This window comes from Odocoileus virginianus, chromosome 15, assembly GCF_023699985.2.
Source record: "Odocoileus virginianus isolate 20LAN1187 ecotype Illinois chromosome 15, Ovbor_1.2, whole genome shotgun sequence".
NCBI lineage: Eukaryota > Metazoa > Chordata > Mammalia > Artiodactyla > Cervidae > Odocoileus > Odocoileus virginianus.
Window position 1 is genome coordinate 1,036,256 of NC_069688.1, and position 101,022 is coordinate 1,137,277.

Consider the following 101,022-nt stretch of genomic DNA (forward strand, 5'->3'; position numbering starts at 1 on the left):
CTCAGTTAATTTTCCCAGCAGCTCTGCAATCCCAGTGATACAGACTGGGACTCAGCGTGAGGCACAGAGAGGTTAAGTGACTTAGCTAAAGTTGCGCAGCAAGTGAGGGAGGAACTGGTCTGGAGACAAGGCTCGCACAGCACACACCTGGCCTTCATCTTGCCTGTCGCCACACTACTCTCCTCTGTCTTGTCTCAGTCCTGGTGACAGTCTTGCAAGGCTTTTCACCTCCTGCGACAGTGAGGAGCAGGTTCAGAGCATTAGCACGCAGCTAAAGCTCCATGCTGGCAAGTGCCAGGGCCGGGCCAGGCAGAGGTATGACGGTGGAAATGTCAGGGTGCTGGGTGGGCATCCGAGCCAGGTGGGGTCCAGCCTCCGGGCAGGGCTCCAATAACCCCAGGGTAACCCGTTCTGCTTCCTTCCAGGCCAGGGGAGCGCTGGCCACTGTCATGGCCTCCATGTCTCCCCCGGGCCCCTCAGCCGGGGCAGCCCCCAATGCCACGGCGGCAGCGGCGGCGGCATGGACCAACGTCAGCCTGCCGGAGATGCCCCTGTTCCACCGGTTTGCCCAGCTGGACGAGCAGCTGCACGCCACCTTCCCGGGCCTGTGGCTGGCGCTGATGGCGGTGCATGGCATCATCTTCCTGGCAGGGCTGGTGCTCAACGGGCTGGCACTCTATGTCTTCGGCTGCCGCACACGGGCCAAGACGCCGTCAGTTGTCTACACCATCAACCTGGTGGTGACCGACCTGCTGGTGGGCCTGTCCCTGCCCACACGCTTCGCCGTCTTCTACGGCGCCCGCGGCTGCCTGCGCTGCGCCCTGCCCCACGTCTTCGGCTACTTCCTCAACATGCACTGCTCCATACTCTTCCTCACCTGCATCTGTGTGGACCGCTACCTGGCCATCGTGCGGCCCGAAGGCTCCCGCCGCTGGCGCCAGCCGGCCTGCGCCAGGGCCGTGTGCGCCTTCGTGTGGCTGGCCGCTGGCGCCGTGACCCTGTCTGTGCTGGGCGTGACGACCGCCGGCGGCCCCTGCTGCCGCATCTTCGCGCTGACCGTCCTGGAGTTCCTGCTGCCGCTGCTGGTCATCAGCGTGTTCACGGGCCGCATCGTGTGCGCGCTGTCGCGGCCTGGCCTGCTGCGCCAGGGCCGCCAGCGCCGCGTGCGGGCCATGCAGCTGCTGCTCACCGTGTTGGTCATCTTCCTTGTCTGCTTCACACCCTTCCACGCCCGCCAGGTGGCCGTGGCTCTGTGGCCCGACATGCCGCGCCGCGCCAGCCTCGTGGTCTACCACGTGGCCGTGACCCTCAGCAGCCTCAACAGCTGCATGGACCCCATCGTCTACTGCTTCGTCACCAGCAGCTTCCAGGCCACCGTCCGCGGCCTCTTTGGCCGGCGCGGAGCAGAGTGCGAGCCCGACGGCTGCGACGTGGTCAGCATACACAAGAGCTCCAAGGGCTCAGCCCGCCGTCACATCCTCGGGGCCAGACCTCGAGCCGTCACGCAGGCCTTGGCTAACGGGCCTGAGGCTTAGTCGGCAGGACTCTAAGGCGGCCAAAGGTCGGGGCCGGGCTGGGCAGGCCAGGCCGGGGACAGCGCAGATATCCACTCTACTCGAGTGGCAGGCTGGGTTCCCCTTGGTCCGTGATGGCTGCCCAGTGCCCTGCCTGGAGATGAAGTCAAAGGCCACTGTGCTGTGATTGACTGACAGTGTCTGCCAGGGGCTCTAGACAGGATGTGGTGGACTGAATGCTGGTTATTTGCCACCCCTGGGGTATATTGTGTCCACTGAAGACCCAGAGGGGTAGCCAGGAGCTACTTCCCACTTGGATCATTCTACCCCCAGAAAGGGTTCCTGTGAAACAGGGACAGAGACTTTTAAGGTACTAGGAATTTCAAAGAGGGTTTAAAAAGTGACCTGAAGAGGTCCCCTCCCCACCCCTCCCCTCTCATCTCCCTGCCCCCCAGAGACAGAAGAGCTAGAACAGAAGGGAAGAGGCCATAAGTGTTGCGTGAGCAGACGAGAGGGGTTCACACCTGCAGGGCCCACATTTGAGGCACCCGTGAGTCACCCAGAAAGACAGGCTGACCCCGTGGGGTGCTCCGCTGTGAGCACTGTGCTCTCAGGGCTGACACTTGCACCCCACAAAGGAGACGCTGTTTTCTACCCCCTCCGGGCAAGGAGCTGAGTGGCACACGCAGGCACCCTGGCTGGGCAACAGGCAAGTCAGAATCATAACCCAGCCCCACCTCCTCCAACGCCCCCATGCCTGCCCCATGGACACAGCTCACATCTTCCCAAAGCGCCCCCAACTCCCGGAACTGTCTCGAAAGACCCTGCCTGCTGACCCAGGAGGGCAGCAGACTCCTGGCCCCATCCTGTGGATGCAAAAGCAAGGGCAAAGACAGACTTGAACCCAGGCCTGCTGGCCTAAGGCCACGTCTGGCCACGCACAGAGCCCTTGTTCTCCCTCTCGCCTGGCTCACCGTGCCTCCCTGCCTCTCCTGCATGCATGCGTGCTAAGTCGCCTCAGTCATGTCCAACTGTTTGCAACTCCATGGACTGTAGCCCACCAGGCACTTCTGTCCAAGGGATTCTCCAGGCAAGAATATTGGCGTGGCCATGCCCTCCTCCAGAGGATCTTCCTGACCCTGGGATCAAACCAGCATCTCTTAAGGCTCCTGCATTGCCAGGAGGGTTCTTTGCCACTAATGCCACCTGGGAAGCCCCTACCTTTCCTAAGAAGGGAGCATTTCTCTGACTTGGTCCACTGGCCGCCTCCTCTGAGCTGGACTCCAGGATCGCCTCCATGTGCCTTCTGTTGAATGTTCAAGCTCCCATGAGCCATTTCTAGACAGCTGTTTCAGGGGAGGATGACTGTTTTGAGAGAGGAGCTCTGGGCTTCCCAGGCACCTCTAGCCACCAGGCTCCACCCTCACACATGGCCACTACTGAAACAGGTGAGATGGAATTTGGCCTCAGATTTGCCCCCTTGTCTGCAAAATCCCATGGGATAGGTGGCTCCAGGCAGAGTCCCTCATCCCCCAAGATCAGGGCCCTGGTGTGAGGCCTGGATGGGAGGCAGGAGGACCACTTATATCCCCATATATCAGATGGGAAAACTGAGGCTCGTGGAGGGAAAGGACCTTTCCAAGGTTACAGAGTGAGTACTCAGGCCAGACTGTGCAGCCAGTACGATCAGCTGGAGTCTGGCGGGGTCAGCGCCTGTGGCCCCAAGACCTTGTGGGAAGGCCAGGGTGGGAGTGCTGGAGTCTGGGGGAGTCCAGGGCTTGCTCAGTGCGGTGGTAGGGGTGCTGGGCACAGGTGCTCGAGAAGCAAAGGGGCATGGTTGTCAGCATTAGCACCAACATCCTTGGTCCTTCCTGGGTGCCAGGCACAGTGTGGAGCCTCCCCCCACCTCCCAGCTCAGAGCAGGCCCATGACTCCCCAGGGACCCAGAGCTGCACGGGGCACAGGAGGGGCCTGGCTCTTGGGAAAGGAGGACACAAGAGTGGGCTGTTTGTTCCACGAAGCCCGTGGTGACAGCGATGCTGACCCTGGGGAGTGGCACTAATGGTGGGCTTGAACAGGGAGGCCCCGACAGCTTTGTCTCTCCCAGGCCTGCAAGCCTGCGTCTGGGCAGTCACACAGCAGAGGAGGGAAGGTCAGTGCCCGGTGTTTGCCGCAGCCCAGCAGCACCTGTGGCCTTTCGTCCAGGGTCAGCAACCCTGATTCGATGCCAGGTTCTCACTTTAATTCATACTAGAGAGTGAATGGCTGACACTAGCTGACTTGTGCTTGGGGGTGGAGGAGTTTCAATTCCTCTGGGACACTCCCCACCTCTAGGAGGAGGAGGGCTCTCGGCAAACACTGATTGGGCACCTGCTGGGTCCCAGATCTGCCCCGCCCCGCTTCACACCCACTGTCTCGCTAATCCCCACCACGCATGGAGGTGAGAGTCCAGGGCAGAACTAGGATCCAGATTGGGGGTGGCTAAATCCCCTCCCCTTGTCCCACATGTGAAATCCCACCGTCCAGCCTGGGCTCCTCGGGGACTGGAAGACCATGGGGACACAGGAGGCCAGGGCCCCGGGTGAGCCTTCCACCGCCCTGAGAGTAGTCTGATGGCCTCATGCAGAACCCTGGCTCACTGGGCCTCAGTTTCCCCCACTCTCCACTTCTCCCCCTCCCCTCCTTAGCCTTGCAGCTGGCGGGCAGGGGGCTGGAGGTGAGAGGTTCACTGCACATGACTTTGTCTGAGCCCCCACTTCCTCAGACAGTTGCTCCCTCCTCCTGATGGCCGGCTCCCTCCCGCTCCAGCGTCCTCCACAGGGACACAGCCCCAGGCACCTCCAGAGGCCAGACTTGTTCCCACGGGGGCCAGGGTGTGAAGCCTCTGCACCGTCCTCTACATGGCCTCCCTTCCCAGATTTCTGAGAAGTCCAAGTGACGTGAGGTGGCCTGTGTATTTATATCTGATGTAAACAGTCTCCTCCACGAGGCTTCCTCATCCTGAATTAAAACTGTTTATTCAAATCCATGCCCTTGACTCAGCGCTCTGGCTGGCAGGCAGGGGTCGCCGAGAGGCACTGAGGCAGATGGGGGCCCCCGCGGCCCCCCAGCATTGCTCACTATCCTGTGGCTGGGGTGGGGGGGCGGCTCATGGCTTTGCCATCACTGCTGGGGGCAGGTGCCAGGGCCTCTCTGAAGGGTGGGTGCCGGGGGGGATACAGGTGGCACGGTGTGGGCAGTCTGTGGGGCAGTAGCTGTGTGCCACCCTGGCACACACAGACCAGCAGGGTGAGTGTCCTTACTCTACCTCGGTCCCCGCTCTGCCTGCCCAGGGAGAGAGCACGGACCCGGCCAGACTGTCCACAGCATCCGACCAGATCCCTGAAGGTGAAGGGAGGGCGCGGGAGGGGAGGGGTTGGCGGGTCGACAACGAAGGAGGGACTATGATGCCGCTCCCAGAGTGGATTTACAAAGCAAGCGCCTCCAAACCTCCCCCAAAGCCTGAGTGTTCATCCCCATCTCCCAGAGAGGGAAACTGAGGCTCCGGGTATCCAGGAGAGGGCTCGAACATGAGCTCCAGGCCCCTAGTCCCTGCCTCACGCGCAGCCAGGAAGCAAGGGTGAGGAGGGCACTGCCTGGGTGGGGGTCATCACTCTCGCTGTCTGGCACCCTCGGAGGCCGGAGGCGTCTAGAGGTAAATATTAGGGCCTGTTTAGATTAAGCTCCATTAATAGCAGGAAATGTCCCTGGGCGCCCTCCCCGGCTTCCTGGAGGCCTCTGATGCTTGAGCAGAGGCAGGGGCCTGCAGAAATGGGTGTCCCACCGATGTCCTGGCTTACACCCTGTCCTCGCCGCCCCCGCCCCCACACCCCTCAGTCCCTCAGGAGGCTCAGTGTCCACCCAGCCCTGCTGCCCTCCTCTCCTCAAGCCCCAGGCAGGGGAGCACAGACGGCCATGGGTGTGAGGCGGACCCCTGAATGAGCCGAAGACACCCATGGGGCTGGTCACCCCCCAACATCCTCCCACCCACTGGGGTAGGCGGCGTGCCCAGGGGTCTGCGTTCCCAGTTCTCAGAGGAGAAAGCTGGGGCTGGATGATGGAGTGGGGGCAATGCACAGCTCCCCAGTGCCACCTTAAAAACGGAGCTAGAACTCCCCACCCGGACCTGCATGACCCCAGGGCCAGACCCGCCCCCCACCTCCTGAACCCCTGAGAGGAGCCAGGAAAGCTGTGGGCCAGGGAGGTGGGCCCAGTCAGTGGAATGTCAGCAAACAGGAGGCTGCCCCCAGTGCTGGGGGGAGGGGGCTCCCTGTGCTCAGGGGCGGGGCAAGTCTGAGGAAATGCACCCCCTTCCCCGCCACCAGCCCCCGGCCCTGCTGTCTCCCTGGCTTGCCCATCACCCCCGCCCCCGCCGACTCCACTCGCAGGAGGACACAGGGCTTGCCCACAACCTCCCTGGGGCACCTGTTCTCTCCCGGGTCTCAGTCTCCGCAGGCCCATTCCCTGCCGGTCTGCCCAGGACCAACCCCACCTGTCCTCCTTGTGGGTTCCTCCCCAGGCCCCCAGGGCCAGCACCCACCCCGCTTCAGGACAGACTACAGGGCCCAGCTGTGCCCTCCAGAGTGGTCGCCTGCCCACCGGCACCCTTAGCCCCTTGCTGAGCCCTCAGGAACTGAACTCCGCCACCCCCGTTTCATCCTGGTTTCCCAGATGATGCAAACGCTCTGCCCTTCACAGGCCCAAGTGAGCCTGCAGGGGGCACAGCTGGGTGGTGGGAGCTCAGAGCACCCTACCACACCACATGGGACCAGCCAAGTAGATGCAGCCCGGAGGGCTTCATGGAGGAGGAGATGCTCAAGGCGCTTTCCTCCTGGTCCTCACCTGGCTGGCCCGGCTTCCAGCTCTCCGAGGTGGGCCTCTGCTGAGGTTGGGGTGTTGGGAAAGTTCTCAAGCATCAAGTGCCTGACAGGTTGGCAGGGCCAGGGCCTTTCAGCCCCATGCCACAGATGAAGAAACTGAGGCTCAGTGGGTGTGTGGACAGAAGCCCATGCACCGGAACTTCACACGCTCATCCCAGCCCAGCTCACCCGCGGGTCTCTGGGACTCCTCCAAGCCTCGGCTCTGCCCCCTGTAATAGAAGCCTGCTCCCCAGACCACAGGTGCCCCATGAACTGGGATCGGAGACAGCTCTCACAGGGCTTGAGACAAAGCCTAGGAGTCCCTCCAGATCCCCTTGCTCCCCCTGGGCCCCAGTTTCCTCGTCTGTCATCCGGAGCTCAGAGCCAACGGCGCCCGGGGTGTTAGACCCTCAGCTCCCAGGTCAGCGAGGACTGAAGTGGGAGATACTCCGTGTCTCTGAACCAGCCTGAGGCTCTGCTCCCCCCGCCCTGCAGCCCCTCAGCTTCTCGGGACCCAGTCTTGGGCAGAGAGGTGACCACAAGGCCTGGGATCCCCAGTCATTCCCCAGGGGCACCCCATGGCAGAGTGGGGGCTCCTGATGGGGGTCCAGATGGAAGTAGGGGTGAGGCGTGACCGCAGTGCACTGAACCTTCACATCCAGCGGCCATGGGGGTGAAAGGCACCCATGTACCCCAGGGCCGGAGGACCAGTGGCCTGGGGACCCACTTTGTGGAGGAGTTCTGGGGCCTGCGAGGGTCTTCCTGTCCCAGCCACCCCCATGGGCACCGCTCCCAGTTGCCTGCCAGGGATTGAGGGTCAGGCTCTAGTGCACGGGGTGAGGTCCAGGGCTCTGAACCCTACTCCACCCTTTCTCTCCAGAGCAAAGCTGTGGCAGCTTCTGGGACCTTAAGGCTGGAGGCTGATGAAGTGGGTGCCACAGCCCAGCCCTGGGGCAGGGGTAACATGGTGTCCCACCTGCATCAGGCCCCTTGGCCACACCAGCTTCTCCAGCCATGGGCAAGACAACAGTATCCACGAGCCTCAGTTTCCTTCCCTCTGTCAAAGGGTGTGTGCATGTATGTGTACTATGTATGTGTGCATTATCGTGTGCCTATGTGTGTCTGTATGTGTGTATCTGTGTGAATGCACGTTGTGTCCATCTGTTTTGTCTATGTGTACTTATGTATGTGTGTGCTGTTGGGTGTCTGTGTGTACCTGTGTAAATGTATATGTGTGTTATGTCCATATGTTTTGTCTATGTATACATGTGTACTTGTGTATGTGTGTGCATTGTTGTGTCTATGTGTATACATCTGTGTGTGTCCATTGTTGTGTGTCTGTGTGAATATGTACACGTGTGTGCCTTGTTGTGTGTGTGCATGTATATGTGTGTCTGTGTGAATGCATACATGTGTTGTGTCCATATTTTTGTCTTTATATTCATATGTATGTGTGAATGTGCATTGTGTGTATGTAATACGTGTGTTTGTCTTCCCACAGTACCCAACAGTCAATAATTAGTGATTAAACTGAGCTAAGGTCTTCCCTTCTGGCTCAGCTGGTAAAGAATCCGCCTGCAAAGCAGGAGACCTGGGTTCGATTCCTGGGTTGGGAAGATCCCCTGGAAAAGGGAAAGGCTACCCACTCCAGTATTCTGGCCTCAAGAATTCCATGGACAGTACAGTGCGTGGGGTTGCAGAGAGTCAGACCTATGACTGAGCGACTCTCACTTTTATGGGAAAAGAAATAATGAAGACGTTTCTGGGCTTCCCTGGTGACTCAGGCAGTAAAGAATCTGCCTGCAATGCGGAAGACCTGGGTTCGATCCCTGGGTTGGGAAGGTCCCCTGGAGGAGGGCATGGCAACCCACTCCAATTTTCTTGCCTGGAGAATCCCCCTGGACAGAGGAGGCTGGCGGGCTACAGTCTGTGGGGTCGCAAAGAGTCGGACATGGCTGAGTGACTAAGCGCAGCCCAAGCCGAGCCAATGAAGGACGTGGGGCTTCCCTGAGGAAGACCCCAGCACAGCCATTCACTTCCCTGCATTTCTTCACAGCGCCCCCTACCTTCCTGTGCCAGGACTGACCTGAGGGCCTGCCTCCCCACAGGACCCCTGCCCTCCCTTTCCACGCGTGTGTGTGCGCTCACACACGCACATGCACACCCTTGGCACGGGGGTGGGACTCCTCCGTCCTCTCTCATCCCTCTGGGTTAAGCCCTGTCTTTGACATTCTGGCCTCAGGCAGGCAGGACGCCTGGGTTCTCGGAGCTGCCAATGATCTCGGCCGAGTGCCTCCCAGGCTGGCAGATTCCCTCTGGGAGGCCGGCTCGCTGGAGGCGTCTGGGGGCTGAGGCCACCAGGTGGCGCTGCTGGCCCAGGAGAGGCACCCAAGGTGTCTGCTGCCTGCTGGGACCCAGGCTGGCTGGGACCTCCCCGTCATCTCCGCCATCTGATCCTTGGAGGGCAACCCTGGAAGGCTGCCTGGAGGAGCTGCAGCTCCCTTATCCTCCGGCGAGAAGGGTGGCACTGCCTCAAGAAGCCCCTGACGCCTTCAAGGCAGCCCCTCTTTCCAGCCAGAGGGGAGGCTGGGTGGGGCAGTCATGGACACGGAGGAGCAGACAGTGAGCCAGCCCCTTGGCGGGCTTGGAACGAGGCCGAGACTCCATGACACACGGGGAACACTGGCATCTGTGGGCAGCTAGGGCTCCCCTGAGACCCTGCCTCCTCCTCCAGCGTGCGATTCAGGGAAGCTGAGAGCCCCCCAAGGCCATACGCAGTCCCCAGGTTAAGAACCTCATTCACTGTCTCGTGAGCCCAGAGAGGGTCAGACAGCTGCCCCGAGTCACACAGCCTGGCAGCTGAGCAGGGGACCGAGGGCTGGGCTGTCCAGACAAGCGGCACTGGGCGTGTCTAATCACAGTGCTGCCACCAGCCCCAAAGCCAGGCAGGGAGGAAGCAGGAATGGATAGACAGGTGGACGCCAGGGAGCGTGCCCTAGGTATGAGTCTCTGTCTGCTCAGGCAGAGGGGACAGGCCCTGTACTGGACGCAGAGGGCAGTGACCCTAGGCCCTGGCCCAACAGCCGGGTTGTGCCACTGCCCGTGCCCCCACCTGCCCACGGCCCGTCCACGCTGTGGCCCCTTGAGGCAGGCAGCCGCCCCCTCCTAGGCTCCCTGAGGAGGTCAACCCGACCTCCAGGGGTGGCTCAGGGCCTGGGTTCCTGAAGACAGACGTCAGGTGGACTAGCCTTTCCTGACATGTCCCATCAGGCACCGGAGGAAGCTAGAGTCAGGGTCCCCGGGGCCGAGACCCTTGGCGAGCTTTGCGGAACAAGGGCCAGCCTGTCCCTTCCTCGTATTCCCTTTTATTCTCCTGCCTGTCCCATTCTGGGACCTGTCACCCATTCCCAGAGCCCCTCAGGTTTCCCCGAATACCAGGCCTTTGCTGGGCTGGGGAGATGGAGACGACCCTGGAACCCTGAACCCTAACTCTTTATCCCAGAACCCCCACGTCTTCCCTGCATCCCTCCTTCACTGCCATGGCTCCAGAACCTTCGTCCGCTCCCTCCTCCATGCTTGTGGCCTCTGCCCACCCCATCCCCTCACGGGAGTAGCCTCAGGCCTCGGTGCTTGCCAAGGACCCCTCAGAGGGGATGAGAAGTGAGGGGCCAGGCGAGGGAGGCGAGAGAGGGAAGTTTGTGGGCCTGAAAGCGGGCTTCTGGCTGGAGTACCAAGCCCTGGGCCTCCCGGGAAAATCCCGCTTGCCTGGTGCCCCTGGTGGCTGCAGGCGACACAAGCAGGATCCCTGCGGTGCTCTTAGGACGGCAAGTCCCCCACGCCTGGGAGGGGCCCCCCGGAGATAAGCTAGACCCCGCAGAAGGGATGCTGGGCGTGAGGAAGGGCATTCAGAGGCCCCGAGTGAGAGCCAGCCCACAGGATGCAAGGAGAGAAGGGAGTGGACAGGTGGGGCGGTCAGAGGCCCTCTCAGCCCTGAGCCAGACACACAGTGAGCTCTCCAGAAAGATCCGTGCTTGGGGGGCCAGGATCAAATCCCAGATCCAGCCCTCGGTTGCTGCGTGACCTTCGGGCAGGTGAGCTAGCCTCTCTGAGCCTCACCAGTCATACTCACTTGAACTTCTCAGGTTGTTGGGATGAAAATTCAGGGAAGAGGCGAGGGGTTCCACCGATCTCCACTTGCAGGCTGATGGGGACAGTCCACCAATGAGCCACCCAGCGGGCACTCACCGAGCACGCACTGTGCTGCCTGGCACGGGGCAGACGAAGCCACAGTTCAGGGAGCCCACCGCCTGCTCCAGGGCGGCGAGGTCCTGGCAGAGACCACAGCTGCCCTCCAGGGAGCTGGGGAGGCTCCGCAGAGAAAAGCACGTTTCCCTGGGTTCTGAGGGACGCGTAGGCATTTGGCCCTCAGAGAAGCAGGTGAGGTCAGCAGAGGCTCAGAGGGGTCGGGCAGCCACGCCGTCGTGGGAAACACGGGGTCAGAGGCCGGCGGCCTGGCGGGAGCCCTCAGGCAGGTCACCCTCCTCCCCAGCCTCAATTCCCGCGTCTGTAAAATGGGGGAGGAGTGCTGCCTTGAGATAATGGCCATGGAAAGGGGCAGGCAAGTGCTGGTGTTCCCTATTTAATTTTCCATGTTCTTTTTTGAGGCCAGGGTTATTTCTGTGCACACTTGGCTATTTCCAGGCCAGAGCTCGCCCTTTCCCACAAATGATCCCTGTTTCCCAGGCTGCGGTAGGAGGGCTTCCAGGCAGGAGGACAACGAGGGAGCCACAAGGGGCAGAAACGGAATCCACCTTTCAACAGATGCCCCGATGGGCAGGAGCCCAGGGTGCCCAGAACCCAGTCTGAGAGCCCCGGGCACTCAGTTCCAGATCCAAGCCCACGCTTTCCAGCTGCAGGGGGTCCGAGGCCCACAGGATGTCGGGGGAGGGGATGAGAGGAGTGACCAGCACCACCGGTCATCACCACCAACTCCACCCTCCCAGAAACCAGCCCACCATTGGCCGTCCCCCACCCAGAGGACAGGCCCGGGGCACTGCCACCTGGAGGGCAGGGGGGCAAGGAGCGAGTGTGGGGGCCCTCCCTGCCCTCCTGCCAGGCTCTCTGCCTGTGACCAAGGCGCCCAGGCACCCTGGGCAGCCTCCCCCAGCCTCTGCAAAGCCCCCATCCTCACCGCTTCTCCCCACCTCAGGAACCTGAGGGACCCTCCTGGGGCATCCACCACAGCAGTCCACAGGCCCTGCTTACACGTGGTGTGGCATAGGAGGGGGAGCAGGAAAGACCAGGGCCCCAAGGGAAGGAGGAGGCCGGGAAGGACCTGTGGGCATGAGAAGAGGGTGAGAGGCCAGGGAGGAGACAAAGGTCAGCTGGAGATGGACAGTCTGCTGGAAGCAGGGACCAAGAGCCCTCATGCCAACTGGGGCGGGGGGGGGGTCACCGCCCCAGGCCCTTGCAGGGACCCCAAGGCCCAGCCGGCTCGATTAGTGATGTCTGTCGTGGGGCCGGGGGTGGGGACAGGTGTCTGCTCAGAACACTCTGGCTCCTGGACCCTCAGAAGCTTAGTGTTTGAGAGTCTTCAGGTCCAAGAGCTCTGAGTCTGTGGAACTGCAGGATTTGCCAATTTCGGAACCTCAGGCAGGAAGGTTATCTGCAGGTCTCTCCTGTGCTCAAAAAGCCTTCCTGCCAACCCCACCCTGGGGATTGGGCAGGCCTGGGGCAGTGAGCGCTGCAGGACAGAGGAGCTCAATCCCCAGCCTCAGCCCAAATGTCCATCAACAGGTGAGCAGTTAAACAGCTACTTGGTGGAATATTATTCAACCATGAAAAGGAATGAGGCTCTGACACACACCAGTGCACAGATGAACCCGGAAAACATGCTACGTGAAAGCCGCCAGATGCACACAGCAATCACACTGTGCGATTCCATTTATAGGAAATGTCCAGAACAGGCAAATCCACAGAGACAGAAAGAAGATTAGCGGTTGCCAGGGCCTGGGGGCTGGGAACAGGGAGGGACTGCTTAATGGATCCAGGGCTTCCTTGTGGGGTGATGGGGCATTCTGGACCCAGAGGGAGGGGGTGGTTGCTCAACATTGTGAATGTACCAGACACCACTGAATTGTACACTTCAACATGGTGATTTTATGTTGTGTGAATTTCACTTCAATTAAAAAAAAAAACACTATTAAAAACTCCTTATCTGAGAAGCAGGGAGAGCAACACCCTGTAAGACCGTTGACAGGATTAACCTAAAGTACCATCTGTACCTTGTGTGACCCGCCCAGCACTGCCTGCAGCCAAGCCCGGTGCTCAGAACAGGCAGCTGGGGTGAGTCAGCACAGGGAAGTGTAACCTCCCTGCTGGCTCCAGAGTCTCCAGGGAGACCCCAAGGGACCCCAGAGAGTGGCCAGGGTCCTCACCTGCTTGTGTATCACCCACCATCCCTGCCATTCCTATTGGGACCCCAACACCACACAGGAAGGGGGCTGGGTCCCCCCAGAAGAGTCTGCACGTGACCTGGGGGCCACCCAGGCCCAGCTGTCTCCACGGGCCTGCAGGCGAGGGCCAGCTAAGTGCTCCAAGTGCAGGTCCCAGGATTGGCCGACCACCCCAGCCAGACGAAGGCAGCTGGGTGGGCCCCGGGCCTCGGCCAGCCTCTGGCCCTAGAAAAGCCAGTCTGTCTCCTAGAGCTGCCGCACCAAATGATGACACATTCAGTGACTTAAAACAACTCCATCTATTCTCTCCGGGTTCTGGAAGCCAGGAGTCCCGAAATCAGCAGGCTGGTTGCCTCTGGAGGCCCAAGGGGGCAATCCCTTGGCCTTCCAGGCCCTCCTGTCCCTTCTAGCCAGCAGAGCTCCCAGGCCCATGCAGCCTCTCCCACAACCCTGTCCTTGCCCCCAGCCCCGGGGCCTATTGTTTCCAGGCACACGTCTCCTGTTGCTCCCCCAGCAGACTGGTGCTCCCTGAGGGCGGGTCCACAGGGAAGTGCTCCATCATCCCAGTGATGGTTTAGGGTGCTCCCACCCCGTGTCTTCAGCCCAGCCTTGGCAAAGCCTTTCTGTCTTCCCAGGCCTCGGCCGTGCCAGCCACTCAAGTAAATTAATGTTCCCATCAACGCTGACTCACAGATGAGAACACAGAAGACCCTGCCAATGGCTGCCCACCCCCGGCCCGCCCCAGAGCAGCCCTTCCCCTGGTGGGGACAGTGCCATGAGCCCAAGGAGCAGCCAGCCGCCCACACTGAGGCTGCCTTGGTTTCCTTCCTAATAGAGTTTGGGGGCTTGGCGATCCTGCTCCAGCTCTTCGAGGAGGGCAGGGACCCCCACCTCATCTCACAAAAGAGGAAACCCAGGCTGGCACCCACCCTAGGGAGGGAAGCTTCAGCTGACTCCAGGCCTGGGAGGGCCTGGAGGACTTGCCATGGCTCCTCATATTAGAACAGCCCAGGGGAACTCAGGGACCCCATGTTCCAGGAGCCTGTCCCCCGAGCCAAGGGGACCTCGGAAACCCTGTGGGCCAGGAGCCAGACCACACAGAGAACTCAGGAGAGCAGCAGACAGAGAGTCCTCAGCCCTGGACGGCCCCTGGGTGCCTTGGCCCCTGGGCGGGCCTGGGTCTGCAGCCCTTCTTGAGCTAGGCGTGCGTGAGCCAGCCGAGGCGGAGAGCAGACTGCTGAACAGTCTTCCCTGTTCAGCAGCAGGGAAGGCGGGACACGGAAAGCAGAGGGCAGGGAGGTGTGGTCGAGGTCAGACATCACTGACAAATAGAGCAGTGGATAAACCGGGAGAGGAGCGGCCTGAAGACAGGAGCGATGCTATCGGGGTTGCTGAAATGTTAATTACAGACCTCACCACCCCTCCCAGATCAGAGGGTGCCCTTTATCTGCCAGTCGTCTCATCTCTGCTCTTCCCAGGCAAGCCTTGCCAGGAGAGGGTACAGGGTGGAGACCGCTTCCTAGTTCACAGAGAGCAAACAGGCATACATGTGGGCTCTCCCCGTAGCTTAGATGGTCAGGAATCCGCCTGCAATGCACGAGACCTAGTCGATCCCTGGGTTGTGAAGATCTCCAGGATGGCACCCCACTCCAGTATTCTTGCCTGGAGAATCCTCCTGGACAGAGGAGCCTGGCGGGCTACAGTCCATGGGGTCACAAAGAGTCAGACAGGACTGAGTGACTAACACTTTCTTTGTTCCTCCTGTTTGATAGAGGAAAACTCTGATAGAGAGATTCTGACAGGTGAAGTAACTTGTCTGGGGCACACAGCTCTTTCGTTGCAGTTTGAATCCAGGACTGTGGGGACCCCCCCCTCCCCCCCCCGCCAAGAGCAGACTCCCATCCCCTCCATCCCTGCTGCCTGGTTAATCAGCTCCATCAGCCTGGTCTCAGGGGTCTGCTGCTCCCACCAGGGTTAGGGCGGAGCTTCTAGAGGAAGATCAGAGTGCTCCCTGCTCCATCAGCACAGAGGCAGGGTCCCATCCTGCATCTGCCTCCCCAGCAGGATGACCTTGGGCATGCTGCCTAACCTCTCTGAGCTGTTTCCTAGTCTGTAAATGGGCTGTTAAGAGGATTTATTTCCTGAATAAATAAGAGATAATACAAAACAAAAAAAGGAACAAAGCCTGCCTCACAGGACACCCTTAATAAGTGTCAGCTGCTGGCAGCGTCTCATGAGTGTTTGTTTAAGGCTGGAAAATCCAGGAACATTACAGGATCAGATGTGACCCCAGTGGGGGGTGTTTCAGGGCTGTGACAGCAGTCGAGGGAAGGGAAAGCTTGCAAAGGCCTGAAGTCCACGTCAAGGCCCCTCACCGGCTGCTCGGTCACCAGAGTGCTGGCTGAGGGGATTATGGGGCCCTCGGGATGGATCTTATCGGATCAAGTGCTGCCCTCCACTCAACGGAATTTAGAATGAGTTCTCATTTCTGCTCGGCCCAGCCTGTCTCCCAGGACAGCGTGACACCCTGCCATTCCCCCAGAACCTTGGCTCTGAGCACCGCCACAGCCCAACGGCCCCCTCTTCCATCCAGCCCTGATGCTGTGAACAGAAATAGGGGCCAACTCACAGCCTCCACTTGCCACTCATCCTGAACCAGTCCCCTGGCTTCCCCTTCAGGCGCAGCATGCCTACCCAGGTCCTTGGCCACAGGGACCCAGTGAAGCTCAGCAGGACCCTCTGGGGCCCTGCATGGGCTTCCCCGGTGGCTCAGACAGTAAAGAATCTGCCTGCATTGTAGGAGACCCGGGTTCCATCCCTGGGTCGGGAAGATCCCCTGGAGCCCACTCCAGTATCCTTGCCTGAAGAATTCAGGCAAGAGGACAGAGGAGCCTGGCGGGCTACAGTCCACGGAGTCACAGAGAGTCAAACACGACTGAGTGACTAACACACAGTCAGGCCCTGCAGGACACAAAAGCCTTTCTGTGTCCCCCCATTTCTTGTTTGTTGGAATTAGGCTTCATTCAGCCTCCTAGGAACCTTCCCTGAGTTCCAAGGAACAGATTCAAAGTTGTCGATCAGGAAAGGGAGAGAGTCCCTTGGACTGCAAGATCAAACCAGTCCATCCTAAAGGAAATCAGTCCTGAATATTCACTGGAAGGACTGATGCTGAAGCTGAAACGCCAATACTTTGGCCACCTGATGCAAAGAGCTGACTCATTGGAAAAGACCCTGATGCTGGGAAAGATTGAAGGCGGGAGAAAAGGGGAGAACAGAGATGGCATCACCGACTCAATGGACATGAGTTTGAGCAAGCTCTGAGAGTTGGTGATGGTCAGGGAAGCCTGGCCCAACTCTCACATCTGTACACGACTACTGGAAAAACCATAGCTTTGACTATACAGACCTTGTTGGAAAATTGATGCCTCTGCTTTTTATTACGCTGTTTAGGTTTATCATAACTTATCTTCCAAGGAGCAAGTGTCTTGTAATTTCATGGCTACCATTCAGTGATTTTGTAGTCCAACAAAACAAAGTCTGTCATTGCTTCCACTTTTTCTCCTTCTATTTGCCATGAACTGATGTCCATCCTAAAGGAAATCAGTCCTGAATATTCATTGGAAGGACTGATGCTAAAGCTGAAACTTCAATACTTTGGCCACCTGATTCGAAAAACTGACTCACTGGAAAAGACCCTGATGCTGTGAAAGATTGAAGGCGGAAGGAGAAGGGGACAACAGAGGATGAGGCGGTTGGATGACATCATCAACTCAAGGGACACGAGTCTGAGTAAGCTCTGGGAATTGGTGATGGACAGGGAAGCCTGGCATGCTGCAGTCCATGGAGTTGCAAAGAGTCGGACACACCTGAGTGACTGAACTGAACTGAACTGATGGGACTGGATGCCATGATCTGCTTTTTCACTCTCCACTTTCAATCTCCATGAAGAGGCTACTGAGTTCCTCTTCACTTTCTGCCATTAGAGGGCTTGCATATCCGAGGTTGTTGATATTTCTCCCAGCAATCTTGATCTCCTTGCTTAGCCCTGCAATAAACCTTTCTCTGCTGTAAACTCCAGTGTCTGGGTCTGTTAATGAGGCTAAATACGGTGCCCAGCTTCACAGGCACAGGACAAGCCTGTGGGGCCCTCTCCCCTCCCCTAAACTTCTAGCTCTCCTACCCACACCCACAGCCCAGCTGCAGCTAAGCCCCATCCCAGGTCAAACGTTGTTCTCCACTGAATGGTGAATCCATTCTCCTCCACTATCTTTTCCCAAAGGATCAGCCTGGCAAGACATCTCAAGATAGGGGAATGGAAGTGGAACAGCCTGAGACACTTAAAACTGGAAGCAAAAATCCCAGGGGGAGGGCGGGGTGGGGGGAGGGTAAGCAGGCAGGGTCGGGACCCACCAGGATGCAGCTTCGAGTCCCCGACGTGAAGCATCAGCTCTAGAACTTTAGGGGAAGACGAAGTCCTGGAGAGTAACCCCATCTCCCCCTCCAGCTCACCTGCCGCCCAAGTCCAGACCTAGATTTCGGCTCCTCCCCACCCCCCCACCCCCGCCACCGACGCGCCCCAACTAATTATCAGTGAGCAGATAAAAGAGAAAGGCATTAGGAAAGGCCAACGCCACCTTTATTTCTGAGTCCGCGCATACTGGAGAGGGTCCTCGGGCGTAAGGCCACAGTGGGCTCCCTCTCGATCCTCCCCAAGACGCGACAAAAACGCCTAACCCCCGAGGGTCCACTGACCTCGGCGGCCTCGAGAACAGTTCAGAAACCGCGCCGCCTGCGGGCAAGGGTCGCTGGGCTGGGCATGCGCAGAGGGCGCGCCGCCCGTATTAGTGGGGCGGGGGTCCCGGGCTGGGCATGCGCAGAGGGCGCGCCACCTGCGGGCCCGGCTCAGGGGCTGGGCATGCGCAGAGGGCGCGCCGCCTGCGGGAGGGGCTCCTGGACTGAGCTTGCGCACAAGAATCAGTCTGGGGGCGGCAAAGAGAGACGAGAGGTGCTGGCGGCCAGGAGCAGCATCCGGGAGAGCGCCCTCTACGTGCAAGAACTTCCCGAATGGAGGAGACGCACCCTCGGCCCCCCACCACCAGCCTCCTGGCCATCCTGGCAGAGGGTCTTGCCTCCTGTGGGCCACAGCTGCCCACGTCTCCCCCTTTCTGCTCCTGCCTTCCTGTCCAAGCTCGGCCCCACACTTGCCCCTTCCGAGGACTCTCGCAGAAGCCAGGCTGATCTTTTCGATCAGATCACACCCACCCGGCTCAGTCCTTTCAAGACCGACATCCCCAGTGGGCTCCAGGGGGCTTGCCTGCTCGACCCTGCCCTGGTCTCCAGCTCCTCTCCATGCTCAGTTGTGGAGCTTTGGCCACAGGACCTTTGCACTGGCTGCTCTGCCCCCCCAACCCTCCCTCCCACCCCGCATCCCACCTGCTTCTCCATGCTTCTTTCAGTTATCAATGATCCATCCCTCTGCTGTTTCCTTCCTACTGTCAGCCAAGTATCTCTCCAAAGCACTGAGTTACTGACTCAGTCATGTCTGATTCTTTGTGACCCCATGCACTGTAGCCCGGCAGGCTCCTCTGTCCATGGGATTTCCCAGGAAACAAAATCCTGGAGTGGGTTTCCATTTCCTTCTCCAGGGGATCTTCCCGACCCAGGGATCAAACCCAGGTTCCCACATTGCAGGCGGGTTCTTTACCTCCTGAGCCACAGGAGAAGCCCAGAGGGCTGAAGACAGTCACAATTTTGCATTTACTCTCTGTAAGTCACTAGTGTCTGCCCCCTGACTGTCACCTTCCGGAATGCAGGGCTTTCTTTCATTCCCAGGTCAATACCCAGTGCCCATCATAGCACCTGGCACCCAGTAGGTGCTCAATAAATATCCGGGGGTGAGGAGGAAGGGGAGAGGAAGGGGGGGGGGAATCCCGAGGGTGGGCATTGTGGGGTCCTCCAAGGAGTGCTTCTTCTGAAGGAGAATGAACAACCAAGCGTGAGGGAGTGAACTGGCAGAGCAGGGTGGGGCTTCCACGCTGGGAGCAGAGTTCAGCTCAGGTGAGCGGAGGACTCAGGGCAGAAATGAGGAGCGGCCCGAAACTTCCATCATGTGGTCACAGGTAGCTCTCACACGTGAGCTCGCTGAATTCTCACCCTGGCCCACAAGAGAGGTGTCCCCATGCCCCCAATTCACAGAGGAGCAAGTGGAGGCCAGGGAGGTGAAGGGCCTCATTCGGGCCCCACGTGAGGAGGTCCTGCTGACCCCATCTCTGCTGCCGCACGTCCTGGGGCAGGGGCCTGGGCTGATGGGCAGCTGGCCTCCTGGACTGCTTGCATGTTCCCTGAGAGCCCCAGCCGTCTTGTCGGGGTTAACCCTGACGCACCCCCAGACCCGGGTGCCGTGGGCGCTCCTCAGGAGCCCCGGGAGGGAGCTGGTGCTGGCCCTCCCTGCCTCTGAGGTTCTCGCCTCTTAACAGCTGCTGGGGGCTGCCCTGGCCCAGCGCCCACCAGCGTGTGAAGTGCTTCCCGAGGGAGTCCTCAGGGAAGCCCCCGCCAGCCGCCCGCCTCAGAGTGCATCAAGAAAGAGGCCTTCCTTCCGGGCTCATCCGCCAGGGCCACCAGGGTCAGGCCTCGGGTCACCCTCCAGCCGCGACAGGAAGCCTCCCATTAGTCTGGAGTGGGGGTAGCCAGGGGCCAGCAGACTGACCCGGCCAGCTGGGGACACCAGCTGTCTGGGCTGAAACCAGCTTGTACTGCTCTGTGACCTGCCTGCTGGACACGCGACAGGGCCCAAACCTGGTGCCATCTGGGACTGGTCATTACAAGTCCGTCCTTGCGTGCCCCACCTGGGCTGGCGACGGAGGGGGCAGTCCAGAGCCGGCCGCGAGGGAGGCCTCCGTTGGCCTCCCTGCCTTCACTCCAGCCCCTCCAGCCCCTCCTCCACACCTGTGCTGTCCAGAGCCGCGGCCACCAGCCTCAGGTGACCAGTGAGTTCTGTGGCTCAGATGGTAAAGAGTCTGCCTGCAACGCAGGAGACCCAGGTTCAATCCCTGTATCAGGAAGATCCCCTAGAGAAGGAAATGGTTACCCACTCCAATATTCTTGCCTGGAGAATCCCGTGGACAGAGGCACCTTGTGGGCTACAGTCCATGGGGTCGCAAAGAGTCAGACATGACTGAGCGACTAACACTTCAGTCTGACATGAGATGTGCTGTAAGTATGAGAAAAATAATGTAAAGTATCTCAATGATTTTTATATTAGGTTAACTAAAATATATTACTTAAATAAATTGCATGATTACCTTTTCCTTTTTATAGCATGACTGTTAGAAAATTTAAAGTTGCTTATGTGTCTTATGCGATTCCTATTGGAGACCAATGTCCACACCACCAACAGAGGGAACTTTCCGAATCTAAATCAGTCTCTGACTGAAAAGGACTCAGAGAAAGTCCTTCATGCTCAGTGCGGACTTTTCCTGTGACTCAGTGTTGTTTCTGACTGCTAACCCCACTTTCCATCTGCCCCAACTGTGCCACAGCCGCACCCACCTCCGGGCCCAGCACGAGCCGTTCCCCTCTGGGTAATGCCCTTCTTGGATCTCTGCTCCCCTTTGTATGAGTGTCGCCCCATCCTTGACACTTCCCTGACCAGCTCTCGTGTCCAGTCCACTCCAGCAGCCCCTGCCACAACCCCTGGACTGGGCTCAAAGAGGTGGGTACCCGGTGCCAAGGTCAGGATGGATAACTCACCTCTGAGCCTCGGTTTGCTCATCTGTAAAATGGGAGCAAAGGAATGTGTTCCCCCCCACCCCCACCCCCCTTCACAAGGCCAAGGCACAGCTCAGAGAGAGTGTGCTCGGACACTCGCTTGGGGCCAGCTGGCACACAGTAGGTGCTTGGGGACCTTTGGTCAGGGGTGTTAAAGTCAAGAAACCAATGAGGCAGTGGATAAGTAACATGAGCTCAGTCGTGTCTGACTCTTTGCGACTCCACGGATTGTAATCCACCAGCCTCCTCTGTCCATGGTATTCTCCAAGCATGAATACTGGAGTGGGTTGCCATTTCCTCCTCCAAGGGATCTTCCTGACCCAGGGATCGACCCTGCGTCTCCTGCATTGCAGGTGGGTTCTTTACAATGGAGCCACCTGGGAAGCCCACAGTGAGGCAGCCACCCTCCCAGATGGAGCCAGGGATTTTCTCAAACTTCCCAAGTCCTGTACTGGGTGCCCCGGGCGGTGGAGCTGATCCCAGGGTGCCTCCCAGCTGCCCTTCCACCTGCCCTTCCAGCCAGGATCTCAAAGGTAAACCCGGAACCCTGCCTTACTCCAGTGGCTGAATACAGGTCTTAAGTTGTTTTTAGTTTTGTCGAGAGTGATGGGCTTTTTAACGTTAATGCAGTCGCCCACACTTATTGGAAGCGCGCATCTGCCAGATGTTAACATAGATGATCTTAACTACCTCCCTGAGTTGGTTTGCTGGGCTGCCTAACCCACACCACAGGGCCCCAGGAGGGGCAGCTGAAAGGGCAACTTTTATTGTCTCAAGGCTCTGAAGGCGGAAGTCTGAGATCAAGGCAGGCTCCTCCTGATGCCTGAGGGAAGTTCAGTTCCAGGTCCCCCTCCTCGGCTTGTAGACAGTGCATAAAGTGAAGTTGCTCAGTCATGTCCTACTCTGCGACTCCATGGACTGTAGCCTACCAGGCTCCTCTGTCCATGGGTTTTCCAGGCAAGAATACTGGAGTGGGTTGCCATTTCCTTCTCCAGAGACGGTGCATAGCTGTGGGTGAATTTCCCCTGCTTAGAAGGATGCTGATCAGGTTGGATTAGGATTGCCCTACCTGATTTTAACGTGACAGCCTCTGTAAAGGCCCTATCCCCAAACTAGTTCCCACTCTGAGGTCCTAGGGATTAGGATTTGGACATATTAATTTGGGGGCACATTTCAACCCATAATATCCCTGAAAGGGAAGACCCCTACCCCACAATCCAGAGGAGGTGGTTAGGAAGGGGGCCGGACCCCTCGCGGGGGACAGCAGTGTCACTTGCAGGAAGGAAGGCCCGGGAGAAGGTGGCTCCCAGCCTGTGGGTGAATCGAGTTCACCAGGGCAGTTGTCACAGTCAAATTTCAAAACCCAGGCCCTTGCAACAGCCTCCTCCCTGGGGCGGGTATCGATGCTTCTCCTCCAGGTCCAGGGCGGTCGTTCCCACAGACTGCGCGGGTCCCACCCTGCCCAGGGAGCAGTCTGGGCCGCCCGACCTCAGAGGGCTGGGGCGCTGCTCTCCTGCCCTCCATGTGCCTGTCTGTAGAATGGGCTGTGATGGGGGTTGAGGAACAGGAAAGACCGCACTGAGGGCCCCAAGGAGCTTTGGGGGAGCAGGCGGCTGGAAACCCCACTGTGGACTGTGGTCTCAACTCTGGTGAGCTCAGACGGTCTATCTAATACTCAGAGAAACTTGGTGGGCCGCCAGACCAGCTCATTAGTGGTGATCAGGCTCAGAGAGGAGCAGGCCTGGACCCTGGGCCTGGATGAGCCCAACCTGAGGGTCCTCACCCCTGTCCCTCTTTGTCCGTCCCTTGCCCTGAGTCCCAACTGTGGAGTCACACCCCCAGGAAAGCCTCTTCAGGAGACCCCTCGCTGTGTGTCCTGAGCTGGCCCAAGCCTGGTATTGCTCCTGCTAGTGCACTTTGGTGGTGGAGAGGAAAGCCTTGGTGAGCCAGGTGGACGGAGTGGAGGGTGTGGGCAGCGCCGGGCATCACGGCAGAAGGAACGGCATGTGTGATTGGGAGTGTGGCTGACCACTGACCACCGTTCAGGGCAGCTTCCTGGTGCAGGGCAGCCCCCGCACCCCATCCCACCCCCCAACAGACCCCCGCCCCTGGCTCCAGGCCTCCCAGGGCCTTGTCTGGTCTTGAGCAGACCTCCAGGCCTGAATCCCTTTGTACATGCTGTTCCTTCTGTTGGAACGCTTTTCCCTGTCTTGTCTGTTAATAGAGACCAGCCCCTCCTCACCACGTGGCTCAGCAGCGGTCTCACGGGGAGGTCTCCCTGAGCCCTGGTCATAGTTTCACGAGCCGCAGCAAGCTCTGGCCGTGCCCTTGCCCACCCTACAACCCTGCCTCATTGCACAGGTGAGGAAACCGAGGCACAGAGAGCCCAGTCAGGCACAGGCGGTAGCCAAGAGCTCCCGTGAACTCAGCCAGGGGCCCATCACCTTCCTCTGTGAGTCTCACCCCCCACCGGTTCTTCATTCACAATGAGTTAATCCTGCCTGGCCAGCAGCCCCCCACTCCCAGGAGGGTTGTCGGGCCAGGGGGCCCCGTGGGGGTGGGATCAGGCAGCAGAAGAGGGGAGACAGACGCCGCGGGCGAGAGGGGAGGGGACGGGTCTGCGAGCAGGTGTGCAGAGGGAGGGGGGCGGGCACTCCCTGCGGGTGTGGCCTCCAGGCAGGCTCGTGCACGTGGAGGTACATGTGCCCACGTTTGGAGTGTGCACGTGTGTGTGAGCATGTTCACCATGGGGTCTGCGTGGATCCCCGTCAGGTGCCAGGGGTCCCCCCACCCCCACCCCTGAGTGGTGTCAGAGAACCGAAGGCTCCCTTATACCTGCACTAGTGCCCCATGTCATCACCCCCAGGCACCCCGAGGCATGGGGCGGGACACCCGCTGTCTGGCTTCAGGCGGGCGGAGGAGGCTGGGTCACTGGGACGTCTGCATCTGAGAGCAGCCTGCGCCCTTTGACTCCAACCCCGGAACTGGGGCACCGAGCCTCTCGGGGGCCAGGCCCTGGGCCTGCACTCAGAGCCGCCAACCTCTCCCCAGGCTTCTGTGAGACGGTTCACGGCCTCAAGTGGCAGATACGGAAACCGAGGCCCCGGCCGACAAGGTGACCTGTCTGGGTCCAGACGGGGCTGTCTGCGTCCTGGGCAGGGCTCTGATGACATGGCCACCTCCAGGTCGGTGCGGGCCCTGGGCCGCCCCCGGGCTCACCTGGACTCACCCACCAGGCTGGCGGACTTGAGGCTTTACCTGGCTCCTCAAACTTCACTCATCCCCTCTGGAGGCTAAGGAGGGCATCCCAAGGACCCGCGCCCCTCGTGGGCACAGCTGGCTCTAAAAGTCACCGCTCTTAGAGGAAGCCAGTGGGGAGGGTGGCACTGGAGGGCTCCCCAGGCGTGGGGCTCTGGCAGGGCCAAACCAACCCAGCAGGTTGGGCAGGAACTGGGTGGGCCTGGTCCCGTCCCCGTACCCCACCCATGCAGGATGAGTGTGACCTTATTCCTGGCCTGGAGGACAGGCCTGGGGCCGTGGACAGAGGGTCAAGCGCTCTGCCGTCACCTGCCATGGGGCCAGGCCACCATGCTGCTCTCAAACTCTCTTCCGCGTCCTTCGGTGGAGCTCAGGACGTGGCCCCCAAGCTGTGGGGTGATGCTCACCCCAGCAGGCAATGAACGGGCTTAGCACGGAGGAAATGGTCAGCAAAGGCCGGCTGTGCTTACTTCAGGCTCACTGATGCTACGTCCTTGAGAGCGACAGGCCCGCAATCGTGAGGTGCCTGGTGGGTGCTGGGCAGGACCCGCCAGCCCCCCTTGCCCAGTCACCTCTGAATTCAGACCCGCCCCTGGCCCTCTGACAGCCTGGCCGTCACCCCCAGAGCCTTGCTTGTGCCAGCGGTGGCTCTTGGGTAGGGTGGGGATGCACAAGCTGTGGGAAGGGGCCAGAGAAGCTGGTGGCCTGGAACAGGGGTGGGGGCAGGGTGACTGGGAGGGGGTACGCAGGGCAGGACCTGGCCCTGCTGTGCTCAGGAAAGCTCTGTGATGGTGGGGATGAAGCGGGCCAGACTAGAGTTCAGAGCCATGGTCTGGGCAGGCCGCAGGCTGGGCCAGCGTCCCCTCCCAGTCCTGCACACTCTCACGCAGATGATACTAAAGAGGGGGGAAGTCCCCAGGCCTGGGTCTGCACACTCGGGGCAGGTGTGAGGGAGGCCTCAAGGCTGCAAGGACCCGGCCAGTGGACCGAGCACCCAGAGACGATGCCCAGTCCCACAGGCATCCCAGGCCTCCGCTAGGTGTCCCTTGCTGACGGTGGCCCTCCCAGGGTCGTGTCCAGCCCTGGCCACTCTGACGCCCTGGCCTCCACCTACCCGCCCTCCCTCGCCCTTCTGCCCCTCCCCGCCCCTTCCCACCAGCCCTCCTGGTCGGCCTCACACGCCTTCATTCTTTCCCATTGTCTGCTGCCTCTGTCCCACCCATTGTGGGAGAACTTCGGGGCGGGGAGGGCCCCCCAGAGCAACGACTCTGTCGCCTGGCGGGACCCGGCCGGGGCCACCTCTGAGCAGGCGAGGCTGTCCGTCCCATCAGGGCTTTCTGAACCTCGGCCTCTGAGCCCCGGGCCCTCTTCATCCACAGCTGGGCCCCCGGCTCTGACACCGGCCAAGCGCTCTCCTCGGCAACCAGATCCCTTTGCTCTGAGCCGAGCAGCCCCCAAGCCTTTGCTCAAGCGGTGGCCTCTGCCTGGAATGCCCTCCTGCCCATGCGCTTGAAAGAACCAGCCTTCAGAGCTTTCTCCAGGAAGCTCAGAGTCCTGAGAGAAACACATCACTGGTCCTCTCTGTGCCCTGGAGTACCTGGTTCGATGGAGAGCTGGCTAAGCCACCAGGGGCTGGACCAGGGCGGGGACTGCAGCAAGTGACCCTGGAGTTGGAAGCAGTAGAGCCGTGCCTGGCGCAGAGCAGAGGCGTCTTCCTCTCTTTTATAATGGTCATGTCCTTTTTTTTTTTAATTGGAGTATAGTTGATTTACTACGAATGTTGTGTTAGTTTCGAGTGTTCAGTGAACCAGTTTAACATATACAGATATCCATTCTTTTTTAGATTTGAATAAAGGCCTCTTGGGCTTCCCTTATAGCTCAGTTGGGAAAGAATCTGCCTGCAATGCAGGAGACCCGGGTTCGATTCCTGGGTTGGGAAGATCCCCTGGAGAATGAAATGGCAACCCACTCCAGTATTCTCGCCTGGAGAATACTGGACAAAGGAGCCTGGTGGGCCACAGTCCAGGGGGTCGGACACGATAAATGAAAGACAGAAGAAGCTGAATGGAGCTGAACTGTGCAGAGAAGACCCGGCAACCCTGAGTCCACCCCGGAGTTGCAGCAGCCGCGTCAGCCTCAAGGCACCAGCCCCACGCTGAGCCCCACGTTGAGCCCCATGCTGAGCCCCACAGTGGTCGCTGATCCCGCTCTGAGATTCATCCTGAAGCTAGTACCTGACTGAGCCCTGATCCACACTGAACTCTGATCTTCATGACACTCGAAGCCTTGATCCCACTCACAGGCTGAACGCTGACCTTGCCGGTGGACTGAGTCCTGACCCTGCTCACTCGCTGAGCCCTAATCCTTGTTCCCACTCTGAGAACTTTGGTCAGACATCGGATCCTAAGCCTGCTTATACATCCAGTCCTGATCTCTTACCCTGTCTCTGGTTTTACCCACTGAACCCTGCCGTGTTTACCCCTGGCCGCTCCTGTCCCTGTTTCCTGAGTCAGATCCCCTGTGCTTCTGCCCTGTCCCCTCCTGGAGAAAGGGGTCTCTGCTCGGTTCCATCCCAGCCCCCAGCTCTGAGCCCAGATCACAGGGGGCCTGGGGTGGTCGCCAGATCTGCAGATCCAGGAAGCGCCAAAGAGCCCCTGACCCCGACCCCACCAGGTCAGGTGGCGTGACTCAGCCACCCCCTCTGCTCCCTGCCCCCCAGCAGGCTGCTGGGGGTGGGGGTGACCCCAGGACCTCGGCCCTGACACTCGGAGCTCCTTGGAGCTGCGCGAGCTAAGGAGACGCCATGGAGAATGGGCCCCCTGGCACGGCCGCCCGGGCAAGTGGGCTCAGCGCTCTCAGCAGCCTGTGAGCTTGGGTCTGGACCCCAGACTTCCCCGGCAACTTCCCTCAGGCCCTCTGACCACATGGTCAGACAATACCACCCTGCCAGGAGCAGCCACCAAACCAGTCTACCGCCCTTGTCCCCCAAATTCCTGCCTCCACCCCACACTCAGCGACCCAGTCCCATTTCCAGGCCCTCATCGCCGTTGCCCTCTACCATCTCCTTTAAAGAAGTAAGAAGCCAGGGAGTTCCCTGGTGGTCTGGGGGTTAGCATTCTGGGCCAGGGGCCCGGGTTCAATCAGGGAGCTGACCTGGGTTCAGATCAGGGAACTGAGACCTTGCAGGCGCACAGCACAGTCAAAAATAAGATAAACGATAAGGAACAATCATTTGCAAAGCACCATGGTGGCAGGCTACAGTCCATGGGGTCGCAAGAGTCGGATACAACTCAGCCACTAAACTAGCACACCAGCACCTGCTCCACGCGCTGTGCCCCCGGGCCAGAGCAGGGCTCAGCGCTGAGCAGACGTCAGGAGGGCTCCCTGGCTGCTCCGCACCAGAGCCTGGACAGAGAGAGAGGTCCGAGCGCCCCGCCGACCAGGAGAGAAAACTGAGGCTGGAGGAGGCTCACTGACAGACTCTCACCGCGGGCAGCGACTTCACTCTGCATCTCCTGGCCGGGCCACCAGTCAGTCCTGTGGCTCTGCAGTGCGTCCAGGCACTGCTCGCCTCACTGCCATGGGCAGCTCTCCCCTGCACGCAGTCAGGAGCCCCCTCTAGTCCCCTTGCCCTGCCTCTGACCTTTTAAACTGTTAAGTCTGTGTGCCCCCCTGCCCTGCTCAGACCTTCCTGACTCCCACACCCACTCTGGGGGCCTTCACGATCACCCAAACAGACAGCAGCGCCCCCTCCCTGGCCACCTTCCTCAGCTTTCTTTTTCTCCATAGAATTTATAACCATGGGCAGTCTCCCCACCAGAATATAAGTCCCCTGAGAGTGAGGACTTAGTCTGTTTGCATCACACGGGCTCAGTGAGACCCCAGGATTGCGTGGACAATCTGTTCTGTTTGCTGAATGAGTGACCTGGTTCAAACGTGAGGATGTGTGAATGGACTCAGGAGCCTTAGAACCGGGAAGGGGCCCCACTTAGCAAGTTTCTAGAGGGTGTACTGGTTTCACCTGCCCTGGGAGGGGATGAGCTCCTCTGTGGCCCCGGCCTCCACTGCCCGGACGCCGGGCCCCTGTGAGCAGGGCCAGGACCTGCCCAGTGCCCACATGCTCTCTCATCGGCCGTGCTGTCGTGAAGTGGCCACGTGTGCGTTCGTGCCAGCCCAAGGCAGGGAGCCAGGGAGGAGCGAACCAGAACCTGATCCCACAGAGCTGAGGGTCCCAGGACCAGTGGCCGGGGCAAGGGGGAGGGCCAGGTAGGCCGGCCAGGCAGAACCACGGTGAGGGGCGGAGAGAGACGCCCCTGCACTTAGCAGGGGAGGAGGGGTTGCCCAGCCCCCAGTGTGAGACCAGGCTGCTTTCAGGATGGACAGCCTCAGGGCCGTCCCCTCCCCAGCTTCAGGCCCTTTGCAAGGGGTCTCACGTGACCTCTCCCGGCCCGGCACTGCCTCCCTCCGGCTTCCACAGCTCCTTACTGTGTGTTGCCTATTCACTGCTCGTCTCCTGATTGGGGTGCAGATCCCAGGAGGAAGGCTTCGTGTTGGCCTGTATTTCTCGTCTCTGCTTCCACAGCCTCTACAGCAGCGTCTGGCCCAGACCAAGTGCGAGTCCACATTTATTGCATGAATGAATGACAGTCACGTGGGCCGGCCCTTGGCACCCAGGGAGGTCGCGTAGAGCCAGTCATTGGTGCAACTACACCCCCATGTGAACTCAGGCCCTTCCCTTGCCTCTTAGGTCTCCATTTGGCAAATGGGGACAAAAAATCTGAACCCATAGGATTTCTGTGAGCTCCAGATGAGACCGTGGACAGGCAAAGTGCCTTATAAGAGGACACAGTCACAGCCCAGCTTTTTTTTCCTTTTTCTTTTGGCCTCACAGCTTGTGGGGTCTTAGCTCCCCGACCAGGGACTGAACCCGGGCTTTCGGCAGTGAAAGCACCAGATCTTAACCACTGGACCACCAAGAATTTCCCAGCCCAGCTTTGTTTTTGCTGCCTGCTGAGGGAGGTAAGCATGACTCTGCACTGGGGTGGTCTTAGAGGGCTTCCTGGAGGAGGCAAGCATGGAAAAGCAGACCCAAGGAGAAAGGCAGGCACTGCTGATAGAAGGAACAAAGGCAGGAGACAAGAGCAGACCCAGAGGACAGAGGGGGCTGCTGACCGTGCAGCAGCGGGGGTGGGAGTTCCACCTGAGGACCGTGACCTGGCTGAAGCACCTCAGAGGTCCGCCCCGCCCTTGTTGACATCAGCAGGTGCAGCCCGCGCCAGAGGCCCTGGGTGGGGGCGGTCCCACACATCACCTGCCTTCACCCTTCACTCCGGCAAGTCCTGCCAAACACCCCACCCTCCACCTGCCGTGGGCGGCTGGTTCCCATCTCCTCTCCAGGTGACCTGGTCATCTGGTTCATAGCTGAGCTGAAGGGACTCTGTCTGTCCCTCACCGTCCTGACTAGTGGACTCGAGATGCTGAGCAGGGCTGCAGCCCCTTCCTACCCTGGCAGCCTGGGTGCTCTCTGCTCCATGACCTTGGGGAAAGAACACAAGGACTCAGAGCCAGGCAGTGGGAGTTCAAATCCCAGTCCGGCCACTTGCCCCCTGGTGACAGCAGGCCTGCCACCTTACCTCTCTGTGCCTCTGTTCCCTCTCTTTCAGAAGGGAACTCTAACATCGAGCACAGCCTGCTGTGGGTGTGAGGCGACCCTGACCAGGCTGAGCCCCAGCTGGTGTTCAGTCCAGCATGGTCACCACCGCTCATCACCTCTGGGCTCTAAGCATTAGCACTGAACCCGTGGACCCAATTTACAGATGGAGAAGCAGAGACTGGTTCATAGCTAGCACTGACTGACTACACAATTTTGGGGCCCCTGGGTAAAATGAAAAATAAAATCCCTTTGTTCACAAGTGGCGGCAGAGTGTTAAACTAAGGGCAGGGCCCTTCTGAGCGTAGGGCTCAGGTGAAGCTGACAAGGAAGGGGTAAAGTTGGGACTGGAACCCAGATGGTCTGGCACCCACCTGTCCCCATGTGAGGACTCCTGGGTCCCTGTCCACCAGGGTGCAGGCTGCCTTATACCTGGGGCTCCGGTGGAGACTACAGGCCCCCCAGGGAATCTGACAGGAGGGATCCCTTAATAAGGGCACGGGTCATTCCCTAGGCCCCAGTTGGGAAGGGATTGAGAGCCTGGCATTCCAGCCATGGTGTGTGTGTGTCTGTGTGCGCTCACCCAGGACACAGAGGCAAGAGAATGGCCTGGAAGGAGCCTAAACTTCCAATGAGATGTACCTGGGACGCTGGGTGTCCATATGACCTGGGTAGCTCTATGACTGAGTGGACACATGACCACGGGTCACCCGCTGACCAGATAACATGTACTCCTGGCAATGGTCTGACCAGGTGATCATATGACTCCAGGTAGCCATGTGACCCCAAGAAGCTACATGATCCCAGATGGCCATAGGAACCCCAAGCAGCCTTACGGCCATGGGAGGCTGCATGATGCTGGGTGGTCTTTGATTTCATGTAGCTATATGACTTCAGGTAGTCACATGACCCCGAGAAGCCCTGTGACCTCAAGAAGTTATATGACCTTGGAGAGCTATATGACCCACTTGGCTGGGAAGCTGGATGACTTCGAGAGGCTGTGTGACCCTGGGTGTCTGTAGGACCTCGGTGGCTGTATGACCCTGGGCAGCCATACGGCCCTCAGTGGCCATGTGACCCTAGGAAGCCTATGACTCTGGGCAGCCTTGTGATCCCACGCACCTCTATGACCTCAGGGAGCCTGCTGCTCTCTAGTCAACTCCAGCACCTGGAAGTCCCACATGGATTCATCCCCCTTGGAACTGGGCTAGGCACTGTCTTCTCAGGTCCTGGGATCCGTCATGGGCATTCGGGAGGCTCTGCCCCTCTGAAGATCTGGTACCTATCGGGCATGGGCCCCCTGACTCGCATCCCTGTAAGTCCGCACCCCACCCTGGGGCTCCCAGCCCCTGCGTTTCACCTCTGGGCTCACAGAGATGGGGTTTCTCCCAGGGTCATGCAGGGAGGTGGCAGAGGGGGGACACCTGCCCCTGTGCGCCCTGCTCTGGAGGCGGGGCGGCTGTCGGGTGGACAGCTGCAAGCCAGCACCCCGAGAACCCAGCCTGGCTCAGAGCAGGTGCTCAGAAATACGTGGTGATAAATGAGCACGCTAATTGAGATCCTGGGACTCTGTAAACGAGTTTGTTTTTAAAACTGTTTGTTGCTTAAAAAAACAAAGGCGAGAGGAGGCATCCAGTAAGTATGTCCAGCTGGCGCTCGTTTGTCTCAGGAGAGAGCTCCTCGCCTCCTTCCCTAAAGAGAGCTGGTGAGGCAGGCAAGGGCCCGGGCACACAGTAGGCCCTCAATTAATGAGCAGCCTCATTGTCTCAATCACAGTGAAATCTGAGCCATGCCAGGCCACGCAGTTCCGTGCACACCAGCTCCCTTCCTGGCCCAGCCCCTGGAAAGTGTTTCTCAGGCGGAGACGCTGCTCACTTGCACTAATGGACACTGGCTCATTCATTTCTCATAGCAGCCCCGGGAGGCAGGAACTGCCACTTTTACCTCCTGGTAGCTAAGGATACCCAGGTCCGGGGGGCTGAGGTGACCTGCCTGAGGTCAGATAGTTGTCAGCAACATGACCAGGGTTTCAGCTCAGGCTGACTGGCTGAATCCCAGGTGTGCTCCTGACTGTCACCTTCTCCAGGTAAGGTATGAAAGTGTTTCTGTTCATTTGGGTCCAACTCTTTGCGATCCCATGGACTGTAGCCGCCAGGCTCCTCTGTCCATGGGATTTCCCAGGCAAGAATACTGCAGTGGGTTGCTGTTTCCTTCTTCAGGGGATCTTCCTGACCCAGGGATCAAACTCTCATCTCTTGTGTCTCCTGCATTGGCAGATGGATTCTTCACCATTAACACCACCTGGGAAGTCCCTCTCTCGGTAAGGTCCCCTCCATTTCACACACTCAGGCTCATTTACAATGAGGTCAAAATTCAGTCCCAGGTCCTGCGACCCTCTGAGCCTGTCTCCCTATCACCCCTCCACTTCCCAAACCCTGACCTGCCCCCAAACCTTGCCCTGCCCTCTACCTCTCCCAGGCCTGCATTCCCCTCCTAGCACCAGGATCAGGGATGCTAAACATCACAGAGGGGAATTCCCTGGCTGTCCAAAGGTTAGAACTCCACGCTTCCACTGGCAAGAGTGCAGGTTCAATCCCTGGTTGGGAAACTAAGATCTTGCAAGTTTCATGGCATGGCTAAAGAAAAGGGGTCACATGGGCCCCATGCCCTCTGCTGCGGGTGCCTGGAACCAAGTGGGGTCCCAAGATCAAGAGGAACACTCCTGCCCCGTAAAGGCCTGTGACTGTGGGAAACATAGAGTGGTGGGTCCAATCTTCAGCAGTGCCCTGTCAAGGTTGGCTCATGTTGTTTCAGGGGTCTGTGGACACCCCCTCCCCAGAGTCTCGGCATGGGCCCTAATTTAAAAATTCCTTTTCTCTGTCTTCTCTGTCACCCTCTCCATTCAAACATGTGTGCAGCCCTACTGTGTGCAGGCTCTGGGATGAATCAGTGAACCTTGCCTGGTACCCATCCCTTGGCCAGGGCTCACAGACAACCAGAGAGGCAGACAATGCCCAGTTACAGTTGAGAATGATTGGTGAAGGGGCAGAGTGCCTCAGAGCTCATGGGAAGGAGGCACTCACTCCTCCAAGGCAGGACATCTCGGAAGGCTTCCCGGAGGAGGTGGTTCCGAGCAAACCTCCAGAATGGTCAAGGTTAAAGTTTTCCAGTTCTTAGGCCCTGGGGTTCCATGGATGAGGGGGGCATAGCCCTGTTCCAATGGTCGCTGGGTGAGCAGGGGAGAAGGCAAGGTTGCACAGGCAGCACTGGAGACGCTGTCGGGCCCTGGGCTCCCCGCAGGTGTCCTTGCAGGTCAACGTGCTTACAAAGGAGGACACAGGGCTGGCTCCATCACTTGTGTAAGAACACACGGAGTGGCAGCCGAGCAGGTGAGCAGGCCTGGGGCTCTTCTGAGCACAGGGCCTTTGCCACCCTCCAGTGGCACACCTGCAATAAGTAGGTGCCCACGCACACCCTGATCTAGGACCAGGCCAGCGGAGGCCAGGCCAGGAGGGCTGCCCACGTGTCCTGCTCTGTCCTCGCAGGGCTGAGGGCCACTGATTCAAGAGGTGGGCAGAAACCGGGTGGGTGGGATCCCCGTCGGCCCCGTCCCCAGGTCACCCTGGGGAGCTGGATGCTGTGGCCACGGCTATAGACACACCTCCCAGCCCGTCCTGGGCAGCGTGGGCTGCTACTGCAAGACAACACACTGGCTGACTGGCTTCTGCAGCGGACACCTGTCTCCCCCAGGTCTGGATGCTGGGGTCTGAGACAGGGGCCAGCGTGGTGGCTTCTGGGGACCCTCCCCCTGGCTGTGCCCTCACACCGCCTTCCCTGCTGCACGCATGCGGTGAGGGCAGGGGCCAGCTCTCCCGTGTCTTCTCACAAGGGCACTAGTCCCACGAGGAGGGCTCTACCCCGTGACCTTACGAGTTCTTTTCAATATCTATTTATCTGGGGGCTTCCCTCATGGCTCAGTAGTAAGGAATCCACCTGCCAATGCAGGAGACACGGGTTCAATTCCCGATTCGGGAAGATTCCATGTGCCACAGAGCAGCTACGCCCGTGCGCCACAACTATTGAAACTGCCATCTAGAGCCCGGGGAGCCACAATTCCTGAGTCCACACGCTGCAGCCACTGAAGCTCATGTGTCCTAGAGCCTGCGCTCTGCAACAAGAGAAGCCCCTGCAATGAGAAGCCCGAGAACTGCAACTAGAGGGTAGCCCCGCTCGCCACAACTGGAGGAAAGCACTCACAGCAACAAAGACCCAACACAGCCAAGAATAAAATACTTATTTCTAAGAAAATTTATTTGGCTGCGCTGGGGCTTCGTTGCAGAGTACGGGATCTTTAGTTGCAGCATGTGGGCTCTAGTTCTCTGCCCAGGGGTGGAACCCCCTGCCCTGGAGTGGGGAGTCCTAGCCCCTGGACCACCAAGGAAGTCTCACTCCCTGTGACCCATCTTCAAATATCATCCCGCTGCGGGTAGGGCTTCAAGATGAATTTTGAAGGGACACAAACACGCAGTCCACAACGCCTTACTTGGTGGTGGCTCCCAGATGAGGCCTGGCTGGTTAGGCTAGAACGGACTGCTGGCAGAGTGGCCCTGCCCCTGGCCCTCACGCACATGTGTGCACAGGTACACATGTACGCAGGCATAGTCGCACACACAGAGCGTTGGGCCTGTGCACACTGGGGGGCGTGCTTTTCCTTAACTTTGCTCTCTGCCTAATCTCTCGGTGGAGTTCCGAGTTGCAGAGGCGAGTGCGTTTATTTACTCTTGTGGAGACAGTCACGGAGAGCCCACTCTAGGTCAGGGCCCATGCTGCGCTCCGCGGCTGCAGCGGTGGTAAGGTGCTATCATCGCTATCAGTCCATCGCGGGCCGTGCTTAGGGGCTCGGTCACGTCCGACTCTGTGTGGCCCTAAGGACCATAGCCCGTCAGGCTCCTCTGTCCATGGGGTTTCAGAGGCAAGAATACTGGAGTGGCTTGCCATGCCCTCCTCCAGGGGATCTTCCTGGCCCAGGGATCGAACCTGTGTCTCTTAGGTCTCCTGCATTGGCAGGTGGGTTCTTTACCACTAGCGCCACCTGGGACTATCTCACAAATTTTGTTCCCATCCTGTGGTGGATGGTCATCTGCGTTTCCCATTCCATCATGGGATCCTTTAGGATAGAGAGTACATCTTGCTGCCAGCTCTGGTCCTAGCACCTAGCATGGTACATGGCACATGGCGGGCACTCAGTAATTACTTGCTGAATGAATGAAAATAAAGAAGATTCAGTAAATACCAGCATTTAGGGAATACTTAAACAAACTTATTAAATCCTTAGGCTGTTCTTCTTACTGTATCGAGTTTCTGTTTTTTTGGCCATGGCACACGGCATGTGGGATCTTAGTTCCCTGACTGGCAAGCATAACTATGCCCCTTGCAGTGGAATTGTGGAGTCTTAACCACAGGATCTCCAGGGAAGTTCAAGTCTTTTTAAAGAAGCATTATTTGGAATTCCCTGGTGGTCCGGTGGTTAAGAATTCTTTTGTCAATGCAAGAGACAGGGGTTTGATCGCTGGTCTGGAAAGATCCCACATGCCGTGGGGCGACTAAGCCCATGCTCCCCGACTACTGGGGCTGAGCTTGGGAGCCCATGTTCCGCAGCAAGAGAAACCACCACAATGAGAAGCCCTTGAAAGGTAACTGGAAATTATCCCCTACTCATCACAGCTTGAGAAAAGCCTGCACAGTGATGATGACCTACTCTGTGTTAATTGCTCAGTTGTGCCCGACTCTTCGCAACCCCATGGACTGTAGCCCACCAGGATCCTTGGTCCATAGAATTCTCCAGGCAGGAAAACTGGAGTGGGTTGCCATTTCCTTCTCAAAGACCTACTGTAGCCAAAATTAAATAAATAGCATTATTGAATCCTCAAGATGACTTGTGAGTTGGGTATTGTCAGAAGTCTCATTTACAGATGAGGAATCTGACAGGTGAAATAAGGTGCCCGTGCAGCTGGCACACAGGACATGCAGCTGGAGTTGCTTCTGCCTCCATCTTCTGACCATAGGAGCCAAAACCCAACAGGGAAGGACAGATAGACAGTGATGAGCACCCTCAATGTGTCAGGGGCAACTTTGGGTTCTTACTACAAACATGCCAGATATTCTTATAGACTCTTCATTGAAGCATCACATGCACACTGAAGAGTTCACACATGATGAATGCACAGCTGGAGAAAATTCCATAAACTGAATACATCCATGTAACCAGCACCCAGATCAGGAAACAGAACCTCATCAGCTCCCCAGATAGTCCCTCTGTGTCCCAGCTCTGGCACTGCCCCCTCCAAAATTAACCACTATCCTGACTTTTACCACCATTTTTACATTTCTACTGATTTATCCACATAGAATTCTATAAGCTTTAGGGTCTGGTTTTTTTCTTTTTCTTCTAAAAGTCATATGTAAGTGTGGCTCAGCGGTACAGAATCTGCCTGCCAATACAGGAGATTCGGGTTTGATCCCTGGGTTAGGAAGATCCCCTGGGGTAAGAAATGACAACACACTCCCTTAAAATAAAAAAAGAAAAAAGAAAAAAATATCATGTGTGAGAGTCACCCATATTGTTGTCTATAGTTACAGATTATTCATTGTCATTGCATTGTATGAATATGTTGCAATTCATACATCCATTCTATGATTGATAGGCATTTGGGTAATTTCCACTTTCTGTTTATTACAAACAGTGCTGCTATGCACAAAAACAGGATCACAGAAAGTATGCATCGAGGAGGTCACAGGTTTGACATAGAATCCAGTACTTTTAAACAGATTCCCAAGGTGGCTGCACCAATTTGCATCACTATCAAGTAGGGTTATGAGAGTTCCAGTTGCTCCACTTCCCTGCCAACACTTAATATTGTCAGATTTCTCCATATTTACTGCTTTGTAGGCTGTGTTGTACACTTTATTTCTCAGTCCTTTCAGCAACCCCATGAGAAGGATTTTGTGATCTCTACATTACAGATGAGGACACCCAGGCTCTGAGAGGTGAAGTAATTTCTACAGCGCCACTTAAACCCTGGCACTGGCGCAGGGCTGTCTGACCTCAGCTCATTATATCATCCGTTTCTCTGTTTATCAAGCTGCCTCCTCCGACCTTGTCCCCAGGGGTTCCCAGAAATCCCATCCTAGGGACTATAGCCACTCTGCTTCTTGGGTGATAGCGGACTGGTGCCCCTGGCGTGGGTCGGTTGCGAGTAGGAGGCCCCCTGGTCCGCGTCCTCTCCAGCTCTCCAGGGCTGGAAAGGCTGGAAAGGGCAGGGGTGGGGAGCTGGGGGCACACTTAGCCTGGGAGGTGGGGCTGGTATGGGGCAAAGGAGAAGGCCCAGGGCGAGGGAGGGGAAACCGAAAGGAGGGTTTTGCTGTCGCACCTGGCGGAGGAGCCCACCTCACCCGTCAGGCCAGGGGATGGAGGGAGAGTGGGATGGGAGGAGGCTGTCTGCGGAGGGACCAGGCTGGTGGCGGGCCGCGAGGCTCTTAGGCCTCTTCCAGGAGGCGTTAGAGGAGAGGCAGGACCAGGGTGAACCCGGGAGGGGAGAGGGTGGCAGGTTCTCTTTCCTGCGGCTACAGAGGGGCACCTCCGCGGCCAGAGTCTGGGGTCACGGCTCCCGGTTAGGGTCTGCGCTCAAGTCTGGAGAATCTGGGCTGGGGGCGAACTGCAGACCCTCGCCGGAGGCCAGAGGCGGGATGCGGCCGGGGCGGGGCCGGTCCGGGGGCGGGGCCGATCCGGGGCGGGACGGGACGGTGGGTGGGGCACGCGGAGACCAATAGGCCCGCGTGGCTCGGGCCCCGCCCCGCCCCCCGCGGCGGCTGCTGCATAGTCATGAGCTCGGGCCGGCGCTGCGTCAGCGGAAGCGGCGCGCGGCGGCTGTTTCCGACCTGATAAAGCGGCGTTGTCCCTGCGCGCTGGCCGCATCCTCGCAAGCGCTCCGTTCGCGCCGGCGTCTCTCGCTGACTGACCGCCCGGCCGGCCAGCTGAGGAGCAGCCGCCGCCGGGCTCTGCCGCCGCCGCCGCCCCCGGAGCGCCGCGCCCCCGCCGTCCCCGCCCGGCCCGGCCCGGCCGCCCCGCCGCGCCGCCGCCCCGCGGCCCCGGCCGGAGGAGACAGGTGAGCGGTCGGCCCGCTGCCCTGACCCCGCCGCACCTGGGCGCCCGGCACCTGCCGCTGCCCACCCCCACTAGGCCCCCACGCGGCCCCGGCCTCGAGCTCCGGGGCCGGCTCCCGGCCCGCTCCGGCATCCCTTCCCCGGGGAGGAGGCCCCCCACGCCACGGCCGAGAGCCTGCTCCCGCCCGCACGGACGCTCCGGGCTTGGGCCCCTTCCCTTCTCCGCCCGGGGTGCACCTGCCCGGCCTCGTCTCCGTCCTCCGCCCCCAGCCTCCTGGAGCATCTCGGGCCCCTCCCCTCGGGGTGCGCCTTCCCCGGACCCTGCCCCGGCCGCAGTCCTAGGCATCCCCCACCCCCGTCTTCTCGGGTTACTCTACCCGCAGGCAGACTGGCGCCTCGGCCCTCTCGGTCTCGACCCTGCCCCGCGCCCTCGGCCTGACGCCGCCGACTTCTGAGAGTTCAGCCTCTGTCCCCTCTGCCTGAAACCCTCCTGTCCCCGCACACGCCTGCCCTCAGCAGCCTCACAGGGCGGCCACACTCGGGGCTGCCCCTGTGTTTTTGGCTGTCTTACCTGCACCGTCCTCTGGTCTGCCCCTTTGAAGACACCTCCGCTCCGCAACCAAGCTGTGCCTGGGGAAGAGGGGCCAATGCCTCGGTGCACCCGGGTCCAGCAGCCCCTGCCCTGCAGAAGTCCCCGCGCGTTTGTCTGCGTCTCTGTACCGTGGCTGGCCTCCCAGAGCTCTTGAACTTAACCCGTTCCTCCCCAGGGTGTGTTGCTCTTGACTGGGCTGCGGGGGAACACCTTCCAGCGGGCTTTTTCAGAGGAGGTATGTCAAAAAGGGAGGGGTGGTGGTTTGAGAAAATCACAGCCTCCTGGTTAATCGTTCATAGTGATTCTGGGGGGTGGGGATACACACTTGATCTTCTAGGGAGTGTGAGATTTTTTTTTCCTTTGGGAGTGGGGCCATTGAGCCATCCAACCCCATCGGTTACCTCAGCTGACTCCAGCCGAAAGGAGCCTGGTCGCTCCTGGTTTCGGGGGCATCTCCTAGCCTGAGGCCTGGGAGGGGAGGAGGGTTTAGGAGATGAGTGATTGAAGCCATCGTTGTGGGGTCAAATGATTGTCAGAATTGAAGCCTGCTTCTTCCGGGAAAAGCCAAGTCAATCTTCCCAGCGTTCTGTGAATGTGCTCTGCACTTCAGTGGTCCCCACTTCTCCCATCAGCAATGGACAGGTAGGGTAAGGGGGAGTCTTTCAGCTCTTCTATTTTGCGCCTGTAGTAGGAGAAAAAGGAAGACGATAAAAAGCTGGAGGATTGGTGTATTACCCTGATGCGGTGTATTGAATGGCAGGGCATCCAAAAGAGTGACCCTAGCCATTTAAAAATGAGTACTTTCCTCAGTTTTCTGGTGGATCTGAATTATGTACTCAAAGAAACAGTAAGAGTTTATTGAGTGCTCGAGAGATTTTGCAGAATCCACTTGAAGGTGAGGAGGGGCAGCGGCTGTGGCCTGGAGCTGTGTAGGCCCCAGGTGGGAAGATCCTTGTGTCTGCAGGATGCTGGGGCTTCTGGGGTGGCGGGGAGGGAGGAGTCAGTCGTCTTAAAAATCTGGAATTTCAGTCCCGATTGTTCAGGCTAATTGATAAATCATGAGCAGCAGCTGTAAAGGAAAGTAGGGGCTAGTTTGAGACATGTTTGAAATGCATATGAGGCCCTGAGTGGAGAGTGCCTGTGGCCTGGATGGTGGTACCCCCCCACCCCCCGCGCCGGGAGGCTGCCCCAGGGCTCCGGACCTGTGAGAGTGGGCCTGCTTCCCTGGCTGAGATGCGTGCTGCAGCCTCGGCCCGCGTTGCATCGGGAAAGCAGAGCAGAGATTGGACTGGGCGATCTCCAAGGTGCCTGGCAGTTTTTTAACATCCTGGGGCTCTTCCCTGCCCTCAGCTCTGCTTGCTGGAGGTCGGGCAGGGGCGGGAGGAGCCTGGCACCGGGACCCTGGCCTCTCAGAGCCGGGAGAGCCCGCCCTGCAGGTCTGCGGAGGAGGAGGGGCTGCGGCAACGGCCGCTTGCTCCCCCATCCCCAGTGGAGGAGAGCACACACAGGCATTTTCACCGGCGTTCAGGCTGCTTGGTGTTGGATTGGTTTGATCCATGTTGTCAGAGGGACGGTGGGGAGGAGAGTGGACGGCCTCGCTGGGGTCGGGCTTTGCTGGCGTGTCCTGACCGCGGTGCCCGTAGGTTTCTGCCCCTGGTCTGCACCCTCTTGGCCTCTCCTGCTCGTCCTGTGGGGCCCAGCAGCCCAGCCCTGTGTAGCCGGCAGGGGTGGTTCGTGACTAACAGCCTGTCGGCCTGGCACGGAGTGAGGGTGACTGGTGAGCACAGTAGGTGGCAGACAACCCCAAATTGCAGTGCCCTCCCCGGGAACACCCCTGGCAGAGCCCTGTCTGTAATTTGTGGAGCCAGAACACGCTGGAAGCCGAGTCCCCGCTGAGGACGGGCCAGGGTGCTGCTCCTCGCTTGTTTCCTCTGGTTTCCCAGATTTTCTTTTTTTTTTTAAATCACAACATAATTCCGCTGATGAAGAGACACTCAGCAAAACCCCATTAGGAGGGTTGTCTTCATCTCCAGGCCAGGAAACCTGAGAGATTTTAGCTCTGCGGAGTGGGAATCTGACCAGAGGGGGAAAGCCTCCCAGAGAAGAGAGGCTGTAGAGAAAGGAGTGGGAGAGGACCCCGGGCAGGGGCGCCCAGGCCGAGGCCAGACCCACCGCCCCTCCCCCACCCCTGCCCGCACAAGGTCCCCTTGTTTAGATTAGCTTATTTATCCCACCAAAATCAATGAACAAGGATCTTTTTAATGTGGAAGTTTCAAAATGTGCTTCAAGTGGCTTTTTTTTTTTAAGAGTATTAAATGCTAACCCTTTGTGAAGTAAGGCACTTCCAGCTAACTAGGAGATTGTGGACATTTGAACGTGTGCGCAAAGGAAGCTTCCCTGCCTGCATTCAGACCAGCCTACACGGCCGTCATTTTCAACCCACTGCCACTTAGGTAGTGGTGACCCTGGAAACGTTCACTGGGGGCCTCATAGTGTTTGTGAAGCTGCTGCTCCGGCAAGTGACTTTCAAAGGAGGCATTTTAAGAAGATTAAGAGCCGTAGGCTTGCAGGGCGGCAGCATGATTCCTGCTGTTTTAGGGCACCGACAGTGTTCCCCTCACACCCGGGTCGGCAGCAGCACCGGGACACGGCCCGGACACTCAACACGGATGTGACACCCAGAAGTGCGGCCGGTGCTTTGTCTGGGTCCTCTTTTGAGCTCGCTCATCTTGAGGGGTAAGCACGCTGCTGCTGCTAGAGATGGTGGGAAAGGAAACAGGTCCTCAGGGTTGGAGGGAAGGGCTCTGAGTTCTCATCTGCTAGTTTGGAACCTCAAGCGAAGACAGGTCGCTGGAGCCCATAGCTGGACCTACAGGGAGCCCCCTAAACGAGGGTGTGTGCTGTGCCAGGCATTTTGCCCCCAGGTGCAGGGTTGAGATGCTGGCTCTCCAAAAGTGGGATCCCCCCATAGCTGGAGGGTTTGCAGAGCCTTTTCAAGTTACTGAGCAAGGCTGCCTTGGCCTCACTCCCCCACTCTGCTGGCCCTGAGCCCAGGTGAGGGAGGCTTTGTTCCACCTGGGCCGTTGTTGTTTGCATCCTCCCTCCCAAACCTGTTGCAGGATTTCGCTGGCAGTGAGGGAAGCCGCATTCCTGAACCAGTGCCCGAGAGGCTCTTTATTGTGCTGCCTTCAAAAAGTACCTTCCAGCCTGGGATTCTGTGTCAGCTGGTTTGCAGTTTTTGGAGTTTCCTGGAGGGTCTCTCCTGGGGTTTCACCCTTGAATTCTGGAGCTCATTGAATTGGTTGGTGACCAAATTCTTCCCATTGGAAAGAAAGGAAGGTCTTGAGTGCAAAATCCATAGCAGACCCTTAGATAATATAGAGGGATTGGAAGAGAGTGGATTCTGGTCCAGATGTCGTGGTTGATGAGATTTTACATACAGATCTTCCTGCACAGTTTTAGACAGACAACATTTTAATCACCATTTTAGGAAAATACATTTATCCAAAAGCGGAGGTAAATTTTGGTTTGGAAAGAGGAGCGTTTTTCCATCAGTTATTTTTAGGAGAGGGGTTTGGGCGATGAACTTGGGATGTGGACGTGGGGGTTGGCGAGGGGAGCATCAGCTGAGGGGCTGGAAGGCAGCCCTTTCATCACTGTGATCACCTGTTAAGTTAGAGCTGCTTCAGAGTGACCGTCCCTTAAAGCAGAGGTCTTCAGACTTTCTTGCCCCTGTTCTGTGAAATAACAAAAACTACGGGCACATTTTTTAAGTTGCCATCTTGAGTTTTTCATTTAAAATAACTAAACACTCTCATGATCTGATAGCTCACCCTCACCCTGTGTGAAAAGGAGCAAGCTGTTGTTAACAGTTTTAACACATGTGTCTTCTTTTCTTCCTCCTCTTGTATGTCTGCCCCATCTTTCCTTGTGGAATTTTAATGTCATGAACTTTTATACTTGAAAGCCTTTTATTGATCATTCTTCACACTTCTCTGTCACCAGAGTATACCTAAACTGCAGTTTAAAACATTTCTGTGATCATGAAGCTGTGTTAATCCAGAGGAAATTTTTGAAAAGTATTTATTTATTTATGGCTTGCATCTGCACACAGGCTCGGTGCTGTTTCTTTATGGTTGTGTTGAACATGCCCAGCAGTTGCGGCACATGGGCCCAGTTGTCTCACGGCATGTGAGATCTTAGTTCCCTGACTTCGGATTGAACTCACACCCCCCCACACCAGGAGGTGGATCCCCAGCCACCAGGCAGATCCCCCAGGAGAGATTTTTATCACTGTAAATATCAGTACAAAATTGATCACAGAAGCAGAAATGTATTGTTGGTCATGATAATTACTTGATAACTACACATAGGCAGAATGTGTCTTAAAGAGCTGGCTGGGTCCCTTTAAAGTGCCTCTATTAAAGGAATTATCCCCCTGTCCCTGATGCCAGTACCCCCACTCCCAACAGGGACTGAGGAAGCGAGAGTGTGAAGGTGACCTTGCGGGGTGGGGCATTAGACTTGACCACTGTCACAGACTGGATAACACCGAGGATCTGTGAACTCAGAGTCTCCCACGCCTGAGAACCCCAAAGGAGCTTGGCGTTTGCTCTTGGCTGTAGAGTGCTGTTCTGTCGCCGGGCTGGGCCTGGGGGATGGAGCAGCAGGCTGCTGTTAGATGGTGCCTTCTGTGCGCCTCTGCGTGTGCTGGGATATTTGACCGCATGTTTCCTAGATGGACTGTGTTAAAGGGCACAAGACGGTGCAGCTCATAAACGAGTGTGTTTTGGTTAGTGGCAATGCATTTTTATTCGGTTGGGTTAAAATGCAAGCCTATGGACTAGTGCTGTGAGTTAAAGAGGTTTTTTCTCCCCCCTGCGGGAATCCACCAGCCTACTCTGCAAGTCTCCCTTCTCGGGCCCAGTGAGAGTGTCAGCAGGGAGGAGAGTGTGCCCGCTGCTGGTCTCCAGGGCAAGGGCCCTGGGGCTGGGGGTGCAGAGGGGCCCGGCAGGTCAGGGTTTGGGAAGCAGGGCCTCTCCCTAAGAAGCGGGTGGTGCTGGCGTCAGTTTCCAGACCTTCCTCAGAGCCGCTAGAAGTCCGGGCTGGCCTTCTCCTAGGGAAGCCGGAGATGCCCTCGAAACGTGAACATGTACTGTGTTTAGCCTTTAAAACCCAGTTGATATTAGATATGACAGCAAGTTTAGTAATTCAGCAGATTACTCTGCCTTCCCACCCTGACCAGAACAGGCTTTGGCTGGAGGCTGTAGAAAGTTGTGTTGCGGGCAGTCTGTGACATAGGGGAGGTTCCAAGTGACCAGGGGGCTCCGCTGCTGGTGCTCGTGCTGGGCAGGAGGGCTGGCTGCTCTCCCAGCTCTGTGGACCCTGCTCATGTGGGTCAGCCTGCTGTCCTCCCATCTTGTGTCCTCAGGTCCGGCCATTAGCAATCCGCTTAGGAATGTTTCACCTTGAACGTGGGCAACATGTGTCCTCGGACTGTGAGGCAGAGCCTTGGTTTCTAGAGATAAGGGAAGGTAGGCGCGAGGCCATGGCCACATCCGGGGGTCCTGGAGTGTGTCCCGGTGGTGAAGCGGTGGGCCAGGCCGTGCCGCCTCCCCCGCCCCTTGGGGACCCCTGTGCCCAGAACCACGTTCACATCTTCTTGGCCTTTTGGACCCGGTACTAAAGGATTAGGGCCCCTGCCACAGTGGCTTAGAGAGAGGCCTGGGCTGCTCACGGGAAACCAGGGTGTCCAGGTGACCCCACACCGAGGGGTTCAGCATGCCCGTCCTGCTCGTGGAGCTGGGGTGCTGGTGTCACCGTTGGGGTCCTCAAGTCACTTACAGTAAAAGCCGGCGGCTGGAAGCCTCACCTTCACAGCCTGCACACCACCACCCTCTGTCGGAGGGAGCCGGGCCCTCCAGGGCATCCAGCGCTGCCCTCCGCCCCCCCACCCCCCCTTCCGAGCACCTATCGCAGTCAGCTGTGACTCGGTGCAGGACAGGGTTGTGGGGTTGAGGCCGGCGTGTTCTTGGATTTGCCGGCGTGGGGCTCAGCAAACCTTGTGGGACAGGGCAGCTGAGAGAAGGCTCAGCGCTGTTTAAAACACGTTGAACTGGCTCATCATCGAATTATTCAGACGTTGAAAGTGTTCTTAATTCTGAAGAGGGTTAATTGGGAGGGGCCCTGTGCCGCCTTCTGCAGCAGAGACACGATAGCACCCAGCCCTGGTCCAGCCCCGGCCCGGTGGCCTTGACCCAGAAGCCGCCCACCACTCGGAGCTCCAGCCCCTGTGTTAGGACCTGGGGAGCATGATGTGGGCACTTAGCAGACCCTGAGGGCTGGGTCCTCCTGGGAGGAGCACTCAGCTCCTCATCTAACCATGTGGCCAGGGCTGTGCTATGTGTAACAGAGAGGAGAAGGGGGCACAGACAGAGAGGTCAAGCAACTTATCCCAAGCCACACAGTAAGTGGCCAAGCCCGCGAGCTCACCTTAGACCTCACCGATGAGGGTGCGGGGCCTGAGGTGTTGGGTCTCCTGCGTGGCCGTGAGCCCTGGGGGTGCAGGGCCCCTCCACCCATATGAATATACATGTTTCTGGAAGTCTGGGGAGCATGACTTTGGCTCTCCCGTGCTGTGACAGTGTGTGGAAAACATCAGTACATTTTCACAGGGTGAAATGCTTGTCGCTCACCAAATGCAGGTGAGAGTGGGGACCGTTTTCCCAGTGGGTGAACAATGGTGGTGACACCAATGCTGTGAACAGAAGAGGAGGCAGGAGCGGCGTAGGGGCAGGTGGGCAGGCTGCCGCCAGCTGGGTCTCAGAGACAGCTGACTCTCAGTCCTCGATTAGTCCCCGGCCGTAGGTGCCGCCTCTGCGGAGAGGCTGTGTGCGGATAAGAGCCCGTGGAAGGCGGCAGTTTGTGGTTGTAAAGGTCAGATAGGCCTTTGGTTCCGCCTTGAGCGGCGGGGAGCGCCCGGAACCTGGAGCGCAGGCTGTGCTTTCTGGCTGGTTTCCACACGGTTTGGGAAAATTTACCAGTTTTAACGTGGATTTCCTTGTGGCCCCTTAGAACCTGTCCATCTGGGGATTATTCCTGCCCGCCCAGCTCAGCCTGGGCTTGGAGCCCTCTAGCACATGTGGCCTGGGGTCTCAGGCCTGCCCCATGGCAGGCCGGCTCCATGAGAGAGGGCTGGAGGACTGCTCCTACCACCCCGCCAACCCCGCTGGCTGTTGGCGGAAGTCCTCTGTGCTCTTGACTTAAATGACCTGGGCAGGGGCAGCTGTAAGACCACCAGGTGGATTGTCTGGGGGGGAACCCGGATCCTCAGCGAGGCCATCACGTGAGCTGAGCCTGGGGGCTGTCCTTAGTAGTGCTGATGCACGGGGCTCACTGGGTGGCACCCGTGTGGCCAGGCATCGCCCATCCTCTCTGAGTGTTTGTGGGTGCTCACAGCCCCTGGGAGGGCCCCCGGCGTCTTTATCAGGCGCCTGTGTGTGGGGACCGTGAGCAGGTTCTGTGCGAGGTGCCGCCTAGATTCCGAGGTAACTTCTGAATTCGCCAACCACTCTGCACAGGAGGGTGGTGTCCCCACTTTATGGATGAGGAAACAGGCCCAGAGAGCTTAAGGAGTCCGTGTGGAGCTCCGTCTCCTAGCTGAGTGCCTCTGCTGGAAAGCGCACTAGGGACCGTGGGAAATGCAAAAGCAGCTCTCGTCTGTGCAGAGGGGAGAGCTGAAGAAAGGTACACAGACGAGGGCCGCAGTGCTGGCCGAGCGCTCCAGATCATTGTCACCTTCACCTGAGCCTGTTCAGGGAGGACTTCTTGGAAGTGGAGGCCCTCACAGCTGGCTTAGGAGGAAAAGGAGCCCGACTGTCCGGGAGGGAGGATGCCGCTGTGGCTGTGCATGGTGGAGGTAGGGCGGGCCTCCAGCTGAGCCCGTCTTAATCAGGTGCGACCTGCCCACGTTGCCACAGAGACGTGCCCGGGAAGAGGCCCCGCCAAGCCTGGACGGCGCGGCCGGGAGGGGCAGGGGACAGAGCGTAATGTGCTGCTGGCCAGCGTGGCATCCTTGGGCTTCTGCAGTCCTCTCAGCCAAGGAGAGACGCGCTGTGCCGTGCCCACCGCGGCTGGGCCCGTGGAGAGGAGCTGCCTTCAGCCGGTGTGCAGCGAGGCACCTGGACTGGACATGGAGTGCCCGAGCCCCCTGCCCACCCAGCCGCTCTCCTGGCCTGGCTTCCCAGCTGCCCTCCTCAGGATCCCTGCGTGCTCCCACAGTGGTGGGCATCCCTCCCCCTCCCCTGCCCAGGCAGCTCAGAAGACGGGGCTCAAGTTGAGGCTGCTCGGTGGGTCCTGCCCTGTCCCCCGCGTCCTCCCCCGCGTTCCCGAGGGAAGGTGCTGCTCTCGACCTGTCTCTGCCCTGGATCCCGTCACACAGCTGCAGGTCGGGGACTGGGCGGGGCTCCATCAGGCCCAGCCCTGGCTCAGAGCCCGGCCGCTTACACTCACAGCTTCTGATAACATTTCAACTTAAAACAGCCTTTGAGTGGCTAGCCTCATTTTTCACACGAGAAGTCCTTCTATTTAGGGACCAGCCATGGCTCCCCTAACTGAAAACCCCAAGCTCCCAGTTCAGCACAGCCCGGTGAGGGAGGGTCACAGGTATGACCAGCTCGTTCCCCGACTGGCTGACATGAGGGGGCACGGTGGTGTCCCGGGTTACCCTTATCATCCTGAGGCCGGCAAGGGTGGTGACAGTGGGCAAAGGCAGGCAGGTAATGGTAGCTTTGTAGTGGGTGTTTGGGACCTTTGTCCATTGACCCCCGACCGGACTGCTCACCCGTGTTTCCCAAGGGCGGATGCAGGCTGTGCCTTTTGGCCTGGTGGAATGCCTCGCTGTGGTAGGGTGCAGGGGAGGCCCAAGGTGCTGGCCCATGGGCCCAGGGTCTTCCTGATCAGAGTTTGACCTGGCTGAGTCTTATTTTTACCACAGTTTGGTCTTAAGCCCCAAACTAGGATTTTTCGACCTTTTTTTCAAACCATTCTTACTTCTTCTTTTTTTGCACATTTCCACCCCAGGAAGATCTTGTCTGAATTCACATTCTTTTTTTTTTTATTGCAAGTCTTTGATGCATGCAATATTCCTTTCCCAGCATAACTGCCCTCTCCTGACACCCCTGGAAGTTAAACCCCAAGGGAACACGCGAGGCCGGCTGCCGTGGCATCTTTGCGGTTCCATCTCATACTCTGTAGAGTGAGAGCCATGTGTTTTTTCTGTCTTGTAGATGCGATACCAGTAGGTGAGTTGCCCTCTTACGTTAAACAGGATTTGCACGTTCGGTTTACGTGGAGTTGCCGTTAGGCTCCGTTTTCCTCATGCTGAGCATAGTGGCCACACTCCTGGGAGCCCAGAGCCTGGTTCTGATGTCTCAGGGACACTCCGGGTCCTGAGGGCATGCGGACGACCCGGATTTGCCTATACTTCCTGCTTACCGTCTTGCTTCTGAGAGTCAGTTTCTAGGCTGATGGGTTTTGTCTTGATGTGATGATCAATTGACCAAGCATTTTGGAGTTCCTCCTTCATACTCATGTGGGAGTCGCAGGGGTTGCCAGCTTCGATGCCCTGGGTGATGGCAGGTGGGTGGTCTGGCTGCATCGGCTCATCCTACTGGTGGTGGGGAGCAGGTGGCACCCACAGGCAGAGCCAGGGGAGTTAGGTCCATATGGGGGGCAGGCGGGGCTCAGGGACACAGCAGTGGGGATGACAGCGCACCCTGGGCCTGGCTGCCACTGGGAGCCTTCCACTCATGGGCCCGGGGCACCAGGAGGATCAGCGAGCAGGCCACGCGAGGCGAAGAGTCTGTTTGAGATGGGGTGGCCTTCCACGGAGGGGCCTGGTCACGTGTGGGCGCCTGCCTGTGGGACCAGCTTCCTGCCTCCTGCTGTCTGAGTGGGACCTGACAGCCGTGGGTTTACGGTGGCTTGGGTTCTGGGCCGCGTCCTGAGCAGCCCAGGTCGAGTGGGGTTGGGGCTTCAGGCCCCTCGTGCACAGGCCACATCCTCCTTCCCCAGGGCTGCAGGCGGGCTCCGTTCCTTATCTGCAGGGCAGCCTTGGAACAACTTGAGGGCAGTTTGAGCCCCCTGATGTGTGTGTGTGCCGGGGCTGATGCATGTGCTCTGGGGTGATGTGTGTGTGCCGGGGCTGATGCGTGTTCTCTGGGCTGGTGTGAGTGTGTGCCAGGGCTGATGTGTGTGCGCTGGCAGTGCGGTGAGAGGCTGGATTAGGGAAGAAAACCTGGCCTGGGTCGGCTCTGAACTGGGGGTGCAGCGCCTGGCAGACGGCCTGGAGCCGGGTGCGGAAGGAAGAGCCAGACCGCGTCTGACGGAGACGGCGATGCCCAGACTCCTCGTTTGAAGTCGGCGTACAGATCAGATTAGAGTGTTATCTGGAGTATGGCTTGTGTTTGGTTATGAAACGTGAGACCCATGTTTTGCTGACCTGTTTTTTTCTCACTCATCCCTCCCCAGCTCTGTCTGTCCTGGGTTACTTTTCTAAATGAATGAGCTAATGCAACATACAGAAGGTTCAAAACAAGCTCATTATCACCCTGGTGAGCCAAGTAAATAACATTTACTCAGGACTCCTCTATAGACATCAGGGCTCGCCGGGCTGACTTTATTGCATTTGACAGAATGACGGTTGTTTTACTCACAGTGGTTTGTATTTTTGTCTGTTCGTTTAGGATCAGCTCCAGAAAGTGCGTTTTGATCTTTACTTTCTGCTGTCACCATGTTTGTTTCATAAAACCCCCAGCTCCACAACAATCAGGGCTGCCCATGTTGGTTTCTGTTTCATCTGCCTTTTTTGTTTGTTTGCGCCTAAATTGCTCAACTACATTCTAAAGGAAATTACAAAAGGAGGGACTGACCTTAAAAAGCTATGAGAAGATGACGTAACAGCCACATCACGGCAACAATGCCCCTGACCAGCTGAGTGACCGTGTGTGCGCCCTGCCCCCTGCCCCCCAGCCAGGGTGGCTCTGTACCCAGTCGGGCCACGGATCCTCTGAGCCTGCTGAAAGGTGCGGACTTCCTTCTCACAGAAATGTGGAGACAGCATCTTAGGTGTGCGTTACGGGGCACTTACGGCTCTCCTGGCACCCCTAGGGAGTGGGCCAAAAGTCCCTGTCTGGAGACAGGTCAGGGACCCGCCAGGTGGGCTACCTGCTCCGTCTCCTGGAGCGTCTAGCTCTGGTCTTGGCTGGAGATCAGCCCCCAGGTGATGACTGGTGGTGTTTTCTAGCTGCCATGATGGGGAAGAGCAGCGACTGCCCAGCAGACTCAGGCGTCCAACCCGGGCCCTGGAGAGCCTGGGAGCTGTGGGCAGAGCCCCTGCCGGGGATGCTGTCGTGCCTGTGACGTTAGGATGCTCCAGTTCACTTTGTGGGGAATGTAGGGTAGTTAAAATTAGCAGCGAGAGCCTCCGAGAGTCAAGGTTGTCCAAGAGCGTTGAGCAGTGTCACATTGAGGTCAGGCTCGGGGTGGGGGTGGAATTCCCAGCCAAGCCACAGTGGAAGCATCAGGCCTTCAGCTGCAGCTCGCAGGGGCCCTGGTGTCAGCTCTGAGAGGGTCTTAAGAGGGGCACCGGGTTAGATTTCTGACTGTGCTGCCCCTGATGTGGTTACCCCAGAGCCAGATGTGTCACAGCCTGGGGAGTGGGCCCCCTGCACCTGCAGGCTCCCCGTGCATGGATCCCGAGGGCGGCTGCATTTTGCAGTTTCATAGTATAAAGGACTCGAGGCCCTCTGGGGAGTCCTGGGCAGAACAGTACACTTTGTCTTTTGTGTGTGTATTAAACAATGTATGTAACATTGTTTATCTAACTGCATAGTATAACATACTATAGCATACATAATCACATGTATGTAATGTGTATGACAGTCTACTACTATCGTAACATGTATTTTATTTCAAGTTCCTTGAGGGGGTGTCCCGGGTTCTAGTTGCCCCACCAGCTCCTTTTCATTGATGACATGAGGGACAGGGTGTTTCTTAGGACCGTGACACAGGGTCTGAAGCTACAGTGCCAGGCATCCGCTGGGCCTGCTTGTCTGGCTCCTGATTCAGAGGAGTGGGGGGCGGCCTCCTTTGCTGAGTCTGTTTGCTTAACAGAACAGGAGGTCCTGGGGTGTTCTCCAGCCTTCCCCATGGGCCTCCTCCAGGCCCCCTCTGCAGAAGGACCCCGCTGGTTTCTGGCAGGCGGCCACTTAGTTCCTCTTGAGACAGGCCATGTGATCCTTTCCAGCCCATCTCCTCTCAGCTGGGAAAACCTGGAGTCCCCCATGCATATAGCACCACCTCTTCATACTCTTTAGATGAAGAGCACACAGCCGTCCCTGATAATTCTCAGCAATCTGTTACCCCGTCTGCAGCCCTAAAGATTAGAATCCTGTCCTCACAGGAAGCCGCAAGTCAAATCACGTCTTTGTGACTTTATGCTCCACTCTCATGCTTGTCTGCCCTGTGTGAAAGGTGAAATAGAGGTTGTTTTGAACTAAAGACTTTTGATCTGGCCAGGTTTCCATTTCCGCCTGGAAAGGAACCAGCCTGGCCCCTGCTTGGCCCTCACCTCCCACCCACCCACCCCGTGAGCTGCAGGTCTCCGCGACCGCTTGACCCCTGCGTTTGGGCGAGGGTTCCCACGAAAAAGCAAGACCAGAACGGGGCTCTGGCCTCTCCCCTCCAGTTCCCGTTGGTTTTCCTAGCCCAGCAGCGACACTGTTGACAGGCTCACGACAGCGCTGGGACGCAGCATCGCCGGCTGGGCTGCTGTTTGTCCCCCTGAGGGCCCAGCAGTCACCATCCTGCAGCTTCTGGGCAAGCAACCTAGTGCCTCAGTTTTCCCATCTGCAGACTGGGGCTAAGAATGTTGTTCATTGCATTGGACTGTTGCAAGGATAGAGCGAGCTTGCACACGCAAAGCTCCGTGGACAGTAGTTGGCACCTAGGAGGTCCACTCAGAGTTTCAGCTGCCGTGACGCACCCACATGAAGCATGAGGATGCAACACCAGGGAGAGGCTTGGCGGCTCCCGGGAGGGATGGATGCGCTCCAGTGGGAGATGGGACCTCCCGGGCCCATGCGCGCCCGGCTTGGGGGCGGGAGCGCGTGCCGTTGTGCGGCTGGGCAGGAAGCTGGTGGGGTCTGGCAGCTGGGCTGGCCCGGCGCGTTGGGCCATGTGTCCTGGCCAGGGCCATGGAGTCAGGCGATATGTGAGCAGAAGTGTGTGCAGGTGGATGTGTCGCTGTCCACTGTGTCCCCTGCGCTGGGCCACGAGCACGGGGTCAGGTCTGTGAGCACAGGAGTGGGTGGGGCAGCGTGCGGACCGAGGGCCTCACCCCACCTGGGGCCCTGTGGGCAGCAGCCATCTGGTGCCCAGAGGCACCCGGGCTGCTGCCAGCCTGACTCCCAGGCCCAGCATGAGCCCGCCACAGCCCTCGGGGAGGGTGGTGTGGTGAGCCGCACAGTGAGCCTTTTATGGTCTGAAGTTTTTTCTCTCTTCTTTTTTTTTTCGGGCCACAAGCGCCTGGCATGTGGGTTCCCTGACCAGGCATTGAACCCATGCCCCCCACAGTGGAAACGCTGGGGAAGTTCCCCAAAGTGTTTTCTTGACAGACTTAACCAGATGCCCCAAAGAATAACTTCTTTAACCAAATACATAATTTTCCTATTTGTAGTTAACTGCCTTTAATTGGCTGTTGCGCCAGCCCGGCCATCCTGCCACTCCCAAGGATGCTCCGTGCTCCCTGGGAGACATGGGGAGTGCAGGCGCACCATGAAGGGTGCTCCAGGGGGCCAGCCCTGGGGGGCTCAGTGGGCTTCGGAGGAGGGCGGGTGGTCCCGGGGGCGGTGCGCAGCCTGCTCTCCTGGCCCTGCGGGATGCCGGCTCCCTTGTGCAAACACTGCCATGCCTCCAGGTGACCTCACCTGTCAGCCGTCAGGGCAGCTGAGTCATGACGCTGTAAATTATATCCGCCAGGGCAGGTTTGTAGCTGTGGTTATGTCTTCTCCCTGTTAACATTAGTGTCGAGGAGAGAGTGAGGTGTTGCGCTGAGTTTCTCGCGCATCACTTACAGGCTTCCCACGGGCCCTGCAGGCCTTTGTCCTTCGACGGCGGTGCCCTCGGTGTGCGGTTCTGAGCCATGGGGTAGGAGGGGCAGTGCCCACAGCCTGGAGAGAGGCAGCGGCTGGTCAGGCCAGGCAGCGGCCCTGGTTCCCCATCTGCCCTGTGCCTCTGGGCTGTTCTCAGTGTCCAGGGACGGACGCTGACCCCACGAGGGGCACCTTGCCCCCGGCGGCTGGCTAGGATGGTGCTTTCGCAGGGCCGGCCGCACCCAGGTGTGAGCAGTCTGTGAAGGGCAGTTGCTTCTGTTTGCTGGGGGCAGGTGTGCACAGAGGGAAGACAGCGGTGTCGCAGGAGGGCTACTGCTAAGGGGACAGTGGGGTTTCCTGGGCCTGCTCCCGCGGGGACAGTGGGCAGGAACTGGGTCCGCTGCAGATTCGTGCCGTCACTACATTGCGCCTGATGGGGAAACGCTCGCTTGGGAACAGTGACTTATTCTGCTTATGTTTGCCTTATTCTGGAAAGGCTTTAAGCTGGTTTAGGAGTCTGTAAAGGTGCAGTAAGGTATGTTTGCAGCCTGCATGCTTATGTGTCCTGCTGTGGTCTCTTTCCAGTGAGCGCCTGTGGAGGCCGCCCCCTCCCCAGCCTAGGAGCTCCCCGGGGCTGCAGAGGGGCGTTTGCTGCTAGCCTCTGTGGGTCCTCCTTGTCTGTGCCCAAGCCCCGTCTTTCTGGCCCAGAGTTGAAAGCCAGAGGGACCATGAGCTCACACTCCCGCCTCGCTGGGCTGGGAGGAGGCACAGCCGAGGGGCTCCCAGAGGGCCGGAGCCGAGCTGGGCTCCCTTGTGCCTTTGAGGCAGTGTTCCTTCAGGAGAAGCCCAGAAGGACGGCCCCCTAGGTCTCCCCACCCGCCTTCCCCCATGTGACAGCCCCCCCCCACCCGCCGCCCCTTCAGGCTGACATGCGGCCTCAGCTGTGTCCTGATATGTTGTGGACTGATGTCAGGGGCTGAAAAGCCCCCTCACTGGTTCTAGAAGCGTTGCTCAAACTCAAGATCGAGCGTCTTCAGAGACTGGGGAAGACTGAAATCTCACGCTTGCACACATCCTGGGCTCCACCGCGTGGGCCTCAGGAAGTGTGTACAAGCCCGTGCGTTCAGGACTCCCTTTGCTTCCTCAGCGTCTGTGCCCGCCCCTGCCCACCCCCCTCCCCTTCGCCTCGGCCTTGTGTTGGGGTGTGCGCATCCTGGGGAGCACCGTCTGAGTGTGGGCGCAGAGGGTGCCGAGGGGACGCAGACTGGCAGGATGGAACGGGGGCTGGCGGCTCAGTGGGGCTCACACCCTGGGAGCGAGTCCTCGGAAGCCGATCCTTGTGCATGACAATGGGACACGGGTCTGGGCTGCGCCACGGGCCCGTCGCCCTGGACGGGCAGTCAGCGATGCTGTAGTGAGGGGTGGACGGACATGGGAATGGCCTGCACTGCAGCCCTGGCAGGGCCGGCCGTGCGTGAGGCTGTGGCTCTGAGCTCAGAGTGACAGGTGGGTCCCTGACCTAGGAAGGCCCATTGAGATGTGGGGTGTTGGGCATGGTCCCAGCGGCTGCTGTTGTGGAAGCCCTAGGGCCAAGGACCCAGGTGGGGAAGGTGGGGACCTGTGGTCCCTTCTTCGCTGGACCTCCAAGGATGGTGAGCTCGCCCTTGGAGGGAGCCTCCTGGGGTGGGGGACGCCCGCTGTGGAGCCAGGCTGATGCTGAGCCCCCGTTACAGCCGCATTTCTGGTTCTGCCTCTCTGGTCACCTGCTCCCTGCAGTCATCCTGGCTGGGGGTCAGCGCATGGAGGGGACACCCTGGGTGGCCGGAGCTGAAAGAGCGCCGACTCCTTCCCCTGTGAGGCCCCTGGGGACAGAGACGAGCCCTGGGCCTGGGCGGGGGTTGCGCCCAGGGGGACCCGCCAGAGGGAGCGAGAAGCTTCCTGCGTCTCAGCGTCTTCGCAGGACTTGGACGAGCAGAGGCCAACTTGGCGCTGGATTGCGCTTTTATCCCCCAGGAGAGAAACCAAATAAACAGAATAGAGTTACTTCGGGCCCCTGGCCAAATGAGACATATTTTGGATCTGGTGACCTTTTTCTTTGGGTCATTGTTCACTGGAGAAGGTTTTGACCATATTCCATTTCAGAATAGGAAGAACAGCTTATTTTTCAGAGCGGCAAATAAGGAAAAGAATGAAAGTATCTCGGAGTCTCGTTTCCAGAGGCTCCCCAGGGAGGAACATTCTTATAGACACCACACATCCTCGCCAGCCCTGGCCAACTTTCCGTCCCAGCGTGCCAGGGTGTGCCGTGAGCCGGCCGGCGCCTGCCCACGTCCCTGCGGCCCGCCAGCCGCTCTGGGCCCCGCGCTGGGTGCCCAGCTCTCCTGGGATCTTCGAACCTCAGCATTTTCACGACTGCCCTGCAGAAAGTCAGTGTCGTCACTGAGTCCCAGGGTGAAGCAAGCACTTGTGGCCGTAGTCAAAGCCAGGGATGGCGGTGTGACATCAGCCCTCATCGAGGTCACAGGAGAATCCCCACCGCCGCCATCCTCAGCCTTAGTACCTGGCTCAGGTGCAGGCAGCACGTGTGTGACCATACAGCAGGGGCGCTGCCTTGTGTGGACATGGGTGTGCTGGGCGCCGACCGCCAAGTGCCGTGGCCTTTCCTCCTGGCTACCCTGACCTCACGCTGCTGCCGGGGCTGTAACTGAGTGCAAATCCCTATCTGTGTTGCCGCCTCTCTCTGCCTTTGAGCCTCGGAGAGGCTGTCCAGCAGGATCCCTGTGGCTGTGCACCGAGGGGATGAAGCCCACTTGGCCGGGGCTGTGAGATTGCCCTGAGTGCCTCGGCAGACTGGGAGCTGGTGTCGACCTGGCATTTCTGGGGAATCCGAGGCCTTCTTGGTGTCCTCGTTTGTCTCTCCTGCCACCCGCCTCTCCCATGTGTCCCGGGGCGCTGGTCCCAGGACGCTGTGCGGGAAGCCCCAGGGGGCCCAGAACCTGGGGCTGGCAGGAGATGGGGTGACCTAGACATCAGCCTGCTCTGAGGGGGCCACTGCTCGCTTCTCGAGGGGGTAAGCACTCAGTGCCCCCAGCTTTTCTCAGCACAGAGACTCATGGTGTCCTTGGGGGTCCTGGGCTTGGCTCCTCACCCCCACGAGGCTCTGCATACAGCTCAGGACATTGGAGGGTCGTTTGGTGGTGAGGTTTTGGGGTTTGGATGTAGCAAACTGTAAAATAACAGAGCTTGGGTGACTTATCGATGATGCCCGGTACCGGCCACTTGGTGCTGGGTCCACGTGGAGCCAGCTCACACTGCTGGGGCCGCCCTGCCGGGCTGGGCAAGGCCATCTGGACTGGGGTGGAGGCTGCTCATCCCCACCTCGTCCAGCTTGTGCCGCTTGCAGGGAACCCTGGGGCCTGAGGCGGCGCGGAGACTAGCGCCGGCCCCAGAGCTGTGGCTGCGTGGCCGGGCTGCAGCCACAGGTCCCAGGCTGCACGGTGCCCAGGCAGGCGAGCACGCAGGTCAGGCACAGAGCCCTCCTGCGGGGTGGTGCACACCTGGGTGTCCCTGTGAGGGGCCGGGGGGAGGGACAGGGTGGGCACAGTGCGGGGGGAGCCCTACCCTGTGGCAGCCACGGCTAAGCCCTCCAGCCCCGCTGCCCGTGGCCCCTGGCAGGTGGGCAGCGTGGACACAGGCTCCCTCGTGGTCTCAGGTCCGTCCCCTCTAGGCACCTGGAAGTGGGGGTGTGAGGGTCAGAGGAGGTCCCTCGGCCAGCTGGCAAGTTGCCCGTCTTGCTGTCCTGTTTTCGGAGCCTGCCCCTCCTCGAGGGTCATCCCAGGGCCGTAGCGGCAGGCAGGTACGTGACCAGGTACTGTGCAGGGGAGGTTGTGGTCAGCCGCTCTGTGCCTGCCTTTATAGAGAGAGGCTGCGCTTGGTTCTAATAACCGAGTAGAATCCTTAAATTCATGCTTTTGTAATAACTTTATCATTTTAGTGACAGCCCTGGGTCAAAACCCTCATAAAGCCAACGGTGTCGTAATCATGAGAGTGCCCTCTTGTCCTTCTGGGCCGTCTACGCCCTGGGGAGAGCCTGCCCAGTAGCTCAGATTCTCAGGGAGCTGGTTCCCGGTGTTGGGTGGTTGGGGTCCTTAAGACTGAGTGCCTGCCCAGCGCCTCCCCTGGGACACACGTGGCGGGGGGTTTCCAGAACTGTCCTCACGGCCTGGAGGCCTGTGTTGCTGCGGTGTGACTGCCTCTCCAGGTGGGGGCCGTGGGTGGAGCTGCGCACGTGCTTCAGGCGGCACCCATGTCTCCGCTCCGTTTCCCACCTCGAGGTCAGAAGCTCAGCTGCTTCCAGGGGGTTTGGGCTCGCGGGATGCTGACCCCTCTTCTATGCAGAGCCTGCCCTGCTCTATCTTGGAAGCGTGGCGTCACAGGAGCCAGGATGCCGGGGTCCAGGTCTGGGGGACCCTGGCTGAGTCTCCTTCCCCACCGGGTTCGGGGAGCCCTTCTCTTCGAGCCGCCCGCTTGCCGGCAAGGCTCTCGTCTCCCCTCGCGGGCCCCTTGTCCGCTGGGCGGCAGCTGCTGCTGTGACTCGGCGTCCTGTCCCTGCTGAGCAGCATGCTGACAGACTAGACGTGAAGCTGCCCCAGGTGAAGTCAGGGTGAGGGGCAGTCTGGAGCCGGTCATGGGCCTGGCCCTCGGGGTGCTGACCCACGGCGTCGCCCTCGTGGCCCACCCTCCCCCTGCTGCCTGCATCTGGTCACCAGGAGACTCACCTGTCTGTCAGGAAGTTAAGTTTAAATCAGATTTGAGCAGTAACGCTCCTTGTTTGCATTCATCTCAACCATCATCTTAAAAGCTCTCCTTTTAATTGACTCCGTTTTCCAGTTCTCTGGTTTGCTTGAGCGCCTTGCACTGTGCCCCTGATCACCAGCGGCCCAGGATGGGTTGCAGGGGTCCCGGGGCCTGGGGACCCCAGGGCAAGGCGACTTGCTCCCTCCAGCTGCTGCTGTTTCTTCTTTTTTTCCTTTGTAAAACTGCTTCTTTGGCAGCTTTCACTTCTCATGTAGGCAAGTCCCAAGCTAATATTTATCCTGTGAAGTATCTTAAAAATGCTGGAGGGCAAATTATTTGCAGAGAGCTTTATCAGTCTTTGAAAGAGAGTCATTGTTACGTTGATAAACTGAGGCACTGCTTACAATAGCCAGATTGTGTTTGAACTTGCAACCTTTAATGCAACAGTTAGTTTTTGTTAACAGATGGAATCCTGTTGGCTGTTCTGGTAAAGAGGTCTTTATCCTTGTGTTTTTTGTTTGTCGCTGGCATGCACTGGGAGAGGGGAGACCTGGCCCCGAGAGCTGGTTTTGTAATACATTCAGGTGTTACTCGTTCTATGACTGGCAGGCTTTTCAGGAACGCGGACTTTGTACATGGAGCCCTCGGTTTTTATGAATTGTCCCTTTAAAAGTGGAGCTGCTGCCTTTCAGAGGGAAGCTGGCCTCACCATGCAGTCTTCAAAGACTCAGCAGTGTGCAAGAAAGAAAAAAATGATAGAAGTAACAAGAATGTGCAGAAAGTGGTATTGCATATGGGTGGTCAGGAGGTTTCAGATCTCAAGGAAAGCACTCTGACGATGAACTAAGAACTTTCCTGAGGCTGTTACTTTTCAGTGGAAGGAGTGGCTTCCTGGGTCTTCTCTGGAGCCCGCTTCGATACATGGCAGCCCCTCTCGACTCGGAGCGTCCAGGTAGGAGGTGAGGACGTCCTCTGGGGCTGGGAGGGTGTCCGGAGCCTTAGCACCAGGCACCCTCAAGTTCATGCCCCGGCCTCCTGCCTGGAGGTCCGGGTGGAGGTGAGTCCTGCAGCTTCTGTTCAGGGACAGAGGTTGGGACTCTCGTGTGGCTCTGATGAGAGGCAGGTCCAGAAGCGAGTTAAGCCTTAGTGACCAGGGGCTGAGAGCCCAGGGTGGGTACAGGGCCAGGCCAGTGGGGGCAGAGGGGCCTTAGGCGGGCTATGCTGGGGCCGGAGGCCCAGACGTGGGGACGTGTGCCGGGACAGGTTCTCCTTGGAGGGGCCCGGGGGGCGGTGCCTCTGCCCTGGAGAGACTCAGTCGGGACCAGGCACCTCCTCCTGGGCCAGCTGACGCTCTCCGGCTGCTGACTCGCTGTTCCTTCCTGGCCTCAGCGTTTCCCTCTCTGTGCCTCCTTTCTGACTCAGCCTGTGCTGCGCACGGAGCTGCCTGTGGCCTGAGTGGGGCCGAGAGCCCATCTTCCTGCTCTCCTCACTGCGGCCACACAGGTACACACCCTCTCCACACCCCAGTGTCCCTGTGGCTGCAGAATCCGTGTTTAAAAGGTTGATGGTTGACTCAATTGTTTGGGGGATGCACTGAGTTTCTGCAGGGGAAAAAAATTCCATTTCTGGCCATCGTGACTCTCCAGGTCATTTTCTAGGTGTGCCTCCCACTGCTGTCATCTCCAGAACTTTTTCTTCTCCCCCAACAGAAACTCTGTACCCCTTACGTTTATTTATTTGTTTTGAAGGCATTCCAACTTTTTCATTTTTGTCCTTTTATACAAAACCAAGAAGAAGTAGAACTGCAGAAGTAGTTAATTGGTAGAACACACGTAGACAGAAATCTGGATAGGAAGACAAGCTTATTTACGATGAGAAAACACATTTTTTTTTTACCTTAAGAGAAAAGCCGCGTCTTTGGCTGCGCTGGGAGCTCACTGCTGGGCGAGGCCCCCTCTCGCTGCCCAGGCTGCTCTCCGCGGTGACGCCTCTCGCTGCGGCTCGTGGGCTCTAGGGTGTGGGCTCAGTCACTTAGCTGCCCCTTAGCTTGTGGGATCTTCGGGCCAGGGATCAAACCTGCGTCCCCTACACTGGCAGGCGCGCGTCCCTGGTGGCTCAGACGGTAAAGAATCTGCCTGCAATGCAGGAGACTCGGGTTTGATCCCTTGGTCAGGAAGGTCCCCTGGAGAAGGGCATGGCAACCCACTCCAGTATTCTTGCCTGGAAAATTCCCATGGACAGAGGAGCCTGGAGGGCCACAGCCTGTGAGGTCACAAGGGAGTCGGACACGACTGAGCAACTGACACTTTCAACACTTTTCTTAACCACTGGACCACCAGGGAAGTCCCCTTATATTTTTAATGCATCTGGAAACCCATCATCACTGGTAAGTTTCTGTGGTCAGTGCTGTATGTTCATAAATTTACACTTTGGAACCCCACCTAGCCCTTCCTCCAGTGTTTACGTGGCTGGCAGATGCGTGGGGACCCTGGGCCTCCTTTCCGGCTCAGACTCTGTTTCCAGGTGCTGTGTTTGTGTCTGGAGGCAGCATCCTTTTGCTGGCTCACAGGCTGTGATCCAGTTCTGGGTTGTTGGGTGGAGGGGGCAGCACTTAGTCCTGGGTGATGTCAGCACCCATGGGTTAATGAGTGGGAGAGAAAGGTGCTTGTTGGTGTTTGCAGCTGAGAAACTTGAACTCGGGCTTTGGCCTGGGGAGTCCGGTGCCATCTGGGCCTCAGGAGGGGCACAGTGCTAGACAAGCATGAGAGCTGCTCAACCCCAGGTGGATCTGTTTCACCTTGCAGAGCTTTTCTGTCTTGTTGCTCGTGGCCTGGAGAAAAGAGGGTTGATCCCTGACTCCTTGATGGGCATTATGCCTGGGAGTGGAGGCTGGCCATGTGTACCCCTGAGTGCAGTGCATTGTGGGAGAATCCATGATGAATGAAGCAGGTGGTGATGCAGCTTGGGATGGGCACCTGGTGTCAGTCCAGTGGGGAGAAGGCTAAATAAATAAAGTGGCAGAGCGAAATCTGAGCTCTAGGAGGGGTGACAGGTGCTGTCGGCAAAAAGCCCTGTGATTGTGCTTGGAAACTGGAGTAGCCGCTGAGTGAAGGGCCTCACCAGCGACACAGGACAGAGGGGAAGCGTCCATGTACCACACTGTTTGCGAGGGACCTGCTGCTTTCCTGGTGGGTGAACAGTCTTCAATTACTTTATTGCTGATGACAGATTGGGAAGAGCTTCTGAGCTGGTCCTTGGTGATCAGCTCTGAGTCTTTTAGTGGACCTGCCAGGAGCTGAGTCCACAGTTGGCTTTGCAGACCTGCCTCCCCACCTTTCATCCCCATCCAACTCTCTTGGGCTACCTGGCCTTGCAAGCCTGTGTCAGCACTCTCTGGACCATATGAGATTCAGCTTCATTGTAGAACAGTCCTGAATGTCATTCCACATATCAAGCTCTTACTTGAAGTTTGGATAAAGAAACTAAATTAGGAAATAACTTTGGGTCATATAGAAGCAATAACTATATATATAATGGTGAATCACTTAGAATACCCCTTCTCTGCATTCAACGTTGTTGTTTAGTCGCTCAGTCATGTCCGACTCTCTTGCGACCTCATGGACTGTAGCCCACCAGGCTCCTCTGGTCCATGAGATTTTCCAAGGCAGAATACTGGAGTGTGTTGCCATTTCCTCCTCCAGGGGATTTTTCCAGCCCAGGATTGAACCTGCGTCTCCTGCATGAAGGGGACGACAGAGGATGAGATGGTTGGATGGCATCGCTGACTCAATGGGCATGAGTTTAAGCAAGCTCTGGGAGTTGGTGATGCACAGGGAAGCCTGGTGTGCTACAGTCCTTGGGGTCGCAAAGAGTCGGACATGACTGAGCGACTGAACTGAACTCATGCATTGGCAGGTAGGTTCTTTATGGCTGAGCCACCAGAAAGCTCCTCTCTGCATGCATACCTTAAAAAAAACTTTATGGGACCATTATGTATAGTTGATTTATAATGTGCCTTTTGTGCCTATTATTAGGCACATTTCCACGTCAACAGGTAATCCCACAATGTGGAGTTTGTGTCAGAATCGATCTTCCTTTACGCGAGCAGGTTTCTCAGTGGTGTTGATCCACAGACTGTACAGGTTTTGCTTTCCAAAGAGCAGAATTGCAGGATCAAAGGGTATTTACATTCTGAGGCTTTCAGTATCTACTGAGAGGACTGCAGCTGTGAGAAATCATTTCTGATGGAGTCGGGATGGCCGGGATTAATCCCACAGGTGATTGTGCCACTTGCTGTGAGCGCGTCAGCCCCGGTGACCGCAGGAAAGCGCTGGCCCTGAGTCGCAGACTTCTCCAGACAGCAGGAGGATTCAGGTACCAAAGCGGGCTTCTTTATCACAGATCCTCGGGGGCCCTCAGGTTAAGGGGTTGCTCAAGACAGAGGGCAGCTTCCTGAGCTGATAGTCTGCTTGATGCCCTCTGGGAGGCTCCCTCCCCTCCTCCTCGGGTGATGTCCCATGCACTCATCCTGAGCTCAGAGGGGAGTGGGCCCTCCCCTGTGCCCTCCTGCACTGGGGCTCCCCAGCGTCCTAGGACCACGCCCTCCTCCTGGTAAAACAGGACCATAGGTGACTGAGACAGTGGGAAGGCTTAGGAAGGGTGGAAAGACTTCACAAGGTCTGCAGTGTGCCTTTCGACCACAGTCTTGGTCGCTCAGCAGTGCCTGGCAGTCCTGTAAATGGTGCAGACATGACTCATCCCCGGTGTGGTGCGCTGACCTTCAGCTGACTTCAGGTGTGTGTGTGTTGGGGGTGGGGGGGCGGTGACTGCAGAATGCTGCAGAATGTTCTTGCTGGTTGTCTTGATGGTCTTAGTAAGAATGAATGTAACCCCAGACTAAAGCTGTGTGTGTTCCCTTCATTCACCAAAATGCTAACCTTGTAAGAGAACTAATTTTGATTTGAACATTTCTCAAATATATTTCATACTTCTTCACTTTAAAAACATTTGGCCATTTTGTGTTCAATTGACACATGGACCGTAATTCAAATAATTCCGTGTTGTTCGATAGTTCAGTGGTTTCCAGCACTTCCTCATGGAGCGCTGCATCCTCTTTGCCTGTGAGGGGACTCTGGACACTGCTTTGATTTGATACAAGTACCATCAGAAGGTTTCATTACAGCTCTGCAGTCTTTAGTGGTAGCCCTTAATTATACCCTTGTCCTTGAGGTCTGTTTCTGTATTTTTTTCTTTTCTTGGCTGTTCCTTGAGGTTTATGGGATCTTAGTTCCCCCACCAGGGACTGAACCCAGCCTCACAGCAGTGAAAGTGCGGAGTTCTAACCGGTGGACCACCAGGGAATTCCTTGTTCTTGATTGTATGTATGTAAAGTGAGGAGTCTTTGTTTTCATTTTTTAAAACAATGGTTGTTAGCACGTCCCCCTCGACAGCTTGCCCGTCTCTAACACACTGTAGGCAGCAGAGTCTGTGTTTGTTGATACCTGGCCCGGTACCTTAGATGAAGTGCTGAGTTTTGGGGAAATACCAGTCTCCTCTGGAACTGTTGGCAGTGGCTGCCCAGTCGGCTCTAGGTTGATCCTAAAGCTCGGTTTTCCTGGGCCAGTTGGGGTTCCAGGTGCAGTGTGGTTTAAAAGCTTGCTGCTGTTTCCATAGCAGCCAAAGCTTTATCCTGACCCCAGTGGCTTAAACTGGCAAATTGATGCTAGAAACATTTACAAGAAGAGGAAGTCAAAAAACCTCTCAGAGATTTTTAATTGGAAAACAAAAACCCTCCTACTCACCTGACGTGCAAATGAAGGAGAACAGGGTAAAGGTCAGAGGTGAGAAGTCAGATGAACAGGTCTTTGTTTTTAGTAGAAGGTGAAAGTCATGGAAATGTTTTCTCTGGGGACAGAGCAGTTTGTCCTTGTTTCAGGGTCATTTCCTCCGACAGGAGCGTTCTGTGTTTTCCTTCAAGTGTGGGTCGCAGTTTCCTTCAGCAGTGAGTGAAGACAGCTCCTGTTTGAGCATGTGCTCGGGCTCCGTCCTAATGCCCTGTCCCCCCCAGCTTTAGGAAGTTGGAGAGCATGTGGGGTTTTTTGGGGGGAGTGGAGTGCACTGGGTCTTTGTTGCTGTGCTCAGGTGTTCTCTAGTTGCGGCGAGCAGGGGCCACTCCTCGTTGTGGTGCACAAGTTTCTTTTGTTGCGGAGCACAAGCTCTAGGCACACAGACTTTGGTAGTTGCATCACATGGGCTCAGTAGTTCATGCTTTCGGGCTTACTTGCCCCATGGCATGTGAAATCTTCCCAGACCAGGGGTTGAAGCCGTGTCCCCTACATTGGCAGGTGGGTTCTCACCCACTGTACTACCAGGGAAGTCCAGATGGTATGTGCTTTGATATGATTCAGTATTAAACATTTTTTGCTGTCATATAAGCTGTCACTTAAGTTTGCCACATTTGCTTCCGTGTGCCCTTCTGCTTATTTGACCTGATGCTGTGCTTTTAGGTGGTCCAGAGCGACAGCTTCCCCAGGGTATGAGTGCAGGGGCAGCATGGAGTCCCGTTCGGTGGCGTGCGTGCTCTGTGTGGGGCTTGCAGGGGGCTCCCACACACCCTCATCAGAGCAGACCGGCCCCCCCCAGGTCATCCGGTGGAGGGGAGCTGAGCCTTCCGTGCTCCCCCTCATCCTGCTGTACGCTCTCTTCCCAAGAGATGACTTTTAGAAAGTAGTTCTTAAGTAGAGTGTGTTTTGAGAGTAAGTTGCAGTATGCCAGTTTACAGAAATTTAAAAAACCATCTCTAGGAGGGCGTGCTTCCTCCTGTCCTGAGGACGCACAAGAGGGGCCACATCCCTGCGTCCCTGCTGGGAGGGCTGTGAGCCAGCCTCCCAGGGGAGTGGACAGCCTGGCCCAGGCTGGGTGCCCTTGATGGGGAGGTCCCGGGCACTGTCTGGGGAGGGACCAGGGTGCCTGCCGGGCCAGGGAGTCACAGAAGAGCCGTCCGGGAGAAGCGCGCTGGAGTGCCTGGGCCGCAGCTCCTGCTGGTTGCTGGGATACTAATCCATTGAGAAACACTTTAATTAGACTGGCTTGTTACAGTGTAGCAATATTTTCATCCCCTCGCTCCCTGGGGCCCCTTTCCAGATTTCCTTTGATTCAGTCTCTGCATACTCAGAGTATTTGACACACGCAGTCACATGCCTCCTTACTCCCCCCCGCCCTGCCTGCACCAAGTTCCCAGCAAGCCAATCAGAAGGCACGTCCAACGTGTGGTGTTCAGTGTCTGAAGTGCCCTCAGCCAGGTCTCGTGGCACGGAACACACACAGGCGAGGTTACGCAGTCACGGACCAGTCACTTCTACCTAGAGGGGCAGCGGGTTTTCGGGCCAGGCACCGGGGGCGAGCAGGCCTGCAGACCCTCGGCCCTTCCCCAGAGCTGTGGCTCAGCGGCGCAGGGGAGTCCTGGAGCCTGCATCTTCAGACGTGCTCCCTTGGCCTTCCTGATTCACGCGGATTCAGTGCATCGGTCCATGCGGCTCCTGTAACAGGACACCACGTGGGGAAGGCCAAGACGCTCTGCTTTTCTGCCTTAGGGGGACAGAAACCACTGGTCCTGGTACTGTTTCCATAGTTGTGCCTTTCCCAGCATGTCCTGTAGTTGGAATCTGGTAGTATGTAGCCATCTCAGATTGGCCTCTTTCATGGAATTAATGTGCATTTAAGGTTCCTCCACGGCTTTTCAAGGTGTGATGGCTCATTTCTTTTTAGTGCTGGTTAATATTTCATTGGTGTACCACAGATTGTTGATTCACCTGCTGAAGGACATCTGGGTTGTTTCCAAGTTTCCGCCATTGTGAATAAAGCTGCTATATAGCATCCAGGTGCAGGTTTTTTATGGATAAGTTTTCAGCTCCTTTGGGCAAATACCAGGGAACACAATTACTGGATCACATGCTAAGAGTATGTTTAGTTTTGTAAGAAACCACCGAACTGTCTTCCAAAGTGGCCGTGCCAGTCTGCGTTCCCACCAGCAGTGAATGAGGGCTCCTGTTGCTCCACATTGTCGTCGGCCTTCGGTGCTGTCAGTGCTCCGGGCCTGGACCGCTCTAACAGGCATGGAGGGGTGTCTCACTGCTGTTTGAATTTGCATTTCCCTGACGACGGGCGCTGGGTATGGAGTATCTTCCCTGCGCTCGTCCTCCACCTCTGTCTTCTCCGGTGAGCTGTCTGTCCGGGTCTTTGGCCCACCTTTATAACTGAGTTGTTCATTTCCTCACCGTCGGGTTTGTTTTGGATAGCATCCTTTATCACTGTGTCTTTTACAAGTATTTTCTCCCAATCTGGGGCCTGCCTTCTTCTTCTCTTGATACAGTGTTGATTTTATGTTGGAAATCAATGACATTTCTGAAATGCTTTGAAGGACATAACTTTATAAACAAATTTTTACCAGACTGTTTTCCCCATTCGTATCAGGGGTACTTTGACTTTGCTTGATTCCATTTCACACCCTTTTTACTCTTGGTCCAGCAGCTGGTCTTCTCTGGTATGCAGCTGCCTGCCCGGTTCTGCCGGCTTCGGCGTTGTCCTCGGTTAGTCACCTTTGCTGTGCTCATCTGGAGGGGGAGGCCACAGTGGGCTGATGGGGGGGCTGTGCTTTGGTTGGATGGGTTATCTGAGGCTAATAGCTGACGATGCCTTATGAAAATGTTAGCATTTTCATTTCTGGGGCGTTTTTCGAGGGTAGAGATGCCTGACTTAGATGGTGAGTGTACAAATCAAACAGCCGTTGCCACAAACCAGACACCACAAAGCACGGGCTGCTCGTCCCGGTGCCTGGAACGCGGTGCACGCGCGTGTGCGTGGGGCCAAGACACGAGCCAAGGCGCCTGAACCCCCCTCCAGCCATTCTCCGGCGTGTGTGGGTCCCTGACCTTCAAGGTCATATTCCCGTCGAATACTGTGACTTGCATAGACTCTTAATTGCCTGTCAAAAAGTTATGCTTCAGTTAAGTTTTTGATGACGTGAAGTTTACAGCCAGCTTTTCTACACGGCACATTGTAGGAAGTCACGTGCTTTGGCACCAGGCACCCTGAAATTAGAAGCAGGACAATAGAGGAAGTTGTTGATTGGAACAACTGTACTTTCACTTGCCTCGGTGCATCTGCGAATCACAGCCAGGCCGTCGTCAGGGAGGCTCCAGAGGGAGGCCTGACTTTAGAGTCGCTCCAGGCTCGGAAGAGCCTGGTGGAACAGGTCACAGCGGAAGCCTCTCCACTCTTGCCAGCAAGTCAGGAGGGGGCTTTCGGGAGGCAGCAGCCTAGTCGTCCTGATTCCTTCCGTGTGTTGTCACACTTTAGCTTGGGCCTTTTACATCAGGTGCTTCGGAAGAAAGCATTCTCACGGTTTTAGATGTTGTAATTAACAGTTCTAGCCTTTCTCGAAAATAGCTTCTGTAAAGAAAGCAATTTGCTTGCTCTATGAGTACTTCACAGCTCCTCATTACCAGAGTGAATCTGGCTTGGGGGTGTCCAATTGTCCCCTAAATGGAGTGACACCCTCCCTGTTCACACCTTCCTTTTCTTCTCAAAGCCCCACTCCTTCTGTCTTCTTGCAGAGCAGAGCTGGGAGGAGAAGGGGCCCTCGCAGCGGGGGGGAGGGATGTCAGAGCCCAGGAAGGGGGCAGCGTGTGCCGCCTGGGTCCCTGCTCCGTGTCCTGTGCAGGTGCTATGCATAAATCGGACCGAGGGGACCCCAAGTCCAAGCCTCCATTGAGCTGGGGACTGGTGCATCTTGGTGCTGCTTAGACTTGCTGTCAGCCTTTTTATAGCCTCCTCCCCCCAGCCATTCTCACTCAGACAATTAGAGAACCAGGATATCAAGTTAAAATACAAAACCATGAGCCTTCACTGGATGGGAAAGGCCCCACGTGGACTTGCCAGGGTATTGGAAACGTCAGAACTGATTGAGTGGTACCTTTTCACTGTGTGAGTTATACCCAAGGAAGCGAGCGAACCCTGGTACCCTTCACGTGCTCAGTCAGCCACTGGGAAGGTATAAGCAAGGGGAAGTCACATCCGCAGTGGCCACAGAAAAGATGAAATCCCTAGGAAGAAACTTCACAAGAACTGTGCAAAACCGGAGGAGGAACGTGTTGAAATTCTCCTGAAAGGCACTGGGTTTGGACTCGGGTATATAGAGAGACAGCCCTCAGGGTGGCGGTTCTCCTTCAGCTAATTTATAAAATCAGTGAAATCTCAGTAAAAATACTGACATTTCCCTCCAGAGCTAGTCAGACTCTTAAAGGTCATTTGCTCATAGAGCTCTTGCAAATAAACATGCCAGAGTGGATCGAGATTCTGGGGGAGAAACCGCGAGAGGGAAGGTGTGTCCTCGGCTCAGGACCTCCTGGGGGCCCTGTGCCTTACAGAGCCTTTGCTGGGCTGGGCAGATGGTCTCACTGGATGGAAGGGACACAGTCCCAGTGCAGACAGAGTCAGTGTGGGGGAGAGGAAGGCGGAATCTCCCGAGTGCTGGGGGTGGGCTCATAAATCATGCAGAAGCAACTGGACGGCCACTGGGAAGGTGGGACGCGGTGAAAAGTGGGGGGCAGTTCTTCTGCCTTGAAGCCTGAGTCCTTTCTGCTGCCCCCCCGAAGGAACATCAGGGCCAGAACTGGAGGGTGGGTGAGCACCCCGACAGGCCACAGCGCCAGCCCAGCCCAGCCAGGCCCCCTTCTGAGCAGACTGTGCACATGACCGTGGTTGAAGTCTGGAAGTGCCCAGTCCCTGGGCTGCCAGGTTGGCCAGCAGATGCCCCACGTGAGGCAGGCTCTGCTGATCAGTTAGGTGGCCGTGCCCGCCCCTGACCATGAGGGAGACGGCAGGTGGCTGGATCATCTGCCTAGAAGAGTCCCGGGAGGGCAGGTGGCCACCACCATCACCACCACCACCACTAGGGGCTCGCCCCCTGCAACTTTCTTTCCAGAGGCCGTGGCTGGGCCATTCTTAGACATTTGGTGAGGACCCCAGGTGTGAGGAGGGACTCTGGTGTGGAGACTCGCTCTGCACCGCAGAGGGGGCGTGCCGGCACTGGCCTGGTGGTCTGGCGCCAGGCCCTTCGCTCCCCCACGCATGGCCTCGGCCTCCTGGGCTTCCTGGCCATCTCTAGCTGATTCTGCAGGCCCTTGGGCAGGTGCGGCCCTGGGCCTGGGGTTGGAGCCCACAGCCTGAACGTGACCGAGGCCAGGAGGCCGGCGGGGCTTCCTTCACTGCCCCTTGGCGGCTCTCACCTTCTATTGAAAATAAGTGCCGGGTAACGCCACCTCCTGTGGGCTGGGTGACTGACTGGGAGGGGACAGCTCTCACCCCTTCCCACTTACAAACCTGACCCGAGACCCCTCCTCGGGGAACCACTGTCCTGAGCTCCCCGGTGTCTCTCTTCTGCTTTGGGCAGAGGCTGGCTTAAGAAAACAAAGGGGAAGGAAGTGCGGTTGAGTTTGTAAGTTCTGGGCTGGTTGATTCACAATGCAATGAGGGTTTCAGCGTTTTTAAGAGCACTTTTCCTCTTGTTTAATAATAACCCTAGGAAACAGTCGCTCTGTGGGGCACCCTGGGGCTGCAGGACGTTGAACCCATCTCTGGACTCTTCCCCCGAAGCATGATACCAACCCCTGCCTCCAGTCGTGAGAACCAGTAACATCTCCAGGCATCGCCCAGTGCCCCCAGGGCTGAGACTCACAGCCTTAAAATAATCCTAGTGCACTTAATGCAGAGCCTTATTGCCTCAGTGTTAGCTGTTGCTGAAATGACTCTCCACTCTCCGACACATAGTTGTTGTTCACTTGCTGAGTCATGTCCAACTCTGCGACCCCATAGACTGCAGCACGCCAGGCCTCCCTGTCCTTCACTGTCTGCCAGAGAGCTTGCTCAAATTCATGCCCATTGAGTCGGTGATGCCATCTAACCATGTCATCCTCTGTCATCTCCTTCTCCTGCCCTCAGGATCAAAATCTTTTCCAGTGAGGGTTGGTTCTTCGCATCAGGTGGCCAAAGTGTTGGAGGGTCAGGATCATTCCTTCCAGTGAATAGTCAGGATTGGTTTCCTTTAGGATTGACTGGTAAGGGACTCTCAAGAGTCTTCTCCAGCACCGCAGTTCGAAAGCATCAATTCTTCAGTGCTTAGCCTTCTTTATGGTCCAATTTTTAACATCCGTACATGACTACTGGGAAAACCATAGCTGACTAGATGGACCTTTGTCTGCAAAGTGATGTCTCTGCTTTTTAACACACTGTCTAGGCTTGTCATAACTTTTCTTCCAAGGTGCAAGTGTCTTTTAATTTCATGGCTGCAGCACTGTCCACAGTGATTTTGGAGCCCAAGAAGATAAAATATTCCACTGTTTCCACTTTTTCCCCATTTATTTGTCATGAAGTGATAGGTCCAGATGCCATGATTTTCATTTTTTGAATGTTGAGTTTTAAGCCAGCTTTTTTACTCTCATCTTTCACTCTCATCAACAGGCTCTTTAGTTCCTCTTCGCTTTTTGCCATTAGAATGGTATCATCTGCATGTCTGAGGTTGTTGATACTTCCCCTGGCAATCTTAATTCCAGTTTGTGCATTAACCAGCCCGGCATTTCTCATGATAGTGGCTCAGATGGTAAACAGTCTGCCTGCCATGTAGGAGACCTGGGTTTGATCCTTGGGTTGGGAAGATTCCCTGGAGAAGGGAATGGCTGCCCACTCCAGTATTCTTGCCTGGAGAATTCCATAGACAGAGGAGCCTGGCAGGCTGTAGTCCATGGGGTTACACAGAGTCAGACACAACTGAACGACTTTCACTTTCAACTCACAGAGTTTGCTTTATTTCACCCTGACTTTCAGGATATATACACAGTGGTACCAGGGTGAGGGGACAGAACTGATGGGTTTGAAGATTATAATTAAGTCCTTAGGGTCTCAGAGAAAACTGGTTACTGTCTTTCTTGCCAAGAGTTTGGCTGATCAGGGATGGAATGAGAGAGTGCTGCTAAGGGTTGAGGCTGGGTTCTTTAATACTGTTCTGTTTACATTGTATACATAAGAAGGTGTCATGATAACATGTTTTTAAAAAAAGATTGTAGGAAGGTGACAGTTTGGAAACACTGGTCTTAATCGAGATGATTGATTGTATGGTAGAGGACATTTGTAAGTTTGATAGAAGTCGCAGGTGAAGGCTGCAGTTGTGAACTTGTAGTGAAGTTGAAGGCATAAGAAGCAGATACACAGGTTGGATCCCTCGGACCTGTGCTTGCCCGAGAAGTTTTGATGGAAGGAAAGAGAGCATGAGAAAGCCTCAGTTTGGTGGAAGAGTGAGGCAGGGGCTCTAAACCCCCAGGGTCAGCAGCTCAGCTTTGCCAGCAGCCGGGCCAAGGACCCCCTATCACCTCCAAGGCTCCCTGAGAAGGGGGCTCAGTGAAGACCACCCCTCAACTTCTGGTCATTTCTGGGGTGGAGAGTAGGAACTAGATGTCGGGTTAAGTGAATATTAGGAAGAAATATTTTTATTTAAAACAATTGAAATTTTTTGATAAGATATCCACCCACCGACCTATCTTAATATAGTCACTTGTTGTGTGAGTCAGGTCCCTTCAGCTTGAACGGAGGCCCCTGTCCAGAGAGCAGGGATGTAAGTGCATCCTTGTCTGGCCTTCCATGGGGGAGAGGCGAGGGGGATGCTTCTAGGCAGGTTCTCAGCAGTCGGCACCTGCTCCTGGTGTGTGCGTCCAGGTGGAGACTGGGTCACCGGTACCAGGGTGGGAACGCAGGATCAGGGCCCGGATTTCACGCCCCCTGGAGTGTGCCTCAATGTGGTGGTCAGCGTCTGGACCAGCGCCCGTGGTCGGTCCCTGGCCTGGCCAAGGAGCAGAAACGGGGAGCTCCTTCCGTGCCCTTTTCTCTCGTCCCGTCTCCCGATGTTGTCCCGGCTGTATCCTCCCCCAGGATGGATTCCGTACTGGAAAACGTTGTTTCTCCGGGCACTGGTTTTGTTTTCTCCGCAGGTGACTCTGTCCTCTGCTCAGAGAACCAAGGGCCCCGGGCGGGCCCAGATGGCGGGTGGGGGTGGGTGGCTCCGGCCCACGTGACCGGCTCTCGCTCCCTTGCAGATCGCCCAGTCACTCGATGGGGCACGCCGGCGGCCTACCTCCGTGTGTCACCTGCCCGCCTCTCAGCAGCAAGGAACGGAGCTTCAGCACCTCTTCAGTAATGATGATGAAACTGGTATTAACTGAATGGCATTTATGGATTTTTAACTCTAATTCACAGTAAGCCAGAAAGCCATATGTTCAATCCAACCAAAAATCGTTCTGTTTTGCTGCATGTCTCACCTGATTGTGAGAAGTTTCAAGATACCTGTTTGTACAAAGAGGAATATAAGTGTTACTTGCCGGAGGAGCACAGCTGAAGCAGAAAGCGAAGACGTCTTAATTTATCCTTAAAGATATATGATAGAATTATTTATTTAGATAGAGTAAAGAGAGATATATATATATTTTTGGTGGTGATGAAAATGGCTCCGCAGAATGCCGACGCAGAATCTATGCAAGTTCAGGAGCTCCCGGTGCCCCTGCTGGACCTGCAGAAGCCAGGGAGGACGGAGGCAGAGACACGGGACGAGACCGTCAGTGAGGGCTCCATCGACCGCATCCCCATGCGCCTGTGGGTGATGCATGGGGCCGTGATGTTCGGCAGGGAGTTCTGTTACGCCATGGAGACGGCGCTGGTCACGCCAGTCCTGTTACAGATCGGTAAGTGCCTGCACGCGGGTGCACACGGGCTGACCATGTCCCCGGTCTCCCCTCATGGCAGCCTCCTCTAATGGGCTTTCCTCCTGTGTCAGCGGGGCAGAGTGGGCGGGGGTGGTCCTCCAGACATTCACGTGGGGTCAGAGGCCCTGGCAAGGTGGTACTGGGTGTCTGGGCGCATGTGACTTTCTGAAGCTCTAACCTGGCACACGCTTGCCTCCCACGAGGTGCCACTTGCCGAGTCCTGGACCCACCCCCACCCCGTGTGGCCACCAACTGCGTCATCCTGGTCGAGCCCGTGAGCCCCCCACCTCCCCCAGTGTGGCCACCAACCGTGTCATCCTGGCCGAGCCCATGAGCATCCCCCCCACCCCAGTGCTTTTTCATAGAGTGAGATGAATCGCAGGTCAGGTACAGGGCAGGCACCTGCTCAGAACAAGGCCTCGCTGTAGAAAACTCTGAAGAATGCTGTTTTCTTTATTTTCATCTTGTTATTGGCTTAAATAGAAGTTTATTGTGGAAGTCAGGTGCCTGAATGTTGGGTATTTCCAGAAATACTGAAATTCTCAGAGATACACTCTGAAAACACTGTCATCCCTTCCACATTACCTCAGGGAATGTCTCAGGCCCTAAAAAAACATGGTCAGAATATTTAATTTTTCTCATTGTCTAAGAAAGTCTTAAAATCGCTAAGCTCCCAACTTTGTAAGAGATCCAGGTAAGGAGCCAAGCTATTCAGAAGCATGCTTCATTCTAGAATTGCACATGTGCACTGTAAAATATTTTAAAACTCTTATTTATTTTGGCTATCCCGGGAATGTGTCCGTCTCTGAACACGATGGCGTGATTCTTGTTTAGTGCGCACGCTCAGGCCTGCCTGGTGCAGGTCGTGGGTGAAGCAGCGTCCCCTTCAGGGCTGTGGGCAGGGGCTGGTGCGGGTCCCAGCTCAGCAGTGCCACGCTGGCCTGCACTCTGTCATCAGCCACGTTACCGAAGGGGCAGGCTGGTCACTCTCTGCATTCGTGTCCCTGTGCTTCCGCCTGCTTTCCCTGTGACACCCCAGGTGTCTGTCTGTCATCTTTCACAATGTGAGCCTGGAGGGACGGCCCACGCCTGGACGAGTCGAGACCCTCTCCCAGGGAGCTGTGAACCACGTGGGCCGCGCTCTGCCCTCCGTCTGCATGCTGGTCATCCCTGCATTCACCCTGCTCTGCCTCCTCCGTGCCCCCAGGTGCCAGGCCGCTGGGGGCAGACAGAGCACCGAGTCTGGCAGTGCCCACGTGGCTCGTTCTGGTGCTGGGAGCCAGCACGTGGCCAGCCCAGCAAGCCCTGCCTTGCTGGGAGGAGAGCTGGGGTGAGATGCCGGCCCCTGGAGGGCCTGGGAAGACCTCTCGGGTGGGGGGCAATGGTGCGGGGAGAGGCTTGGAGACCACCTTTTTGGCCAGACCCCAGGCGGGCCGTGTGCGGTGGCACAGAACCTGACCAGGCATCTATTTCACACCTCTGATGTGCAGGGGTGTGGGTTCCTGGTTGAGGTCATTACGAAAGCAGTGTGGCCAGACTCAGGTGGTCAGAACCAGGTCCCATATTTAACTTCTATGATCTCTTACGGTTATGGCTCTGATTACTGAGAAGTAGGTTGGTAGCAGGAGTGGAGGTTTGGGAGCATTTCCTTGATGACAGGTCACGTGTATGATGGCCCAGCACCCTGGTGCTTACACAGCTCCTTGGCACTTTCACACTTTACAGGTTCTGCATCTCAGTTTCCACACAGCTTACATTTCACTGTGTGGTTCTGCATGTATACATACTACATGAGACTTGCATCCATTTTAGATAATCCAGGGTAATGTATATTCTAATTTTTCTATATAATGCCTAGGTTATGCATTAATTGTAGCTTCTGAAAGTTGCAAGTGTGTCTGTTCCATGTGACCATGCACCAGTGCTGATGAGAAGCAGGACCATTGTCATCATATTTACTGTGACAGAACGACCCGAAGTTAATGAAGGTGACCCTTGTCACTGACTCTGGACAGTGCACAGGAGGGCAGGACTCTGGCAGAAGCTGTTTCCGTGGGCTAAAGGAGCGGAGCTTAATGAGAGTTGTTCTGAGATGGGCTTAGATAGGCGCCAGACAATAAGGCCTGATCCTTTTCTCAAGGTTGTACTTGAATTTCACTCTTGGGGCAATGTTCAGTTCAGTTCTGTTGTGTCCGACTCTTTGCGACCCCATGGACTGCAGCACACCAGGCTTCCCTGTCCATCACCAACTCCCGGAGCTTGCTCAAGCTTATGTCCCTCAAGTCAGTGATGCTATCCAACCATCTCATCCTCTGTCATCCCCTTCTCCTCCTGCCTTTAATCTTTCCCAGCATCAGGGTCTTTTCCAGTGAGTCAGCTCTTCGCGTCAGGTGACCAAAGTATTGAGTTTCGGCTTCAACATCAGTCCTTCCAATGAAAACTGAGGACTGATTTCCTTTAGGATGGACTGGTTGGATCTCCTTGAAGTCCAAGGGACTCTCAAGAGTCTTCTCCAACACCACAGTTCAAAAGCATCAATTCTTCAGTGCTCAGCTTTTTTTATAGTCCAACTATCACATCTATACATGACTACTGGAAAAACCATAGACAGACCTAGGGGCAATGTAGTGGTCAGAATTTTCTAATTTGACTCAGGGCTTCTTAAAATGGTCTGTCACACCCAGAAATACAATATCATTATTGGATTTTGTATATTAATAATGATTAAAGCTGAAACAGGGATTTCCCTGGTGATCCAATGGCTAAGACTCCAAGCTCCCAATGCAGGGGGCTGGGGTTCGATCCCTGGTCAGGGAACTAGATCTCACATCCCTTAACTAGGAGTTCAAATGCTGCAACTAAAGATCTGGCATGGCACAATGAAAACTGAAGATCCTACATGCTGCAACTAAGACCCAGCATTGCCAAATCCATCCATCCATATGTGTTTGTGTGTGTATATGTGTGTGTGTGTAGGTGTATATGTGTATGCATGTGCATGCATATATGTATATGTGTCCATGTGCATGTGTATATGCATGTGTGTGTGTGCATGTGTGTGCATATGTGTATGTGTATATGCACGTATGTGTGTACGTGTGTGTGTGTGTGTGTGTGTGTGTGTGTGTGTGTGTGTAGCTGAAGCCATTGTCTTGGTGTGGACAGTGTGACCCACCTGACAGGTGTCTGCAGGCGTAAGCACCACCACAGTGCTTCCGCCGCCCTAGCAGCCTCCTGGTGGCCCCTCGCGTCAGTGCCCCTGCGTGGTGGGGGCCTGCCTCTGTCGTGATGATGTCCTGTCTGAAATTTGTATGAGCAGAATCACGCAGCAGGTGGCCTGGTTTCTGCCATGCTTCGGCGGTCCATCCTGCTGCACTAGGTGGTCCACTGGTCGCCCCCCACCTCTCCCTCCATTGATTCACCAGCTCATGGACGTTTGGATCGCTTCCATCTGGGGGCTGTTTTAAATAAAACTGCTCTGAGCCTCACCTGCGAGTCTTTGTGTGGACTTGTGTTTCATTTCCCATGAATAGAGACCTAGGAGTGTGGCGTTTACTTTACAAGAAGAGACCATTCCAACCATTCCCCACGTCCTTGAGAACACTTGCATTTCTCTGACGAATAGCAACGTTAAGCGACTATTCTTGTGCCTCTTGTGCCTATTGTGGACTTGTGTTTCATTTCCCGTGAGTAGAGACCTAGGAGTGCAGGTTTACTTTACAAGAAGAGACCATTCCGACCATTCCCCACGTCCTTGAGAACACTTGCATTTCTCTGATGAATACCGATGTTAAGTGACTATTCTTGTGCCTATTGGGCAATTGTGTATCTTAGGTGGAGTGCGTGCTAAGATTTTTTGCTGATACTTCAATCAGGTGGTTTGTCTCATTAATAAGTTGCAAGGGTTCTTTATTAAAAAGCCCTTTATCAGATATGTCTGCCCTTGGGCATCCAGTTCTGTCCAGGGGTGTTCGACTTGCTCATCTCTTGTGTGGCCAGTCCATCACTCGGCTGGGCTCTTGTGGCCAGCCTGTGCGTGTCCTCCCCACCTGGGAGGCTTCGAGGAGCCACTGAAGTGCGGTCTTCCATCATTGTTTTGCATGATCTCCCCCTCCCCCGTACCCCCCGGGCCCAGGGCAGTTTCAGATGCTCACCTAGTACCCCAGGCTCAGGGGGGGCTCAGTGAGTATTTGTGGGAGGAAAGAATGAGTGACACAGCTTAGATGCCCGACGTGTCTGTGTGCCTTTGTGAAAGCCCAGGCTTCTGGTTTCCTGCCTTCTAGAGTTGGTCCCTGATGGCCTGATCCCACCCAGGGCCTTGAGGCCTCCAGACCCATTGATGCATGCGACAAAGAAGGCCCGTGGGATTCCCCAGGGAGCCACTCGGCGCCCACCCCAGCAGAGCCACATGCATTGCCTCTTATTCACGTCACACATGTTTGCCCTGTGAATGACTGGGCCTGTCTCGGGTGGAGATGAGGGCACAGGTAAATACTGTGGATGCAGCACTGGTCACCCTGCCACCGGCAGGTCTTTTGTCTAGTGACAACGTGAGGAAGCAGAGGCTGGGAGGGCTGGTGCACCTGCCTTGGGGGATCCCACCAGGGGCACGTGGGCTGTGTTTAAAGCTTGAAGCATCTGGCCTGAGTTCAGCTTCAGCATCCCGGCCTTTCTGGTTTGGTCCAATGGCCATCCATGAACAGAGCTCGTTGCTCCGTCTGCTGGGGGCTATGTTCCGCTGAGATCCCTAGCCCTCTGCCTGGCCCCTCACCTGACATCGCAGATCTGCATTGAGGACCTGGGGAACCACAGCTGGAAGACGGAGCGCCCTCCCCACCTCAGCCACGGCCTGAGCTTACACATGGGCCCAGGAGGTCGACTCTAACCTCAATACTGACCCCATCTGTCAGTCCTCAAGGTACCTTGTCGCCCCACTGCCCCAGGGGCAGGTGCAGGCTGAGGGCCGCCCAGGCTGCAGGAACCTGGGACGAGGTAGTGGTTTCTAAGCCAGGCACGTGCTCCTCAAGCTCCACGCCTGCCCAGCACGGCCACCGGCCTGCAGGAGGAGCTGATTCCAGAGACACCTGCAATTATGGAGAGAGTTATTCCAGCCAAATAGAAAATACAGATTCTAGAAAAGCCACTGCCCTTCGGCATGCCACAAAATTACCATGTCAGTCCTCGATGGGTGGCCGCGGGTTGGGACGCCCGCCACTGGGGAGTACCGTGCAGTGAGGGTGTGGGGGACCTGCCCAGAAGCAGGTGGAGGGAGCCTGCTGGCAGGGAGGTGAGCTCCAGCCCCCTCTGAGGGGACCCGCACCCAAGCTGTTAGGACCTTGGTGGTCAGAACTCAGACCCCATGGTGCTTCCTTCACTCCCGTCCACCTCCCCGAGGAAGGACTCAGGTTCTCAGTGTAAAGATAACCACTCCTGCTATGATCTGGAAGGCAGCTTGGCCTGGCCTATTGCATTCCTGGGTGTGGGTAACTAAAGAATTGTAATTCCAGTACTTACTTTGGTTTGTTGCTTAAATTCGGTTTGTCACATGAGCTGGATTGTCGATAGTCCTAGTTGTCATTCTCAGCTGTGTGTTTTTGTTTTTCTTTCACACGAACTCGAGTCTTGGGGCTTTGGTGTTTGGTGACAAGTTGTCTCCTGTGATCCTCAGCTAGTTGCACGTGTGTTGACCGAAAGCCTTGGCAGGGCTTGTCTGGTTCCAGCTCTAGGATGATGGAGCCGTTCTGTTTTCATATCTTTCTATGAAGGGGGTTAGGGGACAGGGTCTCTGCCCACCCCCTCCTCACTCCTCTCTCTGATCCTGGACCCGCTGACACTGGTGGCTGCTTGGCCACCTGCCCTGTGGGGGGTGTAATAGGAAGTCAAATCACCACGCTCTTTTCGTAAAGAGGTGAATAATTTTGGAAAGTGCAGTTTAAATCGCAGCACTGTGAGCCATCTGTGTGTGTTTGCTGGCCCTGGTGTCCAAGGTGCCCCCACCGTCGAGGACACTGCAGCGCTCGTCCGCGGGGGCCCCGCCGCAGGAAGGCCTTGCCTGGCCAGGCCGGGACCTGCGGCGAGGGCTCGTGACTCCACGTGAGCATCTCTTTCTGCTGCCGTCTCTAGACCAGCAGCAGAGCCGTCCCTCAGCGCTGCAAGGGCAGCACCGAGTCAGCAGGCCTTGGGGACAGTGGCAGGAGGCAGGTGGGTGTAGCCGGGACAGCCGCCCCTCCTGGTCCCACTGAGTGGGCCGCAGAGTGGGCAAAAGGGCGGTGCAGGCGGGTGGCGCCCACCCTTTCGGCAAGGTGCGGAGGCAGCAGCCCTGAGACCACAGCTCCCGCGAGCTGGAAGAAAGTGCCACAGGCCTGGGGCAGCCACGGGTTCTCCGTCCTCCTCTGCAGGGAAGGGGCCTTTAAAAACTGGTCCTCTGCTTTGTTGGACCCAAAGCACTTTCACCAGGTTCGAGATTCAGAGGTCAGGGAAGTGAGACTTCCGTCCGTCTCCTGTCCTCAGCACCTGGTTCTGTCCCTGGAGGAGCAGGTTTCACGAGCCTCCTTCTGGACTTCACCCACATGTGTGACCTGAGACACACCGTCCCCACCAGCAGCAGAGTGCGTCCCAGACAGACGAGAGCCCAGGTCCAGGTCGGAGCAGAAAGCCCGTCGGTCTCTCCAGGCTCCTGCTGCATCCTCCTGGTGGGCCCGCCCACCTTGGCTCTGACCTTGGGGCTGGCCCAGGTGCCTTCAGCATCTCCATCACCCCTCCCTCACCTGTCTGACAGCTGCATCTCTTATACCTTAGATCCCCACACTGGTAGTCAAACATCTCAGCTTTTGGAGGGAACCTTTAAAGATACGAACATTCTTAGGCTTCAGGCTCAAAGTGAAGTCGCTCAGTTGTGTCTGACTCTTTGTGATCCCATGGACTGTAGCCTACCACGGTCCTCCATCCATGGAATTTTCCAGGCAAGAGTACTGGAGTGGGTTGCCATTTCCTTCTCCAGGGGATGGAACCCGGGTCTCCCGTATTACAGGCGCACGCTTTACCATCTGAGCCACCTGGGAAGCCAAGGCGGGAGGAGTGGCAGCTAAAAGTTGTTGCTTTGTTAGTGCCCAGTGGGGCTCTGGTGAGTAAGACCCACACGCTTGCAGGCAAACGGTGAGAATGTGACCTGCAGGGGGCAGGGGGCCCTTGGGCCCCACTGGGAGTAGCAGCATCCGTGCCTGCTCCCTGCAGGGCCGGTGGTCTGGGGGCTGAGGAGAGGCTGCCCAGGAACTTTGCAGACCAACTCCTGGTGCGAGCCTGGCACTGCAGGTAGGTGCCCGTGTTTGCACGCCGTGTGTGTGTGTGTATGTGTGCATGCATGTATATATGTGCACACATGGACAATGTGTGCGTGTATTATGTGTGCGCTTCTGTGTGGTGCACGTGTGTGGTGTGTGCATGTGTGGTGTGTGCATGCAGGTGTTAGTGTGTGTGTGCACTCATGTGCTTCTGATGAGCCTGGCCTCAGAGTCAGGATCAAGTGGGAACGAGGGGTCACCTGTCAGAGGAGAGTCTGGGAATAGCCTGTCCAGAGCCAGAGCAGACCCCCACGAAGCTCCAGAGCCCTTCTGGACTGACGAGGTCTGGTCCCAGGCAGCTTTTCCCTTGGGAAGGAGACATCTACCCCCCCCCCCCCCCCCCGCCCCTCACTGTTTTCTTCTTGGTTCCGGAAATACCCTTGAAGGAAAAGGAAAGTCCTAGAAGGGTGTCCTGTGGCCTCTCAGCTGACAGATGCCCATTTCTCTCCTGATGGAAGTTGTGGGGGGCTGTGCACTATGCTGTCCCGGAGTGACCAAGTGCTTCGTACATTTATTTATGGGGAAGCTTAGGTTTAATCTTGTCTGTCTCATTCAGGAGGGGCGAAACTTTGTTCATTTCGTATATGTCTGTCTTTTTTTTTTTAAAGCACTCTTCTACTTTCAGTCCTAACTTAATGTGAATCAGAATTCCTAGGATGTGATGTGTCAGAACTGGAGCCTCACCTTTTCTTCCTGTGGGAAAAACCTACCCTTTTAGCAGCCGGCTTTAAAGAAAGCATGCGAGCCTGAAGTGCCGCAAGTGCTAGTCACTTTCCTCTGCTCCCTGGATTGCGGAGCGAAGCAGACATTGAGGCCAGCGCTGGCGGAGCTGAGTGGGGCCATGACCCAGCGGCCAAGCTGAGTCACCCGCCCCCGTCTGCACCCCCCACCCCCATAATCCAGCCCCCCCTCCCACCCCCCAGGAACTCACTGCCTGTCTCTAAAGCTGTGTGCCTTCTGGTGCCAATGACTCAGGCGAGCGCTTGCCGTCCATCGGGCAGCGCCCAGGAACACACACATCTTTGGTGAGAATTGAGCGCTGTGGTCTCGTGCTGTATCCAAAGTGAGGAGCATGCCCTCGTGTGCACTGGCATGCTGCATGGGCTCGAGAGGAGACGTGCCTCAGAGCACATGCGCGTGCCCTGCACCCTTCTCCAGCGAGCGTGGGTGTTGCCCACAGGTCATGAGGCACCTTTAACATGAGGCCTCCAACGTGGCCCTCCCAGCAGCTGCTTTCCACGCCTAGTGCTTCCCCAGCTCAGACGCGCTGCTGGGAATTCCCTTTGTGTACAGTGACCCCTGGGCCTTCTGCAGGAGCACTCCTGGTTCTGTCCAAGAGCTGGCACCTTGCTGCCCTCGGTCTCCTCTGTGCCACCCAGTTCCTGAGGCGCCCCTGTCCGGTTCTTGCGGGTCACCTGGCACTCTGCACAAAGCTGCGTCACTTAAGGGCTATTTCAGAGAATCGGGCCGTCGCGTCCCCGAAAGAGGGACGGCCGAAGGAGGCCAGGAAGAGGGCCAAGTGGGGGAGGCTGGAGTGGTGGTTCTGGGCCCGTGCCGGGGGGCACACCCCACCCAGCCCATGTCACTACCTTGCCTCCTGAGATGACGCCCACAGGTCCTCCAGCCCCTGGCAGGAGGCTTTTAGGCTGGTGGCCAGCACAGGAGACAGCGTGAGGACCCTGGCTGTCCCCGCAGGCAGAGGGCCCTCTGCCCGTCCTCAGCCTGCCACTCTTCAGTGCGCGGGCGCCCCACACCCCCATGCGGGACTTCGGTCCTGGGCCGAGGGCAGCCCAGAGCATGTGAGCTTAGACTCTGCCTTGGTGCTTCCGTTGTTCTTCAGCAGCGACAACCCCAGTAGGCTTGGCCATCCTCCTCCGGGTGGGGGAGCAGGTCTTTGTGTTGCTTCTGATCTGACAGTTGTTTTCACATCTGTGGAAGCTGATGCTGTGCAGGCCTAGAGAATGTTATCGGAGCTGCTCTCAAGATGGGTTTCCCCGGCACCCGCCCGCCCTGTCTGGGCTTATACTTGGTCTGCAGGCCCAGAGGGCAGGGTCCCCTGATGTTCAGGGAGGGGTCCGCAGGCTGCCCCGGGTTGGGACGCAGACCCAGGCAGAGAACCCTGGGCTCCAGGCCCTCGCCCACCCCCACCCCAGAGCACCATCAGGGGAGGGGCGGGTATGCCCGCCAGGCTTGGGGCGCCAAGGAGGACGGTAAACGGATGAGATGGGCCTTCACCGGCATCTGTGCGAGTGAAACAGTCCAGACACAGGAGGACGAGCGCTGTGTGACTGCGCCTCTGCTCAGGACCCAGGAGGAGGACGTGGGGGCTGAGCGCGGGGCCCAGGGGCCTTTAACAGGACAGAGTTTCAGTTTCACAGGTGAAGGTCTTGTGGGGACAGCAGGGGACATGTCCCTGAAGTCACTGAACCAGACACCTCAAAGCGGTCAGACAGGCAACTTTTACACGGTGGATATTTTACCCCCGCTTTTTAAATGTGGAAAAAAATTGGACCGGCCATTCTCTCTGACTGAAAACTGGATTTCCTGCTGACGAGAGACTGAGGAAGCCTGAAGGGTGACACATGGCCCGGGCTGGGAGGTGGCAGAGGGCCCACGCTCACCCGCGGAGGGGAGTTCCAGACACACACGCGTGTCCATGCCTGGGGGCCCTGACGTGACAGCCACCCGGGCCGGGGGACCCTTGCAGTCCCCTCAGAGCCCAAGCAGCGTGCTGGAAGGACAGGCAGGAGTCCGTCAGAATCTCCTGGAGTTCGATGAAATAATTGAAGAACTGTCGTGCAGGACTGTTTTGTTTGGATTGGGAAGTCTGGATTTCCTTGTGTTTCAGATCATTGTATTTTAGAGACAATGCAATGTCAGCCGCAGTCGTTTTTCCCAAGGAATTCCACGCCTGTTTTTCTTTCATCAAACGGTTATTGAGCACCTACCCGCCAGGTGCCGGGCGTCGTGCCAGATGCCTGTGCGGGGTGAGCAGCCAAGGCTCCTGCTTCGCTGGGGCTGGGAGCTGAGTACATGGGGGTCCCTGTCGGGTGACGGGCTCCCGCGCTCCAGGGACTGCAGGGTCGCAGGTCGGGGGAGGCCTGGAGGGAGGTCACCGGTTCCGCACGCCGGCTCTGACGCTGTGCTGCATTTGCTCACGGGGCCTGGGGTCAAGGTTGTGATTTGTGGTTTGGAGAAGGAAGGGCAGTCAGAATACAGGTCACTGCCCTCTCCATTGAAGGCGAGCGTGGGGGCGCTGGAAACGGGACAGGAGGCGAGAGCTAGGCACAGAGAGGAGGGCGGGACGGCGGCCCTGGGCCTCCTGGTCGCCAGGTGCCCAGGGGTCAGTGAGTGAAGGTGAGTCCCTGCCACATTCCAACCTGCGGCGTGGCAGGGAGAGGCACAGAGGGAAATGTGGCCTGCTAGGGGAGCCGTGACTAAGTCTGAGTGGCACAAGCTTGGTGCCAAGTTCTGTGCGGGAAGCTCTGGCTCCTGGTTGGCCAGATCACAGCAGGCCTTAGATGCCACTCCAAGGAGGTGACTTCCAGAGAAATCTGAGTGACTCTGTCCTTTGCCAGTATTGCACATGTGAGCCTTAATAAAGCACGAATGGACCAATTATGTTGCATTAGGTAAGTAATCTTAGAGACAATTTAAAATACATGGGAGGACGTGCAGATACTTGTAGGTTACCTGCAGATGTCTGCATCAGGGACTTGAGCACCTGTGAAAATGCTCAGGGAGGGTCCTGGGGCCAGCCTTCTGCAGACACTGAGGGGTGAGCGTGCACTTGGCTGAAAGGACAGAAGATGCTGTCAGTTATCCCTGCAGAAAGGGGTCATGTCACTTTGTAACGAAAGCCAGAAAGAAGTCAAATAAACTTTAGCAGGGCATTACAAGTACATGTTGGAATGATAAGGAACTGGGCAGTGCAGAGCTGGGGTTCAGGGTGATCTGTCCTCTGTGTGGTCCCTTCTCGGGGGAGCCCAGCCCACAGGCCTCCTGCTGCCCGTCAAGGCAGAGCTCTCCAGGGAATCACTCTAAATGTTTAGTGTTTCTCTTAAACCTGCAACAAGATTATAATCACAGAGAGGAGTTTTTTAAATGGTAAATTTTGGAACAAACGCTCTCTTTGCTATTAAAAGCAGTCAGTGTAGAATGTGTCCACCAGCAAGACATGTCCCAGATGGTGGTAATTTTGTCATTAAAAAGCCAACTATTTAAATCCCATGCAAAATACATACATGTATAAATGACGGGAATGGTGTGTGGATAGGGTTTGTCTTCGGGTGCAATGTAGGTCGTTTTCCCCCGTTTAAATGGAGAGAGCACGTGAGTGTATCTTAAAGCTTGTAAGCTTCAGGGAAACATCACAGAAAGAAACTTGAAGGAACTGCCAGCCCTTGTGAGGACTTGGGAATGGTTGTGTTAGAAGTACTTTATCTGCGAACCTGGAAAAGCGCTTCACACCCAGGAGGTGTAGCTCACGCTGCAAAACTGGGCGAAAACTGAAAGCCTGAGCCTTGCTCCGAGGCCACTGAGGGCTGGACGCCTGCCTGCTGGGCTGTTGACCATGACTGGAAGACCCCTGCGCTGGGCAGTAGAGATGGAGGCAGCTAGCACAGGCTCAGCTCAGGGTGGCTGGGAAGGCAGCACCGATTCTAACAAGTGTCAGGCTTTATCAGTTTCAACCAAGTTAAGTGTCCTCAAATTCCCTCTAGATGTTCACGCGTGTCCCTTTCCCTGTCGTTTATTATTGGCACGGTGAGCGGGTGTCGCTGCCTGCTCTAATCGATGCCGGGGCATCTCCTTGCGGGCCCCACGCTCTGCCTCGGCTGAGACCCCGACCCTGAGCACCTCCCTTCCCGCCGCCCCTGGGGCTCCGCTGCCCAGAGCGCTCCACCGCAGGTCCGGCTGGAGCCCTGGGTCCCCACGTCCTCCCCGCAGTCTCTCAGACTGTGAGTGCGTCCTCCTTTCCTTCACCTTCGTCGTGCTAGAGTGTGACTGAAAAGCGGGAGTTAACCAGAGCCAGACGGGAAACGCAGCCTGTGTAGACGCAGCTGCCGCCTGGTTGGGGAGCGCTTCCCCAGGGGCCCGCCCCTGTAATCGGACACTCATGGTGGATGCACGGGGCCTCATGTGCAGCTCATGCATTTTAATCGTTTCACTGAAATGAAGAGCAGAGTAGACGTCTCACGCTGTGGATTTCTCCATGTGGGGTGGTGGCCAGTGGTGCGGCCAGCGTGGGTCAGGCCCAGCCTCGCCTCTGGTTCTGGTGAGCAGAGTGCTGGGGCGCAGGTCACTGGCATCGCTGGAGTGAGCCCCCACCTGCAGGGGCCCCGTAGCCCCTGTCCTCAGGGAGAGCCGGCCAGCACGAGGGCAGCACACTCCCTTTAACCCCAAGCTCCAAGGTCAGCATGCAGGGCGGCCACTGCAGGCTGGGAGGAAGGCTCAGCACGGGGCCTGGCATGCAGGGCAGCCACTGCAGGCCGGGGGGAAGGCTCAGCATGGAGCCTGGTGTGGGGGCCAGTCTGGGCCCCCGCCTTCCCCCATTGCGGCTCTGGGCCCTGCCACACTGCAGGCAGAGCATGGTGAGACTGTGGTGAGACCGTGCCGGAGGCAAGCAGTCTAGGACCAGGGTCGGACAGAGCAGCATGCTGCCTGACCACCAGGGCAGGCAGCGTGGAGAGAGGCGAGTCTGGGCACAAAAGCTCGGTGTCAAACAGGCCATGAGCGAGGCTCCTGGGCTGCCCCAGGGACTTGGCCATCTCCTCAGCCCTGGACGGGGCTGCTCTGCGCCACGGGAGTTGGGGCTCAGGGAAGTAGGTGACTTGCCCAGGGCTCCATGGCCAGAAAGTGTAGAATCAGGATTCGAGCCTCTCCTTTTCTTTCGGCTGGGCCAGACTGGAGGCTGCCATGAACTAAGAGAGCTAGGTGTTCCCTGCTCTTAGAAACAAGATGTGCAGACCCCACAGTAACCATGCCAGCAGCCGCTAGTCCAGCGACCTGATCCTCCCCCAGCCTGGAGATGGCATTACTGTGCAGATTCTCACGGGACGTGGCCCCCAGCGGCCCAGCCAGCTGTGCTGCCTGCAGCTGTGAGAAAGCGAGCCCTGGTCAGTGGGGTTCAAAAGTGGAGGCTCGAGATCTCCCTTGGTCAAGGTGGTACAGCCTTTCATAAGAATTCCGTTTTTAAAGCTTCCGGACAGCCTGCTAGTTTTCCCGTTGTGTTTTCAGGAGGCAGACTGCGAAGGCCCTGCTGTTTGCAGCCCAGAGTGTGCCTGAGCTGGCTCCCCAACTTCCAGGATTCCTCGGGGCCCTTGGCTGAGTGCATCCACTATTTAAAAATTAATTACATGCTTACAGTCAGATTGTGTTGACAGGAAGATAGCACACACGCGTGCCTTCCTGCCTACTCGTCTGTACGCCACTGTCCTCAGCCCCTGGGCGATCCCGGCACGTTGTATGTGAGCTCCTGGTTCACTGACGTCACGTAGGTGTCGTGAGCTTTGCCGAGGCAGTGGAAGTCCGCTGGCGCCCGCAGGAGTCCCCGCACCCCTCACAGCTCCACTTGTTAAAACCAAAGCACTGTGAATCACACAGCATGTAAGGTGGTGCCTGGGGTCCCTCCCCAGTTAAGACCATGGACTCTCGGTGCTGGGAGAGACCTTGTCTGCCAGCACATCCAGGCCTTGTACAGGCACCAACCTGAGTCAGGGCCGAGTGGCCACCACGAGGCTTGGGACAGACTTGATGCCCCCACCGTGAGCTGGGCACTGTGGCTTGGTGCAGCATCCGAGTCAGAGCTGGGATGGATGGGTGGCGGAGAGCAGCCCATGCCCCTGTCTGCGGGGGACTGTGCTCCTGGGAGCTGCCCGGAGGAGAGGCCCCCACAGCCGGGCCCCAGGGGCCCCAGAGGGGTGCCCACTGGTTTTCCAGAGGTCAGTGTCCAGTCCTGTCTGGCCAGGAGCACCCTGCTGGGCTGTGGAGGCCTCTCCTGGGCCAGCAGAGGACCAGTGCCCCCGCTGGGTGTTGGGCAGCCCCCATGTGGGGCTGCCAGTCTATTCCTGGGGAACTGGGCCCAGCCTCAGGGCCAACACGGGCTGGAGGATGTTTATTTTTACCAGAGGACTGTTCAGAACCTTCCGTTACTTAAGTAATCGTGCCTTCAATAAGTTTGAATCATGCTGTTTCCAGGCAGTCGCCTCCCTCTGGAACAGCTCCTTCTTTATTTACCACGGTCCCCCCGCAGGGAGCACGTCCACCCCAACTGGACAGAAGTGGCCACGCCACACGGCTCTCCCCCGGCACTGATGGGACTGGCCCAGTGTGGCCCGGGCTCTGGGCTCTGCACCTTCAGGCACCTGTCCCAGCCCTTCCACGCTGTGATCAGGGACGTCTCGTTCAGCTCTGGGCTCCCGGGGCCCAGCCCGTTGCACCTGGAGACCCCAGGGCTCGCTGTCCCAAGGGAGAGGCCCCAGAAGCAGCACCTGAACTAGTTTTCCTCCTTCGTCGTCCTCTTTCTCCCTGCCCCCCTGGGACTCTAGGAGGCTCCTTGCAGCTCTGTGGTCCTCCCTCCAGCTGGAGGACGTGTTGCCTGCTGCCCAGCGCAGACCCTCCTGGCTCGGGGGTCCGGGGCGCGGGCCGCTTTCCCCAGGACCCTGCCTCCGGCCCATGCCCGGGGTCTCGTGTGTGTGTGTGGAGGCAGGACCGCTGCTTTTTCACACCTGTGCCCCTCACTGGGGCCACTTGGTGATGGCTCCCCACGGGGCTGGTTAGACCCTTCCGAGGTCACCCCAGGCTGCTGAGCAGTTCCCACGGAGAGCTGGTTCTCACGGCTTTGGTGTTATCGTGAAGTTTTTGTCTGACAATACAAGCGTATCTTGATGAGGAAGGCTTTGTCTATTGAGAGAAAGAATGAAGTTCCTATTCCCATTTCAGATCTTTTGTTAAACAATTTATAGGCCGCTTTCCCGGTACCCTGGCCCCCTCCCCCCAGAAGGACCAGTTTATCAAAAAAGCGGCTGTGTTGAATGGGAGGCCGCGCGTGACCGAGCGTGGCCGCAGTCGCCCGTGACCTCACTCAGCCCTCTGCGAGCCGCGACGCCCCCGGCGTTTCCTGTGAACCAGCAGCCTTCCTGGTCCCACCATTGTTGTTCAGTTTTGCCTGGAAGAAAACAAAAATTATTTACTACGCACCGGTGCTGTGTGTGTTTAGAGCCTTGCTGGGAAATGCCACGTCCGGGCCGTCCCAGCGGCAGCCGTGCTGGGGACAGATGGGGGCCGGCCCGGGGCTGTGTTCTCAGGCTCGTCACTGCCCCGGGGACGTGATGGGAAGTGTTCATCTTCGTCTTAAACGAAGACATGTCCCCGCTGTGGTCAGCGCTGGGTGCCCCCGGCCCTCCCCAGTGCCTGACCGCTCAGCTGTCAGGGGGTCTCACACCCCCGCTGTGACTTTCAGGAGAACTGGGGACAAAGCACCGAGACAGACCCCACTGACGTCCAGGCAGCCCCCCAGGCTCTGCAGCCTGACCAGCTCCCGGCCCAGCCGCCTCTGCGCGGAGGCCTCCCTGGCGTTGGTCGGGGGGTCCCGTGCAGGGTGGGGAGGAGATGGGGGTGCTGGGGGAGGGCCCTGGAGCGTTGAGCCAGGGGAGCTGGTGCGTGTGCCAGCGCGCTCTGCCCTCGTGGGGCTTCGGCCAAGCCTGCTGAATGCGGGCCGGCTGGACTGGCAGGCAGGCGGCCTGGTGACCTGCGAGGACAGTTTTGGGGGAACTAAAGGGGGGTCCAGGCTGCCGTGGGTGGAGGGGGACGGGAGGTGGGGAGGGGGGTGACAGTGACAGCCTCGCCAGAGGAGATGCAGGCCGGCCGCCACAGCAGCTGCAGGATGGGCCCAAGGTGGTGCTGGCGGAGCCGAGCGGTGGCGAGGCTGGGGGCGCTGACTCCGGGTGGTCTCCCCCGGCCCCTTGGGTTGTGAGCCGGCAGGCCCCACTCAGGCCCTGGGAACCTGCCAGGCAGGCAGTCTGTGCACACCCACGGCCACTCCTGCGGGGCCAGGGCTCTGGGCGGCCGATGCCGCGTGGCAGTGGTTCCCCTGGGTGAGCAGGACGCGGGTTTGGGGTGAATTGCTGAGCAGCACCCAGCTTGACAAGCTTCCCGAGATTCGCTGTCAGTTGCGTGACCCCTTTCAGAAAGGGTTGACAGAGCTCCCCCGGTCATGTCTCTGAAGCCCCACAGGCCCACGTCTGAGGGGACGGACGCGTCCACAGAGAGAGCACAGGCCCCCGCGAGCCCTGCTCCCAGAGACCGCCTTGCGTGGACTTCATGCCAAGCACAGCTCGCCGCAGAGGCGTTGACCCAGAGTCCTGCACGTGGCAGAAATACCCCTGAGAGACAAAAGGAGCAGAACTGCGGTCAGCTGTCATCAGCAGGCCTCTGGGAAATGCTGAAGAAGCTGAAGGCAGTTCTTCAGGCCAAAGGGAAGTGATACCCCGTGACCCCAGGATGCCGAGGAGGAAGGAAAGAAGGGTATGGGGGTGGTAAGAAGAAAGACAGTTTCATCTTGGTTCCTTTAGAACGAGCGACTGTTCAGAGCTCCCTGCACAGGTTCATCGTGTCTGCAGATGTAATGTGTGTGCCGCTTCCGCATAGACGGACCTGGGGTGGACGGGCACATATAGGTGCCGGGGTCTCACCAGAGGGGAGCAGTCTCCACTCAGGCTGAAGGTGACGTGTAATAGCTTCTAGAGCAGCCACTGCCAAGTCAAGCTGAACCGTCAGCGTGCGGATCACCATGGGACATGGAGGAGGACTTGCGTCACCAAGAGAAGGCAGGAGCGAGAGGGGCAGAGCCGGCCGGAGGCGCAGCCGGAAGCAGGCGGTGGAGCGGTGGGCCCAGCGTCGCCCCACGACAGCTGCTGTCAGCAGCGGGGGCCGAGCGCACCCACAGGAGGAGACTCGGGAGAGTGGACGGAGCAGAAATACTGTGATCCACGGGGGTTGAGAGTGAAAAGGAGGGGACGGGAAGCCAGAGTCGGCTGGGGCAGCACTGACCCAGATACAGAGGATTTCAGGTGCATGCGGAGCTTCAACCAAGGGGCAGAGGACTGCCCAAGCTGGGAGGGACGGCTCCAGAGTGAGGGGCCCGTGTCCTGGGGTCAGAGCCGCGAGATGCCCTCTTCCTGCACTGACGCACACCCGGAAGGCAGACTCTACACCACGACCGCCCTGCGTCTAGAGCAGAGGGGGGCAGGCGGTTCCTGTCAGGGCCGCAGGGCGTGTTCCCCTCAGGGTTCTGCCGGGAACCAGGCAGGGAGGTGAGAGTCGGCAGGTGTGGAGTCCAGAACGCTTCCCGGTGCCTGAAGCAGGAAGGCCAAGCCCCCAGGGGAGACGGCGGGCGTGTGCACACGTGCCTGTGTGAGTGTGTGTGCGTGTGCGTGCTGCAGCCCGTCACCAGGCTAGTCACTGTTCAGTAGTAAGGTTGTGACATTGAAAAAGCCCAGCAAGAGACACTGTGTCCCCCGGGGTAAAGGATGCTCTTCTTTGTCTCTGAAGCCGACCACAGGCTCCTGGGAGTGGTTCAGGGAGGGAGTCGTTCCTGAGAAGCCCTCTCTCCACACCGCAGTCTTGAGGGTGGGCAGCGCCGGACCCTGACACTGAGCGTCAAGGAACCAGGCCCACCACGTAGACCCCAGCGCGTCAGTGGAGCACTCTCAGCAGGCTCCCCATCTCCTGAACCAGCAGCTCATCCTACCGACTTAGAAGCAGGAGCGAAGTTCACCCTTCCTAAGGTTCTGGAAAGGTTGAGGCCAACACCTTGAACTCTGGGCTGAACGCGTCAATATTTTAATGGGCACACTAGCAACGGTTTTGAAAGGTGCTTCCCTCCTCCTTTGAAAATGATTTCCTCCTCCTACACAGTTTATTTTTCTTGGTAGTTCAGCACAATATTCCGTTCCTCAGCGCCCTTGGCGGTGTAAAACATTCGCTGACCGAGTCGCTGGTGTGCCAGAGCACCTTGTATTTTTTTTAAGTCAGCTCTTCACTGAAGTTGACACACAGAAGTGCATGACCCGCATCCCCCAGCCGGGTGAGCTGTCCCCAGGGACCCCCATCCAGGTCAAGGTCAAAACACCCCAGCCTGAAGCCCCCGTCCGTCCCCCGCTGAAGGGCAACCACCACCTGGCCCCGCCACGGAGGCTGCTTCCCCGCTATGGCTGTGGCATGAATGGAACCTGCAGAGTGTGCGGGATACGGCCGGGTGCATCCTGGGTGTGAGCGGGCCAGACCCATCTCTGTCCCAGGGATGGCGGGCCTCAGGGTTGTATAACCCAGTGACAGAGTGGAGGGTGGGGCCAGGGAGGGTCCATGCTTACACGTGGGAACCAGGCAGCCCTGGGTTTAAATGCTGGGGCTCCTGCTTTCGTTCTCTGTCCACATGGGGCAGATCACCTGACCTTGGAGCTTCAGACTGCCCATCTGTGAAATGGGTACGGTCATCCCTACCTCTGGGCAGGTGGGAAGGTTAGGCACCAGAACCGACCCCCTGGCTCCAGCTGGACATGCACGGAGGCGTCCCCTCTCATTGCCCTCAATAACCACTTGGAAGCCCACTGCTGGGGCTGTTTAGCACATCAGTGGTGCAGGGTCCATCTGCAGGGCCCTGGTGATAGATTTTGGCCAGTGAGGCCCAGGGTCCCAGGATCACGGGTCCTCTAGTCTCTAAAGCTGCAGCCCCCTGCTGTACGCCATGTTCTGGGCTGATGGGGGCCTGGTCCCTGAGGGTGGCATTGAGCAGAGCCCCCGAGACCCCAGGCCCCAGTCAGCGCCAGTGGAGTGAGAGGGCCTCATCCTCACGCCACTGCGCCCACAGGTGCCAGGTGCATGGGGCTGACACCATGTCCTCCACGCGTGCACGGCGGCCCGGGCCCGCAGGGTCTGGGTGCTGCTCCAAGGCCCTGCTCCGCTGCCCCTCCCGCCCAGGGCCTGCTGCGTGGGGCTGACACTGCGTTCTCCACACGTGCACAGCGGCCTGGGCCCGCTGGGTCTGGGTGCTGCTCTGAAGGCCCAGTGCACCCTAGGGGCCCGGCTCCACGGCCCAGGTCTGGCCTTGGGCCACTTGATGCTTCCCAGGTGGGCTTTGGTTGGTTTCAGACTCCTGGCCTTGCAGAGGGGTGCCTGCCTGAGGGGTCTCCAGCCGGTGGGTGTGTGCGCATGGCGCATGCTGCCAGCCACCCGCCTGCCCAAGGGTGATGGTGGTGTGTGTTGCAGGCCTCCCGGAGCAGTACTACAGCCTCACCTGGTTCCTGAGCCCCATCCTCGGCCTCATCTTCACTCCCCTCATCGGCTCCGCGAGCGACCGCTGCACCCTGAGCTGGGGCCGCCGGCGGCCTTTCATCCTGGCGCTCTGTGTGGGCGTGCTCTTCGGAGTGGCGCTGTTCCTCAACGGCTCTGCCATCGGTGAGTGTCCTGCCCTGGGTGCGGGGGCATGGAGCCGGGCTGTACCGGGCATGCAGGTGTGAGGAGCCCAGACCGCCAGTCCTGGCCGGGGCCACTGGCAGGCGTCCTTGGCCCCCGGGCGGTGGCCGGGCCGTGGGCCCCACGTGGGAACACCATGGGAACCTGTTCTCAGGGAGCGCTTCCTGTTGTGACCCATTTGTTTTTAATGCGTATCTGACACCACGTCCTGTTTCCAGCATTATTTCAGAAATTATCTTTTTTTTTTTCTCCTTTTCTCAGACTTGGTATTGAAAATGTCCAGACCTAGTTTGCTGCTTGTTTTTTTGGTTCACATATTCGGGGGTTTGTTTTGCTTCTTTCTGTTGTTGTTTTGTTTTCAGTTAAAGCAGCTATTTGTGGGAAAATACCTTTTGTTTTGAGAGCACCCGTCAGAAATGTGAATAAGCAAAAGTCTTGTTTTCTGGCGACAGCTTTCTAAGACAAAAGCTTAACCTGTGTCCTGACGCAGGTGAACTTGCCCGTGTCCACGTCGGTCCTCAGGCGGTCACGGACGCTGGGAGGCTCAGGAAGGGAGACGGCCGAAGAGTTCCGTGTGCCACAGAGCCTCGCTCAGCTCCTCCAGGGCCCACGCGGGCTGGCAGGGCGGGCACAGTCCCAGACTTGGAGGGGGTGCAAGAGGGGCCTCCCTGAGCTGTGCACCACGCCCCCCCAAAGCTGGCTGTCAGGAGTCCACAGGGAGCTGCCCTCTCCAGGCACCTGCAGGCTCAGTTCAGAGGGAACGCTGGCCTCTGCAGGGACCCGTCTGTGGGGGCAGCCCCAGCCCACTGTGGCCCACACGCAGTACTTGGCGGCCCCGGCCTGGAGCCATGTCTCTCCTGGCCCTTGTGGGGCGGGGCAGAGTTGGGGGGTGCCCCAGGCCCCCCAGCACCTCTGTGCCTTGTCCAGCACAGCCAGCAGCAGCCCAGCCTTCAGGCAGCAGGCTTGTCTCCGGGCTCAGGGGCAGACTCGCCCGAGGCCGGTGTGTGATTACGGCTTATAGCCCGCTTCAGAGCAGCGGGAGAAACGAAGCCCGCCTCCTGTGTGGAGGGGCTGTGCCCAGGAGCACAGAGCCCCCCGAGACGGCCGCGGGGGGCGCTGAGCTGCTGCTCCTGGTGCCCCGGCAGGCCTGGCCCTCGGCGATGTCCCGACCCGGCAGCCCATCGGCATCGTGCTCACCGTGCTGGGGGTGGTGGTCCTGGATTTCAGCGCTGACGCCACGGAGGGGCCCATCCGTGCATACCTGCTGGACGTGGTGGACAGTGAGGAGCAGGACATGGCCCTCAACATCCACGCCTTCTCTGCTGGTGAGCGGGCCCTGCCCGGCTCTGGGCCCCACCCCCGGCCTTACCCGCTTGTCTGAGAGCCTCGGGTCTGGGGGAGGCGGCTTCACGTGGACCCTGGTGGGTGAGGCAGCGAGCAGGGACCCAGCAGGGCCAAGTGGCTGGTCTGAGGTGGGGGTGTGCTAGCGTGCTGGCCTCCTCCTCCAATTCGGGGAGCGTTCCCATCGGATGGGAACGTGGGCTCCTGAGCTTTGGGAATGGCGGCCAGTGGGGAGAGAGTCCCGGAGCGGCCGCCCGTTTCCCTCCTAACTCAGGAAGCAGGAAGCTGTCGGGTCAGGATTCCAGACCTGGGCTCAGCTGTCACCGCGTCCCTGCTTCTCCCGTTTTCTCTCTATGAGTGACCCTGGAGCCCCCCTCAGGGGGGAGTTGTGAACACCTGTCTGGGCTCCCCGCCCCGCGGCCCATCCCCCTCCTCTGCTCACATTTGCGCTGTCCCCTCCTGTCCCCAGGCCTCGGCGGAGCTGTCGGCTACGTGCTGGGCGGGCTGGACTGGACCCAGACCTTCCTGGGCTCCTGGTTCCGGACACAGAACCAGGTGCTATTCTTCTTCGCGGCCATCATCTTCACGGTGTCCGTGGCCCTGCACCTGTCCAGCATCGAGGAAGAGCAGTACAGTCCCCAGCAGGAGCGCAGTGGGGACTCAACCAGCACGCCGGCCCCCGGCCCCCGCGCCTGCGTGCTGGACGGCGGCGCCCTGTTCCCGGATGAGGTGCAGTCGGAGCACGAGCTGGCCCTGGACTTCCTGGACGAGGGCCTGGTGCGCAGCAAGAGCGACTCGGTGCTGCACGTGCGTGAGGCCACACTGGGCCTGGAGCCCAAGCTCTTCCTACAGGACATCGAGCCCTCCATCTTCCATGACGCCTCCCGCCCCGGCACCCCCTGCAGCACCAGCCAGGAGCGCGCCCCCGACCAGCCGCCCCGCCAGCCCCCGCCACTCCGCGCACCCGCTGGCGAGGATGAGACCCTGCTGGAGGACCCCCTGAGCGCGGCCAGGCTCCCGAATGGGGGCGGCGCAGGGCTGTGGGACGGCCCAGGGAGCTACAGCCGGGCAGCCCTGAAGGCCCCCGCCACAGTGGGCCCTGCCCGCCGGCGCCGGCACGTGTTCCGCCGGCAGGCCTCCAGCACCTTCTCCTACTATGGCAAGATCGGCTCCCACCGCTACCGCCACCGGCGCGCCAACGCCGTGGTGCTCATCAAGCCCTCGCGCAGCATGAGCGACCTGTACGACCTGCAGGCGCGGCCGCGGCAGCACCGCCACCGCCACCAGAGTGGGGCCACCACGTCCAGCGGGGACTCGGAGAGCGAGGAGGGCGAGGGCGAGACCACCGTGCGGCTGCTCTGGCTGTCCATGCTGAAGATGCCCCCCGAGCTGGTGCGCCTCTGCCTCTGCCACCTGCTCACCTGGTTCTCCGTCATCGCCGAGGCCGTGTTCTACACCGACTTCATGGGCCAGGTCATCTTCGAGGGGGACCCCAAGGTGAGCACCCGGGACCCCCTGCCTCGTGGGAGGGAGCAGTGACAGCCGGCCCAGGTGCACCCCTGTTGAGAACATGGTCAGGGGTCCCGGTGTATGAGTGCGAGGGCATCCAGGCCTGGGTCCGTGCTGAGCACCCCCCGCCCCGACTTTGGAAGTGTGGGAATGCCAGGGAGCTGGAGGCAGGCAGGCCAGCTCCCACCACACACAGATGGCCCCAGAACCTGCAGGCTGAAGCAGTTTTCTGTTGTTGCCGGTGTCCAGGCCACGTGGGCGTGGCTTCTAGGCCCCAGGGCAGCTGCGGGCTCACAGCTCTGCTCAGGAAGTCCACGGTCAGGGCTCAGGCCTCCCCGCCCCACACGGCCCACCACGCGGAGGCCTCCCCGCCCCACGTGGGCTGCCAGGCTGAGGCTGCTGCTCCTCTCGATGCTGCCGCGGTTGAGACGCGTCAGTGATTTTGGCGTAGGCAACCCCTTCCCCTGGAGGCGCAGCATGCCAGCCCCACCCCCTGAACCCTCATCTTGTGTCTGGAACAGGCTTTGTCCAACTCGACGGAGTGGCAGGCCTACAGCGCGGGCGTGAAAATGGGCTGCTGGGGCCTGGTCATCTACGCGGCCACTGGTGCCACCTGCTCAGGTAAGCAGCCCCCAGCCAGGTGAGCCGAGCACCTGGACACACTCCGTGATCAGAAAGACTGACAGGCGTCCTGCTCCATGGGCCACAGGCCCAGCCCCAGCGGGGCCGGCCCTCAGGGACAGCAGCCGTGTCACCGTTCATCGCCGTCTTGAGGCGGAGCCAGCAGCGCTGCTGCTGGGACGGCAGTGCTGTGACCCCTTAGCTCTTCTCTGTGCAGACGCCTGCTGGCTCCCGGGGAGGGCCTGCCAGGGCTCAGGGCGATGGCAGCGCTGCAGGAGCTGTACTCTGAGCTGGGAGGGCGGGCGTCCCGGGTCCTGCCTCAGTGCACGCAGTGTGTCTGGGGTCTGCCGGAGGTCGGGGTGGCTGGAGGAGATAAGTGGCCTTCCTTGGGGTCCACTGTGTCCAGGAGGACAGAGGGTGGGAGTGACAGGCTTCAGGCTCAGCAGCGGCGTGCAGGCACACCTTCCAGGAATGGGGCAGAGCCGCACTTAGGGGCCTCTGGCTGATCCTGGCCCGGCCCCTGCCCAGTCTCTACCTGAGGATGACAGGATAACGGCCACTGGCAGCGGACAGCCAGCCTGACGGTCACAGTGCTGTCTGCTCTACTAAAGGACTCCTCAGGAGGGCTGGGTCAGAAAGCCTGACCCAGAGGGGTAGGGCCTCGTGAGGAAAACCAGCCACAACTCAGTCCCCGAGGCAGGGCAGGGCCCAAGGCCAGAGTGGGCCTGGACTGGTGGAAGGATCAGAAGGCCTGGCACTGCAAGGGAGGGAGTCCCCCCGGGGCTGCAGGACAGAACTGGGCTACAGGTCTGGAACCACGAGGGGCGACCTCCTTTTAAGGTGTGGAGCCCTTGGCAGTGGACTGGGGCACGGTGAGCTGGGGGTCCATCCAGGGGCTGTGCGTGGTGGCTGGGGGGTGAAAGACAGAGGCGTCCCATCCCTGTTCCTGAGCCAGGCTGAGTGCAGCGGAGGTAGGGGCGCGAGCAGGCTTGTGCCTTCCGATCACCGTGCGGCCCCTCTCTGCAGCCCTGCTACAGAAGTACCTGGACAACTACGACCTGAGCATCAGGGTCATCTACGTGCTGGGCACACTGGGCTTCTCCATCGGCACAGCCGTGATGGCCATGTTCGCCAACGTCTACGTGGCCATGATCATGATCAGCACCATGGGCATCGTCTCCATGAGCATCTCCTACTGCCCCTACGCCCTGCTCGGGCAGTACCACGACCTCCGAGAGGTGCGGGGCGGGCGACCTGCTGTGGCAGCTCTGGGGTTCTCGCTAGCACTTCCCATATGAGCATTCTCGCCCATGTCTTCCCTTGCACTCGCGCCCTCGGCCTGTGGTCTGCCTGGGATAGAGTGTGTGTGTGTGGTCTAAGGTCAATCAGAACTTTACAGCACCCCAAGTAAGGATGGTCACGTGACGCGGTGCCCCTCCCCCCACACACACACACGCTGCCGAGCCATGGTCACCGCTGGGGGAATCTCTTCTCTTCCATGGCTGTCTGTCCGCTGTCTGTCCGCTCACAGTGGCAACAGTGTCTTCAGTAGTTTTACAGGAAGACCTGAATGAAACCTGGTAGTGTTAAGTTCTCCAACTTGCTTCTTCAACATTGTTACTTGGTTACTCTTAACCATTTCCTTTTTATTTAAATGTTAGAATCAGCTTCTGGACTTTTTTTTTTTTAATTGGAAACACATTGATTATATGCATCAATTTGGAGAGAGTTAAAACTTTGTAGTATTGAGCCTTTATAATATTCCCTAAATATGGTATATTGTATTAATTGTCATAGCATATTTATAGATTCTCCCAGACTTTCTGCACACACAGTCACATCCTCCATGGGTAATGAGTTTCATCTCTTCCTTTTTAATTCTTAAGGGTTTTATTTATTTTCCTTGCCTTCCTGCAGTGGCTGGAACCCCCAGTACCGTGTTCAGTATAAATAGGGGGTGGAGGGAGAGCCAGGCGAGCAGGTGTGCAGCCGCTGAGGGAAGGCAGGTCTGCCCAGACCCTGGGGACGCCAGCGCGGCTTGGCCCTGCCCTCACGCCGTGCCCGCCTCTCTTGCAGTACGTGCATCACAGCCCCGGGACATCCAGGCGTGGCTTCGGCATCGACTGCGCCATCCTCTCCTGCCAGGTCTACATCTCCCAGATTCTGGTGGCCTCCGCCCTGGGCAGCGTGGTCGACGCGGTGGGGACCGTGCGTGTCATCCCCATGGTGGCCTCCGTGGGCTCTTTCCTGGGCTTCCTGACGGCCGCCTTCCTGGTCATCTATCCAGAGGTGTCCGAAGAGGCCAAGGAGGAGCAGAAGGGACTCTCCTCCCAGCCGCTGGGCGAAGGCGCGAGCGGCAGCGCCGAGAAGCCCACGGTGCTGAAGCTGTCCCGGAAGGAGGGCCGGCAGGGGCTCGTGGAGACCGAGTCGATGGTCTGAGCCGCACCGCACACACATTCCGGGGAGGCGGGGAGGCGGGGAGGCGGGGGTGGCGCCCAGCAGCCCGGCTGCCATGGCCTTGGCGGCCGCGTGCACCAAAACCCTTCACCGACCCTGGTGGAGGCTCAGTAGCTGTAGGGTAGGTTTGCGCCAATAAGCAAAAACACCTTATTAATTACTTTTTCCACAATTAAAAAGAATCATTTTTTTAATCAAAAAAAGATCTTTTAATTTCAACTGTCTTTTTGTTCTGCAGGTATATTATTCTGCATGTTTTAAAATTATAAAGCAGATTTACCTTATAGAGAAGCAATTTAGAAAAAAAAAAAGATTTTTGCATTTCTAAAGTTATAATTGAAAGCAAAAAAGTATCTGATGTATTTTGCTATATCTTATCTGAAGTCTTCAGATAATGGTTGTGTAGTCAGTGACTAAAACACTTTCTATCACATTTTTTCCCTGTGGATGCCTACAGGTATTTGGACGTTCTGTCAGATCGCGTCACATTTTGTTGGTGCTGCAGCTATTGGAGAGTACTTTTCTCTATGATTATTTTAGAAAAAAAAATTTTTGTCTTTATTTTCCAAAACTGTGGTTTTCTTGAAGAACACATCTCCTGCTTTCCTGTTCGACACGTTGTACCCGGGCGGCGGGCAGCAGTAGCGGGGACACCAAAGCTGGGAGGAGGCTGGGCCCCCGGGACGCTGGTGGGGAGACCCCCCTGGCCGGGCTGGACCGCCTGCCGGGGGCAGCCCTGGAGCTGGCAGCGCCGTCCCCGTGCCCGCCCGCATCTGTGCCCACCCCGCCCATCGTCTTGTCCGAAGCTCCGGGAGACGCTGTGACTCTTGCGTTGCACTTTGTCTTTGAGCCGTCTGTCAGGGGACCATGATGCAGAGCTCCTGGCGTGGAACTGCCACCCATGCCTACCACCAGGCCCACGTGCCAGACACTCGGCACCCACCTGACCTCCGCGCCTGCTCACTCCCGCCGGCTGCTGGAGTCAGGGCCGCCCCGCTATGAAGAACGCGGGTCTCGGACAGGGGCACGGTCCGCCCCACAGGTCAGCTCAGCGCGGCATTTCTAGTTTCAGCGCAGAACCAAACTTGCACCCCAGGGAAGCACAGTCATCACATGCTGCAGCTGTTTGGAAATGCTTTTCAAACCACAATCTCTTTCTAAGTAAGCAGTTTCTGCTTTTCTTCTTTGGGACGGTCAGTCTAAGTCCGCTGATCTCAGGAGAAAGAGGGAGGCCTCCCACACATCACCCGGATAAAGTGAGAGGACTGTAACTCTTCGCTGCCTCAAGTCGATGTGTTTTTAAATAAAGTACTTTAAAACGCATGAGAGTCATGCTGCAATATGATCATTCTAAAGCAAATATATATATATATATATAGATATATTTCAAGATGAAGCTACACAGTTTTTAAATAAACTACTTGAATTTCCTGTGTGTTGAGAGGAACAGCCGTGCTTCGTGTACTTGACCAGCCTCTGGTCCCGTCACATCTCTGTCGCTGGCGGCACTTTGCAGCTGCCATTTGTCCCTGAGGAGCAGCGGTGCCTGTCCGTTTTGGATGCAGCCACAAGCCACGTGTCTGCCCCCAGAAGCCCAGGGTCACGGAGAGCCGACTGGGAAACGGGAGTGTTTTCGACGTGCATGACGGCTGGAGAAGGGCCTTGGGGATCCTGTGCCCAGACGGGCAAGTCCTTCCCACTTCCAAGCACGCCTCCCCTCGCCCCCCCGGCAGGTACCTGGCAGGTCGATGGCTTTCGTGGCTTTAGGATGGAAAGTCCTCCTGCTGTGACACTATAGATCGCAGCCTGTTTAGCTGCTCTGCTCCTCGAGGGGGTCTCCTGATAGCTAGAAAACGGGGGGGCAGTGAGCTGAGAATGTAGGGGTGTGGGGGAAAGCCCGAGTCAAGCTCTGAGATGAACCAGCCGGAAGGGCCACCCCTCCCGGGCCCACCCTGTCCACAGCCGGCCGGGGCTTGATGTGTAGGAGCAAGCAGGGCTTGTGGCAAGACCACCACCCTGGGGATGCCAGCCTTAAACCTGATCTAAAACAGCAAAGACACGGAAGGACAAGAACAACCCTGGAACGTGCTCGGGGCGGAGGCCCGCTGGAGAAAGGCCTCTGTCGGCGGCTGGCACAGAAGTGAGTACGCGTGCGGCCGTCTTGAGTCCTGCAGGCCGCCAAGCCTTCTGCCTGTGTGTGACCAGAGTGTGTCTTACTGTGTGGGTCTGGGAGGGCAGGTGCCTCACGGCCCAGGTCAGGAGAGAGTGGTCATGGAGCCAGCCTCCAGCCCTCGACTGGGGGTGAGCTTTGCGGGGGGGTATTGTGGAGTGAGTGCTTTCGCCTCAGCCCCACCCCCGCAGTGAGGTTATTCCCAGGTTGCACTGACCCGAGGCTCTGGCATCACCTGTGTCTTAAGAAAAGCAGAGCGGGCGGTCCTCACGGTGGTGGCCGGCCGTGGCTGGGGGCTGTGGTTGGTTCCTAATGCTGGACCTCAGATGGCCGTGGGGGCCGCGGGCAGACTGCTCCAAGGAGCGCGGCTGTGGCCCCCTCATTTGAAACGTCCTCTGGTGCTCCAGCCAAGGTGACCAGTGGTCTGTGCCGCCCGCAGGGGAGGCTGGCCAGGCAGCCGATGCCAGAGTTGAGCTGGAGTTGGCCTCGTGGGCCCTGGGCGTCGTGGGTACCGGTCAGGGCTGAGTGCTGTGAGCAGAGGGCTTGGTAGGGATTTGGCTGGTTGCCGGGTCATATCAATGGACTACCCAGATAGGGTGGCGTGGATCTGATCCGCGTCTTTGGTTCCCTAAAAAGTCAGTGAAGACAGGGAGCACCCTGTCCCCATTCTGCTGACAGTCAACATTGGCGATGTTTCTGGGGGGGTGGAGGGCTGGCAGTAGGGTGCCACTCCCCACTGCCCCTTGTGGGGGGTAGGCAATGGCTGGGCCAAGAAGGTCATTGGCTCCAAATAGTCCTCAGGTGTGTTTCTTAAAGGCGTGAGAGTGTGTGGAGAAGTAGCTCTCTGCCCCCCAGAATCCCAAAGTCAAGCCTCTGAAGGGACTGTCTGTGTGATGTGTCTGAAGAACACTCCAGGTCCCAGCCGTTCCCTCCTGTGGCCAAGGGTGTGAGCCGCCAGCGCCAGAGACAGCCACTCGGAGTGAGTTTGTCAAACACCACATTGACTGGACTTAGAGTACCTTCGAGCTGTTGGGCTCACACCTGAGCCTCCGTCTA

At 57.8% G+C, this 101,022-nt stretch overlaps 2 protein-coding genes and 1 long non-coding RNA gene across 3 annotated transcripts in view; 2 read left to right on the forward strand and 1 right to left on the reverse strand.

Moving 5' to 3' along the window:
* The window catches only part of GPR20 (G protein-coupled receptor 20), a 12,685-nt gene extending 8,143 nt beyond the window's left edge, over nt 1-4,542 (forward strand). The window contains exon 2 of the mRNA XM_070476920.1: nt 426-4,542. Coding sequence (XP_070333021.1) covers nt 450-1,535 — 1,086 coding nt within the window. The 5' untranslated portion in view covers nt 426-449 and the 3' untranslated portion in view covers nt 1,536-4,542. The remainder of the gene's footprint in view (nt 1-425) is intronic.
* A 32,924-nt stretch (nt 4,543-37,466) lies between these two features.
* Nucleotides 37,467-99,119, forward strand: SLC45A4 (solute carrier family 45 member 4). Its single transcript, XM_070476925.1, is given in 10 exon segments — nt 37,467-37,707; nt 71,392-72,033; nt 91,662-91,850; nt 93,014-93,193; nt 93,679-94,706; nt 95,240-95,339; nt 96,366-96,577; nt 97,416-97,772; nt 98,254-98,286; nt 98,288-99,119. Coding segments are annotated over 9 exon segments (2,676 nt in total). The 5' UTR covers nt 37,467-37,707; nt 71,392-71,789; the 3' UTR covers nt 98,621-99,119.
* On the reverse strand, nt 86,567-93,466 carry LOC139038428 (uncharacterized). The gene is made up of 3 exons (XR_011491384.1): nt 93,238-93,466; nt 91,690-93,129; nt 86,567-87,561 (listed from the first exon to the last, which is right to left on the reverse strand). It is a non-coding gene; the product is annotated as an uncharacterized lncRNA (long non-coding RNA).
* Nucleotides 99,120-101,022: the final 1,903 nt, after the last annotated feature.